This window comes from Barbatula barbatula (assembly GCF_947034865.1).
Source record: "Barbatula barbatula genome assembly, chromosome: 3".
NCBI lineage: Eukaryota > Metazoa > Chordata > Actinopteri > Cypriniformes > Nemacheilidae > Barbatula > Barbatula barbatula.
The window spans coordinates 747,757-891,935 of record NC_136764.1 but is presented as its reverse complement, the minus strand read 5'-3'; the positions used below and the strand labels follow the sequence as shown (position 1 = coordinate 891,935).

General features: G+C 40.5%; 9 protein-coding genes and 1 long non-coding RNA gene across 30 annotated transcripts in view; 4 read left to right on the top strand and 6 right to left on the bottom strand.

Moving 5' to 3' along the window:
* The window catches only part of slc22a23 (solute carrier family 22 member 23), a 39,312-nt gene extending 26,285 nt beyond the window's left edge, over positions 1-13,027 (bottom strand). Inside the window, exon 1 of the mRNA XM_079451579.1 lies at positions 12,120-13,027. Coding sequence (XP_079307705.1) covers positions 12,120-12,521 — 402 coding nt within the window. The 5' untranslated portion in view covers positions 12,522-13,027. The remainder of the gene's footprint in view (positions 1-12,119) is intronic.
* A 7,530-nt stretch (positions 13,028-20,557) lies between these two features.
* Positions 20,558-37,900, top strand: dspa (desmoplakin a). 2 transcript variants are annotated; one of them, XM_079452368.1, is made up of 24 exons: positions 20,558-20,961; positions 21,700-21,793; positions 22,294-22,415; positions 23,045-23,282; positions 25,632-25,757; positions 26,004-26,063; positions 26,239-26,406; positions 26,531-26,635; positions 27,305-27,400; positions 27,701-27,826; positions 28,055-28,207; positions 28,361-28,515; positions 28,593-28,719; positions 28,816-29,002; positions 29,086-29,354; positions 29,640-29,818; positions 30,570-30,708; positions 30,796-30,989; positions 31,088-31,250; positions 31,454-31,537; positions 31,629-31,736; positions 31,837-31,935; positions 32,483-32,980; positions 34,627-37,900. In XM_079452368.1, exons 1-24 carry the CDS (start codon positions 20,744-20,746, stop codon positions 37,090-37,092), a joined length of 6,174 nt encoding a protein of 2,057 aa, XP_079308494.1. In that variant the 5' UTR covers positions 20,558-20,743; the 3' UTR covers positions 37,093-37,900. The 2 variants fall into 2 exon arrangements, with proteins under 2 accessions (XP_079308494.1, XP_079308493.1); XM_079452367.1 differs by having other exon boundaries at positions 32,483-34,309.
* A 1,733-nt stretch (positions 37,901-39,633) lies between these two features.
* Positions 39,634-40,670, bottom strand: LOC306892468 (transcription factor HES-1-B-like; the record flags this gene model as incomplete). The annotated part of the gene is made up of 3 exons (XM_079453595.1): positions 40,578-40,670; positions 40,400-40,487; positions 39,634-40,055 (listed from the first exon to the last, which is right to left on the bottom strand). Exons 1-3 carry the CDS (start codon positions 40,656-40,658, stop codon positions 39,634-39,636), a joined length of 591 nt encoding a protein of 196 aa, XP_079309721.1. The 5' UTR covers positions 40,659-40,670.
* Positions 40,671-47,940: 7,270 nt separating this feature from the next.
* On the bottom strand, positions 47,941-58,950 carry LOC306892467 (outer dense fiber protein 2-like). The gene is made up of 17 exons (XM_079453594.1): positions 58,869-58,950; positions 58,216-58,413; positions 57,992-58,066; positions 57,282-57,353; positions 56,935-57,045; positions 56,658-56,843; positions 56,294-56,403; positions 55,925-56,060; positions 55,222-55,332; positions 55,041-55,145; positions 54,219-54,377; positions 53,725-53,825; positions 53,046-53,208; positions 52,840-52,965; positions 50,949-51,153; positions 50,364-50,842; positions 47,941-50,203 (listed from the first exon to the last, which is right to left on the bottom strand). The coding sequence occupies exons 2-15, from the start codon at positions 58,216-58,218 to the stop codon at positions 50,983-50,985; spliced, it is 1,629 nt and encodes a 542-aa protein (XP_079309720.1). The 5' UTR covers positions 58,219-58,413; positions 58,869-58,950; the 3' UTR covers positions 47,941-50,203; positions 50,364-50,842; positions 50,949-50,982.
* Positions 58,951-64,580: 5,630 nt separating this feature from the next.
* c8a (complement component 8, alpha polypeptide) lies at positions 64,581-70,740 on the top strand. The gene is made up of 11 exons (XM_079452569.1): positions 64,581-64,838; positions 64,910-65,021; positions 65,461-65,602; positions 65,683-65,830; positions 67,018-67,207; positions 67,459-67,641; positions 68,417-68,657; positions 68,831-68,956; positions 69,042-69,199; positions 69,329-69,554; positions 70,274-70,740. The coding sequence occupies exons 1-11, from the start codon at positions 64,705-64,707 to the stop codon at positions 70,423-70,425; spliced, it is 1,812 nt and encodes a 603-aa protein (XP_079308695.1). The 5' UTR covers positions 64,581-64,704; the 3' UTR covers positions 70,426-70,740.
* A 4,124-nt stretch (positions 70,741-74,864) lies between these two features.
* tcf3a (transcription factor 3a) lies at positions 74,865-98,372 on the bottom strand. 17 transcript variants are annotated; one of them, XM_079452563.1, is made up of 21 exons: positions 97,819-98,339; positions 93,839-93,950; positions 93,360-93,423; positions 87,427-87,497; positions 86,278-86,344; positions 85,672-85,706; positions 85,497-85,584; positions 84,708-84,766; positions 83,743-83,818; positions 83,475-83,569; positions 83,031-83,175; positions 82,857-82,918; positions 82,620-82,698; positions 82,409-82,515; positions 82,152-82,334; positions 81,969-82,074; positions 81,742-81,874; positions 81,597-81,656; positions 81,176-81,420; positions 78,140-78,259; positions 74,865-76,896 (listed from the first exon to the last, which is right to left on the bottom strand). In XM_079452563.1, exons 2-20 carry the CDS (start codon positions 93,890-93,892, stop codon positions 78,147-78,149), a joined length of 1,842 nt encoding a protein of 613 aa, XP_079308689.1. In that variant the 5' UTR covers positions 93,893-93,950; positions 97,819-98,339; the 3' UTR covers positions 74,865-76,896; positions 78,140-78,146. The 17 variants fall into 17 exon arrangements, with proteins under 17 accessions (XP_079308689.1, XP_079308677.1, XP_079308693.1 ...); XM_079452551.1 differs by having other exon boundaries at positions 83,743-83,821; positions 97,819-98,336; XM_079452567.1 differs by having other exon boundaries at positions 82,439-82,515; positions 97,819-98,143.
* Positions 84,528-86,594, top strand: LOC306891928. Its single transcript, XR_013786422.1, has 3 exons — positions 84,528-84,820; positions 85,203-85,320; positions 85,410-86,594. It is a non-coding gene; the product is annotated as an uncharacterized lncRNA (long non-coding RNA).
* Positions 98,373-106,215: 7,843 nt separating the features above from the next.
* map2k2b (mitogen-activated protein kinase kinase 2b) lies at positions 106,216-113,788 on the bottom strand. The gene is made up of 11 exons (XM_079453198.1): positions 113,002-113,788; positions 112,707-112,917; positions 111,887-112,033; positions 111,730-111,807; positions 111,385-111,436; positions 111,150-111,274; positions 110,841-111,054; positions 110,261-110,313; positions 110,111-110,172; positions 109,987-110,032; positions 106,216-107,051 (listed from the first exon to the last, which is right to left on the bottom strand). The coding sequence occupies exons 1-11, from the start codon at positions 113,088-113,090 to the stop codon at positions 106,941-106,943; spliced, it is 1,188 nt and encodes a 395-aa protein (XP_079309324.1). The 5' UTR covers positions 113,091-113,788; the 3' UTR covers positions 106,216-106,940.
* A 385-nt stretch (positions 113,789-114,173) lies between these two features.
* pias4b (protein inhibitor of activated STAT, 4b) lies at positions 114,174-119,586 on the bottom strand. 4 transcript variants are annotated; one of them, XM_079453195.1, is made up of 11 exons: positions 119,423-119,584; positions 118,761-119,121; positions 118,006-118,090; positions 117,484-117,522; positions 117,214-117,304; positions 116,680-116,805; positions 115,678-115,783; positions 115,309-115,382; positions 115,041-115,201; positions 114,696-114,826; positions 114,174-114,497 (listed from the first exon to the last, which is right to left on the bottom strand). In XM_079453195.1, the coding sequence occupies exons 1-11, from the start codon at positions 119,450-119,452 to the stop codon at positions 114,334-114,336; spliced, it is 1,368 nt and encodes a 455-aa protein (XP_079309321.1). In that variant the 5' UTR covers positions 119,453-119,584; the 3' UTR covers positions 114,174-114,333. The 4 variants fall into 4 exon arrangements, with proteins under 4 accessions (XP_079309321.1, XP_079309320.1, XP_079309323.1 ...); XM_079453194.1 differs by having other exon boundaries at positions 114,181-114,497; positions 117,484-117,525; positions 119,423-119,586; XM_079453197.1 differs by having other exon boundaries at positions 114,181-114,497; positions 114,649-114,826; positions 117,484-117,525.
* Positions 119,587-137,901: 18,315 nt separating this feature from the next.
* The window catches only part of onecut3b (one cut homeobox 3b), a gene marked incomplete at both ends in the record, with an annotated part of 18,621 nt that continues 12,343 nt past the window's right edge, over positions 137,902-144,179 (top strand). Inside the window, one exon of the mRNA XM_079451985.1 lies at positions 137,902-138,934. Within this exon, the coding sequence (XP_079308111.1) occupies positions 137,902-138,934 (1,033 nt within the window). The remainder of the gene's footprint in view (positions 138,935-144,179) is intronic.

Here is a 144,179-nt window from a genome sequence, read left to right as displayed (position 1 = left end):
GGGTGAGGAATGAATCTTGAATTGAGTGATTCAGGAAAATGTAAACGGTAATTCAAGATTATGTTTCTTACCCCATTGACAGATCGTCGAGCTTGTTTGAAGCACAAATTTCATGTTTTTGCTCTAAAAACAAAACGGGTCAAGAAAATGCATCTTGATTCAAGATTGTTTTGTGCTGGAAAACAAGACAAAAATACCAAGTAAGAAAGTCAGTTTGTCCATATAAACGCTCAAATCGTCAAAAAAGTTCAACAGTTCAGCCCGGTTACCAACAGTTCAAATGACGTTTATTGAAAGAAAAGTGAGTGACAAACATACCATTGAGTCATATAAGGTGTGACATAGCAGAAAAATAGAAAACAAACAGATCAATTTTATATTATTTATATCTATAAGTAGCCTATTCATATAAGCCAGAGATTCAAAGAGAGATGAATCTTCATTGTTAGTTTTTCTACAAGTCTGCCGTCATGCCATAATGTCAACATTTGGTGCCAAACCAGTTGGACCCTACTGACTGAGTCAACCCTGTTATCCTACACTTATACTATAGATATTTATTACAATTTCAATGTATTTAATATTTATAAGCATTTATTTACAAACACGTTATATGCTATAAAACAAGACTATTCTTACTAACAAAATGTGATGATGTGTGTGTGTAAAATCTGAATATCTGTGTTGCCAAAGAATGAATGTGACCTTGTCCCCTGTACAAGGGCAAGACTAAGCACATTATTTGGGTAATTCACATGAGGTTTTGTACACGCAACCACATTATCTGAAAAGGACAAAACTTAGGGAACATAGACAAAACAGAGCGAATTTCAGCGAGAGAACGAGCAGAAGAGAGAGAGAGATGGAGAGTCTGCCGCATAGTTACTGCCTAGCAACAGTCTATCGGTGTGAGAGCCGCGACACAAAAGCAGACCTCACACATCACCGGCGTTTATTGCTTTATAATTGTGAGAAAAGAACACGATGGGACCGCGACACACATAATAAAAGCAGAGGACACGTGCTGCATGACAGAGCGAGATAAACCAGCATATTAAGAGCCGATTCGTTTCATTACAGGATGCAAACCTTCACATCAATCTGTTCTTTAAGAATCTCCAGCAGCTTTAAGTCGGCCAAACACACACGAGTGTAAATTCGGATACATTTCATCATCAGATGCAATATCTCAGATAAAATATCTCTCTAATATAATCTGCACCATCCACAGCAACTCGCATGACATTGACCTGTCAAACTATACAAAATAATACAATTTAAATGGTTACCCAAAAACACCACTACCATCTCACAAGCTATTAAAGTGATGATTGATGTTGGTAACCGAACCGACGTTCTTAAAACCATCTTCTTTTGCGTTTAATGAGCGCGAGTAAATGACGACAGCGCTTTCAGTTTTGGACGAACTATCCCTTCAGGCAAGACTAGACGTCCTTGTGTTTTTTATTTGCATTTGGAGTTTCAATATCAACTAGTCTGTTTAAAGGGGTCATATGACATGGCTAAAATAAATATTAGCGTTTGTTTTAGATTGTAATATAATGTGTTATATTTAAGGTTAAAAACGCTGTATTGTCCACAAACCTCTTTGCCCCGCCTCTCTGAAAAGCGAGGTGTGATATGATAGGCCAGTTAACCAATGCGTTGTGAAAACATAGTTCGAAAATCCGGTTATTGTTTTTCGATTATGACAAAAATCATGATCGTGGTTATTTTGGCCAATACTGAGATCCTGATTATGATGCAGGCCTGGGCGAGCATTCGCTTTAAGATAGAACGCATCTTTTGTTCGCAAACTTACATTGAATGAGCAACTTATAACACACCAGATATACAGAAAAACACGTGTTCATATGACCCCTTTTCTTTTGCAATAAATGGGTGCCGGGCTCATCCATTCAACAGGATAACTAACTAACAGATCAAATAAATAAAGAGGCAGCATGTTGCGCAAAGCTTTTCAATACAGACTTGAAAATCTTGGATTCAGATCAATGCGCTTCAGTGTAATCCTAACGCTTGAGGCGTTCAATACTAAATGTTGGACACACGCAATATCTGCATTACGAATGACATAACTGAGAGCATGCATGCAACAAAAAGCGGTGTCTCTCGACTAATAGGAACACAGTATTCCTAAAAAACATCCTTACCAAGTTCATTGAGTGTTACGGCACACATCTGGGTTTGTAGAACTTTGGTGTGGGTTCTTTAAACTTGGCTCAGCAAGATGCCCTGCCACCAGAAATCACCCCTCACACATTCTTCAGTTGTATTTATTGTCTCTAAACAATCACATGCGGACGAGGGAATAATTCAGGCTCTTGGGCTGACACATGTGCATGTGGGATTGGGAATGTGGCCCCTTGTCCATAGTTTCAGCTTGCAAATAAGTGTGACTAAGATAGAGATTATGTGAAGGACGAATTGTACTTGCGGGCAAAACAAGGGAGAGGCAATAAGGGCCCATTGTCTTGTGCATGTAATGGCCAAATCTCATTCCTTCTGCAACCACGCTCACTGGAGTCAAAGGTCACTCAACACACACAAGAAAGTGGATCAAAGGCCAGAGGTGATGACAGACATTGTATGCAGTGCCGAGTAATTACATTCACAAATCATTATAGTCAACAACATGAATCTACTGTCAGCGACAATAAAACATCCCCCAAATCCTGTCTGGTCTCATGGAAGTATGTAATCGACTGGTCTGAAGCGCATGGTTTTTGTGAGGCGTTTCAGTGTTGAAGTACAACATTTCCTGATCCTACTGCATGTGTGTGTTTTACATCCAGTATTATTTAGAACCAGTCAAAAGTCGCCGGTTCATAACGTCAGCTAGCGTATAATGACGCAAGACACACGAGAGCCAATTCCATTTCACTGTCGACGCTGACGTAACGGTTCACACAACGGCGACGGTTTTTCAATTCCGTCGCTCGCCGTGAGAGTATTTTTGCTTGCACTTTTTGAATAAACAGCATATGTAGGCGTATCTTCCAGTTACTTTTTGTGTTTTTTATTGCGTAATATACAAAGTCTTAGGATTGGGTTGCGTGCTCAAATATGTCTAAATTGTGCGTACGAAACAATAAAGGTACACAAAATACAACGTCTGATTAAATAAAATATAATATAATATGGCGTTGTTAACGTTACTGTTGTTGGAAATTGTGATACCGGGTTGCAATATGTACTTGATGGTCATTATTTTGTGGCACTGCAAAAAGTGTACGGGCTGAGGTACGCATTTCCTATGAGACCATGTTGGGTTTTTCTTTTATGCCAAAAATCATTAGGATATTAAGTAAAGATCCTGTTTCATGAAGATATTTAGTAAATCTCCTACCGTAAATATATAAAATCTTGTGAATGGATGCAACAAGATTGCCAACAAAAATGGCGCCTAAAAACATCGCTCGCTGCTGTCCGCTCTTTGGGAAATAACCCACCTACCATTGGTATCCATGTAAAACATAGAAGTTCAGCTTTCAGGTTCATCTACTCTCCACAACGTCATTAAAGCGCTAAGCCAACACAGAGCGTTAAAACAAACCCGTTTCTTCTTAGCAACGGCGCCTCTGATTAACAACTTCAAAGGGGATTTTCTCAATATTTCGATTTTTTTGCACCCTCAGATTCCAGACTTTTCAATAGTTATAGCTCGGCTTTCAGATGACGTTTAAATCGCGTTTAGGAAAATGACCCAAAAGACTGGTTTTGTTGTCCATGTTCACAATGTTACGGTTTGGACAACATGTGGTGGAGTAAAAGCAACATTTTTATCTGTAAATAAACATCATGTGTATCATACTATGAGATCAACTGACGCCAACTGATAGAGGAATCGTAAAGTGACCTGTCAAGCCAAACAGCTGGGTAAACACAACTTGTGTGGGTGGGCGATCACAAACTATACGTGTGTGTGTTTCAGAAAGCCGAAGCTTACATTTTCATAGCTATTATCGTAAGATTTGCCCTGTGTGCTCACTCACGAGTATCCATACAACTGCTTTGAAAGAGATCTTTTTATAAGGATGCAAAGCAAGATTGCGTAATAATGCAAAAGGTTTCATTTGCACACGCACGCAGAAAACACAAGGTCATGTGAGCACAAGACGCTGATGGTGCGAAATGAATTAGAGGCCATGCAGGCAAACCAAGTACTTACCATACGCTCACCAATAACAACCAATTAATGTTTTCAATTCAAAATCAAATGTGAATCTCTGATACAGTATGCTTAAGTGAATCGTATCTTTGAACACACTTACATCAATTGTATGCAACTTTAGAAGAAAAAGACAGAATTATAAAACAAAGATACGAGAAATTATTATATTTACTGTGTTTTCTAAATAATATTGACATGTGAAAATGATTATGTAAATGAGTAATGATATAATGTTTAAACTAGAACTTTGTTGTTGGAGGCCCTTTCATTGGCTAACATTGGTCATCTAATCCACTCTTGGACTGATTCAATCAAACAGCTGTTAACGTAACAGACGGTCTCTCTGGTTTATTAGATTCACTAGATTCTTCAACTCAATACAAGCAATAGTTTTGATTGCAGTCAGTTATGTAAGGGATAATGTACAGACAGTTCTGACAGTGTGATCAGGACCCGACACGAAGCCGAGGGTCTCGTCTCACGCTAAAGGGGCTTGTTTAGCAATAACAGCCGGCTGCTTGTACATTGAAACTTTTGTGTTTAATCGCATCGATTAGCGTAAAATTCAATAATGAATTTTAAAGTAATGTATCGTGCACTTTTATTTTGAAAGCCCTTCTAAACAGTATGAACTAAAATGCATTAAGAAAACAACAGTATTTCCTAGTAGCATTAACAATTTTAACTTAAAATATTCATTGTTAATCTCAATTTAAACATTAATGTAATCAAATTAAATATAAAAATCAAAGCTATATGCCACTGCCAGGGCATTGACGTTCTGTCTAGTTTGATATAGAAAAACAAGTTATAATGATCATTGATTTTTATTCCTTACACTTACACCTTACAGTTTATGCATATTTAAAGGAAATTTTTAAACAACTAAATTGATTGCATGCTACTATCTTACCAATTCATATAAGGAGAACACAATTCCTTTAATAAACAGAGATCTTTATCATTTTTCTGCCCCTTTAAGAGCGCTCATTACAGATCTACGGATCTAATATACGACGTGTCTGTTTAGCTTTTCTTTTGCATGGACCCTCGCTCATATGGGAATTTCAATGTTAATGTGTATTTGTTTGTTTCAGTGTAAGAAGAAGTGAAGTTTAGTAGTTTGCGCTCTGACTCTCTAGGCGCGTATGCATGTTTAAACATGTTTTCAGCTTTAGCCTCACACTGCACAACACAGGCCACACAATTCGTTATCGTTGCTGTTCTGTACCTTATCATGGGATTTTTTTGTAGTCTGCAGGCTATTGATATCCTTCCGCTGTATCATTAATAGCATTAGAAAGGCTCTTACACCCGCACATATTACGTCTTTGTGGGGCGAGGGCACTTATAGATAAGCACATGGCTGAAGGAGGGGAGACGAAATGGAGTGGTTCGTTCTATCAACTGGCCTTTGATTTTAAACAAAATGTCCATGTAAGAGTTCGGTACCTTTCCATTCTGGTGTTCCTTGTTCATGTGCGCGCGTCAGCAGTCTTATAGGCCAAACACAAATGCTCTCATTAGTTGAAACACACGGTGATGCCATTCCTCAGCCAGTACCGATCAACATCCCACCCCTTCTGTGACCCATGGTTTGTGAGCAAAATAAAATAATACTCAACTGCAATAATCCACAATAAAATAATTGTTGTGTGCGTCAATTCATTAATGCGTAAACGTATCCATCGCTATAAAAATATTTATATTTCATTTGTCAAAAAAACCATCACAATGATTTGCAGCATCCGGGTTACCGTGTGTTATTGGCTTTGAGAGGTTGTTATCTGGGAATAATGAGCCTGCAAATGTCTCGAATGGCCAATCAGAATCAGCATTCCAACGAGCCGTGTTATAAATGGCATCATTATGTTCATCAAATGAAAAAGTAGCATTTGCGCGTTTGGCAGGTGCTTTTGTCCAAACTCCAAAGTGACTTCAATACAATTTTATCGGTATGTGTTACCCGTGGATCAAACCCATGACCTTTACATTGCTAACGCAACGATATACCAAGTGAGCTATATGCAGTAGATCGTCCAACAAATGTTTTAAATCCTCTTTCACTAAACTAAACAAGAAAGGTCAGTTAATGTTTTTACTCCACTGTCATTGACTCCAAACCCTTCAGGCCAAATCATGACCTTTATGTCAAAATGCGACCATCCGTATCTCCCAGTGATGATATTCTCCTATTCATTTCACATCATCCTATTAAATTGAAATCCTGGGGGGCCTACAATGCAATTAGAATAGTCCTCATAATCTACAGGGCTCTCCCGCTTGAGTTTCACAGGCTGCACAAGGACACCAGAATAAGAACGTGGCTCTATTTTCAAGGGACTTTTCCAACTTGACAACTCCGTCCTTGTGACCATCACATTCCTTTAACACTGTCCTTTAGAAAAAAGAGACAGATTTCTTTTTGAACGCTGCACAGAGACAACAGAGACAAACCTGCTGTTTATCATTTAACATTTTTAGACTAAGTATTTCTGTTGGCTATCTCACAGAAGGTCCATTACGGTAAAAATGTTTATTAGAGCTAACCATCCAAGTCGATCTTGGAGAAAGTCACTTTCAGGGCCCTGAACTCCACAGACAGAAGTCATCCATGAGGATGTATTTTAGATGAGGAAGCACGGACAGAAGCAGAGGTTTTTTCAGTACACTCTTTCAATCGTAGAGTTCCAGTTTTGTGGTCTATATCATAATTAACCAAATAACTTCCCATAATGCCAAAGCGAACATGTTTGAATAAAACACACAAGTTAAGTCTCTCAATTAACTACACAGTTTCATCCATTGATCAATCTTGCAAGTTAGGGATGTTAAGATTCACAGTGAGCTGGGTTGAAAATCAATTATTATATGTGTAATGTCTAGAGACTATGAGTCGGTCAACTCCAAACGCATTTTCAGTAATATCTGCCTGGGTCACTTAAGGACAGATGAGATGCTTCCTGTAATGTCACTCCAGCACTCTATCATCCTTACTGTCTGGGACTTTGCGGTAACATATTCTGTCTATAGATATTGACAAAACACTACAGTGCTATGACTTAAATGGGGTTCTCAATATGGATGGATGATCTAGCGAACTTAGTCCCGTCTTCTATTAAAAAAACAGGCAGTTGTTTAAGACTACAGAGTCTCTGGGAAAGCAGCTTTGTACCGTGTTTTGAATTACTTGCCAACCTTTGCACACACACAGTTGTTAAATCGGTCTTTTGTGTGATTAAAGAGAAATGTCCTTTCCCATTCAACTAGGTAAGACATGGTCTTGTTTGCTGAAATAGAAGCAATGCACAGTGCTGTGACTTTTATTCTGTCATCATTTACTCACCACTTTGATTGTTATACAAATATATTTGGATTACTGATTGGATTGGATTGGATTCAATTTATTGTCATTACACACATACAAGTACAGTGCAACGAAATGTATTACCAACCGTTTGTGTATCCAAACAATTCTAGGAACAGAAAATGGTAGTCAAATGGCGCTTTTCCACTGTATGGTACCGTCAGGTTTAGTACGACGCTACTGCCGTAACATCATCGTGAACGTGACATAAAAACACGCACAACACAGGAGATATATGGAGCATATCGATAGCGGATGGCAGCAAATCAAAATACTGCTAAAATACCAGAGAGTTTGGGAAAGACAGACAGGCAGACAACGATTGTTTGGTTTGCTCGACGGCGCACTAGGGTAAACTAATTTAGCATTTAGCATTGCGTTGAGGGTCTCAATCTCTATATAACGCGTATAACCAAAAAATGCCAATATTACGTATTAGAAAATTACAAAAAAAATCAAAAAGATTTCAGCCGCTGTTAGATTATTAATGATAATCTTGAATCAAAAGTTGACTTGACTATTAAAATGCATATTCTTGTGTTGCAAATCCAATAAAGCTGGTAATGATTCTCTCGGCCCAATCAGTGATCCGGATGTAAACACGTTACATTTTGGTATCGGTACAGTATGCTTGGAACCTCAACCGAGCTGGTACTAAAGGCGGGCGTACACGGTGCGATTTTTGCTGTCGTACGAGTTCGCATGCGATTTTTTTCAATCGTGTGGAAATCGTGTATGCTCGTATGGTCGCGGCTCGTATCAAGTGCGAGGAATTACGATCCGAGCAGAGCGCCTTACGAGCACTTCCCGACCTCCCGAACATTTTTAAACATGTCTAAAAAGTTCGTGAGCTATCGGTTTGAATTCGTGACATGTGTGCGGTTGAACGAGCCGATTTGTTGATCTATCTAAAGTTGACCAATCACGAACTAGGAAACCACAGAAGAAGATAGACAAAGATGGCTGCGCCACAGCGAATGTGGACTATTGAAAAAGAGGATAAACTCGCCGAAGTCTGGCAGGAACAGCGAGCGCTGTATGATGTTTCCAGCAGCGTGTACCATGACAGGGTCATCCGTGATGATATTTTACAGCGGATTTAAACATATAACAAAAGGCCTGAAGGCAGTTTTTTGCATCATGCTGACTCTGCATCACTTTTCTCCCACAATACAATATTTAGGCTATTCCATATCAAACATTTGGCCTGTAAAAACAGTATGTATACAATTATTATACCTAGACTATCCAGCAATAACATTTGTTCAAAAAATATATAAAAACGACGTTGCTATATGCACAAACTTGCGTGACACGCTATGGTTATATACTTTGCCATATCTTCCACGACCACATCAAAGCATGCGCACACAGATACACAGCTGTTTTTGAAGAACTGAAAGTCCATGCTTTTCTCTGCTCTTCAGCCAAACTCTTTGCCATGCCCTTCTTTTTCTTTTCTTTTTTATTCTTTCGCAAGCCATTGCTGCCACAAAAAAAGCAAATCTTCCTCTGACTCCATGTTTTTGGCGCGGAACTTTGTGCGATTGCTTCGGAAATCGGCAGGTCGTAAAATCGTGTCGTATATCACCTCGTCCGTATGATTTTCAGATAAACTCACTCGTGACGTGTGCGTGGACATACGATCTTCCGACCATCAGAATTCGCACCGTGTACGCCCGCCTTAAAAGGAGTATCAGGTACTAGGTACTGGACCCAGTGGAAAACCCCTCAAAAGTGAGCTTTACCCCGCCATACCGTACAGTACTATGCAGTGTAAAAGCATCTATTGGTGCACCAGAACTCTTGGTTTCCTATACTCTTTAAACATCTTCTTTGGTGTTGAATACAAACAATTACATATACGCTATCCACTAAATAACTTTTTATTTTAAATCTTGTAATCTCTGTACCAACAGATTGTATATGTATGTAGGCTTTTTGAAGATTTGAAGACGCAACAAAACACCCAATAAATCTCCATTACACCACATAACCTGGTGTCATCCTATTAAAGAAGCTATAACCTCAGGAACAAACAAAGGTGTCACAGACAAAACCTTGTCCAACCTACCTACTGAAAGACCATCAAACAATAAAATGAAGAAACAACAAGGCAGCTTTAAAACCACCATCTTAAACATGCAGGCGACAACAAAATACAAAGCATGTTTTCGTTTTCAATTGTTTTTTTACAAAAATGCCAGATGCCTTTACATTCGCAGTGATAGTTGTAAGGCTATGTATGTCGCATGAAAACAGTACAATAAATCTGATCAGTTAGAAAGGTAACAGGATCCCCCTGAATCGCCATGCTAAAGTTTGGCATTTCTAAGAAGTTACTTGGTAACATTTTCTAGATGGTAACTGGTTTAGATCAAAAGCTAGCTTAACTATGTTAAGAATTTGTTCAAAATGCTAAGCCTAGACGAGCAAGTAACAGTGATGCTTCCCTTAACAAACACCATATATAAGAATAATGCCCACAGATGTTCTCTTCATTCACACTTCAGAAATGAATGGTGAAAAGCATTGAAGTCCAAGAACATTAGCAGGTCAAACAATAGTTGAAGGGTGCGGTCTTGCTCATCCGGCTTGCTCCTACAGTAAGTAAATATGAAATATATGATGAAAACACCTCGAAGCTGGAAACCTCCTATGACTATAACCATCTTTCTAACAGCAGCACAAACACTTGGAATCAATCCTACGATAGATTTTGACCAAAGCGGTTTGGTCGACAGAGATGGAAGAAAAACGAATTATCCTCTAACTGACTCAGACAAAATGTCAAATATTCTCTATTTAGCAGCATCAGCGGCTTTAGAGAGAAACGCCTGAGCTTGCATTTCAGCACTGACATTTTTTTCAAAGAGAGACAGAACGTAGACTTGGGTGCTGTTTACATTTGCCAATTGTCGTATAAAAACAGCTTTTGAAAACGGTCCGCGTCTATACTGCCATTTTCAGAAACAAATCTGCGTTTACCGAAAACACGTGTCACATGACCATTCAGACACGCTGGGCATGCGCGCACAAATGTTAACAGTTGCATGCGCATACATGCAGTACAAGTTGGTTGTTGATGACAGTTGGTTACTAGTCACAGACCGGCCAGAACAAAACCAACATGATGGCGATGAAAAGCAAAGACATCTTAGTGTGAATAGAGGAGTTGTTATCAATGTTATTTAAAATCTCTCGCGTTGCAGCAAGAAACCAAGTGCATTGATCAATGATCACCACCTCCTAAACAGATGAAAGAAAGAGTACAGTATGACTGAGGCTTTGCCTGAGAATATACGCAGATGTTCATTAAAGATTTCATTTGAGACAAACTAGCAAAGTCATGAGTAAATTGATGCCTTTGTGCATTTTTGCTGATTCACAGCCTGCCGTCTGATTCTTTTACGGTTTATCCTCAGAATTCCGGATGAGACAGCTTTATATTTTGGATTTGTATAAAGTCATTTTCGAGCGTGCTCCACCTTTCACACTTCCCTATGAAGTGCTAAAAACAGACCGTGACCCCACGAAGTATCGAGATGCTAATTCCTCATGTCAGAAAATATCAAAACATCAAACCAAGTGGCAACCGCAAACACACGATAGCTGTTCTCTGACTTTAAGTCAACTGGTGTCCGCGTCAAGTCAAGTCAGCTTTATTTATATTGCGCTTTTTACAATTTCCATTGTTACGAAGAAGCTGTACAAGAAAACATATCGACTGTAAGTCAAAACACAGGTCAAATATCAGACAGACTATACATTCTCATATGCGGTGTTATACAATTCTAGCTGTATAGTTAGCAGAGGTTGGATCCCAGCAGAAAGCGTCCCGATACTTTCTTAAATGTGAACAATGCGTTTCATTTCCATCATAAGATAGTATATTGCTAAAAGGGTTTCCACTTGGTTTGATACCATAGTTGACAAATCGTGCTTTTAATCGTGTCTGATCTAATAAATTCAATTAAAAAAACTAAAATGGCCGGATGAATACGATTGGTTGAAACACCATCGACCCTCTGGCATTAGGAGCATCATCCGAAGTGATGGAATTAAACGAGTCTCTTCCTGAGGTCGCTTGAGGAACAAGCGGCTTATCTCGAACGCGCATAACGTGACGCTAATATGATAAAAGAAAGCCACCGGACGTGTTTGAGATTATCTCCGTGTCTCGGGCAATCCATGGCGTTGACCCACATTCACTATATTGCACGATACATTGATACGGTGGGCAAACAAAGGCGAACGACCAAACGATTAAAAGGCAGCAGTGGGTGTACCGAGGTCGGTTATGTCATCCAGTCAGTCAGCGTGAGGGGAACCCGGTGACATCCCCCCGTGATGGGTGTCGAATGCCCTGTCTGTCTGTCGTCGTCTTTCGCAATATGTTCCATAAATAAACTGACTTTACCACATGTACACACACCGAGAGCCGTTTGGGATAAATCCATCACATCACCGCTTCTCACCAACGAACTTTCCTGTCAGACAAACGGTCGCGAGCAACTGTTGATGAAAAGACGATAAAACGTCGCGTCGTGATCTTACCTTGGTGACAACATTGTGATCAAGTCCGGTTTCCAGCTCGTGTCCCGACTGCACGCAGACGCACTGCGATGAGGACCGATCGGTGCCGTTGCTCCCGTTGCTCACGCCGCCGAACGCGGGCGCCGCGACCGACGGGTCGCTTCTGTTCGAGTGCACGCGGGCACACGCGCCGTTGTTGGGCTGCCCGAGGAGGAAATTGTCCGAAAATTGGCTGAAACCGATGAATATCGCGGGGATGCACGTCAAGACGACCAGCTGCATCTGGAATCTCCCGAAGCCTCCCAGACTGGCGAAGACGCCGTCGATCTGAGAGAGCAACTCGGGCGTTCGGCTCGTTTCGGGGGTGACGAAGCCGTTCTCCGGTGGATGAGGCTGAGAAACGGCCATCACCGTCTCGCACATGCCGCCCGCAGCCCGGTTCTGTAATGCGTCAGGTCCCCGTTCGCGCTCGATGAACGCTATATTGACAGCGGCTGTCGTCGGAGATTAGGGAGTGGTGCGCGTGTCTTCGCCCATTTATACAGCGAGCCGTCACGAAGCGTTCGGTGGGTTTAAACGAGCGTAGAGTTCACGAGCGCTCCGCCATTCGGACGCGTTCACGGTCCCGAGTCTTTAAACGGCGAAGCGATTCGTTTCGTTGGCGATCCGAGCCGGAAGATGAAAACAACCCTGCCCCCTTCCGCCGTTCGCAGCCACAGGTAACACACCTGTCACGAACTGCGCGCGGCCACGCGGAGCCGCTGCGCTCGACGTGACACGCCGACGCGCGTCATGTGATCCGGCGAGATCTGTCGTGTCGATTAAAGCGGTCCGTTGACAAACGCTCGAACTCTTCAGGTGATAAAGAGACAATAAACACGATAAAACACGCGTGAAGACGGAACCGCGAGCGAACCTCCGCCCTCCGCGCGCGCAACTTGTCATACACGTACATACACATGAGTTTTTTTATCTCAATCGTTTCCTTTAGAAAGAAAACGTCTTATTTGGATTAGATAATGTTGTCGGTTCGTATTTTTCTGTAATAACGCTTAAAACAATATCGTTTAAAGGGCGATGATCGTTTTGTGGTAGCTGACGCCCCCTTCTGGTCGATGCTGGTAGTAGCGCCGACTTGAACACTAGTGTTAAACAAAAACGCAAAATCTATCTGTTTTTGTGTTGAAGCGTTGTCGCTAGATTTATCAGTTTACACGCACGTAGGTATTAAAACGAGGCTTTATCTAGTGTTTTAAATGCAAATCACCTATTCTTGTTATCGCGAAGTTTCGTCACTTAGGCAAGTCTGCCCTCTAGTGGCGACAAGCTGAATTACTCGAATAACTTACTTGAGTTTATTAAGTAATTTCATTTTGTATGTCTTTTATTGCCCTGTCCCTGTGCACAAGGCATTACATCATTATTTTGTTAATGGGTGTTGGCGCAGTTCGGTCTCAAAAGTTCTCTGAAATACATTCTTTTGTGTTTTGCAGAAGATCATACAGGTCTGAAACGACGAGAGGCTGAATAACTGATGACAGCATGTTTATTCTGGGAGGAACTATCGCTTTAACACTAGTCTGTTTCAAGCACATATCTTATAAAACATCAAAGCCATTGTTTTGTGTTTAGATGCACATCGGTAATGTTGCGTTCTAAGCTCAGTTTATAAAGATATGGGACTACTAACATAAGCTATCTGTCTGGAAAACCACCGCAAAATACAGAAATGTTATTTCAGATCGATTTGACAGTTTACACAGAGAGCCTATCAGAGATCACGCTTTTTGTTGATAAATCCTCAGAAACACAATGAGTTTACTCTACTGTTAGTCAGTTGAATCTGTTGTGTAATTGTATTGCTTTATGTTTGTCTCCTTGACATCAACCCCTGGTAATGTGTGTGTGAGCATTCATCTGCGGTTGCACAGAGATGGTAGCTGGCCACACCTTTTACTAGAAATCTCCAAGCTTTGATTCCGGCCGTGAGTCATACTCTCTTCAGCCGCCGGTGAAAAATAACGCTGACTTCATTGACTCGGATACGGCTTTAGTTCCTATAGATTGATTTAACTGTACATTCATGAAGGTTTCAATGGACTTGAAAATGAAACACACGTATGTGCAGTTTTAATAAATATCAGGTTCGATGAAAATGATTTGTGAAGTTATTACTCTCGGCCTAAACACTTCTTTTTGTGTCATAAACAATACGCTTAATACTGGCTAAGAAGTAATATATAAGCCCACGAGAAGGGTATTTAATGGCAGGGTCCCACTGTGACAACATGCCCCATGTAGTGACGCAAACAGTGGGGCATGTTGTCACACAAGTCTCTGGGAAAAGTTTGTGCTTTCCCTTGTGAATGATGTCGGATAAGACTAAGCCGTGTGTAACTGTACTAAAGCTTTTATCCAGCTGTGACTGTGATATGATGTAAGAGACGAAAAACGGTAGTAAGGCAGTAAAACGGGGCATGGCCGTGGTCTATGAAGTCATGAGGTGTGTAATATCACGTGACTAATTCTGTGCGCGCGTGTGTTAAATGGTTTTGATGTCTAAGTGTTGGAGTTATTCACCGGCGATGAAACTGGGCAAACGTTCAAGTGCTTTCTGTACTGTGACTTTTTTTAAAGTTTCTTCTTTGGTTACGTAAAATCACTTCTGACTGCAAAGGTTCGGTGTCTGTTCATCACAATCTTATTGATTCAAGGTTGGTTTTATGCTGGTATGGTTAGTATCATCCACCTAAACCAGTGGCTACATGGTCTTGCCTTAGAATAAAAATAATTATAATGCAATTAATTATGATTGGGATAAAACCAGTTTGGATCAAAACCCTGTCTGTGTGTGTGGGAGTTCACTGCTCAGGGTGTGTCGTGAACATGTGTTGTCATGAAAGGATTGCAAGCGGGAACCGAGCAGGTGAAGACACGGACTATTTAAGCAGCCACACCTGACTGTGACAGAAGTGGAGAGAACCGAGGAGATGTGGGGGCCCCACCCCTAGAAACCACTCCTGGTTCTGTCTGGAAGTAAACATCTGTCAGCGTAACCTGCTCGCAAAATATTTGGCCACAATAATGTGAGATATCATGCCTGTTGCTGTGACAACCCTCGGCCAATCAGAAATGCTCCCGGTCCGACAGTCTTTCTGCTGGTTTCAGTTTACTGACAGCTGATTGGCTGGATGGGTCTTTGGAACGAGGGCGTGTTGCTGAAGTGAGCAAAATGGCAAAAATAACTTACATAACTCGCTGGTTAGCCTGGGAATGTTTCCAAGTAATCTTGTAGTTATCTATGAACTTAAATGACACCTTTTCAGTCCCAGTTCAAACACAAAGGATAACAATGTAATATTTCGTTTTTATTTCAAATTTTGACTTTTCCAAATTTAAAGTCCCAGTGAAATAAAAAATGACAACGCCCACTTTTTCATGAAATATTGCAGCGTTTATTGTAAATAGTTCAGCAATGTGGGTCATTCTGTTTTAAAATCTGAAAATGCACCCTGTCGTGACCGTTCATCTTTTAAAGACGTATGTTAGTCGGCTTGGGCGGAGCATCCGTTAACTCCTCCCCTTCAACTGTCAGTCTGCTGCCAGATCTATTTCAAAATGCAACGGCTGTTTTTATACATCCAATCAAACCACAGAGAAAGACGAAAGCCACGGTCACTATTTTTCTCTTTCTAAATTCCATTTCACTGGGAATTGAAATGCCTCCAAATACAGAAGTAAAAACGATCGCAGCTTCCGTTTCGTGGCGACTTTAAGACAAATTGGTTAAGTTAAGTGTGTGAGTGGAAGCGCCGGTTTTTTCATGCATAGACTCTTATCAGCGCAACAATTAAGTGTGCAATAACTGAACACAGAAATGAAAGAGGCCTGGTATGTCTGTAGGTGTGTGTCGCTCTTTATAATTGAGATTAAGAGAAACACAATGTTCCTAAGTATATATTTTACTAGTGTTTCGTCATCCTCGTCCTGGGGATTCACAGTTCACACATCTGATTGATTCAAAGCTTCAGTTGAAGTGGGTGTGTCAGATAACAAATGAAAAGTGCAGCACTGCGGGTCCTCAAAGAATGACTTTATTACAGTAATAAATGACCCTTACATACTATTAAATGCTTTACAGTGTCTTTGGGGTAGACTGGGTGTGCCTTAGTTAAGTTAAAGAAAATTATACATCCCAAGAGCAAAAAGGTGCACTTGGTTTTGATCTTATCAACCATTGGTAAACTTGTCAGCTTACAGTTACTTGTTGATGGCGAACCAAGAACATGATTTTCAAGATGTGGGACTTAACCATGTTGGCAACTCAACAAAGACATTTCGTCTTCAAGACAGCTTGATTATTTTCAATAGTTTGATTATTAGTGTCAATTTCGCATTGTTTTACTATTATAGAGCCAGCATGTGGCTAAGTTCTGTCACATAAGCCCAGTATTTGACTTACATGTGTCAGTTCTTGAAATAAAATATGCTTGCTACTTTATTTTTGTATACTGTCATCACATGAATAGAAAGTTTAATATTGTTAGATAACGGTTGATATATTTCTTTTCTCAAAGGTTTAATTCCGTCTAGTTTGCAAAACTACGTTTTTGCAAAAGAACAAAATAATGATGCTTATATGGCTGAAAAAGTGACATATTGTCAAATGGAGTTATGACCTTTTTTATTGGGGTGAGGCTTTTGAAATGTTTGCTCATCATTCTGGAGTACAACCATACTTTCAAGAAATAGGTGTCTATTTGCACTCAAACCTGTAAAAAGTGCAACAATCTAAAAGAGGATGGCGCATGAGGATGGCGCATGAGGATGGCGCATGAGGATGGCGCAGGAGGATGGCGCAGGAGGATGGCGCATGAGGATGGCGCATGAGGATGGCGCAGGAGGATGGCGCAGGAGGATGACGCAGGAGGATGGCGCAGGAGGATGGCGCAGGAGGATGGCGCAGGAGGATGGCGCAGGAGGATGACGCATGAGGATGGCGCATGAGGATGGCGCAGGAGGATGACGCAGGAGGATGACGCAGGAGGATGGCGCAGGAGGATGGCGCATGAGGATGGCGCAGGAGGATAGCGCATGAGGATGACGCATGAGGATGGCGCATGAGGATGACGCATGAGGATGACGCAGGAGGATGGCGCATGAGGATGGCTCAGGAGGATGACGCATGAGGATGGCGCAGGAGGATGGCGCATGAGGATGGCGCATGAGGATGACGCATGAGGATGGCGCATGAGGATGGCGCATGAGGATGGCGCATGAGGATGGCTCAGGAGGATGACGCATGAGGATGGCGCATGAGGATGGCGCATGAGGATGGCGCATGAGGATGGCGCATGAGGATGGCTCAGGAGGATGACGCATGAGGATGGCGCATGAGGATGACGCATGAGGATGGCGCATGAGGATGACGCATGAGGATGACGCAGGAGGATGGCGCATGAGGATGGCTCAGGAGGATGACGCATGAGGATGGCGCAGGAGGATGGCGCATGAGGATGGCGCATGAGGATGACGCATGAGGATGGCGCATGAGGATGGCGCATGAGGATGGCGCATGAGGATGGCTCAGGAGGATGACGCATGAGGATGGCGCATGAGGATGGCGCATGAGGATGGCGCATGAGGATGGCGCATGAGGATGGCTCAGGAGGATGACGCATGAGGATGGCGCAGGAGGATGGCGCATGAGGATGGCGCAGGAGGATGGCGCATGAGGATGACGCATGAGGATGGCGCATGAGGATGACGCATGAGGATGGCGCATGAGGATGGCGCAGGAGGATGGCGCATGAGGATGGCGCAGGAGGATGGCGCATGAGGATGACGCATGAGGATGGCGCATGAGGATGGCGCAGGAGGATGGCGCATGAGGATGGCGCATGAGGATGACGCATGAGGATGGCGCATGAGGATGGCGCAGGAGGATGGCGCATGAGGATGACGCATGAGGATGGCGCATGAGGATGACGCATGAGGATGGCGCAGGAGGATGGCGCAGGAGGATGGCGCAGGAGGATGGCTAAGGAGGATGGCGCAGGAGGATGGCGCATGAGGATGGCGCAGGAGGATGGCGCATGAGGATGACATATTATTGGCATATTGGCAGTTTGTTAGTACTTATAAAGCACTTGTTCTGCATGACCATAGTGTGCATCCCTAATCCTACACGATACCTAAACCTAACAACTACCTTACAATCTATTAACACTAAGAGTTTATTGGGGAAAAAGTCATAGTTAATGGTTTGTTAATAGCAGGATTTACCCCCCATATTGAAGTGTACCCGGGACGACTTTTATCTTTAAAACGGTCTGTTTTGGAGTGTATTTGAACGAGCTCTTGCTTCTGACCTGGAGCTCAAGAAAAGCTTGTGTGATAGAAAAAATTGTGATAGAAAGACGTTTTCAAATGTAATGTCAATTGAATGTTTTGTTTGATGGTTCCAATAAAATGCTTCTCTGTACCATCTTTTCATGTCTCTGTTGTATTCTCCATTTATTTTGTTGTTGTTTCTCTTGCATAGTCATAACATATCACGCAACATGTTTTATCTAGTGTACTTCCAAGAAAAACAGGCACAGTGAATCAATGTTTAACAATTTTCTATAACAACGATTCATTTTCCTAAATGTTGAGATTTTAAAGTATCTAGAAACATGATATATTTGTGCTGCACATTTATCCTAAAAACATGTGAACGTTTTTGTGCTTTAAATGCCTGTTTACTTCCATTTGATGACCAATATGGCGGAGCCGGTATTTTCTAATGACATCTGGTCATCACAGTATATAACAGCTGCTCGTCTTTGTCTAATGGTTTAAAGGTTGAAGGTTAACCCTTAAAAGTCTTAAGGCTGAATCTTGCTAGGTTTTTCCACAAATGCCAAAGTTAAACATTCTCATGTGTTCAAACACTATGCATTTGAAAGAAGAGCTTTTAGATTTCAGTGCACATCTTGAAGAATAGGCGTACACCTGATAAACAGGTTCAGTTCATTGAAAGGATCACGCGAATACTTATCTGTCAGATTGATAAAGGTCTAGTTTGTTGAAGCTAAAAACTCTTGCTGTAAAGAGACAACTGGTTGTTTGAGATGAGCGGTAATGATTTTAACAGCACACACTAACACAGTTAAACACATAACTTATTCATTTGAAATGAGAAATTATGACTTATCTTAAACATGACATCATCACCATACCAGAATGTGTATCATTTATAAAGTAAAGTCGCATACATGCTTATATAGTTTAAAAAGAACCAAATCATTATAAAGGAACAGGTAACGTTTTAGATTACGGCTGCATTATTAAACCGGATTTACAGCGTAACTAACAGTAACAATAATGCACTAGTACACATGTTAAGATAAAGGGGAACAAAATGCAAAGTTTGGGGAATAAAGGGGTAAGAGTAAGGATTTCTTGTTTGCTATAGTAATAAAGCAAGAACCCAGCACTTAAAGAATATCCTCAGTATCTTGGGTACATTGTTCTTGTAAAGACTGTTGTATAGCATACTGCAGGTCATGCACACCACAATCATATATTTCTCATTCCCTGACTTCTTTATTCCCCAAACTTTGCATATCGGTCCCTTTAACCTCCAGATGTGTACTGTAGAGGTGCATTATTCCTACAATAAATGACGCTGTAAATTATGCGGCACATTGCGGACCGTAATCTCAAGCGTTGCCAAATAATGCAATAGGGGAAATTGATGTTATGATTTTTCAATTGCTTTATTAAAACTTGCAGGCAAAACTAGCACACAAGAGAAAAGGCAGAAAGAAAAGAGAATCTCAGAGGAGTTGAAAGGGTGTGTGACTGGGTGAGGTGGGTGTGTCGGTGACACATGCACAGTCGAAAGTCCTCTGAAGGTTGAGTCTCTGTGCGTTTGAGTCAGACCCCTGATAGCACACATACTTACGTCTATCTGACGTCTGCATTTACATCTGCAATATGTCCGCTGTCAGACACGTAGAAGATATCTGTAAGATGTTTATGTAAAGCTGCTCTTTCTGAGATGTCTGGCAGATGTATAACAGACGTTCAGACATGCAGATGAGCAAACTATGTCTTGCAGACGTCAGATAGACGTAAACCAGATGGATTGTGCTCTCTTGGACATGTGTGTGTCCCTGCAACCCCCGCTCAGTGTGTTTTTAATACAGGTGACTTTAAATGTCATGAAATAATTCATCTAAATGTGTTTAGAGTACAACCAGACTACAAATATCAAACAATAAGGGTGTTATGCATATCCTCATGCGTCTGATAATTAAACATGCGTCTTTCACAAGCTTGTGTCAAACCTGCACGCACAAATAAATAACAAAACTTCTTCAAAGTAAAACGTGAATCCTCGATCTCGTGGGAGAGTTTGGCAATGTGACGTCATGATCAATATCTCCCCACGCTCGGAGAGCGGCTCGCGCAGACTTGCGCAGGTCTAGGTGTGGTCTAACGGACAAAACCGGAACTTTGCAGAGAGCAGAGTCCAGTGACTGCGCAGGCGGCGACGCGGACAGACGCGCACGGAGAGGACATTAAACAAGAGGACTTTTAATACGGTTTTCATTCGGACTAACGGCCCACGAATAGCGGCTGAAGTTTTCAAGAAGATGAGTATGCACGGATCTCAGACCAGACTGAACCAGATCGGACAGAGATCCGTCTCCAGGACCGATCTCACCGCGGGTTACAGGAATGATGGTGGACCGATGTACCTGTCTGGAAATGGATACGCGCCGGAGTTTAACGAGGGCTACGGGCAACAGGTCGTTACGCAGTCTTTCTCCAGACACTCGCAAGGAGGAGGAGGAGGAGGTTTAGGACGGACGTGAGTTTTGGTTTCATTTAAAGTTCAGCTCCTTTCTTGTTTTTTTTCTATCCATAGGGAAGAAAAGGGTCAGTTTGTTTGCATAACAAAAATGGCAACGTACGCGTTTGCGCGAATGGTTGTCTCGACCTCAAATTGTCTCCTTGAGAAATAAAGGCAATGTTTGTGTCCAGATGCTTCAAAATACCCAAATCAAAAGTTTCTATTAAATGATGTGATCTGCCTTCTGCTATTCACATCAATGCAAATGCGAAAGTGACTCATGCGCTGTTGTTATTTCCTTCCATTGTTCTGGCTGTTGCGCTAAATGTTGATAATCTGCTTAAATGAAATCTGTATTAAATCAGAATTGTGTTGAATAAAAGTGCTCTGGGAATAGCAAATGTGACATTGCGTTACATTGAATCGAGTAAAAAGTCAAGATTCTCGAGTAGTCATTTAAAGAAGTAGTCAATGCGTTATTGCGCATTTCATGTATTCGTACGCGTGTGCTGAAAACGGGCTAAATCACACTAAAGTCAAGCAACAGTTTGTGTCAACAACTCGAATACAAGGAGACATTCAAGCACGATGACTTTTTAAAGGGACACTTCATCCAAAAGGACAATTCTGTCATCATTTACGCATCTTGGAGTTGTGCCAATAGTGAATAAATGTCTTTGTTGTGATTTGAAAGAATGTTTATAACCAGACAGATTTCTTGACTTCACGTGTGATATAAACAACTTTCTTTTTTAGCATGTCAGCATCCATGACTGCTCAGAAGAGAAGTCAGATTCTTTACAACCAATGTATGAACTCTCTTGATCAAGCTCAACACATCCTGGATAATGTAAGTGCCATTTCTACACACTTTCGCATGACATTGCTTTGAACTTTCACTTCTGAGCCTTTCTTGGGTCGGCTTTTGTAATGTTAATGTGTAGAAAGTATGTGATTTGTGTGGCATTTATGGCATAAGAGTTACGGCTTCGGAGTTCTCCGCTGGAAAATGTCTAAATGTACTGCACTTGGCACGGTAACAAACGGCTTTTGAGTTCTTTTAGTGCCTTTGTATTTTGCTGGTTTCCCAAATCTTCCCTCTTTTGCGAGAGCTCTGTGGTATTTGTAAGGGAAACAGGGTTTGGAGTTGTGAACAAAGCTTTTGTTATTGTGCACTTCTCCCGTCCCGTCAGAGGAATTTCCTGTGCTCTGTCTAATTTTAGGCTGTGCACTGACATGTGCTGTGCCATCATTTAAGCATTGTTTTATACTTTTATAAAAAAAGAAAAATGAATGATGCTGTCGTCTTGTTTTGAATTGAATTATTCTAACGGATACATATGTTTGCAGTTCGGACCCGCTACAGAAGTGGACAGAAACATGATTCTAGCTTCGGAGTACATGCAGCAGCTTGAAATGCTCGACATGGAATTAAAGAATGCCGGTCAACCCAATGACATGATACTGAAAGGGTAACTGCAGTGTGTGTGTGTGCCTTGACGTAAACTTTAGTATGCTGCCATCCCTCAACATACACTTTATTGTATGTAAACAATAGACATAGAGTTACGCACATTATCCGAGAATATGGGTTTTATTCTAATATTCACAAGAATGCATTGAAGATCACAGAATGAAAGCAAACGCTGACGCAGTTTTTAACATGTCTTGTCATATTTTGTAGTCGTTCTAACGGGTCACGTCTCCTCAAAGCTGCGCTTCAGATTATACGCCGAGCACATCTACACACCACCCCATACAGAAACATTTAATATCATATATTTGAAGTTGGAAATCATTTCATTCCTTCGTCTTTTCTGCAAAACTGAGTAAAACTGCTCACAAGTCAAATGAACATTGATGTGACTTTTCGTATAGTTCCTATTGTACGTTATTCTCAATAAGTCTTTCATTATTTGATATGATGTCGTGGAAATGACAGCGCAAGTGATATTGAATTGGTTTATTTAAAATATTTGGCTTATTTTTTAATTCATTCATATTTAAGTCTTGTTCTGAGAGTTCTAATGTTGTATTTTAAAGCTGAGTTTAATGTGAAACGCTGATGACGACCCAACTATGTACGCCGATGTTCTTTCAGGTTGGATGAGTGCTTTAGCAGGCACCACGCCATCCGAACCTCAATCACAGGAACGATGATGAGGGCCGGCAACCCCATGAACACCGTGAACACCGTGAACACCGTGAACACTATGAGCTCCAGGAACACCATGAATACAATGAACACCATGAACACCATGAACACCAAGAGCTGGGGGGACTCTAGGGAAGCTAGCAAGAGCTTTCAGGATGCATTAGCATGGATCAACCAGAAGAAGGTCAGTTCTATTCGTTCTACACTTTATTTTAAGGTACAATTCTCGCTCTTAGCAAAACATTAAATACGACTTTGCCTCAATAAACTCCCAAATTGTTGCTTATTAATAGTTAGTAAGGTAGTTGTTAGGTTTAGGTATTGTGTAGGATTAGGGATGTACAGTATGGTCATGCAGAATATGTGCTTTCTAAGTACTAACAAACAATAATAGACATGCTCATAACAACAGAGAGTTGGTCCCTATACTGAAGTGTTACCAACTATTCAAAACATAGGTGATAAATTGTTATTTTATTTGAATATTCCTTAAATATGCCCGAAAATCTTCAAACGGTCTTGCTTCTCTTTCAGTACACATCAGTGATATATTTTTAGCACGTGGTATGGTTTTCAGATTTCAGCTCCAGAATCCACACCTCGCTCATTACAGATGTTTAGAGCCGCGCGGTTCTTTATTCAACCGAGAAAGCAGCAGATCTGTTGCCCAAATGCAGAAAAGCCAACGTGTTAAGATGCAAAGTCCAGTCCTGCAGAATGAGGCCGTAGAGCTCAGACTGACGGCACTACATTGGAATTCAATCTCTCCCTCGTGTCCAGACGGGTTTAGTGTGACGGGTTTCTGTCTTATCTCACTTTCTGACCCGCTGAAATGTGATATACCTCTGAGAGACTGAAGTAGTGGAGGGGTGTGTGTACGAACACGCTTGCCTCATCTCTGTTTCAGACGCTGACTTGTTGATACTTGTAATATTTGGGCTTGTAATGATTTCCACACCTATAGCGGGAGACACACCCGGTATTAAGAACCACTCCCGTTTCTCACTGCACCACACCCCATAAACCAGTCCACCTCTTCTTAACCTCTGTGACCTGTCAAAAAATAGATGTTATTACCAAAGAAACATATTATGTTATATATATTTATATATACTGTATATACATAGAAACGAGTAATACATATTTCTACATAGGGTGAAATATTGCAATATGCATATCACAATTTTCAATAATTGAATGATTTTCGATACTTCAAGAAGCAAAGAGTTCATGTGCAAAAACACATCACGTTTTTAAAGTCTGCATTCCAAGCAATATCAATCAAACTGAAGTTGGGTTGTTCAAATAAGTAATAATAACTTAAAAATACACAGTAAAACGTATTAAAATAAAAAAACTTTATATTTCACATTTTTACAAATGTTTTTGCAAATGACCTCGAGTTTCTTGTCCGTACAAATAGCAGAGAGACTGGTCAAAAAATGAAAAAAGAATGTGTTGGATATATACTTTTAAAATTTGACACACTAAGCATTATGGTTCTGCATTATTTCACATTTCCGTCCGTAACAGACAAATACAGATGATAAAATAAAGATGCATTAGAGGTGCAAGAAGTAAATGAAACTGCAACGGAGATTTGCAGATGAGAATCTGGTCATACGAGCTTCAAGTGAGTGACATGTGAAGGTTGATGTTGGAAACTTTTCAAATCACTCGACCGGTGACTCGACTGTGATAGAAGTGAAGATTCGGCTAAAGAATCACATGCAACTGTGCGACTAAATCATCTTAATGACTATTAATGAATTAAAAGCAAGTTGTATTCATATCTAAAGCTCCAGAGGCACCAAATATGTCCGTTCTCTTTTTCTTTACCTTCTTTAAATGTGAAAGAAACTCAATTTCTCACAATACGTTCACATGGCTCTTACTCAGGCCCGTGCACACATTTCCCCCTGTATCACCTACCTGTGACACACACACACACACACACACACACACACACACACACACACACAGATTAGACAGACAGAGGTGGCTTTGTGTCTCTGGAGCAGGAAGGCGGGGGAAAACAGGGAGTGTCTGTAGAGACAGACAGCGGAACAAAAGCAGTGAGAGTGTTTCGGGCGTCACCGGTTTGGAGTGAGTTTTGTGTGCCGTCCGCCCCGCCGAGCTCTGCAGGGGTGAATAGTTAAAATACCTCGGCAGTCTCCTAACACAACATTAAACCATCCTGCCGACCCTCGTTCCCAGACGTTATATAAGAAACCACTAAACTGATCTGAGATCAGCACGAGAGAGTCCTAGTTAATGATTATTCACTGCCATCTAGAGGCGGAGAGATCGTCGTAAAACACATGAATCATTAACATCCGCACATGTTTGATAGTCTACAGAGTGAATAAAACATTGCATGTTGGTTGTATTGCATTGCATCATCACCTTTAATTTCATGCCTTTTTTATAGATCGTTTTTTCGTACGTTACAGTGTTTTATAAGAGTTTCATTGCGACTAGGGAAACTCCGGCAGGTGTGTAACACGTCGGGTGTGTGTGGTTTCTTTTGCAGCGCCTCATCGAGACCGCACCCTTTGGCGAAGATGAAGGTCTCATCAATCAACAGATCCAGAACCACAACAAGTTTTACACTTCAATTCAGAGAAGCCAAGAGGTGGACAGAGCACGAGAAGAGCTGGTGAGTGTGTGTTCACATACGGTACATGAATCCAAAAATAAAAACATTCTTCTCCGTTCTTTTTCTTTGTAGGTATTTCAAAAAATTATAAAGAGTTTAAAATCACCAAACACGACAGCAGGGCTTTGGAAATTTAGTGTAGGCACTAAAGAACACGTGTAGTCTCTTATAGCGCACACAGCGCAGAATTGCGTCGTAAACTTGGTTGGCCGAACTTTAAAAGTATATTCAAATGTTTTCCTTCAGCTTCAGAGCAGAGATAAGGCCGGACTTCATGCCCTGGAACAAGAATGGGAAACTTTACAGGTTAGACTAAAGCTTATCAACAATAATATAATTATACAATATAATATATAATTGTATGTAAAATGAATATAGTTCTAATCTACGGAAGGTTATTCTTGACGCTTGAGTTTAAAGTTCTGACGACGTGTCACCGATGGAATAAAGCATCTTTGTGTCTTTTTTCTTCACCACATAGAAAATGTCGAATGCTCGGATGGGTCACCTGAAAGAACTGCAGGGCATCATCGCTGAGATATCCAGAGCCATCATGTGGGTGAACGACAGAGAAGAAGAGGAACTGATGTTCGATTGGGGAGATAAAAACATCGATGCCTACATTCCCAGAAAACAAGAGAGCTACTCCGTAAGGATGAGTGACCTCGTGCACAGTTTGCAACAGTTACTGCCATGCGTTTAACATACGAGTACAATTGCGAAAGAACGCCGTTGGCTAATGTCCCTGATGATGTCACTTTCTTCCTCCTCAGAAACTTATGTGTGACCTGGAAGAAAAGGAGAAAGATCTGAACAAGCTGAAGGCAAAGGTGGACGGCCTCCTGAGGAGCCAACACCCAGCGTCTGATAAGATACAGGTCAGCAATCTTACAACAATGACATTACTAGGGTTGGGTAAGTTACCTTGGAAAAGTAATTCATTACTAGTTACTAGTTACATATTCAATAGTGTCATTACATTACGTACAAATGACTCTCATCAAAAAGTATTTCATTACTTATGTCTCTCTATATCCTACATCAACCTTGATAAGTCAAGTGATTCAAGTCTTTGAATGTCGATGTCAATTCCACACACATATCACACACAGTATTCAGTTTGATTACATCGGAAGTAAGTAACTGTTATTAAAATACAGAAAAAATAAAAGTAATTGCATAATTGACCCTTTCAAGGGAAAAGTAATGAAATTACAGTTAATAATGACTTCGTAACCAGTTACGGCCAACACTGGACATTACCAGCACAAGTGTTATAGTAAAACGTAAAGTCTGCGTCGAACACTGAACAGTATGGCTGTAAGCATTTAGCAGGTAAATATAGGAGGACTATGCCAAAGTCACGCCTCTACATCTGCCAGTTCCAGACTATAAGTACATTTTGGCATGTAGATGTGTTCTTGCCAGAACTCGAACCCGTGTGCGGTTTGCGGCAGACTGGATGTATAGCAGTGCAAAAGGCTTTATTCTGCTTATTATATATTTGTATTCTTCTTTGTATCGAAGTGCATTCTTGTTTCTTGCAGGCGTACATGGACACATTACAGACCCAATGGAGCTGGATATTGCAGATCACCAATTGCATTCAAGTTCACTTGAAAGAGAACGCTGCCTACAGTCAGGTGAGGGTCAGACGGAGCGAATGTGGTCGTGTCTGTAGAAATGAATCCTTGAGAAGGACAGTGTTTTGGTTTTTACTTACAACGTGTTTTTCAGAACGATTAGACCTTATAAAGCTATTTATAAGCAAGTTTTTTTCCTCCCATCTAATTTGCTTGAAGTACCTTATGCACAGTAAAGCTAATATCAAAACCTAGTAAAAATGTCTCGACTCGATTTCTCAATTATTTCATGCCTTGTGTCCAGAAAATTGTAAAAAAAAACAAGCATTTTAACTGGATTGTGTGGCTTGTGTTATGCAGTTTTTCAAGGAGGCCAATGAGACATACACCAGACTGCAGAAAGACGACGAGAGCATCCGTAAGAAGTTCATCTTTGACATGAATACACCGGTGGAGAACCTCACAGAAATGGCCAAAGGCCTTGAGGTAACAGAGCTGTGATATAACCACCACAAACCTGAGCTGTTCAAAATATGATGCAAATATCATTCTCAGATCGCTACTGAATACTTTCATTAAAGCTGTAATACATTCAAACTGTGAGCCAAAATAACACCCAAAGAGTGTGTTGACGACTTCTACACTGTGTGGTGTCATTTGCTCTAAACACAATTCCCAAATACCGGCCCATTGTAATAATGTTTGTGTTTGTAGAAAGAAAAAGAGAGGATCATGGAGAATAAGAGGCAGGTACAGAACCTGGTCAGCAAGGCCAAGCACATCGTGTGTCTGAAGCCTCGTAACCCGGAGGAAAAGAGCAGCAGTCCGGTCATAGTGAAAGCTCTGTGTGACTACAAACAAGATCACGTAAGCACTCAGAAGCACACTCGTGTCCTCATGATTTGATCTTTTCAGTGGTTCTTTACAGAAAGTTTTGTCCCAATGTATAGGGCAACAAAAATACAACACAGCTTACTATTACTTGTGGTGTAAACGGGGTTTTGTGTGTGTCTGTTACAGAAAGGCATTATGAAGGACAACACAGGAATTCTGAAGAAGAACTCTGAGCGCTGTAAGTGGAACGTGACTGGACCTGGAGGATTGGACATGGACATACCATCGGTGTGTCTGATCATACCACCACCCAACCCTCTGAGCATCAACCTGGCCAACAAGTACTTATATGCACACACACAGACGCATCTGATCATAAAGAAACGTATCGAGAACTGACACATGGATTTCTCCACAGGAACGAGCAGTACTATGAAGCCATCATGTCCATCTGGAGTCAGATGTACATCAACATCAAGAGCCTGATCTCCTGGCAGTACTGCATGAAGGACATTCAATACATTAACTCCCTCACACAATCCATGGTTTGAGTCACTGCATTACGAATCCAAATATATATTATATCCAGCTCTGTTTGCCTTACGTAACTAAAACTATGTTTGTTTCTCGCCGTCTTACAGCTTTCCAAAATGCGCCCAGAGGAGTATCGTAACATTATCAAGAGTCTGGAGACCCACTATTTGACATTTATACAAACCAGTCAGGGCTCCAACATGTTTGGAGAGGATGACAGGAGACTCATTGAGCAAAAATACACGGGAGCACAGACGCATTATGACAGGCTGGTCATCCAGGTACCCAACTACAGTAAGTCCAGACAACCTCATCATGTAGATGAAGTGATGCGCTGTAGCTTTCCAAAAGATCTTGAGCTTTCATTTGTTCTTTAGGGGAGAATGGAAGGGATGCCGCTGGGGCTAATGGAACTGTGACGATAAACTCAGAAATCGATGGGAAAAAGGATCAGAAAGGGGTGTCGTCTACAAGTGTGACGAAGGTGGTGACGAAGAGCTCCGGACTGAACATTGGGTTCATGTCAGATCTGAGCGGTCTTCGATACAAACTCGAGGCAGCGGAGGCAGGACTGATTCAGGACCTTCATGTGCCTATGAAGGAGAACAGCGTACAGGAGTGCTCAAAAAGACTTGTGCGGCTGCAGGTATACTCAACTAAAATGTATGCACATTGTGAGAAAACAATTTATGAAAAAAAACATTTGATAGAAATAATATAGACCATTCAAAAAAAGGACAAATACAAATGATGCAAATCAACATTATGTCAGCTATTGGCCAGATGTAGAATCTCTGTAGTTTTCTCTCCCTTTCTCTTGATATCAGCATCACCCTATTTTGGTCAACCAGTATTATTTAAAATGGTCAATACAGATTTGAAATGATTTAAAATGACATTTGTTTACGGATTAAAATCTCGTTCATTTCAGGGTGTGCATCGTGATCTGGACTCTATCAGAGACGAGTACCTGCATCTGAGGGAAAAGATTCTGAGGGAGCTGGAGGGAAGCACTAACCAAGAGCAGACCCGGTACCTGCGCACCGAACTGGACCACATCAACAAGAAACTGGGCAACTTGCAAGGCTTCTCGAAGGCTTATATCCAAAGGCAAGAACATCCAACGTGTTCAGACAGGGAAATGTTTACAGTTATAGGTCCCTACAAAGTATTTTGACAGCCCGTTCAGACCGCCAGCGACAAAGCGAGGCAATGTCATTCATTTCAACGGTGAGCCGGCGACAGTGATCGATTTCTAAACTTTATGCAAACAATGAGCGACTTTCGGTAGCGACTACAAATAGGAGTCCAGCAGCGGCGCTCACGTCAAAACCAAACCCTGATAGCACACTCCATCTAGCTTACGTCTGCATTTACATCTGCAAGACATAGTTTGATCATCTGCAATACGTCTCGGAGACGTGTGTAATGTGTCTTCTAAAGATCTGGAAAACATCTGCTAAACATCTAACAATGGATGAAACACTGCTCTTTCTTAATCATAAACATCTTACAGACTTCTTATAGACGTCTAGTTGACGTCTGACAGCAGACATCTCCGAAACGTATTGCAGATGGGCAAACTATGTATTGCAGATGTCGTGCAGATGTAAATGCAGAAGTCAAATTGACGTAAACCAGATGTATGTGTGCTATCAGGAAGCCTTCCAACGACCTCGTAACAAGAGACTAGCGACACACAGTTATGCAGTCGCTGGCGGTCTGTACGCACAGTGAGAAGAAAATGAGACTTCTAGGTTTGCAAATATTCAGTCAGTTATTTCTTATCAACAACCTTGACAACTTGAAAACGGCTCGTGAAGATCTGGTGTTTGTTCTTATTTGTCTGCACTGTGTTCAGGCTGACAGCTCTTCAGGCTCTTCTGCAGAGTCTCCTGCAGGCCGAGGACGTCATTAAAGTTCACGAAGCCCGTCTTACAGAGAAAGAAACGTCTTCTGTCGATACGGATGAAGTTGAGCGATACTGTGTGACGCTCAAGGTGAACTTAGCTGAACAACTCTTTGTATAGATCCTTGTCTCCTTTTCTGTTGTCTAAGTGGGTTTAAACTATGTGGTGCCTCTGCAGAACATGAAAGCTGATCTGGAGCAGAAGAAAGGTATTTTAAAGACTATGGAGTCTGAGCTGTCCAAGGCTGTCCACTGGAATGGTCAGATAGGTCAGTCTTTCCATCAGTGCGACGTTGATCTGTCCAAGTACACGGAACTGGTCGGGCAAATGACTGACCGGTGGCGTCGAATTGTGACTCAGATTGATAGCAGGTAACGTGTGCGGCTGATTCTTCTTTTGATCCCGTCCTGAATTTCCACATACACAGTTGGGATACAGAATGCCCAAGTTAATAATCATTGTTTCTCAGGACATGGGACCTGGAAAAACAGTCAAAACAGTTGAATCACTACAAGCAGACGAATGGCATAGTAAACAAATGGATTCAGGAGACACGTCAGCGCCAAGATACCCTACAGATGACTAAATTCAGCAGTGTGGAAAAATTAATGGACCACCTGAACCAACAAAAAGTCAGTCAACACACCATGTCCCAACCAAATACCTGAGCTTTTTTACTGAAGTTTGGAGAACATTACATGTTAGCTTTACTTAAAAAAAACATTTCTTTTTTAAAGTAATTTGAATACTTTTAAATCTGTGTTTAAAAATGTGGTTCATTTGATAAACTGTTTGATTTAAATTGATTGGCGGATTAATATTTCTTTAATGACAGGCACTGTATTCTGAGATAAAAGGAAGAAAAGAAAAGGTGGATGACGTGGTCAAAGATGCCGACACATGTGCTGCCTCCATCAAGGTAAATAAAATAACATTTGTTTCAGTTACATGAAATGTATCACACTTTAAGTCTTCTCAGGGTCTTAATATACATCTTTGTGTATTTACAGGACTTTGAGCTCCAGCTGGCGTCCTACAGTGCAGGTTTGGAGACGCTTCTCAACATTCCCATCAAGAGGACTATGCTGCAGTCTCCAGCCACTGAACTGAGACAGGAGGTACTGGCAGATTTAACATCACAATTCAATAAGTTTTGAAAAGACAAAAACACTGTATTGCTTTCTGTACAACGAATGATTTGTAACTGTTTTGGTAAAGGCAACAGAGATGCAGTCACAATACATAGAGCTCTTGACACGATCAAGTGACTACTACAAGTTTCTTGGAGAGATGCTGAAAAACATGGAGGAGTTAAAGGTAAGAAACTGATGCAGTGTTAAAACATGCACAAGATGCAGTTTCTACGTTAATTTGATTCAATTTATTGTCATTACACACATACAAGTACAGTGCAACGAAATGTATTAAGAAAACCATTCGTGTAAAAGGGTGACTTTGATTTTTAAATTATTATAATAATTTGGTTTATACCATAGTCTGTTCGAAACTCAATTCTGATTAGGTTGTTCCAGTCAATTTGATCAATATTTGAAATTAACTGACGAAAATTTATTTTCTCCTGTCTGAAATTTCATTGTTAACATCAATAACAGCTTCAATTTGGCAAATGATCACGGTTAATCCACGGCTAGCTTTGCATTAAAGGATTTTTGTGTCAAGTGTTTCTTGGCCTCCACGTCGTTCAATAAAATGCTTCAAAGCACGGCTAGTCGTAAATGATCCCTTACTTAAACCACATCTTTAGCTAGAGTGAAATTTAAAACTTGCTCAATTATTTAAATTGTTTCTGCTTGTTTTACAGTACCCAGTAACATATTTCATTTGGATTTTTGTTTTTGATTAGATGCGGAACACTAAAATTGAACTTTTGGAGGAAGAGCTGAGGCGTATGAAGGATAACCTCAATGATAACATGCAGAAGAACAAGTCACTAGAGGAAAGTCTGACACGCTATCGGATGGATCTCAACCAATCCAAAGAACAGCTAATATCTCTCGAAGAGACAAAGAGAACCCATGTCATTCAATGTAATACTACTAAGGAAAGCCTGGACAGCACCCAGAATCAGTTAAGGAGCTTACAAGACGAGTTGACCCGCCTCACTTTGCTCATCGAAGAGGAGAAACGCAAGCGGAAGCAGGCTGAGGAGCGATACACCACCCAGCAGGAACAGTATGAGCTCAATATCCGCAAGAGAATGAAAGAACTGGATGATCTCAACCAGTCCAAGAGTCAATATGAAAGAGCCATCAAAGACAAAGACCGGGAGATCGAAAGGTTGAATTCGAAGCTGGACGATGAAGCCTCCCGGCGCTCTGCAGCAGAGTCAGAGACCTCTAAGGTAAGATCACAGTTGACCCAGGACATTAATAGCCTAAAGCAAACTTATGAATCTGAGATCCATGTCACCAAGAACACCATACTCATGGCATCACACCAGAAGGATGAAGAATCAGTGGCCCTAAAACTCCAGCTGGATAGATTAAATTCTGAGAAAAGGGACCTAGAAGACGAACTTAGAAAGGTGCAGCTCTCTTTCACTCGCACAGAAGAAGCAAGGAGGAAAGCAGAGGCGGATGCACTTCAGCAGAGATCTTCAGCAACGGAGACAGGCAAGTTCAAGAATCAACTGGAGTCAAAGATGCAGATCATGATACATGAAAGAGAAGAGATCGAAACAAGACATAAGGTGGAACTGGTAGAGGCCAACCGAGCAGCTCAGGATAAAGTCCGTCAGATAAGCGTGTTGACACAGAACCTGCAAGATGAGGCCAGAAGAAGGAAAGCCCTTGAGGTTGAGAACCAAAGCCTCATACAATCTCAAAGCGAACTTCTCGTTAAGCAAACTTCCACCACAGACACCATTAACAAGCTGAAGATCACTGAGCAAGAGATACTGGTCATGAAGAGAGAGATGGAGAAGCAAATAAATGAGAGGAGCAGGTTGGAACAGAACGCCACCAAACAGCAGATTCTCATCAATGATCTGCAGTCGAAGGTCAATGGGTTTCAGGCTGAACTGGATAAAGAGAGGAGAGCCACACAGGATGAGCTCACAAGGAGAAAAAAAATAGAAATCGAGCTGGAGAGGGTTAACCAGGTGTCCCGTGAATACACCACTACCATCAACACTCTGCGGGCTAACCAGGAAAAGGAAGGTGTTGCTGGACGCAAATATGACCAGGAGATTCGCGGTTTACGAGACCAGTTGGATAAAAGCCAGAAGGAATATAAGATCACGGTAGAGAATTTGACCAGGGTTACGATTGAATTGAAGGCAGCGCAGCAGCAGCTTGTTCAGGAACAGGCCCGCGTCCAGGAGGCGAATCAGCGCAACGATTCTCTCTATAAGACAATAGAGGACAAGAGTAGAATGCTTAATGAGAACACAACTGAGATTGAGAAGCTGCAAAGCCTCACTCAGAATCTTACCAAAGACCGTCTGCGGCTCGAGGAAGAGCTGAGGACTCTGCGAATGGAGAGGGATGACATAAGACGAAGCCTGAGCACCACCGAGAGCGAAAGTGCATCACGATTGACGGCCATTCAGTTCCAGCTTCAAACCAGCAATAACAGGGCACTCGAACTGCAGGAACTTATCAATGAACTGACTAAAGAGAGAGAAAGTTTAAGGGTGGAAATTTCTCAAACCCATAAGCAATTCTCTGAGGTATTTTCTTGAGAGGCACAAATGTATTTTTATCTAGATCATTTGAATCAGAATATTCCTCACTATTTTGGCTTGTTTGAAACGGCTTTGCTGGATAATGTTTCTGTGAGCTTTGAAATCACTTTTGCTGCACACTAATTAATTCTCTTTCTTTGGCAAAATTTTCAATTTGAAAAAATAACTCATCTTACTTCTGCTAGCACAATTTGTGTTTCTTGTTCTTACCACAGTTTTGTTAAACATTAATCTTTTTGCTAAGTTTTCTAAATAATTTTGATGAGTTGTTTTAATTAACCAATTGTATTTTCTGTTTTCAGACATCGCTGGTGATCCAAAGGTCTGAGACCAACTACAAAGTAATGGTCCAAGAGAGAGACAGTCTCTTAGCCAAACTGAAACAATTGGAACAGAGCAAAGGAAAGCAGCAGCAATATGAAGAGGAGCTCAGACGCATCAAAGTCTCCTTGGAATCCGAGGTGACGCAAAAGAAACGCCTCCAAGATGAAATTGACAAAATTTCAAAAGAGTTCATGTACTGGAAGAGCCAGTACGAGTCAAAAGAAGGGCAGATCAGGCAGAGCGAGTTAGATAGAGACAAAGCAGAGAGAGACAGGGCCTCCTTGAGGAGTGAGATCCAGAGACTGACTGCTGAGCTGAGGAGTGTGGACGAACGCTACATGATTCGTATTCAGAGCTCAGAGAGGGAAATCTCAGAGCTCACCCGGCTTAGGGAGTCCCTAGAAATTGAGCTGAGGAGGTTGCAGCAGCGTCCAATTGCATGTGGTAAGTGTACACAGACTGATGAGATTGCAAAACCTAAGGAGTCAATGAATATCACAGTAAAAGGCCTTCGTACCGAGGTCAGGATTTCAGAGCTTGTAGATTCCAAGTTGCTCAGTCAAGAAGATGTGGATGATATAAATCAAGGGAAGCTAACAGGAAACGATATTCAGGACAGGCTCAAAAAGTACCTCAGTGGTTCTTCTTGTATTGCTGGTATTTACGATGAGGCCAACGATAGGATCATGCCCTTTTACCAGGCCATGAAAGACGGACTACTCCGACGGGGATCCACACTAGAGCTCCTTGAGGCCCAGGCTGCCTCCGGTTTCATTATCGATCCAGTCAACAATGTATGCATGACAGTAGAGGACGCGTGGACGAGAGGTCTTGTAGGAAAGGAGTTTAAAGATAAACTGCTGTCTGCTGAGCGGGCTGTCACTGGATACAAAGATCCCGCAACTGGAAAAATAATTTCGCTCTTTCAAGCTATTGAAAAAGAAGTGATTGAAAAGGGTCATGGCATTAGACTGCTGGAGGCTCAGATTGCCAGTGGCGGCATCATCGATCCTAAAGGGAGTTATCGAATTGAAGTGGACATGGCCTACAAGAAAGGTTACTTTGATCATGAAATGAATGACATTTTGTCATATGAGGGTGACGATACCAAAGGTTTCTTTGACCCTAACACTCAGGAAAACTTAACGTATCTGCAACTAAAGAAGAGGTGCATCACCGATCCCAAGAGCGGCCTCATCCTTTTGCCTTTGAAAGACAAAACGAAGCCGAAGCAGACAACAACTCAAAAGAACACACTACGCAAGAGAAGAGTGGTAATTGTAGACCCTGACACAGGAAAAGAGATGACTGTACGGGAAGCGTACCACCGGGAGTTGATTGACTACGACACTTTTCTGGAACTTTCTGAACAGGAATGCGAGTGGGAGGAGATCACTATCTCAGGATCTGATGGCAGCAAGCGAGTCGTCTTTGTTGATCGCAAGACCGGAAACCAGTATGACGTTCAAGATTCACTAGACAGGGGCATTATTGATAGACAAAGCCTGGACAAGTATCGTGCGGGGACTTTGACGCTCACCGAGTTTGCAAGTATGATCAACAGGAAAAGCAGTAGCGTGGAGCTTAACATCCAGTCCAGCAGTGTTGAGGACGTTGCCACTTGCAGCAGTCCCACACAGATGGCGCCATCATCTCCAACCGTCCGCAAGCGTTTCTCTGGCATATCCATCACACTCTCCACTCCATCTGAGTTGTTTGATGACCAGAGCCCTGTTGGAGCCATCTTTGATACAGAGACCCTTGAGAAGATAACCATCCCTGAGGCCCAGCGGCGCGGTATAGTGGACAACATCACCGCTCAGAGGCTCTTGGAAGCTCAAGTTTGTACGGGAGGTATTATAAATCCTTCCTCCAACCAGAGACTCTCTCTGAAAGATGCTGTACAACAGAGCATCATTGACAATGACATGGCAGCAAAACTGAAACCAGCACAGAAGGCTTATGAAGGTTTCGAGGATGTGAAGACCAAGAGGAAACTGTCTGCCGCCGAGGCCATCAAGGAAAAATGGCTGCCTTACGAGGCAGGCCAGAGGTTCCTGGAGTTCCAGTATCTGACGGGAGGACTTCTCGAGCCTGAAACTGGCCGGCGGGTGAGCATTGAAGAAGCCATACGAAAAGGATGGCTCGATGGCAAAGGAGCACAAAAGCTGCAGGATACGAGGAACTACATTAAGAACCTTACTTGTCCTAAAACCAAACTGAAAATCTCATACAAAGAGGCAATGGATAACTGCATGGTGGAGGAAAACCATGGCATGAAGATGCTCCAGGCGACTTCCATGTCTTCAAAAGGCATAAGCAGCCCTTACAACGTGTCCTCGGGTCCAAACTCTCGCTCAGGATCTAGAGCAGGGTCTCGTGCTGGCTCACGCAGGGGCAGTGTTGACTACTCTTCAGTTAGTTATAGTGTGAAGACATTTTAGTAAGTCAACTGCTAATTCCTATCCTTAATATGTAACAAGAGTTTCTATTCATGTTTTAGGTGTGGGGTTGACATCAGTTTCCATATAGAATATACATTTACTAAGATTTTAATGACCAAACTAATGATGATGCTTTTTACTGGGTGGGTTTATCGAGATGCGGTTTTAGATTAGCAATAGTGATAGATGTGATTATTTACAAGGGAAATTTGCAATTTTTTAATGACATTTACCATATAGTTTTTTTAACAATTTCTCATTTGCACATTTTATCTAAATCATCTGCTTATTTGGCTTCTATATCAACATGTATTCAGAAACATAAAAGCTTTGTTTTGCTTTTAACTGATCGGATTGTTTATAAGGTAATATGAACAATAAAGCATATTATTCTATCAAAATGTAACACCGTCTCCGTCATTTACTATATCTAAAGGGAACTTTATAACTTATTTGCATGCTTTCTCTTCTTTCAAGAGTAAAAATATTGTCAAAATTGTGTCAAAAAAAAGTGTAGACACTGATATAGAATTTGCTATATCATCTCCTGGCCTGAGGATTATTATAAAGTGCAGGAAACGCACAATAAATATATTTTTACTGTATGTGGCACATTCGCAGACCTCAGTAATAGCGTGTGATTAAGTTGTATTTGTTGGAATTTCAGAGGTTTTTCGACTATAATTATTTGTAATAAGCAATCTACAAAACAGTTTGGACAATTTTCCTCCAAATCTTTCAGGTTTTAAAATGATTAACTGTATCATTTGTAAAGCATTGACTGGACAGCCAAGTAACTTTCATACTACGATAGAAAAAGATTAAAAGAAATGTTAAAATAATTCTCACACTAGCAACAAACAAGAACAAATTCCTAGAAATGCAGCAGTCCTGGTCTGAAGCGGTTCAGGTCTTCAGCAGAACTAATATGATTCATGACCTCCTTGTTCTTTGCGAGTCATAAAAGAAAACCACTAATAAAGAGTCTCTGTACAAGTGACCGAATCAGAGGAAAGAAAAGGGTTGAAGGCCAATATGAATGTGATCAGGCACCATGTCGACACTTTCCTCATTTTCTTCCAGAAGCGGCTGCTCACCGCACTGTGCCAGGCCACATTGGCCCAGTGTTTCATCCATTGTGAAAGAGGCGGAGATCAGCTTGTGGCTGGATAGGATTGCCTTGTGAACTAAATAGACCTCTTTCATCCTGACTGGTATTCATAGTGAGTCCGTGAAGCACTTCTAAATGTGATGTCATCATCATCCCTAAAACCATTAAGCCTCTTGGACAAACAATGACCACATGCACGACTGGGCACGCCTGTGTGTAGTTGTCTCTGGCTGGGTGAATGGGTTTGGCTTTCTTAATCTTATTTTCACTTATTTTAAGCCAAACACACAACTTCTTCTACCACAATACTACAGACACTTTTGTGATTTGTATTAATATCCCAACAACAATCAAAAAGCATTGATTTTTACAGGGACAAACCATTGAATAAGAGTAGGTTTTTGTTTCAAATGTATGATCTTTTACTCATTGATACCAGTTAGTGAAAATACTTTCCATCATTTTTAAACAATTTTATTGTGTTTTATTGATCGGCCGAGACGCATAATATTAGTTTCCCACCGGTAACAGTGACCAAATATATTCATCACAAGTGTTTATTTTTTACTTTGTTGGGCTTAAATTGTGCTCTGGGACCAAAATAAAAAATGCATAAAGTCACACTTGGTAAGGAAAATATTTGACACTTTAACATCAAATAAAAACCTGTTGCTTAGATAGAAAAAGATCAAGCAATGACTGCTGCCGAATGTTGCGTCATCTTATTCATATTCAGGATATGATAAGGTTATTATAAAGCCACGCCCTCTTTCTTCACAACTTTTTCCGAAGCTTATCTATACACCTAAAAACGAACCCATTCATCACAAGGACATTTAACATTTTCTTTATATAAAACTAGCCAGATATTGAAATTAACCGTTAAAGACAAATTGAAAGAAGTGAATGATTATATTTTTTAATCAAATGTTATTTGAAGCACAAAATAACGCAGAAAACGACGTCATTGAACGCAATTAATCTTAAGTGATGTAAAGGGTCAAACTTTCTCCTGAATTGAATTCGGTAGTTCTGTGTCTTCCCTATAAAGCATACCGTGTACGTGCAGCATTTTATTTTCTAAACATTTGATGCATTTTAAACTCACCACAGCCGTGCCACACGCAAACTAGAAAACCAAAGGTTTCTTATCTGTATTTATCCACAACGAACAAATATAAAAGGTACACTAAATTATAAGAACATTGCAAAATAAATAAAACATTTACAGCTTTATTATGCAAAATAAATCAATAATATCTGTAATATCTATAATAATAATATCTATAAAAAACTAATGAACAGTTGCCTACTTGTTTTAAATTACAATTCGTGTTGAATTCAGGTGCCAAATCTAGTCCTGGTGTTGAAAAAGAAAGCAAGCCTTTGCTGCAACTATTTACATCGCTGTACAAAGATTCTGGGAGGCCCTACCAAGGTCTCCAAATGGATTCTTGAGCGTTCACACGCGCGCTTGGGGACACGCCGGACCGAGGCGCGCCGCGATGACGCCCGGTCAAGCTCATACTGGATGAACTGGGTATTAAAAGACCGAAAGTCCCATCACTTGACGGCACCAAATGTAAACCATTGTGTGATTTTGAAGCCTCTGATGGCAAAAGAAACACTGGAGCGTTCAGCTGCGGTGGTTTTGAAGCGCGCGCGCGCAGGTGCAGATGCTGGGGATGACCCGAACTAAGGTCCATGTGTGAAACGCAGCCGGCCAGATGTGACAGGAGTCGGGTCTTCGCTTCAGTGTCCACGGCCTCATGAGTGGACAGAAAACGGATAACTTCGTTTATGCATTCGCGAAATCCAGCTCTGTACTTGTCAAGCATGGGAACGCTGTTTGCTTAAACACAAATCAGATACGAGAAATCACTTTCAGAAGTGCCAAAAAAAAAAACACATCATTTTAATATGTGCACTCAACGCAAATAAATAAAAAGTGGTTACCTAAAGAATATTTCAACTTCATCCAACCCTTGAAAATGTGGGGTCGGGTTAACATTATTATTATTATTATCAGTCTACTATTATTTTTTCATTTCTGATCAATATAGCGGGGTATCCTATAGGTTAGAATTCGTTTTATAGGCCTGTAATATGAAAACATTGTTCCAAAAACCTTTTTGCGTTAAGAATGTATAATTTGGTTCACATGTTCCCTTAAATGTTCATTAGAAAGAAACTTACCAGCCATTTGTGCTCGTTGCAGATGTTTTAAGTGTTTCACTGTGATTTCAAGAATATCTGCTTTTTCCAATTTGGAGTGCCTAGATGTCTGAATAGAAAACGAATAACAACAATTGTAAAACACACCACCTTACCAATAATATAGTCTATTTGACAGTGGAGGTGTTTATCAACTCACCTCTTTATTCAGCGCGTCCAAAATAAGCGTCTTTAGTTGAGTAAGACTGTTGTTTATCCGTGCGCGTCTCCTTTTCTCCATGATTGGTTTTGAGGACTTATAAAACAAATAAAATCATATATTTTCATCAAACATCATATTTCGTATCTTACGGATCGTAAATGTCTCTTTACCTTTCTGTGCTGCAAGTCTCTGCTGTATGTTTCACATGTCGTGCCAAGTGCGCATCTTTGCTTTGTGACCAGAAGAGAAGTCATGTCCAGATACTCTTCAGGAAACTTTAGTCAGCTAGTGTTTTCCGAGTTAAACGTGAGCTACGTGGGTCTATCTGTAAGCGTTTCAAGTTGTCAGTCATTTACAAAAGGTCATTCTGAAAATGCTCCAAAACGTGTGCCTGCGTAATTCCAGTTGCTGTCTCGTGAACACAGTGAGAAAGTTGGACAGATCAAGAGTCTCTATATGTGCACGCGTGGATGTGAACGAGCAAAGCGCCATTGGTTTCCATGCCATCAAAGGCAACCAATAGCGCGCTCCGGTCCACGCGTCTTTCATGGGTCAATAATAGTTACTGGTGCAGTGACCACAGCTCGTCCCAAATAGCGTCATCGCGTTATTTCATTAACAATACTAAGCTTTTACTAGCTTTAGTGCAACGCTCACTATATAACAACAAGAAATAAATAGTAGGATTAAGTGTGAATGAAACGTCATCATTCAAGTAGGCCTATATGAAGAGTTTGGATCCAAAAGGAGTTTTCTAAAATCATGAGTTTTCTGTGCATTCCAATCAGTATTTGAGCCATAATTACTCAAAAAATACAAGTAAACACAACAAAAACAAGATGATTTTCCAAAAACTGTGTTTTTATTATGTTATCTCATTTTGGAATAATAATGGCATTTGATGAAACATAATGATGGTGGTTTAGGAGATCCCCCTTCTATGTAAAGCGCTTTAAAGCACTAAATAAATGTAATTAATTATTATTATTATTAATAAAGGTTCTAATAGAGGGACAAAATGCTCTCTCGTTTGCGTAGCTCTGGTATCTGTTAAATGTAAATGTAATAGGCAACAACTGTAAGTGATTCTGGAGTGTTTTCGGATGATCGCCGGATGGTTTCTGTGGTTTGAGATCAATAATTGTGTGTCTATTATTTTTTTGTGTAAACATATGGGTCACTCCTTTTTTTAACGTATTATCGACAAGGTATCTGATCGCTTAGAAAAGTAAAGGCTCACTTTCCATCCAGCATATGATTTGAGTTATCATGCATGTTCATGCTAGTTTAGGACACCAGACGTGATCATTTAGATTCTTGATGCGGATTATGAGAATTGAGAAGTCATATCACTTGTCTTATCAGGCATCCAGCCATGGCTAACATCTTAATGTTATGGCCCTATAAGAATGACTGGCACCTTCTTACATGTTGACCTGACCTAAAATGACAACATTCTTTATATGACATACATATTCTGAGTTTCCATCTCACTCTGAATATAAGCTTCATGCCAGATTCTTTTTCTCGTGGTGTCAATAGGACTGCAGTAGAAAGCGTCCTCTCTTCCTTCAGCGGAATTGTTCCCCAATGGGCCAGACATTTTGATCATTCTTTTCTGAACCGTTTTCCCACGTCAAGATTTGATTGTGTTTGAAAAGGGAAATTCTGTTGCCTTCTGCCCTTCGTCTTGACATATTGGCCTTTTCGCCCAGTAGCTCTTCATTTCCTTAACCCTGGAACCTCTGCCCCGGCCTGCCACAACAAACACCATTTATGCTGTCAGTCTGAGCCTCACTATAGGGCTTTGACTAACCCCACATCAACACCAGTGCAGATATAACCTGTTTATGCATTTTATGAGATGTCTGATCGGAAACATTGGACTACTTTGTTTAGGATTGCTTTAGGACTATTCACATTGCGCGACTTTTCTGCGTGCATATTCAAATATTCAGAGATTGACGCGTGTCCGCAGCAATCGTTCCGCCCCACTGTTATATGCTGGGTTCACACCAAACACGAATAATCGCGCTACACGCTCTTTATTGCTCACGGGAAAAGTTTGTTGTTATAAAGTGAGTGAAGCGATCTGACAAATATTTTCAACCTTCGGGGAAGATGAGATTAAAAAAGATGATTTTGGCAAGCGCTCTGCCTGATTCGCATCTTTTTCACCGCCTGCCGCGAGTTTGCGTCTTTACATTGACTTTGTATTTTATTTACTTGCGCAAAAAAGCTTAATTCGCACCCAGTGTTAGTATCCACAAGCTTACGGTCTCGTCTCCAAATGCCATTAATGCATTTCTACTTCAATTGGAACGAATACGCTCCACAATAATAATAAAGCTTTATGGCAATAGTTGTATAACCATAAAAGTCACAACAGCATGCTGTGAAGTACATGGTTTGTTGAGTAAAATCTAAATTGTTGTACATTATATGCAGAATTATTTATAGAAATTGCTATGCATACACTTGTGATTGATTTAGTTTTCAGGGTGACGGATGCACGAGACTTTCACACAGACTGCTGTTTTGGGGCATCACCCAAAGCGACCCCTCTTCTCCAGTCATTGTTCCTTACTGAGGACCATATAAAGAGAAGCGGAAGAGGCGTCACGCGGCTGACAGACAGTTCCGATTCTCATTGTCGACTCTAGATTGATGAGGCTTGGGAGCTCTTGAGCTGATGTCCAGAGACTGAATTCACCGGGTAGACATCAGGGTTAAAACCTGATTTAGGAAGGGTCGGGCTTTGCTCCGACATTCAAGTTTTCTTGCTGAACTCGAATGAGACGTTTCAGAGTGGCTCTTCAACACTCAAAGAGGTTAAAGATCATTTGGGGACACACACAGGACTGTGAGAAGAAAACCTAAAATACACATACATATGTAAATATGTTCACAAACACGCCATCTCAACACTTATTCTTAAGAAGAACTGAATATTCAAACGTTGACAAAGGAAATATACGTACATCTTGTGTGTTCGTTTCTTGTTTACTCACCTAAGTTTTAACACAAGATTACACAATGGTTATTATTTACCAGAAAATCAAAATAACGTCACAACACCGCGAATGACCGCTGACTTCTATTTCCCTTTATATGATAAGAGGCCGTGATTCACAATTGGGTTTTGAATAACACGTGAGCGCAGCCGTGTTTGCACAGTAAGCACGTATGTAGAATTTCCCGTCTTCACATGTACTAGACGATGAATCTAAATACGAGCTGTTATCCTTTTTTGCAACCTCGTGGTGGGCGTTTCAAAAAGCCAGCAGTGTCAGAGACCCAAATACATCTTTCTTGTAAAAACATTGCACTTCGCTTACAATACAATCAAGTGCACAACGATACAGACTGATGTAGAGCTATGAGGTCTTGATAAAAGACCATATATTGGAGATAAGGAATGAAATCACAGTCTGGGTGCTTTCACACCAAAACTACACTTGTATTTTTATTCTTAGGATCACTTTCAGAGCCGATGATAAACATTGACAGTCGTCCAAACCCAACCTGCAAGCAAACGGTTAAAGTTGATCATTACATGGGCAATTCCAATTCTTATCATGAAAACAACCAAATAGGCTGATGTTTTTCTGATGTTAAAGACCTTATTTAATATATCCTTTAAAATGGTCAACTTTCTCTATAGCCACATGATACACACTGACAACCATTTTATGGATTTCTATCCCATTTTAAATACGTAGTCTTAAATGAATAAAAGAATAAACAGACTTGTCATTGTTTAACTAGACTATCATTATCTCTGGATAACAAGCATTGTTTTGCCCAACAAAGACCTACGACCGGTAATCCAGTGCACATCCACCTTTGACTCCGCTCGGCACTAATCCATACGCACACAATCTGACCATGTACAACAAACTGCACTACATGAACAAACAATCTGACCAATGATCCACTACAGTGCGGTTCTTCAAGGATATCAGGGCTAACACATGATTCTTAGAAATATCACACATGTACCTGCCCATTATAAATTTAGCACTAGATAACTTGTTGTGCACCACAAGAATCTTCTCATAGCAAACAAAAAAATTCATAAAGAAGACGTGACGCAGTTTAGACCCAATCGGGATGAAGTCTATTGAGTTGGAGAACCGTCTCTCTGAGCGCCAAGTGGCTGCAGCCAAATGGACACAGCGAGCGAGGTTCCTCTCAAAGTGACTCCACTTGTTTGCTTCTCCGCTTTGACTCACATCCTCACAAAGGCCCCCCAGCCAGAGCCCAGAGGAGGCCCGTGAGCCTTTTGTTTGGTTCAGAGGCATCAGACAAGCAAGTCTCTGTGCTAAGCACGTGGGACAAGATTAGTGACAAACAGGCCCAGGGAGAGGGACCAAAAGAATCACCCGGGTAATGTCTCTGCATACATTTACCTACCTCAGTGTCCTTTCACGCTGCCTTTGCTGACAAAGAGATCTGTAAGTGGAGGAAAGAAGTGAGCGTGATGGGAAACCAACAGACCCCACAGCGCCCACCTCAGATGAACATATGGTGGCGTGTAAGTAGAGTGAGCGTGAAGAGGTTTCACACGATGAGGCCTTGTTCTTTCCTGCCTGGTACCCCAGAAAAACATTGAAGCGCTGTTAAAGGGATAGTTCACCCAAAAAATGAACATTTTGACATGAATTACTCACCCTCTAGTTGTTCCACATCTATATACAGTAAATGATGTTGTTCTGATGAACACGGAGAAAGATATTTGGAAGAATGTACGCAACTGACAGTACTGGGACATCATTGAAGATCATAGTAGAACATTTTATTTTATAATTGTTTCTTTGTTGTGTTGAAGAATCTAGAAAAGCAAACAGTTCTATGGCACTTTTGACTACAATGTTACACTGTCCCAGAACTGGAAGTTGCTAACATTTTTCCAAATATCTTTCTTTGTGATCAACAGAACAATGTAATTTATATAGGTTCGTGTAAAGGACTTTATATAAAATGCTTTGCTTAAAAAGCGGTTTGTGTTATCTTTCTCTCATCTTTTCAAATGTGTCCTGTCTTAGATCGTTTGCTATAATGAGACTTTTTCGCTGTGGTTAAGTGTACAAAAAAAAGTGAAAATGAAAAGTGTAAAAAAGCACAACCGGTGCTAAAATGATAGAAACAGCCTCATATCTTTATTCTTAAGTAGACAAAAGGTACAACATTGACAAAACAATCAACTTTTTTGTACCTTTTTGGTCAAAAACGCAACTAAGGCATAGCAGGGAATATGGGTTTTATAAAAAAAGGAGAACATTTTAATAAAAGGCAAAACAAAAAGCTCACAGAAAAGAAACCTTCATTTACATTTACAGTTTTCTCAATATTTTGTAAATAAATCATAGTGCAATGAATCATTTGAATCAAACTTTGATGTTCCTTATGTCACGATAGAATAGACGGAAATCTGGCCAGAATTTCGCAGACATATTTCACATGTACTATACGAGCAAAAATCAATATTCATCTAAAGCAGGGACCACATCCCACCCACAACAACTTGGCAGTTTGGGGAGAGCCCGTGGGTACGGTACTCTTAGGGTTGAGGTGGGTTTCAGAATAAAGAAGCCCTGTTTAGAGTCGTCTGAAGCTTGAGGTAAAGAGCTCACAGAGGGAAAATACTCTTGCAATGGGAATGCACCCTTCGCTTTTGTCTTAGTGTTCAAATGCTTCTCAGAAAGGCTCTGAGAAGAACCCAAATCCAGTTTGCGTGTAAGACCTTCCATTTCAACATGAAAGTGTTTCCAAACAAATACAATCTCAATGGCCTACTTAGCATGTAGATGATATGCTGTTTCGGAGCATTGATAGACGTACCATGTGTATTTAAATGATAATATGTTGGGAGATGGCAACTGCTTGAAGATTCTTGTGCGCTAGCGTGTAAAGACTCTCAGACAGCTTTCTTTGAAACTGCAAGTGAGAAAAAGCGCAATCACGGGCTAATCTGAGTTAAAGACGCATTCTTGATGTGCTTGGAATCGGGAAGATTCAGTTGCATGCCAGCATTGTCAAGAGACTGGAAGTGAAAAATGCGTATCTAAGAAACTCACTGAGGTCAGATCCTTTATTGAAACCTGTGAAAGATAGACGGTAAACTTGATGCACTTTCACAAAACAGTTTGATGTACTTTTATGTGAAGCAGATACAGTAGATGATACAGAGCTCCACTGAGTGAACATGTCTGGTGGACGGATTCACGGGATCTTTCAGCAGATTGGATTGGGAATATAACCGAGTAGATTTATCAGTTGCTCTGTTTTCTCCAAATAAAGTCATTCGGACAATTGCTTTCCAATGCTTGCCTCGTCAGGTCACATTATTTTACCCCCTCGGATTCTTAAAATCATTTGCATTTTGCGCTTTAAAAAAACAAACGTAAAATGATGTAAATAAATCATTTAAAATCACGGCATATTGGGCACCAGAAAAAAAACGTAAAATAACATTTTGTAAGGTAAAATCACACTTGTAAATTCGCAGTCTCCTTCGGTAATTTAACATTTTTGCAGTGTTTCAAAATTCATGAAAATTCTGTAAAACAGTAAATCAAAACAATAAACAATCAAATTGTTTAAATTGACAGTATTTTTTACAGTGTGTGTATCCAGATGACCACACAGAGATATCCATTTAAACACAGAAAACTCAAAGCTCTAATACAGCGACCTTCCTTTTTCTTTCCACAGCGTTGTCAAAACGATTTGTTGTGTTGTCCAAATTCTGAGTGAACATTACTCTACATTCGTTCAGTACTTTTTACCCACAATGCACTCTGATTTGGAGACGTACAACGTACACTTGTTTGCTCATTATTTCCCATAATACAGCGCGAATCAACCGTAGAATCAGCTGGTGGAGAGTGACTGTTAATGCCAGAGATATCAAAAGAATACACTTTGTTCTTGACAGTTGTTTTCTACTTTTTGAGATTTAATAGATTAAATGAATGTTATTGACAGTGGTTCTTTATTTGAAATATATTCAATCATTTTATTAAACGTTATAGATGTAATAAAATAAACGTGACAAGCTGTTGTTTTGTTCTCTTCATTTAAAAATAATACGAAAACGTGAGAAATAAAGTAAAAATTTTCATTTTTAACCATTTTATTAAACAATCCATAAAGCCAAACAGCTTTAAAATAAGCGTTATGATGAATGTCCGCGACATTACTGTCAGACGCAGGTTATATTACATCAGTGTCCAAAATCGTTCTATAATGTTTATTCACTACTTCCCCGTATAGTTGACTATTTAGCATTTGCTATATAGGGAATTAATTTCAAAATGTATAATGTATATAAATCAAAATTAGAAATATCATTTTTAATCACACAATGACTTTAATAGTCACACAGCACAAACACGCACGCAGTACCAGACACCACCACCATCATTGTGTTGGGTAAACTTGAAACAAAAGAATATCAAGAGTCAAGAGCTCAACTAAAACAAACACTGATCACAATAATGGTGATGTGTTGGAATTTAAACATTCAATGGATATTGAGTGAATTAGAACCTGAGATAAATCAATAAAATTACAGGTTTTTGTCATTTACTTAAAAGTTAAAAGTTGGTTGTTTACAAGTTCCTCCAAAGTTTCATTTTCCTCAGTGTATAACTCAACACAAATCTTCTTAAACCAAAACAAAAATATAACTTAAAAAAAGAAATAAAGTTGGCCGTAACAAAGGTATATTATAAAGTTTGTCCAATTTATTCAGCGTACCAATCGCATGAATGAACACATAATACGTCAGTGTCTTCACAAAGTGGTGTTGCCATTTTCAAAAACGTTCACTTTAAGAGCATTTTCAAAAGTTTGCTTTTTCAGTCCCCCAAAGCGCCATCGTTTAAACAAACAGCCAAACCGCATAAATGCTTTTCCCTATAAATTGAAAGCGGCGTTGTGTAAATGGTCTCTTAATTTATAGGACTTCAGTGATATTCTAGAGAAGCTCTTCTTTCTTCTTCACCTTCTTGTAATTTAACGCAAGAATGCGAAAAAGTCCGTTGCCGGCCTTCCTGCAAAACCAAATAATAAGACTGGCTCACCCTTCCCAGAGAATTCCACTACAAGTGGGTTTTATCCTCATTTAGCTCCCGTTTACTTATAGGATGATCTCGTCAGGATACATCAATTCATGACTCTTCTTTACGTGGTCATGAATATTCCTATAATCCCCTGGTGGCATTCCAAGCACTTCCATTTTTTTTCCAAGTCTGCATGAGAACTCTTTCAATCTCAGTCCAGCTATTCATATCCTTGTCCCCTGATCTCTACAAAAATCCCACAGTAATCCTCCAGTAAAGCCTACGACTGATCTGTAATTGAAGTCTGAAACAGAGTAACTAAGGAGCTCTGTCGCATAATGGCTCTGATACAGAACGAATGGGAAGACTACTGTATGGGAGCAGTGTAAACTTCATTATTCTCAGATCAAGGTTTTGTTGATTTATAGACACTTATTCATTTATGCAAAGTGACTTTTGTCAGATTCAACTGTACTGTCAGAAGTATTGAATGATTATTTGCTTTGCGTCTAGCGGTTATTGCCTTTTTACCTTTTGCTTTGTCATATCATGTTCGACAATCAATGATTCACTCTATTCAGGGACTGCTTCACTGCTTCATGTGAGGTAGCGGGGTTCTTTATGAAATAAGCACTTTAGAAATAGTTGAAGTTCATTTATTAGTACTATAAACCAAAATGGAAATGAATTCCAATCAGGGATATTTCGGGAAACACGGCCCAGGTTTGTTTGAACACTCTCTACTGGCTATCCGCTGTAATGACGTTGTAGAGAGATGAACCTCTCTTATGACTGATCGCTTATTGCTCCCCGAACTCTTTGTAAGTCGCTTTGGATAAAAGCTATCAAAGTTTGAATGTGTGTTTCTGGCCATTTTTGTAAGCAATTGTGCTGCATACACTCACAAAACTAAAGTTTTTTTAGACTTACGGTAGGACATTCACATAACATACTCATGGAACATTAAAGCCACAATATGTACATTTGGAGCGCTAGATGGTGCACTTTCGAAACAACAACAAAAGTCGAGCTAAATGAGGTTACGTAGGAGAGTGGAATTATGGGACATGTCGTTTCAACGATCCATAGTCGTATGGAGATCGGCCATCATGTTCACGGATGAGAATATTATTTTATGTCATCGTAATGAATTATCTTGCAAGAAACGTGGAATGTAATGCTACGTTAGCCTGTGTGAATGATATTGGACTTTGTCAATTGATTTGGTAGCATAATGCTACACAGTTTAACGTGTTTAAAACAGTCATACTGTCGTCGTTTGAAAAGTCAACTACGTTTAAGCTTGTTTGCGTTTCCTTTAGTCACCAAAGAGTCATCGTGATCTATATATATATATGTGAAAGTGATTATTGGATATTTCATGACAAAATTCTTCCATATTGTGGCTTTAATGTCCTAAATGATTGTTAAGTCACTGACTTGTGTCGATCTGCATTGTACAACGTACGCATGTTTGATCTAGTTAATCTTGCCAACTCACAAAATTCATAGTACGCTTGAGTGTTACATCTGCTTAGTATGTTTGACGGCGACCTGCAAAGAGACAAAATCAGATGTAAGCTACACAGAAGTATACATCACACTTTACATTTCAATAAATTCATTTGAACATATTTGGATGAAACCCTGAACACATATCGTATGTTATCACACAAGGTTTAAATGATTGAAAATAAAGGAAAAGCCTTTCTACCTTTTGGCCATCGTCTCTGTGTGTCCCCTCATACACAACGGCAGTAAAGCCTCTTCTAAGGGTTTTGCCCTGATCATAACGCAATGGAAATAAACCTAAATAAATATTTAACAAATACAAAGGAAACATACAAGATTGTTATTTGCTTGTGATTTCTTTCAAGGGCGGGGGCGGAATGAGCAAAAGTCTACATCCATTTACTCTCATTCTACCGCTTGATGAAATGTGGTGTTATAACACCGACTGCATTATTCTTCAAGAAGAAAGCCATATTCAGTTAGGATGCCTTGAGGGAGAATAAAACATTGGGAATTTGGATTTGCTAGTAAAGTGTCCCTTTATTGGCGTTGAATCCATAACTCTGTTGCAAACCTCTCGCATTTTGTGGTGCTGTGGATTGGTATTCTCCTTTAAGTAATAGGCCTTACCCATTTGACAATCATCCCCGCCGGCTGTTTGGGGTTAGGGTATGTCTACAACTACAAAATATAATCAATGAATATTCATATATTGAGTACAAATATTATAGGAATAGGTTATTCCTATTTGTAATAAATACGAGAAAGCAAGTAGCATGGTAATTACGTTTTCATGCATCACATACATACACCAAGAGGTTTCATTTCAAGTAGAAGGACGACATGTAAGTTGATGCAAGAACTTCCTCAAAAATTGTTGTGTAGGAATTTTTAAGAAAGTCCACATAGTTCTGAATCCTCTGTTTGTGGCTTTCAGATTGCTCCAGGCTCAGCTGCAAGTCTCGAAGTCGGTCTTCATATTGCTTTTCACTCTAAAGGGTACGAAACAATAATAAATCAGAGAGTACAAACACGTGTAGCTCACGAAGATTCAAAAATAAAGCACAGTGACGACTAGATAAATTCAGAATGTTGTATGGATGAAAAGAGACTTTATTTGAGAGTAACAGGCTCACACCAAACACAAATTCCGGCAATCGGACCGCCTGTCACAAGTTTGTGGCTATACGCGTCTTTGCATTGACTTTCTATGTCATTTACTCATGCGAGTTAAGCGCTTAACTCATGTTTGGTGTGAACTCAGTGTCACACGGTGCTCACACCAAACGAAGCAATCGAATAATCGCGTTCCCCGATCTTTATTATTCACAGGAAAAGTTCGTTATTTTCGTTTGAGTGATGCGAGAAACATCACGTGACTGGCAGTGTCTTCACGTGTCCAGACCAGTCATCCAGTATGTGTCAATGAGTCATTCGCATCACCTGCCGCGTGTTTGTGTCTATTCGCATCATTGCATTGACTTTGTATGTAATTAACTCGTGCAAATCACTTAATTCGCATTTGGTGTGAACACAATGTCAGACTGCATGCGATAAAGCGACGCGATGACATGCTGGAATAAAAACAATAGATCCAAATGAAACCTTCCACAGTGAGAGCGATCAATCGACTACGATAAAGCGATGGGTTTTCTGTTCAACAAGTGTGTCCATCTTTCCATCCACCTCTCTGCGACGAAACGTCCCGTCCAATTAGATTTTACAAAACGTGGCCGGAGCCACTGCAGTTACACAAACGGACCACAGGGGCGATAAAGCTCTGGAAATTGACTGCAAACCTCCAGCATAAGTACGGACGAGTCGAACACTTGTGTCATAAACTAGGAAACATATTATACTACTAAAGTGTCTCTTTATTATTTGTATATTTTTCTTGATTATTGTTTTAAAATATAATTCGTTATCACTGTTTAGTTTTCCCATCAGGACATAAAATGTATACACTGCATGGTTGAGGGCATAATAATGGCATGAAAACATTTTCATACAATATTTTAGCTTAGAATGCGCGAACCACACCCTTTAGGCTAGACGCAGAAAAAAACTAAAAAAGAATAGTTTCAAAGCCACTTTTTATACGGCAACTTGACATGGGAGGATCGCCACCCGATCTACTGATCCTCTTGAAGACCGAAATCATCGCCTTCTTGAACATTGGATAAAACGCTTGAACAAGTCACGTCTGAATGAGCTCATTGGATACGGGTTGCTGCTTTTGACACAGCGCTGTTAAATAGTTAAATAAACAATGACAAAACATGGGCAAAACATCGTGTTTCAGGACATCCTCTCAATATGCGACATGCGGGACGAGGGGGGAAAGTGCTGTGTGGTACAACACAAAGTGGGACAGGTGGTCACCTACCTAGATGTGAAATTTGTTTGTCATTCGCATCGCTTGATCGCATTGCCTGCAATCTGAAGAACCCTTAAGAGTAAAATGAATACTTTAGTCATAAAGAATAATATTCTGTCATCATTTCCTCTCCTTAACACAGAGAGAGAGCTTATAACCAGACAGATTTTGCCCCCCAGAATCCCCACCAATTTTTGGAAAAAATACTATGGTAGTCAAAAGTGTTTTGGGTGAAGATTGAGGGATTTACAGTGATAAAATCAGACTAAAAGGCAAAAGAGATGAAAAGATGGATACTAACAGAACGCTTGATCTGTTTGAGCTGTTGAAGTTCTTTCTCTCTTCTCGTTTTTTCCGCCTCTAATTGCTTGAGCTTGGCCTGGAGGACACTCTCTCTCCCACAGGTGTTCTCCATCACCTTACAAACCTGCTCAAATCCATCATAGCTTGAATTGAACACAAATGAATCTTGTGAAGATGACAGTGGATGAGCACGCACAGCACTACCTGCTGTTTCAGGTCCGTGAGAGCCGTCTGAAGCTGCTGGCTGAGAGTCTGACCCTCATCTGACCGCTGTTGTAGTCGTCTGCTGTCGTAGTTCAGCTCCTCCTCTTGAACCGTCAGTCTGTGGATGAGCTCCCTGTTCTCAGAGAGAACCTCCTCTATTCTCCTGTCATTCAAACACACAGGCAAGTGCACAAACACTATTAGCTTCCTTTGAAATGAACAAACTATAGCTGCAAGCAGCACTCGTGGTCAGGCACACAGACCCGAATCTAAACACTTAATAGCGTTGAACGATACACCGGTACTAGAAAGGTGGAAGTGATCTAAATACATCATTATTAGCAGCGATGGTCTTGACTCATTACATCACTTGCTTGTGTAGTAAAAGTAAAGGTCTAAGCTCATATTTCTGTGTATTGAAACCACACTTGGTGAATCAAAGCACAGTCTGAAGGAATCACAACTACGGGTCCCATTTTCAAAACAACATACAACACTGTGCTAGTGCTTGTTCAATATATTCATGCAATGTTTGGACATATTGTGTAATTGCAATAATGAAAGAATTGAAGCATTGTTAATTCGTATAACGTCCTGCTCTCATAAAACACTGTCTTTGTTCGGTTTCAGTGCTTGAAGATGCTTTAGGTGATGTTCAGCTACACTTGTAAACACTCACGTCTGAAGTTGATTCACTTTCTGCTTCAGTTGGGAGTTTGTTTCATTGGCCGACTCTTCCATCTCCATTGTAGACTTTATTTTCTCCATCTGCATGTTTACCTGCTTACCAAGAACAGTTTTAGGATTTTGACACGTGACAGAAACATTTGTATAAGTCAAAAGCAAAAAAACACTAAGCACTGGTGAAGTTGCACAGCACGGTTTGACCTTAACATCAACTAAAGTGATAGTTAACCCAAAAATGAAGATTCCTTCTTTCATTCCTCACCTGTATGACTTTCTTTCCTCGGCAGAAGATATTTTGAAGAATGTCTGTATCCAAACACCGGCGGTACCCATTGACTTGTAGTGAGTGGTCCAATAGAAGTGAATGGGTACCGCCGTTTACCAACGTTTCTCAAGATATTGTTCTGCAGAAGAAAGTCTTATAGGTTTGCAAAAGTTATTTTAATGTTGGAGTGTCCGGTCCCTTTAATGAAGACGAACACTCACTGTGTCCTGTAGCTGTCTGATGGACCCAGTCTTGTCCGCACATCTCTGCTCAGAGCGTCTCAGGTCTTCTTGACTGTGCTTCAGCTTCTGCTCGGTGACAGCCAGCAGCTCTGGATATACCTGCAGTTCCTGCACACATCTCTCCAGATCCTCCTGGACCTGAGAGAGACACATCAGAGGAATCATCACATCAAGCCAGCCGACAGATTCACAATGTTCAAATCTGCTGAAAAAGACTCCTGTTTGAGAATCCTGTTTGAACACATGCACAACATTAACTTTATCCAAAAACATTGTTCAATAAAAAATAAATAATGTGATGGCAGATTCAAAATTTTCATTTCAAATCAGCATTTCTAGATGTATTGTGGCCAAATTCAACAAAATCAAACCCCAAGAGTCATCCAACAGACGTATGAAAACTGAGAGAAGATATTTTTTAATAACTTTTCCTAAATACATATTACAGAAATGTGACTCATGTATCACTGAATTTGAAATAGTTTTCTTCGAGGTATTTGAGGTTTGAGAAAAGACAGAGCAACTTTTCTGTTTCCATTTTCTGCAAATAGAAACAATATTTTTATTTGAAATTTGGTAGAAATGTTGATAGTAGTTCACAGAATGAAACAACACAATCATTTTACCAAAACACATAGTAAATTCAGAAAAACTGAAATGGTGCGTCACACTGTTTCCCTGTGGGATTTTTTCATCGTAATAGTTTGTGTATTGTAACCGTGCCACAATATATCATTATACCCATTATAATTCAGATCCCACATCTCTTCAAGGTTATCAAAGCATCTCATGCTCTGTTACCTGAATGATCTCAGCATCTCTCCCCTCTTTAGTGTCACAAGTTTCTTGAAGGACATTCTTCAGCTTCATTTTCAGCTCTGTGATTTCTGCCTTTAGTTCTGCTACCTGTCAAATAAAACATCTCAGCTGAATCAAACTGTAGACTGTTCAACGTAAAGTATGTTAAGATGTAAGCTTTCACCTGATGCAGGTACTGTTCAGCTTGGTGTTTTCTCTCCTCTGCAAGCACATTTTGATCCTGTAGAGTAGCTTGACTGATCTGCAGCTTTTGTTCAGTATCAGCAATGGAGGCCTAAATGACAGCAAACATTAATGCATAAAGGTCTTTGTTTGCACATACAGTCCGAAATATCTGTATGTCTTTTTTCGTATTTGGCTCTCATTTGTACGGTTGTCAAAACGCCTCTCAGAAATCGCTACTGATGGGAAAAACGCTGAAATTATTTTATGACGGACGAAAATATCGGAGGCAGTGTGTAAATGTGATTGACACAACGTGAGGTCGTATTTATTTTTTTACATGTGGGAACTTCAGACTCAATGTGCAACGGCCTTAAATCTTATAATATAGCAGGACTATTAATCGTATTCAAGGTTAGATGCAGGGTTGCCAAATCCCCAGTTTTCCAGCTAAATTGGGCATTTTTTTGAATTTGTTACATTTAAAAAAAGGTTTTCATATTTTTTCATATCATATTTATGATAAAAAAAGTTATTCATGAAAAATTATGAAATTAAGACTATACAGTAATTTTCAGGAAGAAATATATAACGTATAAAACTCAATGTAAAGTGTAGAAGAGCCATATTTTATGTTTTGGGCTGTATTTGTTACACATTAACAGATCTGGCAATCCTGGTTAGAGGTCAACAACAGCTCATACCTTGAGGGATGTGTTTTCTCTGTGAAATCCATCGTTTTCAGAAGTGATTTTCTCCAACTTCTTCAGTACGTTTGCACTGGCTGACTTTGTTATGTGTCTCTTTCTGTCCAGTTCTGCAGTAAGTGCTGCGATTTCACTGCAATAGATTCACACTTGCATTAGAGCATTTGTCAGACACTTTTATGAGTCAAAACAAAGCGATAAATAACACAAGAAGCACTTGTGACGATTATTTTTATGAGATTTACAGACAACACAAAATCTGTCTGCATGTACGATCACGTTCATAATGCAAATGTTGTTACAAGACATTCTGATTGGTCGATTAATAACCGTGTGGCGCACAAATGTACGTGAGATGAAAGTTACTTTTTAAGTGCGTTCCTCTGTGTGTCCAGCTGTATTCTCTCCTGTGAGATCTGCTGCCGCTGTTGCTGCCACACGTCTCTCTCTGCTCTGCTCTGAGCCAGACGGACTTCCTGCATCCCACAATTCAACAGACATCAGACATGAAGCCATCCACAAGTCTCTAGACTGGCTTTAATGAACATTCAGAAGCTATTCTGTCAAGACAACATGCAACCATCATCAACACGAAAATCTTTCCTTCTTCTAAAATAGAAAACTCGTCCATGGTGTTTGGTCTCTATCATCAGGGGTTTAGAGAAATATCACCATACGATGATTCAATATAAATGTGTTTTGACTGGCCACATGAAATAGATACACAAACCTTCTCTCTCAGTTGTTCGTAGCATCTTTCCACAGCCCCCTCAAACCGTTCAGCTCTGTGTTTATGAGCTCGTGTGGCTTTCTTCAGCGCCTCCGTCTCCTGACGTGAGCTCTCGGACACGGCGGAGATCTGAGCTCTCAACTCATCCAGCTCAAGCCTCTGATGCGTGACGGTCCGCTCCAAAGTCTACAGACAACAGCACCCACGAATGACTATAAAAACAGGATGTTTGTGGAAGGAGCTGCGAGAGTTCAAATAGCTGTTCTGTAGATCTCACCAGCAGCTGGACATTCAGACGGTCATTCTGTTCCTCTTTGCGCTGGAGTTGGGCCTGTAGATGTGCCCGCGTAGCGTCGATTGACTTGGACAACCCTGACTCCGTGTTCTCCTGGGAAATGCGCAGAGATGAAACTGCATTAATACATCACAATTGGCCACAAAAAGACGGCTGAACATTCTCCGGTTTCTGTTGCTCTTCGTCATTCAATCATCTAATATGTGTGTCGTGTGTATTAGCACTTATAACCTTTAAGGTAATGACTGAGAATCATTTTAAAAGAAACGAAAAATCAGGGCAATAAATGAATACAATTCTAATATTTAAAAAGAAAACGTAACACTTACTCTTTCCTTTTGTTGCTCAGCCATCAAATCCAGACACGTTTTCTCCTTTTTAATCAAATATGATCTTAAGCTCTGAGAAAACAAAAGGAAAGCGTTTATTTTTCACGTTTCCGGGGTTCTCAGCAGCGTCAGCTGGTAAACTTCTATAGCGGTGAATCAGAGACTAGCACAAATATATTTTTACGTTCTCGTATGCTCAAACAGCAAATGAAAAACTCAATGATAGTGTGCACACTACTTTCAATATAATGAAAGAAAGAACAGCAGTCAAATAGAGAATGATGTCAAATATACTTCCATGAAACACCCTCGCATTAGGCTTAACTATATATTTTGTCATTTGATGCAAAGTATAGTGTCATAAACGTACCAGGATTTTTTATTAAAAAGTAAAATATCAAAAATGTTAGATTAACGCGTCATCACAGGCTTGTGAAAAAGGTCCATTTAGGTAAAGCACCCTTTTTAGTTTGCCAGCGAACGGTGTGGAAAGCCAAGATGAGGTTTGTCATCTTATCATGATGTAAAGGGATTAGTAATTAGTGTTTCTAATGCAATTCACATTACCGTGAAATTGACACAAATTAGTCCTATTTTTAACAAAACCATAAAATGGCTGTCATCAGATTTATGACATTTAGATGAGATTAATATGGAGCGCTAGTTTTATCGAAGACAATCATCGTGGATCGTCATTACATGAATGTTACCTGATAATCCTTCTCAGTCCGTGTAAGCGTTTCTCGCAAAACTTCTATTTGTTTCTCTGTGTCCATCCAACGTGCCTGCAAAACACAAACTGGTCATATCAGAAGACTTTCTGTAGCTATTTAAGAATCATTTCTATCTTTCAAATTGGGTTTCGAATACAAACATGTCTATTACACGCGTATACAACACTGTGTGACAATATATTTGGGCCTGTGCACACTACCATATTCTGCTGTTTACTGTAGACATCTTTTATGTACTCTGTTCTGCATATTCTTCATGTCATTTGTCCTCTAATGAATGACTGTGGATTGAAAGTAATGAAGTAAACCTCCTCGCTCAGGATGGACAGATGAGGTCGGATGTTTTAATGCGTCGAGCTTCTCCATCAACACGTGAACGCCGCTGCTCCCTGGATGATCTGAGGATGTAACGATTGAAAATGGATTATAATATGTGACCATTCAAATCGGTTGAGACGATAAAAGAATCGCAGTTCATGTTTTGAAACAATGTAAAATGTGGATATTCTGATATTTCTTAGTAGCCTACTTAGTTTATATTATAGAGACTTTTGTATTATTCTTTTTTTTTAATGCAATTTAGTTATTTGACATAAAATACGACAATGTGCGACATTAGAGAAATAATAATAAAAAGGCAGTTGTTCATTTTTAATTTGCCTCAACTCATTCTGTAAAAATAATCGGGAATAAAATCGCGTCGTGAGACCAGAATCGGGAATCGCATCGCGTCGCGAGCTGAGTGATTTGTTGCATCCCTGTCCGTAGACCTTTAATACAAACAAATAAACAGTCTGAGTAAACTAAACTTGTTTACCCAAATAAACAGTCTGAGTAAACTAAACTTGTTTACCACAATATGGCTGATGATGTCATAGACCAACATCGGTGAATGTGTAAATAAACAGATGACGTAGCCTACAGCAACACTGAGCATCTTCAGCAGCACTTCTTCTTCTGACACACACCCATAATAGCTAAAGACATGTATTTATTATTACACTGAAAAACCTGTGAAATCTGGTTTAGCTGAAGCCCATCGGAGGTCGCAGTCTTGGTGCTGCATGTTGATGTTATTCAATGGCGCATAACAAGCTGTGTTTCATTCTTAGCAAACGAACAACCCGAAAATAAACCTGCTAACTTCATTTACTGTCGTCACATTACCGAAACATCATATTTGTTGGAGTTTGTCATTGAGATGAAATCCACGTCTCAGTATCGCTTAAAACTGAGCAGAGCATCATAACGACAGTTGTCAAGTACTTGCAGCCGACCGCAATCTGGGGTTGCCAAATATTTCTCAAACATTCATACAGCCCTTTAATTACTATGTACCGTGATGACGCATTCATCAATAAAAAACAAGATTCCTTAATGGTTGTATTTCAACTGCACAACGAGATTAATAAAACGTGTCTTGTTTTTAAATAATGATGTTAAAAATTGAAGGTTTTAAAATTCCCAATTTGGCCACCACGTATAGTAAAAGGCGGATTTCATTGTCGGGTTTTCTAACGTAAGCTGTCATTGGCTGTTGCCAAGTATAATCACCAGTATAAGTATGAGCACATGTCTGACACCTTTAGCCAAAACAAGCGGCTTGGGAACACAGGAAATGAGACCAGATGCCAGTATATGATTGGATGAGGCGCCTCACGTGCTCCAATTGTAAGTACTGCCAAAGACTATATCTGCCAAGAGGCGAAACTCTGGTGCGTTTTGGCGACCTGTTAGACACAGAGACGGCAACATGCGCGCGACCTGTTAGACACAGAGACGGCAACATGCGCGCGACCTGTTAGACACAGAGACGGCAACATGCGCGCGACCTGTTAGACACAGAGACGGCAACATGCGCGCGACCTGTTAGACACAGAGACGGCAACATGCGCGCGACCTGTTAGACACAGAGACGGCAACATGCGCGCGACCTGTTAGACACAGAGACGGCAACATGCGCGCGACCTGTTAGACACAGAGACGGCAACATGCGCGCGACCTGTTAGACACAGAGACGGCAACATGCGCGCGACCTGTTAGACACAGAGACGGCAACATGCGCGGGACCTGTTAGACACAGAGACGGCAACATGCGCGGGACCTGTTAGACACAGAGACGGCAACATGCGCGCGACCTGTTAGACACAGAGACGGCAACATGCGCGGGACCTGTTAGACACAGAGACGGCAACATGCGCGCGACCTGTTAGACACAGAGACGGCAACATGCGCGCGACCTGTTAGACAAAGAGACGGCAACATGCGCGCGACCTGTTAGACACAGAGACGGCAACATGCGCGCGACCTGTTAGACACAGAGACGGCAACATGCGCGGGACCTGTTAGACACAGAGACGGCAACATGCGCGCGACCTGTTAGACACAGAGACGGCAACATGCGCGCGACCTGTTAGACACAGAGACGGCAACATGCGCGCGACCTGTTAGACACAGAGACGGCAACATTTCTTATGAAACTAACAGAAATGCTTACGTCTTCTGTGTTTGTCTATTCTTTAGTCTCTGTGTGTATATTGCAAAGATATCTGCTTATGATAATAATAATTAAAAACATTGATTAAATATCATATTCAAATATTGGCGTTAATATAAAATGTATCAATAGTAGGCCTATATAATCAGATAATAAGTAACTACTTGAGTAGTTTTTTCATCGCAAAAGTGTTTTTTTACTTTTACTCGAGTCATTTTTAAAATAGTAAAGATGTTGGCTACTCTACCCACCTCTGCGCACAGCATTGTGGGACATTGAAGGCCTAACATCACCTACCTGTTGAAAATTCCCTTCAAACCAGATCACAGCATTAAATGGCTGAGACCATTCAACTTTAAATGACACTTTTTAAATTGCGGTTTATTTAAATAGGCCTATTAATTTAATACTTGTTGCTTGAATGTTGATAACCAAGCAAACATGCCCTACATTTAAAACAAGAGTTGATCTCCTCTGGTTAATAAGAAACATTTCAAGCTTTATGTGCGAGATAGCACATGTATGTCTGTGAGATGTCTGCTAAAGATCTGGAAAACATCTGCCTTGTAAAAACATATGAAAGAAATCTTAGAAAAGGCAGTTTTATATGCATTCTAAGTCATAAACATCTTCCAGATGTCTGCTTGACATCTGCCAGGAAATGTCTCACAGACTTTTATATTGCATATGAACAAACGCTAACACTTTACATTAAGGTTCCCTTCATAAGGCATTTGTAAATGTGTTCATTTACGATTAATACGTCATTTATAAATCCATTATAAAGCAGTTATAACTTCAACTTAATACATTTATGAATTCATTATTTATTTGCCTCGAAAGCAGATTCCCAGTATATTTGAAAAAAATGGGTCGAAAAACAACCCATTTCCTGGTTAAAATGAATAGCCCAACTTCTTAGGTTAGTTTAACCTCAAATGTGTTCTGTCCTTTATTTACCCAGCAGCTGGGTTGTTTTTAACCCAGTGTTTTTTACATTTACATTTAGTCATTTAGCAGATGCTTTTATCCAAAGCGACTTACAGATGAGGAAACATTGGAAGCAATTATAACAACATAGGCAACAAAATACATAAGTTCATCAAAACTAGTCCATTAAAGCCTAGCACAGTATACAAAGCTCAGAATAGTGAGGTTAGTGGTTTTGAATAAGAATTAGGATAAATCAATCAGCGACGCGTTGACGAGGTTTCCGTTTGCGTGTCTAATCATGGCACAATGCCGTGGTTTCACCTATTTCCATCCTATTCTAAGTCAGTTCAACATCTCGTCTGGTAATGTTGTCAATGGCCGCAATAATGTCACTAAAATCAGGAGCAAAAATTGTTACCATCAACATAATATCACCGCTTTTTTAAAATAACATATATTGTGCAGACTTGGTAGGACATCATTTATCTTGCGTGTGTTTGTAATGTCTTCTGATTGTACTTAATGTATTCTGTACCCCAATGGACCTTAGATGTTGGTGTATTTCTCTGGTGGATCGTCCAGCAGTCCTCATCGCCCTGATGTCTCGTGGATGCACTTTGTTGATCTTGGTCATTTTGAGATGCTTTTCCTGAAGGATCGTCTGTATTTATCCAGGTAAACATATAGGCGTTACCACTGTCTGGTACTTGAACAACAATGACTGGAGGCCCATACGTGTCAATTAAACATATGAATGGACAAGTTATTGTCATTCATTATTAGAGCTAATACAATGAGAAAAAAGCATCGTCTGGATTAAAGTGCATCACTTTTAACCAGATGAGCTTCAAAAAAGCAGCAATCTTCGAAACATGAATACAAATGAGTTTGAATGGAACGCTTACACATTTGCAGAAGATGGCGACGATGTCTCTTCATCACATGTCCACAGACGCAGAGAGAACTACATGAAGTACAGTATTCATAAACACAGACAACAAACAAACAGGAAGCTGTTTGTGAACACTGGGTTGTGATGAGATGACCTTCAGCACATGTTAAAGAGGTTCATTTATGCAGATCATTGCAGTTTAGTGTCTGGGTCAGAAGCCCTCGGCACATATAAGAGTAAACAATCCCATGATGCACTTTGCTCTATTTTGTAACAGTTTACCGTCAAAGTAATGCTCAGTAAATAAGACTGTTACTTCAGTGTTGCACAACTTCAGTTCAGTCACATTATACGTGCAAAACAAAGACTTTATACAAGATTCCACTAAAGTTTTATAAACAAAGTGATAGTTCACCAAAAAAAAGAGAATTCTGTCATCATTTATTCACCATCCTGACATTTCAAACCTGTACATTGTTGGGTGAACCATCACAAGGTTATTTTACTTTACACATTTTCTGTTGATTGAAATCAAATCAAATATTGACCGAAAAATGATTGGAAAAACTGAAAGTAAACGCAAAATGTAAATGTTGCCTCAAAATATAAACTTGCATAAGTTTAAAGTACTAATAATAAGAATAATAAGAATTGAAAAATAAATAAAACAAATCTTAATCTTATATAGCAACATAACAAATCAACAATTTATAAAAACAACTCAAATTAACATAAAAACTAGAAGTCTAAAAGTAAAAGTTAATTTAAAATAGGAATAAAACTCAAATCAAAAGTATGATAACTGTAACTGTCACTTTAAACTATGGCTAGTAAAGTGAATTATTTTCTCATCAGCTAAAGTAGTTTAATAAGATACCGAAGCATCAATTTCATTAGATAAAACTACATTTACTTATTTTCCTTTTATAGAAAACAAAACTTAATATTTTATAATTTTGCTGCTCAAATGTAAGAAGTTTTAGATATTTGAACTTGAAAACAAGACAAAAACCCTCTGTAAGGAATCAATTGTTGGCATTTAAAATACGTGTCGCAGTCTCCCTGCGATCTGCATTGACCTTAAACCTTGAGCGTAGTTTTTAAGTGAAATCAAATTAGCTTTATAAATCAATTGAACTTAAATTATACTGAACTGACTTGAAATACAATCTAGTTATAACTTAATTAAAATCATTTAAATAAAAACATTTAATTTTAACGTTTTTCTTTTACAGTTCACATACAAATTTACACTTGCGTGACAGTCACTAACTTTAAATTTATTGTGCATCTCATTCCTCTTTCTCTTTTTTCTTTCTTCTGCTCTTTCTCATCGTAGTGTTCAGGGCTTAGTTGCTCTTTCCTGAACGAAACAAAGGATACACAGCGCATTTATTTTAAAGCGGCCCTAACTAACAGTTTCTGTACATGACTAAATGTAAATGTATATCTCATGTTAATCTTGAGTACTTACAGAATAGTATCACGCACCTTTCAAATATTAGTCTTTAATCAAATTTATCAAATTTACTATGTAATACGTCCAACTCGTTATTTGACAAATTGACCATGTTAACCATGAAAAGACAGCACGTTTAACATCGTTTTTACAACATTTATTGCATCATTTTGTACTGGGAGTAATATTAATGTAAGATGTATAAACATACGATCTATGAATATAAAATATGTCCACCAACTCGTTAAAATGTAAAACATGTAGTTATTTCACCAAGTGCGTTTGGGAGACAGTGAAATGATTGGGCTTCGGTGCTGCGTTTGTTCTGTCGCTTCATGACGCGAGTTACTTCCACAGTCCATTCTCACTATGGAGGTCTATGTGAGTGTCGTAACTTTGTATTTCAATTGCTCTGCGCTGACCGATCGGCAAAAATGACATCAAAGTACCGCTTGTTTTTTTCCAATCTGTCTCGTGGTATGTCATACGCCGATAGGTGTGCGCAGCTGTCATAAAGATTTTCCTCTGAATGTTAACATTTATACATTTGTTGACCATTGTTCTAAGTCAAGCGTACTTTGTTGTTCATGACTTGCGAATGTAATATCCAGTTAACTGTAATAAACCAGGCTTGATGACGCATGCATCTTGCAAACGTGTCGCCGAAGGATTCAGTCTTCCGTTTGAGATGGTCTTTAAGAGACCAACCAGATGTTGAATCCTAGAAATAAATGCTGACCCTCTAAACTATATTTATATATTGATATTTATTCATTAAAGCAGTCCTGATGAATGAATAACTTTTTTATTTCTTCAATGACAGTCTTGTATCGATAGATTGTGTGTAAAAGGTATTTCGTAAGTGACCCTGTGGATCATTTACGAAACGGTCAGTTTGTTGTCCGGCCATGAGTGTCAAATCAATCTCAAGCCCAGCAACAGCTCTTTCAGTTATGAGTGGATTTGTACTTTCTCTGATTTTTCTTTTATGTTTCAGTCAATGTGTTTCCGGCAGATTTACAGATGATGTACGACACAACAGGTAGATTCTTTACTCCGATGGTCTTCTCGTGTTTTGCATTACTGTTAACACACCGTGGTTTGTCTTTGTAGGGCTAATGCTTCTTCAAGACATACGAGAAGTGCTGTAAAACCTGCTCCTCTCAACTGTAAACTCAAAGACTGGTCACTGTGGTCACCATGTACCCCTTGTACGGAGTTGACGGTAAAAACTCTTTGATAACACTTTCCTTCAAGCATGTATGTATAATGAAAGGGTCAAATGCATTATGGTTCTTCATAATGTGTGTTGTAAAGAATTATAACCAATTTAAAATGTGTAGTGTAAGAATGAATTTCTAAGTGTTATAATGTATTAACTGTAGTAACAATAAGTAAGACATTACAATGCATTAAAAGGTGCCTTACAAGGCTTTATAATGACTTTTATAATGCATTATGCTTCAAGGAAAGTGTTACCAAGTCTTTTTCTATCTATTTATAGGTGTCATAACACATTTTGGATTTCCTTTGCCTTTTATCAAATGTCTTATAAACAGAATCTCTATGTGTGATTTTTCTTGTTTAAAGCAACAACACTTGGTTAGATTCCTCTGAAATGTAAACCTTTGATTTCGTTTATTTCAATTGAAATTGTTTTGCAGTATCGGTTCCAGTATTTGGAGCGTCCCTCTCAGTTTGGGGGTGACCAGTGTGTTCACAATCAGTGGGATAAAAGGGAATGTCAAGTGGGCGTCTGTCAACCTCAGGACCACTGTGGGGAAGGGTTTGCATGTGGGCCCTACGGTAAACATTTTTCCAGCCTTCTGTCAACACGATTTGCCTTTTGCCCGAGTTTTAAATGCAATGTGCATGTGTTCTCACAGGACGATGCATTGGAAAGCAGCTCCGTTGCAATGGTGAGAATGATTGTGTATCAGGGACGGATGAAACCGACTGTGATGAGATCAACATTAAAGAAACCAAATGCACTTACATGCCGTCCATACCAGGAGCTGAGAAAGCCACTCAAGGGTATGATGATGAATCAAAAGAGTGTTCATATACATGTGGTGGAAAACTGTGCGCTGGTCCTATTGGAGGTATCTACTGTATAGCGGCACCAACAAGCATTTATAAATGGGGACTATACTTAAAAATATATACAGTATATGATATTAAATTTGCTTAACAAAATATCACAAAATGGCTTTAGGATAACATCGCACAGTTTAATTTTGTTATATTTTTTATGTTTTGTTTTATGCATCCCTAAATTCACACTGACACCATTTGGTTGTAAAGAAGTTTCAAACGTCTCAGAAACCTGAAGGTGATTCTACAAATTTCTCTAGTTTTGTTGCGGGTTGTCTTGATATGATATGGATAGTTCACCCAAAAAAGAAAATTCAGTCACTTACTTTAGTTGTTCCAAATCTGTATAAATGTCTTTGTTTGGTTGAAGACAAGATTTGAACGAATGCTTGTAAGCAAACAGCTCTTTGACCCCATTGACTCCCATAGTAGGAAAAAACACTGGTTTTGGTAGTCAAAAGTGCCCCAGAACAGTTTGCCGCCCTGCATTCTTCTAAAAGTTCTTCTATTGTGTTCAACAGAACCAAAAAACCATTATGTAATTTTTCTATAGTCAATGGGCTCCAAGAACTGTTTGGGTACAAGCAATCTTCCGAATATCTTTCTCTGTGTTCATCAGAACAAAGACATTACATTTACTCACGTCACTCGAAGGTGGAGTTTTACATTTTTGGGATAATTCAAATACATCCAAATAAGTGATTTAAGCCCCTGAATATCAAATTTAGTAAGATATTATAAAAACACTTTCAGGTTCAGAAGCACTTCCTATTTCAGTTTTAACACTGCATAAGTGTTAAGGTACATAAGAACTGAATGTTCAAAATGTTAAACAAATATCTTTAAGACTTAATTAGCATATATGTAAAAACGAGATGAAAAATACTTATCCCACAAAATAGTCCACAACACATTACAAATATACCAACATTAAGTAAAACAAAATCCTGTTCGGTGATACGAAATCAGAACTGTAAATGAAATGCAGTACTTGTATCGTAAATGAAAACACGGTATTTATACTGTAAATGAAAAAGACGTTACATCCAGCTGCCAGTAAGCTACTGTAAAATTGACAGCAACCTTTTTACAGCTTCTGACAATTCCTTTTGGATTTTTTTCAACAGATTTAATATTTTGTCTAGTACCTCTATGAGTCCCGTTTTGGACCACAGTTACTTCGGAGGCATTTGTGAATACATCTATAACGGAGAGTGGCGCAAACTCTCCTACGATGCCTTCTGTGAACAACTCGGTTATGAGGACGACGAAAAGTATTACCGGAAGCCTTACAACTTCCTCTCCTATAAGTTGATGGTGCGTCACCTGTAGTTTATATAATCCTTTAAAACATAATGGTGATTAAAGGGGACATACAGATTGACTTATATGAAGTATTCCTGTGAAAGGTATTTTACATTACACACTATAAAGAGTTGCATGCAATTAAATAATGCGACTGCTAATGTGAGTGTAAATGATATGAATCTGTCACGAAGACGGTGAAAGCGCTGTGAAACACTTACTGTTGGTTTGCATCAGATTTACACTGGTACTGTTCTTGCCAGGCTGAAGCAACTACTGAAGAATCATCAGATTATTACGAGGACGCCACTCGCTTTCTCAAAGCGATCAATTCAGAGTCATCTTTCAAGTTTGGAGCGACCTTTGGAGTCTATAATGTGGAAGCTGGCTATGAAATAGGATTTGACACCAGTTACATAAACAACGTATCACAATACAATAATAAGGTAATGTCATGCATGTAATGATGGTGCGTGCATTCAATAACTGGTCATATTTACATTCACGTTAATGAAACCCACCTCCTAAACATGGGAGGTGCAAAATGTTATGTTTATAATATAATTTAAAATAATGAGCGGTGAAGAAGGGTTCACTGTAAACGTTTTTGCTGTAGTTACGCAGCTAGTTGTCAGTAACTTACTGTATATTTATCTAATTTAGTGGCAACGATTTGTTCAAAGATAAAAGAGTATTAAACATTAACAAGTCTTTATCTTTACAGAAAAAACGAGGAAATCTCATCCTCCTGCAAAGCATTCATTACATAAATGTAAATTACTGGCAAAACTGCAGTAATACTGTCATTTCTACACAAATTCTTTATAGTGTTGTTTATTCCTTTTTCACTGCACACAGTACAGCGCCTCCATCTGGTGGCTCTCATGCAGGGCTTTTGGCACCTGATCGTTTGTACAATTGAAGGTTATGCACACTTTGTGCGATTTATATTTCCCTATCTAAGTGAGAAAAGTCCTGTGTGAGGCCAATATGATCATGAAACACTGCTTAATCTCTGCAGGTGTTTCCTCGCAAAATATTTGCATTTTCTTATAAATATTTTCGTTCGCCCAAGCATATTTGCCTTCCTTGTCAAAATTTTACCTATCTCTGCATTGCAAGTTCTCAATTAAACATGAAAACAGTCCGAATGCTGTTTTTTTGTAAAAGGCAAAACCCACATGGAGCGCGTGTCCATCTTTTCACCGTTTGCATGTTTAGGAGGTGGGTTTCATCAGGCTGTTGTCAAAAGTGCAGACAGCTCAGTTTAAGATGAGAAGTAAAGATCTGATGCTGGACGAGGAGACGCTGTGGGCTCTGACCGACCTTCCTGTCCAGTACGACTTCGCTGCCTATTCCCATTTCTTCAATGTATACGGCACGCACTACATCACAGAGGGAACCATGGGTGGAGTCCTGGATTACGTTGTAGTTGTAAACAAGAATGCCATGGCAAGAAAGGGTAAGACAGGACATCTCCGGCAAGATTTAAAACACACAGCGTTAGAAAAACAAAATCCACCACAGTTTCTTCACATTTGCTATTTAGGTTTATTCAGCAGCTGTATTCTGTGCATTGTTTGAAGTAAGAAAAAAATATAAATCAGTGTCTTTATCCTATTTTGTTCACATCAGAACTCAACGGGGCATCATTTGGATACTGTCTCGGTGGGTCTTTTGGCCTGAGTGTGGATGACAAAGTCGACGTCGATCTGAAGTTGAAAATAAAACATTGTGATAATTATGGGAGTCTGCTAGAATGTATGTAATGCCGTCGGATGCCTGATCAGTAGGTTCAGCTTTTGAGTGATGTAACAGTTCTTTAAACCAAATGTTTTCTTAACAGCTGGTCAGTCATCCGAAAGTATTATTAAGGATGCCTTTGGCTTCGTGAAAGGCGGACATACAGGCCCCAGCACTGGAAACTTGCTCATCAGGGATGAAAAAAGTTACAAGCTTTGGGGACGGAGTCTTAAATACAACCCTGCATTAATTGATTTTGAGGTGCGTTCGCTCTACCGTCTGAAAATGCTTGCCATGTAGTCATGTCATGTTCGTAGAGTCCACTGTCTGTTGCTGAATGAAATTGATCAACAAATAAAGAGTTTAATCGTCATTGCGGTCCGCGCGTAGATTCTACCGATATACGAGCTGGTGCGCTTTAGCACCGCAGCGGAGCATTTACAAGGGAAGATCGTCCATCTGAAGAAGGCATTGGAGGAGTACATGCAGATATTCAACACGTGTCGCTGCGCCCCCTGCATGAACAATGGAATACCCATGTTATCCAGGATGTCCTGCAGCTGCTCATGTAAATCTGGATACGGCGGCGATGCCTGCGAAGACACTCAAAGACAAGGTATGTGCTTAACAGAGTTCAACACGCACCATTTCAAGTTCAAGTTCATTTTGGAAGTGAGAGTGTTTAGACTTTACATCCTTTATCCGTCCCAATTCGCATACTATCCGTCCTTAACAGTATTCGAAATTAGAATAAGTATGTCTCAAATCATAGTATGCTGAAATGAGAATTCTCGAAGTACCCGGAGGATCCTCTGTTTCCGCTGAGAAAATTCTGAGTGTGAATCCATGGACACTTAACGGCTGATATTACCCACAACTCTGTGCGAGAGGGGGGAGCGACTCTACACTGAATTAATTCAATCAACAAAGAGATGCTTCGATAATTAATAAATACAGTAAACATTACACATGCACAGCAGAGCTGTATTTCGATGAGTGTCGTCTAGGCCAGGGGTTCTCAAACCCTGAGGTGGGCCTCCAGAATGTTCTAAAGGGGTCCGCAGACAATTTTTGCGAAACAAAAGACAGCAAAGGATCAGACTTACTATTTATCTAACATTTGAAATGATTCATTATACCAAAGATTTCATCATATTTCGGGTCCTTGGCATGATACAACAACGGCCTCTTCCGTTCCGCTTTAGTATGTCCAAGTGCATGCATGCAGTTTTGCTATGCATTAAAATGTATATACTTTCCATAAGCAGTACATACTTGAAGGGGATAGTATAAGTAGGCGAATTGGGACGCAGCAAATGACCGTTTTTTTTCTAGCTGGTCCTACACATGGATCCTGGAGCTGCTGGGGCGGCTGGGCACCCTGCACGTCTGGAAAAAAGACACGGAAACGGGAATGTAACAACCCTGCGCCTCAAAACCAGGGTTTACCTTGTCACGGAAACAGCGATCAGACGAAAAATTGTTAATATTTTGGCTGACGCTGTCTTATTTACATGATACAAAAATGTTAATAAGAAAAAATTCAAAGAAGCATTTTAAAATGCCGTGTTGGTGGCTGTACAATAAAATGTTTACCAGAAGAACGTTTGGTGTTATTTTACAGTTATACATACAGTAAGTGAAGAGCAACGTCAAGTTCATGGGTTTGATCCCGGGATTGCACAAACTCAGACACAAATGTATAGTATAATGCAATGTAAGTCGCTTAGGATAAAAGCATCTGCCAAATGCATGAATGTAAATGTAAGAGCACAACGCATTTTGGTTTCTGCTCAATCATTTAAAAAAAATTGATTTTGATAAATCCTATTTTCACACAAGCTCTGCAAACACCTCAACACAAATGAACAACCAAGTTTGTTTCCATCTAGCAAAAAAATTGCTAGCTGTGTTTCTAAATAGTACTGCTTTAGGCAACAAAGCATTTTAAGATTATGCGGTTGGATCTGATAACCAACCATGATGATGAAATGTACATTCATTGGCGTCGCGATATCTCCACAAAACACATCCAAACTTTCCACAGGTGCACAGGAGAACGTCATCTGACCCGAAGCAGAACTCGGTGTAACTACGGTGTTTTAAAATTAGCTGTGTTCACACAACAGGGGCTGGCAGTTAGGTCACTAGCAGGCATTCCCCCAATGCAAGAGCTGAGAGGAGAATCGTGCAAGCCCGCTCTTCTCTACCAAATATCACTTTATTATTTACAGTACATAACGTTAAATGTTTCTCAACTTTTTTGCATCGGTAGACACGTCCCATCCGCTCCAGCTCTCCATGTGACTTTGTTCTCTTACAGTATTGTGTGATTGGGGGATGTAGTAGACAACACTCACTCTTTTCTGAGTGTTGCTCAAATCATTTTTAATCATTTGCAAAACCCACATTTTGCTCATTCTGGGTATTTGTTTAATCAACATTATGACTCGAACCAAAAAAATAAGATTCTCCGGTGTAATTGCCAAACGTGTTCCCAAAATATCCCATTACTTATCGATCAAATAAACCGAAAGAGTGAAATGAATGAACACGTTTGCAAGCCTAAAAACAGCACTGGTAAGCGAAGTTACCCATCCAAAATGAATAACACATTCACGTTCTTGATACAGAATAATAATCCCACCATATAAAGCCAGACATAGACACTAAACCTTCCCATCACCCCCTCCTCTCATCCGCATCAACACTTTCACATTTAACACTGCAGTTCTAATGTACACATCACATATGACCTAAACGTTTGAGCCAGGTTTTATCCTTCCAGGGACAACGATCTTTAATCAGCAAACTTACAGAAGATTTCACACAACATTGTGTTTTGTAATGTGCGTTCTTAATGGGTTGAAGACATCTAGAAGCCTAAAGCATTTAGGTCGTTCCAGGATTTGTTATATCAACCTTTCACTTCTCGCTTCAATTCAAACTCAACAGAGAATCAATAGATTGTGTTTGTTTGACCTGCATTAAAAGACTTGCAGGTAAACATCAGTCGGTTTGTCTACATTACTATTCTTTTATTTCATTTTCTTTAGTAGTTATTGTCCATCTATGAGAATGAACTTCTCATGTTGTCTTGATAAATAATAAACATGGCGAGTATGAATGAAGCCGCTGCTCTCTGCTGGACCTCTGGTGCCACTGCACTGGAGAAATGCATACAGAAAGAATAAACTTAACCTTTAAACATAGCACAAAGCAGGTGAAAAGTATTTCATAGCTTTCGATTAATTTGCGCGACGAGCAAGTACTTTCTGTTCAGAGACGATGGGTTATTCACGACAAGTTACATATCACCTACAGTACATGTTTAAAAACCGTATGGTATTGTGTGCATGACATTTCATGACGTAGTGACAGATCTACTGTGCGTTTCAAACCGTTCAACACTTACATCTCAGACAAGAAGATACAAATGAAAAGAAAAATAAATGATATAAACATAATCAAGAAAGATCTTACAGTAACATGTAGGGCACATTATGTTACGCATAAATGTGTATGTTCATTATTATTTGTGCGTTGTGATATTATTGTCATGAGGATACGCACATTTCCACACAAATTCTCATCACCATATTTCAAATGATTTAATATATACTTGTCACTGTATTGTGTTGCTGTGTCAATGCCATCTCTGTATTTTGTTTAGTAATCAGCATAAATAGTTCAGGGGTTCTTTAGGGCATTCGCAAGTTTACACCAAATATCCAGGCAAGACAAGATTAAACGTTTACCTGCAAAAGATCACCATCTGCGGCAGCCACATCGGCTTTGACCAAGAATTGAAAAACATATAAGTTTCATTCTCCCTGAGATGCGAGCTCCACCTTGACTGTGCAAACCGTTTGAACCCCTACGAGAACAATTCCAATCAAAAGCAGTCTTGAGTCTTCTGACATCATCAAACAAGATGCTTTGCGTCAGCTTGTTCTTTGCCTCCACAATGTCATGTGTTTTGATGGATTTATCAGTACAAATAATCATCATTTTAAACTGTAAATGCAAATATACCTGCTGACATGAAATTAATGTGAAAACCACTCACTGCGTTTGACAGACTCACTTTTGGATCTTTATGTACAAGAGAGACAGAGCAACACAATGTCAGTATTGAACTACAGTCAGTGCTGCTTTGGTTTTACTCCTGGTATAAATACATCAATATAAGGCATCAACAGGACATCACACCTTATGTGCCGAGGGCTTCCAGCTCTGACTGGGTCTCTGTTCCTGTGTGTTTGACGTGGCTCAGAACAGCTGAGAGATGAGATGGACCCCTATAGCACACTCACATCTGGCTTACATCTGCAACACATAGTTTGCTCATCTGCAATACGTCTTGGAGACGTCAGTAATACGTCTGCTAAAGATCTGCTGTGTAAAAAACATCTGCTAAATATCTTATGGCTAGAATACACTACAAGACTTTTAAAGGGGTCATATGGCGTGAATACATGAATAGTTTTCCTGTATCTCTGGTGTGTTATAAGTTGCTCATGCATGTATTAGACACGTAAAATTGCTCAAATGTAAGTGTGGGAACAAAAGATGCGTTCTATCTAAAAGCGAATGCTCACCCAGACCTGACAGAAACGCCTCGTGTAGCCACACCCCCACAAATCTACATCAGCTCGTGGTATGATTTGACTAAGACCGCCCACATGTAAACGCAAGTAATGTAGGCGTGTCAGAACAATTAAAGAGGAACCTGATGTTCAAATATGGTCAGAGGCGTTACATTTCCATCACACGCTTGCAGTATTCGACCAATCACTACGCTCTGGTTAACTGGCCAATCACAACGCGCATCGCTTTAGAGAGCGATGAACTTTTTCAAAAATCTGTGCGTTTCAGAGGCGGAGCAAATAGCACGGTGTGTGCAAAATACAGCGTTTTTAACCTTAATTCGCATATAAACATTAAAAGAGAAATGCGTTTTAGCCGTGTCATATGAACCCTTTAAAATCTGAACAGATTTCTTTTAAACTAGACATCATACACTTGCAGACTTTAAAAAGTTCAGATAGAAAAACACTGACTGATCAAATCTGCACTTTCTGCAGCAAGTCTAGACTGAAAGTCTTGTAGTGTATCTCAGCCTTTAGATTTACATCCATTCAAAATCATAAACATCTTACAGACATCTTCAAGATTTTATTTCCAACGTAAAATGTTCAGATGTAGAAAGGAAAAGGGCACAATTAACTGCTGACGCGCCTGTTGCCCAGAAGGGGGCAGATTACATCAAAACATTGCGTTTTGATTACATTTAGATGCATTAGTTTTAGCTTTACATTTTATGACTGGAACCGGTCCAATGATTATTCTAATAATGCTGTGCATTGTACATTGCGTGTGTCTGACAGGGGCCTGTAAAAGTTTAGACGTGTATGTCACGCAGTAAACGTCAAGTATATGACATATCGCTTATTGCTCCCTGAACTCTTAGAAGATGCTTTGGATAAAAGCGTCTGCTAAATGACTAAATGTAAATGACTTGATTGATTTTATTGTTATTGTAGTTTGGTTTAATTCATCAGTGATCATAAATCTGATGCTTTATTGTGTGGCCACTAGAGGACCTCAGCCAATGGTCAAGGGACCAAAAGATGACTTTGATTTAAGGAACATTGCGACTAAAACGTTTACATTTTAGGTGGAGTATCCCTTTCAGTTGTGTTAAAGACAAAAGATATTTTGAGGAATGTAGGAAAACAAACAGTTCTGGGGCACTTTGGACTAATGTTACATTTATCTTATATTATACAGTCTTTTCCAGACCAACCAGAAGACAATGTGCATGTTTAGGTCAAATCTGAGTTTTTGTAACATTAGCCGCGGCGATCGATATGACCGTCTTGGAAAAGACAGTGAACATCAAATACATTCACACAACCAGATCAATGTTTACAAAGAAAGTACTTTATTTTGCTCAGAGGAGCAAGAATTCACTTAACATACATCTGGAATTCTGATGTCCCTCTTCATGTGAATTTATAAAATATTCTCAAGTGAAGCGACAAGACTTTTTGAATAAAAACCCGACTGACTCCAGGATAAAACTAAACAGAAGAGATGCAGGCACGAGTACATAATCACTCCCCGTCAGGAGAATGTCGAAGGCCACTCTCGCTCCTTTAAGAGTTAATAAACCAGAACAATTCATATAATCATCTTTTACTTGTAAAAGACAATGTTAGTACAAATAAAGAAAAACAAAATGATCTCTAGAGATAAACTCAGTACTGTGCTTCCTTTCGTTTTGGAACAAAAAACATGACGTCTACCAATGAAACCTCTGTTGGCGCTTTTTTAATCTGGGCACAAACACAGTGATCGTTCACCTTATAAACAATAAGGAATATCTTTGTGTGAGATCGCTAAATTGGCATCTCCATTTTCTTGTACATCGGGAAAAAAAGACCGACCGTCATTCCATGCTCTCCCGTTATAAAAAGAGATCAGAATTACAACAGAAATATGAAACATCATTTGTTCCTGGCATACTTCAGCACTAGATTTATCTAACATTATAATCAACACAGATAATAACAAAAACAAATAAGTAAACACACAAACATTTAACAGAACTTTATAAAAAAGTAAAAAAAAAACGTTTTACAACCCAAGGGTCATCTTGTAAAAATTTCACAATCTAGATTTCTCTACGTCGTGTAGAAACATTGACAAGAAGTGGCAGCAAATTCAGTTTCGGACAAATTGTTAAAGTTGATAAAATGCAAGAACACCCCTGGCATTTTAGCAACGATCAGATAATAAATCTGTTCTCTACGGACAATGCGAGCGGTCAGATTCAGTTTGTGATGCGTGCGAGCAGATATCTGCTCAAGAGATATCAAAGCTCGGTTGGGCTTCTGATCATTTCATACATCTACTCAGAAACAGAGGAAAGTGATAATACGTTGCTGAAATGCTCAAACGTTCAGTCATGAAGTGGTTTTCCGCAGGTGATGCATGTGCTTCGGTTTGTAAAGAGAGAAAAGTAATAGCTAGTAAAGAAAAGAATCGGGCGTTAAGCATCATGCAGCGCTTTACAATAAGCTACTAAAGAAAAAAATCACGTGGGGAAAGAAAAACATTTCACTCCAAAATCAAAAGAAAACGTCAATAATATGTTGTACTTTTTAGGACTATTGGCAGTGTGGCATTTGTATGACAATTTAAGCTCATTTTCCTCCTCCTCCATCTCAATGATTGTAATGCTGTACTGTATTGAAGTTACAGTGTTTTTTACAACCGATTTAATTTCACATCAATATGAATAAAAAGACTCCCATATGGCAGATGTGATAACTCGACATACAAATTGTTCTGCTGTTCAATTCGTGAGGACGGAGAGAAAAACGTGGCTCTCATAAACAGGCTTTTCCACGTGAAATATAAGCCTTGTGTGATCCTGACAGATTTCATTTATTCAATCGGTGGCAAAATGCGAACTGACCATTCGTTCAATTTCTACGTCTTCAACACAAAGCGGTACAAAAGAATGTCGACTCGAATACGTGGTTTACAAAAAATGAATTGTGTTCCCTCAGCGGAGCTTGACCTTGTGTTTAATACAAAAGGCTCGTGGGTAGATGCATATGTGCTATATAACAGCACACTGTAAATGTTAGTCAACAGCAGGGCTTTCCAGACCCTTCAAACGCTGTTTCTAATGTGTGTGATATCCATTAATGGTCCATGACGTCGATTGCATGTGTGTGTGTGTGTGTTGAGCACATACAAACTTGAGCTGCTCGTGTGGCTCTACGGTAAGTATGTACTGAGTGTGTGTGTGTGTGTGTGTTTAAGAGTCTCTCAACACATCTGTTTATAATATATAAATCAAGAATGTGTGTGTATGTGTGTAGATACTGGATCTATAACAGGAAGATTAAGGCCACGTCAACGGAGAGCTTGTCATCCATCATCTGTGGAGGAGAAAAAAGACATTAAAACCCATGTAATGCATTTCACCCTCATTTCTGTCTCAAATCATCAGAAGTCCGGCGGTGAAAAGTAAAACGGTGCTCTAAATTCATCCTTTAACTTCTTTTGTTCATACAAGAAACGACTCGGAATGACCGATTTCAATGACACAGACTTCAGGGCTATTAAAAGGATCCTTGGGTATAGAGCGATGTTTGGCTAAATATATGAACGATGGCATCAACTGTAAACTTGTCAAATAGAAAAAACTGTGTAATGGTCACATTATTCATAAACTTTGAAAAAATGGAGGACGACATTATAGGACGAATATAGTGATAAACACAATAATAAGATGCTTGCGGATTGGTTATGTATTCTGCATTAGAGCACACGTCAATAACAGCCCGTCAGCTAATGACCGAGGACAATAACATTAGACTACTGATGATGATAAACAACATCAAGGAGTCAAAATCTGGATAAATGCATTGTATAACGGCCAAAACATCATGTATATAAAAACTTCTAAATGATTTTGGTTATTTATAAGCATGTTTATGACAAACAATATTAAAATGTATGAAATACACCAAATAAGTCTTTATATATATATATATTTAAATAATGATAAAATAAGAAAATAAATCCTACAGAACCTTATATTTACTGAAGAACTGATTAGTGTCTATGTTTAGTTTGGATCAACAAGTTAGCGTCATCGAACAACATGGCGGCCTCCTTTGGTTAAAATGAGTATTACAGTTTTTATCGGTTGCATTGAGTCATACATCTCTCTATAGACCGGGTTCAAACTTTATCGAAATCAAATCAAGGCCAGGCCTAAATATTCAAAAAATAAACATTCAATAAAATTACGGAATAATTTAAACCACAAAAAATGAAAAATAAAACTAAAATAATTCTGCAAGACTACGATTTATGATATTCACATAAAAACAAAGAGTTTACTTCCAAAATGAGATGGTTATAGTGCTCAAATGCATTTCTTTATTATTTTATATACTTTCGTGAGTTGAACTCATTATCTTTGAAAGATCGCTGAATGTTCCTGTTATTTGTATTCATCAGGTCGTTCTTTGCCCTTTTTCCTGGACTATCATTTCTAAATAAAGCACTTTGAATTACATCCGTGTCTGACATCTGCTCTTTAAATAAAAAGAGAATGATGAACCCAATGTATGAAAATCCCAGTTAAGAGTTTGGTAAAGAGAAATGACTGACCTATACGTTACATATGGCTGTGTCCATCTCCACCCAAACCAGACAACATCTGAGGATCTCCTGTGACTTTCTCTTCTTCTCTCCTCTTCAGACACGCGGCCTTTGGGTTCAGATTACGCTCTGAACACAAGAAACATTCACAACAGACGTGAAATGGTGCCCAGCGAGTGACTCACTACAGAGACCAGCACGAAAACACTGAAGCGTGAAGACAGAGCAGTGTTCCTCAAACAAGATCCGTATCCAGAGGGATCCATTTAAGATCATTCATTCATCCTCGTGTCACGTCAAACCTGCATGACGTCCGTTACTTTCAGAACACAAAATAAGATATTAAACAGACCAAACCACATTGATCCCCAGTGACATTTCTCGAAATATCTTCTTTTGTGTTCCGCCGAAGAACGACTCGCATACAGATCTACAAACACGCGAGGATGAATCGTGTCTGATTTAACCGTCCCCTTAAAATACAAGCACCGAGGATGTTGGTCCAGGAACACTCGAGTTATTCACATCAAACAGGGTGAAAGGAAGATGAAGGGAAGCAGAGGTCGGTGCCGCAGACGCCACAGCACGCAGTAAAGCGAGAGAACACTGAACGATGCAGAAGCGTGTGTTTGCTGATTCTTGGCAGAACGCTGGCGGTGTTTGTGTGTCGAGGGGCGGGATGCTCCTACCTCGCACCTGTCTCTCCAGACCCAGGATGACCTGCACGGCCTGCTGGAGGATGATGAGTTTGGTTTGAGCTTTGTCGCACTTCAGGTGCAGCTGACACATGCGGCCGAGCTCCCTGAACGCTTCGTTAATGTCCCGCACGCGTACTCTCTCCCGGGCGTTATTGGCATGCCGGCGTTCCCGCTCACGCTGCTCCTTCTCCTCCACCGTGAGGCACTCCTCCGACACGCTGCTGCCGGGACGACCAGGCGCTAGTTAATACCTTCATCTAGTTTGTTCTACCATTACATGATGTGATATGTATTCGTGAACTCAAGTGGATCCGTTTTACGTGGCGTCCACAAATTTTCACGAGTTATGGCGAGCAATCGCTAGCCAATAAACGAGCCCGAAGAATAAGACAAAAAAACGTGAAGGAATAACCGGAGAGATGATTGGCTGTGCCGATGGAGGATCCAGCAGAGAGCAGACTCAACACCAGGCCCCGATGAACCGCGTTTACATTTCTAACCGCTTGGTTATCTCAAAGATGGATCAGTGGATTTGGGGAGACCTGTGGGAGCTGCCACACAGCGAGAGAGAGCGAGATATAAGACGAGAGGACAGCGAGATGAGATCAGAGAGACGCGCCATCTGCCAAGAACCGCACAGACACACACACTGCCAACGAGACGGCCGGACAGAAGACAGGATGAGGTGAATGCCACCGTCTCATCGTAAACGCATCCCGGTGGCGAGATGCATTTATACGGCATGAGACGGAGATCGCCGCGGCCATCTGCGGAGAAAACAGCTGAGGAACAGGTGGAGAGATGGTGAAAGAAAAACAACCTGGCATACGAGGGTTAAACATGGCGGGACATGCGAGCGGAGATCAGATTATTATCAGACACAAAGCAAGTCGACTGTTAGCCGGGTTAAAGCCTGTGGAGAGAGAGAGGCGTGATGACGGAGAGTTACACACATGCGCTCACGCTACTGATGAGGATGAAGCGATACAAAACACAAAGATAGAAACGGCGCAAGCGTCGCTAGAAGATGAAAACAGGATACAGTGAGAGGTTTATACGGGTTAAAGCAGGTTTACCTGAAGTACAGACACGACTATAAGCAAATCTCACTATGGATCTACATGTAAGAGCTTATTTAAAAGATAGGGGCAAGAGATTTGACTTTATAAATTAATAGGGATGCACCGATACGCATCGGCTGATATTGAATGGGAGATGCTCAGCCACTGCTGTATCGTCATGGAAAATAATTATTTGTACATTAAGACTTCACTATAGAGCAGCAAAAGCGACTGGATTGTGTTCTCACGTGCCGTTTGAGATCCGGATTCAGACGAATAATGAATCGAGATCTCCTTCACGTCTTCAAACTCTTAATCGGGCATACACACAAAATGATGCCAAAATAACCAAGTATCCTTGTAAAAAGTCATCAATTGTGTCTTACAGGAACAAAACACGTGTGTAACATTATATTAGATCCGTGCATCTCTTAAAGGGACAGCAGCATAATAAACGTCTCGGTTTTGTTCATCAAACACAAAGAACGAAGAACACTCACTGCTCTTCACTGATGAAATGATAACTTTAGGAAGGTTAAATCAATAGTATATTAAATGCAGTGAAGACTAGAAAGTCTTTACATGATTTAATTTCTGTATATGATAATGCTATTATTAATAAGACTGAAATAAGATCAAGTTGTCTTAAAATATTGGACATTTTGAGAAAAAAACAAACTGTGATTCTTTTAATTCTTTTAAATGACCCATTTGAATCTTCACATATTATAATCCATTTTCAACCTGCTCCTTAGATCCATAATGTTGGTTAAAAACAGACCAACAAAATGCTAACGGTGCATCCCTATAAGTGAATAATCGTTTTGATTTGTGTTTTTCGTGCCAGTTGTCATAACACTAGTGTTGGCTAGTTTAACATCACAGCTAGCTTCAACCCGTGTCTGTTCACAAGCAGGTGAGATGAATGTTAAGCAGAAACACACAAGAAATGGCCGACAGAAACATGCAGAACCAGCGAACCATGACAGTCCCACAATCACCCTAAACAGGCACCCGTGTGGAGCGTGGGGAGGTCGGAGGACTCCATCTCTCTTGCTTACAAAAGCATGATGCACAACCATAAAAGAAACGTTTCAGGTTCAATACAACAAAGATGCCCAAAGCGTGTTTGACGCTAGAGTAACGTGCTTCATCTGTAGATCATCTATGAGGTATATTGAACCCGGAACGTCCCGTGTGCACCGCGCCGCCTCCTCTCCCCCCGAACCACAGCCAGATCTCCCCGCTGTCCGCTCACTGATCTGAGGTCAGCCCCACACACTGACCTCTCACTTGCTGCTCCAGGTTGAGAATAACGTTAACGGCCTGATGTAGGATGAGAAGTTTGGTCTGCGGTTTCTCATTGCTCAGGTGCAGCTGACACATGCGGCCCAACTCTTTGAAGGCCTCGTTGATGTCGCGCACGCGCAAACGCTCGCGGGCGTTATTGGCCACGCGGCGCTCTTTCTCCCGCTCCGCCTTCACCTCCACCGGCAAATCCTCATCGTCCTCATCGTCCTCGTCGTCTTGACTTGACGGGACAGAGGAACACAGGGGGTTACAGCAAAACAACCAATGCATGATTGGAACACGTGCATGATGGGGTGTGAATTTGCAAGCCGATCTGTGCGTTTCTCCGAGTAAATACAATTTATCATCAAGGTGTTTTTAACAAACGCATCTGTCGACAGCAGATATGTAACATACTTTTCACAAGGCACAAAATGCTTCTTCAGGTTTTCAATCACTGCCACGAACGATGACTGTCTGTTAAAAACAACTCCACATTTAGTTTCACAGCAAGGACATTAGCAAAAAGAAACATTGTAAGACGTTGACATTTGGCAGGTACCTTGATCTCGTGCGACTCTTTCCATCTTTCTCTGATTTATCACCGATAGACACGTTCTCGTCATCTTCATTGTCTTCGTTCTTTATATCCGAGCTGGAGGCGTGAGAGGAACGAGAGAGACCGCCCGAAAGACCTGAAGCAGCACACAGAAACCATTCGCTCACAATGTATTTAATGATAAAATACTGAAGCTCAGTCGTTCAGACGACAGAAAGAGCGGCACTGACCGGTGAAGCCGTCGGATTGGGATGAGGGCGGACCCTGGTGATTTCCGTGAAGTCCCTGCAGAAGAACGCTGGACGGAGGTAAACCGTCGTCGCTGTGACTTGCCATCTGGAAGAGAGTCGAGCATCATCGACACTGAAATCAAAACACAACAACACACGCTTGTCAGCTGGGTTAAAACTCACCAGGCCCTGCAGTCGATTGACGAGCCCGAAAGCTTGACTAATGGAGCCCAGAGCCGCCGCCGCACCCGGATGACCGGAGACAGAAGCGCTCAAACTCTGCAGATCCGCAACCAGGCCCTGTGCGCCGACCGCGTGATTCCTCAGCACATGCAGCGCTTCACCCAGACGGTCATCCATCTTAGTCTACACAGGAGAAAACTGTGAAATGGTGCAGTGATGATGACACACATGCTCTTATTGTTTTATAAGGGACGCACAGCGACAGCCTGATGTGGTGATGGACGTACTGATGCCTGCAGTCCCGGCTCAAAACCAGGTGATACAGCAGCTTGAGATGAACCTTTGGGCCACTGAGATGCTGAAGCTGCGGACACAAACACACGAGACGTCAACGATGCCGGAAAGCATGCTGACGCTCTCACACAACAGATGGCACCACAGAGCCGTTCACAGAGCGAGCAGACTCACCGGCGACATTTGAAGGAGAACCAACAGGAGGGGATGGAGTGGAAGGGAAGCTGCCTCCGTTATTGTCCGAGGAATATATCTAAATGTACATTAAGTAAGAGACGTCAGAAGGATACAATGAAAAGAAACGCATAATAAAACCGCCATCTCTAAAAGAAAAATGTCAGGTATTGATAAAATCACATCCAATGGTGCATCACTAAAATTATAATTGACATCAGTCGTGAAACGTCTCACCGAGGCCAGTGCTTTTCCGATCTCAGCGCCCGAGCTCACCGCGGTTCCAGCCCTGTTCGCTGCTATGATAAAGAGAGAGAGACTCACTTATATTTCGCTGAAATCAAACGGCAGCCGGTCACGGCAGCAAAGCTGACCGCCACTCTGTGGTCGAGTCAGGGTGGAAAGTCTTACCCATGATGCTCTCTGTTCCGTTTATAGGCGGCGTGTGGTTGGGAACTCCGTATCCAGCAGAAGCGGTGTGGAAGCTTGTGGGCAAGTTGACGTCGCTCGCATGTAGAGGGTAGTTCTGAGGGGACAGGGGCAGCGGCTGGCGCTTCTGCACACACACATTTCATCATTCAACCTCACTACAAGCTTCGCTTACTTATCCACATCTGCTAAAGCGCTCCAACAGTCCTGACTCAACCTCACAGAAGTGCTTTTCCACATGAAAATATCACAGCGATGTCATCTGGGGCTATTTTCTGACAAATATAATCGGGCAAAACCGCTGGTCCTTCAAAAGGTCGTGACATTAAAACTGGTACACCGTGAAGAGGAAGCTTAGCTGTTCGAAATGCATGATTCCAATGTTTTGATAACTCATTTAGATCTGAAGAAATGTGATTCTCTCACCTGTGTGTTCATGAACGGGGCCGGCTGAGCGATGTGAGGAGAGTTATTCATAACAGGTGAATATCCAGACTGTCCCCAGTGTTCTGGAATCCCATCTGTTAACACGAGAACCGTGAGAACTCATAAAACAACACCACCATGACGTTCAACAAGATGAAACAAAGCTCTCTTAATCATCTGCGGCCTGCATTAAGCAATCTTAGAGACTCAGGCATGTTCTCTGGAACAGCATAGTTGTGTGTGAGCGGTTTAATCAGCACATACACACCCTGCATGTAAAAGGGGTAGATGTTTCCGGGTTTGGATCCGGGGTTGTAGTCGTCACTCGTGGCACCCTGATACACCTGCTGGGCAAAACAAATAAAGACCCTCAGAAAAACCACAACCAACCAAAACCACAGGTCTGAAACATGACAAACTCGAACGCCTTCGATGTCACAAAAGGCGATTCATGAGTTAAGATGGTGGAGAGACAGAAAATAAACACGCAGAGATTCATTCCCAATTACAAAGCCATCTGCCCGTTCCTGGAGATCAGCCAACACCACAGACAGCTGGAGGCGCGCGCAGACAGCCAGAGGAAAATTGAAGCAAAAAGAGAAATAGACGAAGACGGAGAGAGAAAGAGATGAAGACGTCCACAACGACAGGAAGGCGGCGGCTGTTTTAGATGTTCAGAAAAATGTGCGCATCGTGCAAAAGGCACCGTCTCGATGTAAGGGGGTCACCGCCAATGACATTCGGCTACCTCCTTCAAGGCGGCTCTGTTTTGTCACCCGTTCATTAGGTTAAATTCATACATTCTGATGTGATGAATAATCTGTAGCCTGCGGCACAAATACTGCCACACGTCACGTATGTGAAACGCAATGTAATTATATGGGATGGCAGTATATATATGGCACAGCCAGCAGCTTACATTTCACTCTGGATTACAGAAAGCGGTTCACACACAGGAAGACGACAAGGCAAGCTGACCAGACACTGTTGCCCACGGCAACGGCCCAAGACCTCTGAGGTATAAGAGGATGAGCACTTGGTCCGTACAGAGATGTGCAGGTTAAGCCAACAGTGCGTGTGTGTGCGTGTGTGTGTGTGTGTGGGGGGAGGGGTGTTTTGAATGCAGACGTATGCATGAATGCACGACTGCATAAACAGCAAATGCGACCATAGAAGGAGAATATCTGCACATATCTGTCGGGTCAGAGTGATAATCCAGGCTCAGACACTCACCGATGACACCGATGACGGCAGGCCAGGAGGAACCTTGCGGATCTTTTTAGGTGGTGCATCTGAAACGAGAAACATCATTTAGACATTAGCGCAGACATCAAAGCCCTTCAACGGTAAGCATGATTGATAAGAGACGACAAACACAAACGTGATCTAGGTATAGATGTCCTGATACAGAGTCACAAGAATCACGATTCGATTACATTGTCAATTTCGATTCAATTAAGATGTTTAATACAAACACCACAGATGCTTTTGAAAAATTAACTGTGATTAGTTTATTAAAGGACCACGAAATTAAATTCTCCATTTTAAACGCACGAGAACTTGATTCTAAGTCAGATCTGTCACGTGACTCAGGTAACTTCACATTTAAAATATAACAAATGAATACCGAGGTGACCACATCATGCATCAGAAAGGCCGGTATTCACAGGAGACCATTCTTAACTAAAACGGGAAAAAGTTTTATGTGTTTTGGCTGTTCATCAACAGAAAACTGCATTTTGGGAGACGTGTAAACATACTCTGAACATCATACACCAAACAGACAAAGGACATAATGTGTACCCTGGTCATAAAACACAATACGCTTCACGTGCTTCACGTTCAGGTGAGATCTTCAGTCTTTCAATTATTTTCTTCACAATTTACAAAGTGGATGAACGTGTGAGTGTCTAATACTATCAAATCTGTTGGCAGGTTGTGCAGCATCGTCTTTGGCATGGACCGACTCGAAACAAGGCAACACGCATCACTTCGACAGACATCAACCTCAGCTCGCCTCACCTATGCTGGAGTCCGGCAACCTCCTGCGGTTGTTATGAGAGCTGTACACATCTGAACCAGACACCATTTCACCTGACAGGAGCTGTGCCTAAAAGAACCCATGACAGGACGGAGATTAGACACCAGACAAGAGGATAAAACCCAGAAATAGTCACAGCGTGAGTGTAAACAATACCTGCGTGCCAAACGCGTAACCTCGCTCAGATTTACCTGCAACACACATCAGACACGTCAATGACTTGCATTTGAAAAAGCATAAACCAACCAAAGATGTGCAAAATGAGGCTGGGATGTGAATAAATGTCATGGAGGTGTGCTGGGTGGTTTTTAGGTTAAAGACCGGACACAAACAACTTGTCTCATAATAAATGCCTGTGTGGTAACTAAGCCCCCGTTCTGTTTTTGTTTCTGAACGTTTCTGAAACCTGTGGGAGGGGCCGGGCAACATGGATTAACCCCCTCTTCCGTGACAGAAATCCCTGTGTGACCTAAACCTGCTCAGGACAGAGGGATATTTCATGGGTTTTGTGCCCCGTGAAACTTCAGAGGCTGATAATGGGGTCAGATTAGGGCCGGACAAAAACAAACCACTACACAACAAACACGCATTTTTGAACAACAGTTGATATTCGCAAGATCTTTAAAAATATTGACACAAGAGTACAAATTTCATATCAAACATATATATATAAATGTGATATGGGTCATGGGTTTAAAAAAGAAATCCTGCACATTTTAATCTCACAAGCGCTGAAGAGTAAAGCGTGCCGTGTTAACTTACCGTCAAGGCCCATGTTGTACAATGGTGAAGACGTCAGGCCATCGTCAGGATAATGATCTCCATACGCCTAACGCACACAAACACAAGAAAAGTTACACACATGAACACGTGCAAAACACACTGTGAGGTCAGAAGAAACTCATGTTTTCCATAATAAAGGTGATAAAAGTAGGTACAGTATGTGGATAAAGTATTTATGAATGTGTAAATTATAAGACAAAAGCATATTGTTTGAATAAAACTGTTGTCTGAATGCGGTCTGTTTTGAGATCTGTTAAGACATTTGGCAATAAATATTTTTTTCTGGGTTGCTCTGGAAGAACGTCTACCATTTGTTTATTAAAAAATATATATATATACCAGAAAGGTTTGAAGGTTAAAGAACCGTTAACTAGTGCACATCTTCTTACATAAATAATGATCGGTTATCGGACAAAATATACATAATCGGTGTATCCCTACTTCAATAGAATAATTGACAGTCTCTGACAACAGAACGCAGCGTTTATTTCAGATAAGTTTCATAAATGTACATCGCGTAGAGAAAACTTGCAATAATACCACGTCTCCCAATTTTCATTATTCCCTTTTTAATTATGATGTATGGAAAGCGGCTTTGCGACAATGAAAATTGGGAAAAGCGCCAAATAAATCAAATAAAATTGTGACAGGTGAGAGATCAAGTGAAGATCAGTTCATCTCACACAAACACACATCGATACACTTCACGCCCGTTTCTTATAAAAACAAACGACACTATTAAGTCTACGTCCTTTTGGAATTAAGGTAGGAGAGCCTAATCTTAACGCAGAATCTGCTCAAAGGACTTCATGGATATGACATCACAACCAGAAACTCAATAACACAAAGCGCTAATTTACACGGTGTGTGAAGATTAGCCAATCGGAAGCTACAAACACTTCTGACGTAGAAGACATTACACACATTTCTATTTGTAAATATGGTAAATAAAAAAGCTTGAGCAGGAATGATGGATGGGGTGTCCACAGTCACACGATCAGATGTAAATCACAGGAACAATATCAGCGCATTAAGAGGATCATTTATGCTCATTTCTGCATTTCATTCAGGGCATGTTTGTGTTGTGTACCGATGCGTTGATGCATGGGCGAGTGCGCGTGATCTTACTCGTATGTTGTAGGAGGGGCTGTTGGATTCTCCCGAGCCCCAGGAGCCTGGGCCGTTTCTTTCATCCAATCCTGAAAGAGTAAAAAGATTCAAACGCGTGAACGTCACACGACATCTACTCCGATAACGGTCTACACATTCAATAAACCTTGGCGGCACGAGCAAACAGAGTGAGGATGCTCCTGTGATGACCTCAGAATACGAGGTGTGCGTCGCGTAACCGAATTATGCTAAAATAATCATAAATGTACAGGTCAGATTATTCACAAATTCTCCACCAGGCCCCTGACGGGGGGCTCGAGACGACCCGTCAAACAAACCTCAGAGCTTTCAAATCCACCGATGTGCAGTAAACATCGTTGAAAAAGCACTTCAGTGTGGCACTAAATCTCTAAATCTAGCGACACGTGAAGCTTGATGTGCTGGAGATGCACAGAAGGGAAATATTTTAAAGATTGATGGTGCAGAAACTTCCTGAAACCTTCCCCCCTTCCCCGTCCTCGCCTTAACGCTCGCACACATCTCTGGAGAGATGCGGCTTAATTGTGCACTGATTTGCATAATTGTGCATATTAATGAGGCCTCCGCTTATGAATATTCATATTTTTTGTTTTGTTGTCTAATTAAAGTTGGGGGATGGGGGGGTGAGATGACAGCGACGGCGATTGAGCGGAACAGAAGTACAGCGGACGAGTGAATTATGACTCTGGAGCCATTGCCGTGACAACCGCGGTCTACGGGCGGGGGTCACGGGCCTGTGTCAGCAAATTCAATAAAGCGACACGGGACAACGCAGCAGACGCTGTGGAACAACACACACCACTGACGGAGCAGAACCTGCAAAACAGGAAAGAATTATTCAAGCACTCGCGGAGACTCGAGCTTACCGAGACGCTTATTATTCTAAACGTTCAACAATAGCAGGACTTCCTGGAAACGACGAACAATCCGACAGCTCACATCTATTTAAAGATTCGGTTCCAAACCTGGTAAACCGTCGACAAATAGAGCATTTGAATATCACTGATGCTCCGGTCCCCAAACGGACAAGAGGTCTGGATTTAATTTGCGCTATACGACTAAACGGTCTTCTTAATAATCACGTCTAGATCAAAGCTATTGGCGCTTTTCCACTGCATGGTACCGTCAGGTTCAGTACAGCTCACTCCGGCTCAGCTGGCTTTCCACTTTAGTTTAGTACTGCTTCATAGTGGGTGGGATTATAAACGTCTCGTCATAGTTGCGCCACCACTACTCCCATAGCATCATCGTAAACGACACAAACAAACGCACAACACGGGACTAATGGAGCATATGGATGGCAAATGGGAGCAAAACAAAATACCAGAGAGTTTGGGAAATCTTACAGCAAAGAGCAGACAACGATCGTTTGGTTTGGTTGACGGCACGCGAGTGTAAGCTAATGTAGCATTTAGCGTTGTGTTAGGGGTCTCAATCTCGATTTTACAGTCACAAAGCATATAACGAAATGCCAATATTATGCATTAAAATACGTGTTCATGTGTTGCAAATCCAATGACGCAGGTAATGATTAACTCTGCCCAATCAGTGATCTGGGTGTAATCGCATCGGTACCGTACGCTTGGAACCTCAACCGAGGTGCTGCGAAAAAAAGTTAAACCCGCAAAAGTGAGCTGTACCGTACCGTGCAAGACTATGCAGTGGAAACGCGCCATGTGTGTACTTCGCTAGTACGATCTCTTATGAAAACATGGTTTTCATTGTAGTTAGACCACATTAACCACACCTAAACCATTATCTCACAAAAGTAGCCAAAGTTGAACGATGCATTTAAAAAGAATATTAAAGGCCAATTTGTCAACGAAAAAACATGGTTCCTATACTTCACGAGCCAAATACATGAGCACGTGTATAAAACTCAAATGAGCAGCCTTTTAAACGCATTTACTAAACCATTTCATTAACATTTTGGTTTTATGGAGAGATGTCAATGGTCAACCCACAATATTTTAATATCCCCAATTTTAGCCAAAACCAAAGAGAGAATCTCACGTTTCCATCACTGAAAGAAGCAATCCCAGAATGCACTGCTTCAAAACAATGGACTAGTTAAGAAAGGATTTCATTTATTGTATGAAATCCTTCATTAGTTTTAATAGAGTATTTTTTTATCAATGTAATGTAATTAGATGAACTTGTGAAAAATGTGAGTATGAAAAGAACGGAACCAGGTGGAGAAATAAAAAGCAAAGTTGTTTCAGAAAAGTTGACGTTTTTTTAATGAAAGCCTTCCGAGAGTGTTTTGGTCGTTTGGCATCACGTCGACTTCAAGAGTGTTTCGGGTATAAGGGAAGTGAGACGGGTATTTACAGAGATCTGTGACGGGTGGGAGGCAGAGAGAGAGAGAAACGAAAGACGCCTAATACTGTGAAATACCACGAAGAAACAACGGGAGGGTGATGATATGTCAACACGGTTAGAAAAAAAATCAAAAATAGATGAGATCCATATTCATAAGCACACTGAATATTCACTCCAATTAACAAACTGATTAGAAGACGGAAAAGTGAAGAAATGCATTCTGGTTCTTCTGCAGACGGCCATAAGAATCTCGTCACATTAAAAGCGAGTGGCTGAAGTTTGGAGACATTCCCCTCTGCACCTGAATAAACAAAACTTTGCTCGCCGGGCCCAATAAAAGCGTCTGCTGCGTGTTTGAGCGTCTACAGCTGATCAACATGTGCAGACTTCATATACACCACTTCATAAGCATGTTTTAGCATTAACATTTCTTACACTTCACTGTTCATCTACAGGAAACACTGGAACAACCTTGAGCAACAACTTCTCATGTGTGCTGGACACGTTTTGGCTCAAGTCATGAACATGAAACGGGCAGAGTTTGCATCTGGGTTAAGCATTAAAGACTTAAGCCTTTCAATCCAGAGGTTTTCGTATGCCTTACAAGTCAGATCACACACTTGTTAAACCTCGTTCTTAAAGGAACCACAATATCAAACAAGCCCTAAGTAAAGGTAAGTAGATTCAACACAGGAATGCTCTTAAATAAATCACATTTAGAAAGAATTATCAGATGAAAAGGTAGTTTGAACACTTGTTCTGAACCGTTGCTATCCTGTAAAACAACATGCGGTTCTCTGGTAATTTCAGATTTATAAACGCATCTATTGAAACGGACTAACTCGAAGCGATCAGAGCTTATCAGTATTTTAAACATTCAATCACGTATACTATCAAAACCTCACACTGAGGAAGACGATCCGTGAGAACCAAAATGACACTTTTCTTTCTCAATGATTCGTTATGAATCATTTGTGTCTTGATTCTTTTCTTCTGTCCTGCGTTTCGCAGTACCTGCCCGTACAGACGCGTTAATTACACGGCACAATAGAGGCGGTACACGCAGTCGTTCAGCCCGGGGGGCACTGAGAGAGAGTCGTGAGCTCATGGAGTGAGTCAGGACACATACATTCACACCAGAGAGCCGAGCTGTAATTATGTGAAGCCAAACGCTGGAACTGAACAAGTCACACTTGAGTCATGGACTACAAGGGTCCTAGACGCATAAACACAACATCACGTTTCTACACAGGACATTCTCTGAAGCAAACGCAATGACTACTACTCTCTGGGAGTGACTCGTAACCTTCGGTTCATCTCAATTAGGCTCGTAGATCTTAAAATGCATGACATTGGTTTTCAGCTCGGGCTGGGGAACGCAGCGAACATTTATACATCCTATACAGAACTAAGCGGTGTCCGAATTCGCTCCCTATATCCTATATAGTGCACTATATCAGGTGTCCGCCATTTTGAAGTGTTGGCCAAATTCTGAGTGAACAACTCATTCCCTACATTCATTCACTCCTTTTTACCCACAATGCACTCTTATTTGGTGTACACTCATTTACTCACGATTTCCCATGAGACGGCACAAATCAACCACTTGGTTAGAATCACCTGGAGGAAAGTGATCGTTTATACACTTGTGTTTGTTTTTGTTGAAAGTTATTATTTCGCTACCTTTTTAAAATAAACAGATTAAATGAACGTTATCAACAGTAGTGTTTTATTGTAACAATATTAAACTTATTTAACGTTATAAACAAACGTTATAGTAAATGAACGTGACACAGTTTGATCTCTTTATAATACTATTACAATAAACGTGACAATTATTGTGGAAATCAACTTCTTTTCATTACAATAAAGTCATGCAGGTGTATATAAGCGGTATGACGAATGCCCGCGACAGTACTGTCAGACGCAGGATATATTACGCCAGTGTCCGAATAGTTCACATTTTTTCACATCCACATATAGTGGATAGGCTTGTTGAAATAGTCTGTGTCACCATTTTGAATTTTTGTAGTAATAAAGACCAAACTACAGTTACGTGTCTGAATTCAACACACACAGAACAAGTGTCGCAGCAAAGATCAGCAGCAGGAGTCAGATTTTATTCATCATGTTAGGAGAGTGAAGTGCTGACTGACAAGACAATGGCGGAGGCTTTTTCTGTCAAAGAACATGTACTGTCATCAAGGGCCGGTTAAGTTTTCATTGTATTTTTGTTCTCGTTTAAAAAACCAGGTAAAACAAATGTGTTTTGTATTCTTTTCTTATTTGTTTTCTGCATTAACAAAAAAACACTTGTTTAGTTAATACAGACAACTTACTTAATGTAAAGGTTTTATATTGTCACTTCTTATTTATTTTTTGCTTGACATAGGTTGACTTAACACATCTAACGTTAAGGCTTTTTATATTCGTTTCTTATTTTGTGCATGGTGTGTGCAGTGGTTCTCTTTTGTCAGGTCTGTGTTTAATTCGCAAATGAAATTGTACTTTTTGTGCGTTTTTATCAAGAAAGATATTGAACCCGATTGCCGGTAATTTAAAACAAAGTAAAATGCGTTACAGACACGTCTTCAACCGGCCCACAGCAAACCCCCTACCCCATGTGGTCACCGGAACTATCGTTGTTTTAACACATCTATTAACCAGTGGGAAAATGTCATCCACGCCACATCCCTAATAGTGAACAGTTTACCATTTACTATATAGGGAATAGTGAAGGACTGAATGAAGACGCAGCTATAGTGATGTTATAAAATACTTGTGTTATATATATTTGATAATGGTTTCTTTGTCATTAAGAATTAAATTCAACTTGTTTCAACATGCGATATTCCCCAGTCCATCTTAGGACACGTAATTGTCTGAACATTTGTCTTTCCCATTCATGCAAAACCGTCTATATTTGTGGCCAGAGTTCTGCCGTTATAAATATCTTATTCTCACTTTCAGGTACTCAGAAAATGAAACCCTTGTGGTCAGTAACACTAAAAAGATGACAAACTATCACGCAAATATCCTCCTTAATGTTCAGAGCTGAAGACAGAATCCTCATCCCTCACATTCACCGTATCTAGAGCTTCTCTACATAAACCAGACATTCCATTTACATCCAAAGTCGGATGTCTTTTTGCTACACAAAATACTAAATAACTAGTAAGCAGCGCAAGACAAACGCTTACACACAATCTGAGATGTCTTGCCATTGAGGAAAGCAGGTGATGTGCTCAGTCGATGGGGGAGAGAGAAGGAGAAGGAGAGAGAGAGAGAGAGAGAGAGCATTTGGGTATATTGTTGTTCTAGCAAGAGGGGGTGGCTGTTTGTTTTGATGTTTGTTGACATTGTTTGCAGGGGTGAGAGGAGAACTATCATTTCCCATCATCCCCCCATGATGGAAAGGCGACAGCTGAGAACATGAAACAGCTAAAACAATCTCACTAACTATTTTACAAGACGGCTGATTCTCTGGAAATTCTCGTTCCATTGTTCTAAAAATCATTCATCACGTCATACAAGTTGAAGTCATTTTAAAAGTAAGGGTTTTAAAAGCATGGTGATGTAAAAGAACCTACCAAACTGAGAGTTGGGTAACGGCGGGCCTCTGGTCTTCCCATTTGACACCGGATGAGGGAACATCTACAAGAATCAGAGAGATGATCACTTCTGCAGCATTTTCACTTCAAGCGTACAAACGCTGTGACCTCTTTTTCAAAACGTGAGGTTAAATTTATGTACATATAAGGTCATATGGAAATGTAGGTATTGCACGTGGTTGCCATTGGGCACATGTTTAATGACCTTATTGCAGTACATGAAATGTTCGTCATTTCGAAGAAAATAGTTTCACCTCTCCATTTATAAGAACATAAAATGCTATGTATAACAAGTAATTCCCTTAGTCTGTTAAAAAACTAAAACTGCATGTTGTTTTCCTGGATGCTGAGTTTATGCATGAATCATAAATATTTGAGATCTTAATGCTGCATGAACAACAGCGCTGTCACTCACACGTCATTCACTACATGACACAAACACACACAACTGCACTTACAACACTAAAGTCCAGCAGGTCGTTCAGTTCCATGTCGGTTCCCACTGTCGTCATTCTGTGCGTCTCTTAAACAAAATCCTTTGTCTGAGTTCTCTCAGGCTTTATAATAATCCTGTAGGGAAAGAGAAGTTTCCTGTGAGATCTTTTATGAACTAAAAACACACAAAAAATCATAAATGGACAAACATTTTGGCTGTGACATATCTGTGCCATTTTGCTCTCGTACACATAATTCGGTCTATATAAACAATAGGGTTGGGTAGCAAAAGCCTGTGCCAATATGGCACCACTACCTATATATCCGGTGTGCAACTGGACCAATTCAAAACACAGATTTCAGTGCATCTAAAATGCTGCCTGAGCCGTCGATTGAGACATTTGCCCTCATTCACATGAACGAAAGTCGTAAAGCTTATAATACAAATCCAACATATCTTATATAACGGATTGATCATAGTGAAACACAGTTTTAATGCGCACGCTCTCCCTCCATCTCGGCGAGTTCATCACACGGTGCAATCTTTAACTTCAACCGGTGCACCAGGCAAGTTTAAAAGTGAAACTAACATTAATTCAAGATGCACATGATGCGTGTATAGGCATATCATCATACTTATTCATTACACATACTGTCTGTTTTTAAAATAATGCACGTATAATGTAGCCTGTTGATATATACAACGCAACTTCTGCCCATATTTACTAATATAACTATGGTGAGCATTAAGTTGTAGTTGGAGGGTAAACAGTAAACACAACAACATCTTTCAAGCAAAGTTGTGATCCATGCTCATTTCACGTTCACTTAAAACTAATGAGAATGTTGCGTTTTTTTATTATTATTTAAAAGATATTTTAATGGAACTTATTGTTCTTTAATGTCCTGCACCGGTGTTTCGTGGCTCTTTTTTTTTAAGTATGGATTTAGGCACCGGTACTGTTTTAAAATAAAGCAATAAGCCCACGAAGCAATGAGTTACAGTGCACTTTATAACAGCTAAGGGCGTTGTGGCACGAAGTGAACCTCAATTCCTAAAAAGCTGTTATCCACTGCCTGTGGGACTTATTGCTATAAAATGGTTATTCCATGTGTAGCAAGATTTCATGAAAAAAAGTAAATAAAATTAAGGCCATGCAATGTGGACAGCTGTTATAAATATAAAAAATATTTTATTTGCTTAAAACTCAGCTCAGCCAATGAGAATCACGGGCCAGAACTGACCGTATAACAAGTAATGATGCCCAACCCCAATTAACAATATAGCACAACACCTTACACCATATCGCCGATTCCATTGAAAGAACTTTGCCACATTACAGATCTGGGTTTTCCCAGCATACACCACATCGGAGTCTCTGGCCATGGTTAATCGGGGTGGAAGACCACCAATGACAACAGACCTCCACACCTACAACTACACACACTGAATACGGGAACTAGATGTTTACTGGAATTAACATTCATATCATGAAGCAACAAACACTGATCCAAATTCAAACCATCCCGTTATTAAACAACCATGATCATTACTGCAACAATGAACTGGCAAACTTGATGAAAGATCTTTGACTTTGTTCGTTTAAATTTGGCTTTTTGTTTATTATTCATTAACAGATTTTAGTCCTAAAGTATATCAGGAACAGAAAAAAAGATTGTTGCACACAGCAAAACAGATCAAGTACTTCAAATCAACTTGTGATGGGACGATTATTTAGAGAATGATGTGTTTACGTCTACATCAGCAAATCATCAGAGCAAACGTACACATGTCAGTTTCCACACAGACATGAACTCCTCACATATCCAGAACAAAAGCAGCGCGAGACATCTCCATCATCATCATCATCATCAGTGTCGCTCTACAACACCTTCACTGGAATCAGCGTCTCCATTCATCAACAGGTACATGAATATTCTGGAATACATTCTAGAACGACAATCTGCAACTTGCCAGATTTCCAGAATAACGCACAGCATTTTAAATATTATTATAATGCTTTGGACTTCTTTTGTGATATACATTGTTTTTGTAAATACATTGCTGTTGGTTTGAGCTCTGTCATAACATCAGAGCGGATTTTTACTGTATGGGTATTGTGGCCTAAAGAAATAATTACAATATCAATATTACCATTGTATATACATTATAAAATGATGTTCTCGGTAGTCAAATTCAACTTTCGTTTTCTTTATTTTGTGTTCTCTCTCGTTCCGTCAATAATACAAACGCAAGGGTCGAGAGAGAGTTTGTAACCATCACGAGCAAGTGTCAAGCACATTCTGAAACTGAATTATATTAAATATTATCTAGGGATGCACACAATATTCTCTGTCATATCGGTATAGTCAACTTTAGGCAGATATATTAAAGGCAATAAATCATTTCCTTACTGCTATTAGCTTAACATTGTTGATGTAGGTACAGTAAGATTATAGGAACCTGTTAGACACTTTTCTGGGTTGCTCTGGAAGAACATCTATCATTAGCTTGTTGAATAAAAAATAAACCAGAAAAGTTGGAATGTTAAATCATCTTTAACTAGTGTAAACTCGTGACTTTCAGGGGGGGAAAGAGAAGTAATGGTTACCTTGTTTTCCGCAGTGAATGTTTTCATATAAAAGCAGCTGCCCGCTTTTTTCTTTCAGTCTTAGGAAATGTTATATTAATATCTAGATGCCGTATATCGGCTTCCAATGTTAAAGAATCACAGATTATCAGCCAAAACGTATTAACATCCCTGGCATTAACATACGAGAAGCATTAACACGATATCAATAACATCACAATTATTGTCAAATCTAATATATCGTGACACCACGGTGCTTTTAAAAGCGTGTTCATACGATACCACAGAAATAACATTCTGCGATAAATCCATCGCTTCCTCGGATATGACACCAAGCTAACATCATTGAAATATTGATATCGTCCACCCCGGAGTACAGTATAGATACCGTGGTGCAACACAGCAACCCTATGCTACCACGATCCCACCGCCTTATCGGAGCTTTAACACGTATGTGCGAGTTTACACGTCTACAAGATCAATACATCACAAAACGAGACCGATCAACAACGTAAAAAACTTCAACACGCGTTCACGGAAAGCGATCAGGACCCCCCCACGACCCCCCTGCCCTCCTCCCCACACACCGATCGATCCTCGCGCAGGAAATCTCTTATCTTCCCCCAATATCCCAAACAAACACATCTGAACAGATAGACCAGGCTTACTTTACACTTTCAATCGAGCTTATGGTGAGGAAAAGCGTGAGTTTACAAACAGCGCGCACACACACACACACACACAGGGCCCTCAACTCCACAACACAAAGGAACACACGGGCCGCGACACAAAAGTTTCCAAACTACACGAGCGCACGAAAAAACAACAAATAAACGAGAAATAACAGCGAATAAACAGCACGTGGACGCGTCCGTGTCGATTCCACAGACGACGATCTCATTATTGACAAAAGTTATTTCTAAAGTTTAACAAACACACCATTACACCGGACGAGCCGTAAAGCAAACAAAACACATCCGAGCACGACACACGGCATCGCGTCGCGAACCTAAATCACCTGAAAATAACAAAGCGCTCAAGTCAAGTGCGAAGTTTCATACGCGCTTCACAACATCAAAACTTCAAAGTACTCGAATAACCGCAAATGTAACAACCGAAGAGTCGCCGGACGTCATCTGAAGTGTTGAACGTCCACTGGAAGTGAAGAAATATCAACAAAAAGAGCTTTAAAGTGAGTTTTAAACTTGACATTGTTGCCAGTTTTGAACAAAGAAGCCGTTTCCCTGGACTCAACCCCACACACACACACACACACACACACAGGAGCCTATAGACAAAACACTCCACACACACAACGCAACAAAAGTTTATTCATTACAGCTCACACGGTCGTTTCAAAACATACGAACAATTACAGCGTGAATAACCGAATAAACGTGGTCAATATTTACCGTATGTCGCTTCAGGCGCGCGGCATCCAACGGGACAGAGCCGCGCTTCGGTCCGTGAGGAAAAACAGAAAAGTTGGGGGACAAAATTTCCCCCCTCCGCGTCACGGGTCCCGCAAAACCACGGTGCAAAAACGCGCCCTGTTTCCCGGGAATCTCGAGCGGTTCGCGTCACAAGACCCGTCCTAACGTCAATCTGCGCGACGCTCGCTCCGTACGAACTTATATTCTAATTGTTCTGCGCGCTACGAGCGTAACATCTCATCTTCCGAGTAGACATTTTAGCACCGTCCACATTGTCAGCCCAACGGCGTATCCCTCCGCGCTGAGGGGAGACGTTACGGCGGTGTCCGATTTCAAACGCCCAAAAAACTAGGACCGCTCCGTTCGCGGTGTCGCGCCGAGATCGGCCGTAAACGCGGCGCGATTCGCACGTCAAATACGGAAATCGACCGTGTCGCCGATTTCAACGCGACGCGGAAAGGTTTCTCGCGTAACTGTTCAGTACTAGACCGACGCGCGGAATGACACGACGCACTGGCGGAGAGAGATGGACTGAGAAAAAGTGCAAGATGGAGCGCTAAAGCCAGCGCGTCGGCCAATGGGGTCGCGGGAGGGTTTGATTGACGTGGAAGGGGACCAATTAAACCGCTCGTTGGCTTTTAAGCCAAACCCCTCTTCCCTGTACCCCGGGTATAGAAGAATGGCAACAGGAAGCCGATGGAATACTGTGTGTATTATTTGTTTCACGTTCCGCGTACACGGCGAATTTAGTAATATAACCATAAAGCACGATCATATTTCGATGCAAAATGTATTCGTGTTAAAGTTTAATATTCTAAAATGTTAACATTAAGGCACATTAAAATGAAAAGGAGCTGTTTTGCACGTGTCACGTCATGTTATGGGACAGCCTGCCGTGCTAATTCAGTGGTTTTCTTTAAGGTCCTTCTCTGTGTCATGTAAACACAAGGGTAATGACTATTTGAATGAATCAGCACCATCATCACACTATGGCAATATATTGCTATTTTCAGACGAATGACAAGGCAGCATCACTTGAGATTACGCTATACGGCTTATAAAAAGAGATGAACGCTAAAGCGATAAACATCTTGATTTAGTTCACATTGGATTTGTTAAAACAAGCATGTTGGTGCAAAGCCTGTGTTCACACTTCACCTTAGATTTGGGGACCCGGCACCTCGGATAATCTGGGACTGAATGGGCCGTAATCAGAAGCGGGGCAAATGGTTTCTAGTCTGAAGTGTGAAAAGGACCTTCGGAGGCACTAAACCGGAGGAAGCAGCGACATTTGGTGTTTGTTGGGAAAACAGAAGCTCTTTGACCCCCCTGTGCATCTCAGTGCATTTACCTGGTGGTTTTTGTTCTATTTTTTTAGGTCACTGTGGGTTGATAAAGGTCCAGATCCCACACCGGGGGACGAGCTCGACATAAGCAAACATAAACTCAAAATATCTGTCCTCGGGTGTCGATTGTAAAACGAGACGTATAGAAAAACAGAGTTAACATAAACATGAAATCAAAACCTTCTTTGCCTTCACCACATGTTTTATTTTTCATCCCAATATAATAACGCACACATCTACAAATCCTGTTACGTGTTTGTTTATTGCATATTTGCAACAAGCCACAAATAATCCATTTAACACATTTTACAGTTGAAATCCATTCTGCTAATTTGCAGGGATTGGTCTTCAGAGAAGTGTGCCGTTTTGACGAGGGCTTACAAATCAGTAAAGATCGGGGTGTGTAATAAATTACCTTTACCAAGTGATTTAACATTTCGTCCCCATTTTCAAGTCAAACACATGGGAGAGACATGAATTAAGCTTGTCTGATTCTCAATGGCTTAGACAGCGAGGTTTAAGGCAGGAATTCTGGGAAGGCCAGACGAGACCAGCAGCATCGTGTCAGTAAAGCACTAATCCTCTGGACGAGATGAGGAAAAAAGGCCATGTCAATCAATTTAACCCCAGAATGAATAGAGCCGTGGGTGAGAATTTAGGCTTTATCAACAGCTTTATGAGGTTTTCTTCACCACCGACAATCCATGATACTTAAAGGGACTTTTTTTGTTGAACTATCCCTTTAGAAATAATGCAAATTAGTACGTATTGTAAACATTTAATGTGTACATGCATATATTTACATTGTGAAAATATTATACTTGTTTTCGTTTTTTCTGAGTGGTACATCTAGCTCTGTATTGCAGTCTCAATTCAAAATATTGGAGAGACAAGTTAATCTACAGGCCTCTATTGTTGGTGAATGTGTACGGAAGTTAAACTGAGGTCACAAAAGTGCGCATGCGCAGTAAAGTTTTTTTATTGCATTGCTAATATTAAACCGTCTGTTCAAGCAGCTCCCACATCTAAATCTAAATGGTGGACACGCTGCCCTCACAAAAAGAGTCCAGAAGGTCATGGAGGTCGTTCATCCAGCTTCACATTCGGGTGTCTGGTGAGTCCTGAAGTTCACAGGTACACAGGCGGACTGCTCAGGCTCTGGCCGAAGTCGACGGGCCTGTGAACGTACAGAAGTGAATTCAGGGCAGCTGCGTCTGGCGTGAAGTGCATTCATGTCGGGGTTTGGAGAGCGTCAAGCAGGATTAGCTAACTGAAAGCATCCGCCAATACCAATGAAACCATGGCAACCAGCACCTCTCACGAACGACACGCACAAGAGATCCGCTCAACGTTAGAATAGATAAGGGTCAACAACACAAGACAGATGAGCGGAGACGGGCCGCGGCAGCTGCTGGAGATGTGAATACAAGGCCGATGATTGTCAAAATATGGCCACGAACTGACTTGAGAGATCGAGAGAAAACATTTGACTTGCTAAGATTTTAATGAACGGCTGCAGCATTTCACAAACATGCTTCAACGTTTTGCCACGATCCGTTTTCACCAGCAAACAACAATCAGATGTTTCATTGTGATGCGAAACAGAACGACGCACAGAAACAAAGTGCACAACAAAATAAAGCCACAAAAACATGTGAATGTTGGTTCCAAAAGGAGAACTCCTGTGTTTGTTTTATTGTCCATTCCAATTAATATCAATCAAACTGCATTTGATTTGTTTTGATGACATAATAACTCCAAAAATAAACACAATAAAACACAATAAAACATGATACTCCTCAAATATACCTAAAGTTCATTTAAACATATAATATTCTTGACTTTATACTAGTAGTAGTTTACTTGTATGCCTACTATTTCAACACTACTTGGGACTAAAGGGGCCAACTTTAATGTTGTAACAGTAGTTCACAACTCTTTTACATCTATGTTGTCCATTACATAACAAGTAGACTATAAAGAAAGTATACTTAGATTTAAAGTATAAGAAATACACTAACAGCACTCTTGAATAAACACAAAGGAAGATATTTGTAAGAATGGATCTCATCCCCCATTGACTGCCATAGTATTTATTTTCCTTACTATGGCAGTAAATGGGCAACGGGATAAGATGCTTTGTGTTTGGTTGCCGAATTTAGATTTTTGATTTCAAGCCATGAAAATGTGCATCACAACATTGCAGCAGTCCGTGATAATATAAAGATATCAGAAGGTTGACTGACATGACGGTGGGCTTTCCACCCTGTCAGCCTCGAGCGGAGGAGTCTGTGAACAGGAAAGCATCGTTCAGCGTCTGACCCAGATCAAACTCTTCAGAACAGAAGGCCGACGTAAACAACTTCATGAACCTTCACAGCATTTCAATGTTCAGTGGATTCACATCACGCAGAAATGCTGGGTCTGTATCTGTTATCAGGAGCGACAGTGTTAATGTTGTGGGAGCGTTCTGCACCTGTTTCTAGAGAATCTCGTCTTTGATGACACACTGGCAGTCGCGACTCTGGGCTGGCGGTTTACTTTTCTCAAGAAAAACCAACACGCATTGGGGGACAGAACACACACACACACATGCAACAAGACCACCACACAAACAACATCAAAGTGTTTTTCTCGTTCTTGCAAACACACACACACATACATTCTGCTTCCTTTAACACATGCAGATGTTTCTCATGATCTCATCTCGTTCTCATCAGCTCACATTCAACCTGCAGGCTGTCAGGAGTTTTTCAAAGCCAAATTAAAAACATTCTACTTGACCATGTTAGTGGTCTTCACGGACGTAAAAGTGCGGTGGCGTTGCTATGGGCCTGATATGATGCTGTGGCTGGTTGTTAGGGTGGAGCATTGCTGTTGCTAGGATGACCCTCTTTGATGTCCCCCTTGAATGCAAAGGATTTTGACACCTGCTTTAGGCCGGATCACATGACCTAATGTGTCATCCACAGGTGCAACACAAACTGCTACAAACCACAGTGATGTTCAGGTCCACGTCATCTATCAGGATTACACGCACACGCAGGCAGAGATTTATTCGTCTCTCACGGATCACATGTCGTCATCCGAGGCACTTGTGAGCCGTAATGTAAAGCGGGGTTCCCTTGCTGTGAGTTTTCGGGGACATCCGAACGCCCACGCTCACATTACAGTGGTGCAGCGCACACAACACACGCTTCTTCACACACTGCTACTGTGCAACGCTGCGGTCACGGTGGCAACGGTGAGAACAGGAAGTGAGTATCACAGCGCAGACGCTCATTAACACAATTAGAACAAGACGAACGTGATCCTGGAGAATAAAAGTCCTCAGACTCACCCCAAAACTAAAATTCTCTTTTATTCATTTGTTCACCCTCATGTCACGTCCAGCCTCTTTCTTCTTCAGAACGCAACGGACGAGGCATTTCTCTAAATATCTTCTTTTGTGTTCCACGCACAGGCTTTAAAAGGATCAATTATGGTAGAATTGGCTGAACCGTCCCTCGAAGGGAAGTGCTGTTGTTAATCTGAATGATATTTAAACCGAGTGAAGTAAAGTCACATCTAGAGATAACGTAACCGAGGCGGGCCAGAACACCCTAGCAACCACCTACAACACAACAGCGACTCCATAGCAACATCAATAAAACGCAGAGCACCATGGCAACAATGAAGCTGCTGGCTTTAAACCATCTATCTGTATCAGCGTACGGCGGCAAACATCATTTACATTTTCTTCTGAAAATACACACGCTTTGTTCCTACGGCACGAATAATGCCCATGTTGAACTATGAACTGGTATTATGCACTAAATAAGACATTGTTCCGTATTATGGGTCATCAATAATGGTTGTAAAACATAATGGAGTCAAAACATATCCCAATCTTTACAGTCTGCTGTGGGTTTGTCGCTCTTATTGGAACGTAAACATTTGAAACATGAAAAAATACCGTAGTATAGTATTGTTTTTACCATAGTCAATAAATAAATACTATTCATACTAAAGTTTCACTACGGTTGATCAATTTAATAGTGTAAAAGGCCACATCTATTTCTGAAAATGCTTTAAATTCTGACAATTATTTGTACAGTTAGTATCATATTCATTTGAATGAACTTGCTTAATATCACTATCAATATAACAAGATTACAAACCTACACACGATTATTATCAGTTAGTCTTGTCAATGTTCATCTTCCCCATGACGTTATGCATGTGGTCTCATTCTCTCCTCATTTCTCTACTGTAATGCTGCTTTGCACCAATGTGACATAGTGAAAATCACTATATAGAAATACTTTGTCTGTGTTTATATATGATAGTATAGTGTAGTATTTGTACGTGGAGCAGGCTGTGCTGTAACTGGAGGTTTTCTTTGTGCTCGTCATGTGAGAATAAGCGGACAGCATGACTTTAGAGCCTCGCTCACTGCCGCAGTTAGACGGCAAACTCTGCAGTCATTAATATGCAAAAATGCAAATGAGCTGGTAATTAAGAGCAGGAGTTCCACAGAGACTCTTTGATTGCTAATGAATTCTAATCTGCAAGAACGGGGGGGATGGGATGATGAGAAAAGAATGAGAAGCAGTTTGAGAGAGAGACACGTGTGCCCGTCTCACAACACACACAGCTTGAAAGACAAACCTCATCTCTCTCGTCAATTCTGCGTCGTGTCCTTCAAAGAAGAAGCACGTTTTTAAAACACGTCTTTCCTGATGGCGTAGAAATTGACGATTCACAATGCAGAGAGAAGTGAGATGAGATAAATGTCTTCATCATTTCTCACAAACATCACTGAGATTCATTCAACGAAGAGCAAATGCCAAAGTCTCAGATGAGAAGAAGAGTCAAGAGACGTCACGGATGTGTCTGTCATGAGAGTTTGAGGAGAAACTGAGATCAGATCCAAAGTCAATATTAGTGAAGATCTCAATGTGACGTCAAACATTCGGATGATTTCACCTCTCGGATCTACACGTGTTTTGAACAATCACACTGTCATTTGTTTCTGGAAAACAGGTCCGGATTGAAATTTGGGTCAGATTTGAAGACGAGTGTTACGGGGTAAACAGGGGTCAGTGTTTAATAAACCATGTCCTCGTGATGCTGTATGTCTGACCTGATGGAGAGCTACAGAGTTTCGTTCAAGGGTCGCCGTGAGGCGTGGAACTCTTAAGGTCTTATTAGCGTTTAGTTACTCTAAAAAAAGTAATGAATTACTAGTTCCTCATTACATATTCATTAGTGTCTTTAGATTACTGTACAAATGACTCTCTGCAAATGGTATTTCATTACTTATTTCCTTCTATATCCTACTTCAACCTTGATAAGTCAAGTAGACATTTTAATTCATTCAAATAAATCATTTAAAACTACAAAAAGTAATATTATTAACTGACCAAAGTATGAAAAATGTGAGAATTATACATTAAATGATGCATTTTGATGTCAATTCCACTATTGCACACACACATATTACACAAAGTAATTAGTTGAATTACATCAGAAGTAACTGACAGTAACTAATAACTAAGTAACTAGTTGAACCCAACACTGACCGTGACTTCACATATTTCCATAAACACACAAGACGTTCGTTCAAATGGTTCAAATCTCACTTCTAGCACAGAATCAAAACACTAAGTGTCGCTTAGACGTGCACACGCTGGACATCTAAACATTCCAGAAGTTGCATCTAAATGAACAGACATGGTGTTTTTGGCAACATGGTCACGGTTACATCACAAACATCTGTTTAGTTTATGATTTCTCAACATCATCTGGACACTTTTCATCTTAACATTATACATGTGCTGGTGGAGGGAGTGAACGCAGTAAACACTAACAGATGCCTGTACTGCCTCCTGTTGACCGACACGTGACATTACCTTCCTCACATCAGTACCGTCACGCAATCATGTCCCTGCTATGTGTCCAACTCTTATTATACAAAACAGTAATCCATAGAATAATACAATTGAGAATATTAAACTCAAACTAGTAAAAAATCTATACGGCACATTATTGAACTTTGATTTCAGCTCTGTTTTACGCTTTAGATCCTCAACTGTTGCGGCTTAGTGGGGAAATAACGTGAGATTATATTGTTTCTAAACCAACTGATGTAATAAATAGAATAATATTACTTACATTTTTTTTAGTTTACATAACTTGGATATTTTGAGCACATTGGTTTATGGTAAATATGATGGGACGATAAAAAGTACATATGGTTCATATTTTTGGCCGCCCTCTTGGCCTTGGTTACATCAAAAGAAATGTAGAAATATTCTTATCATACAAAATAAAAAATAAATCGAAAAATACAATTGCATTGAGAACATAAAAATAAAAATTCAAAGTCTTGTGGCTTGCTGAGGAAAGACGTGAAAAAATGTTTTCTATAAAAAACTGATGTAACTGAGGGTGAAACGAGACGATACACATCTCGATATTTTCAACAACATTTTAAAATTTAACGTAGTTTTAAAATATTAACAATTTAGTCACTTTCTTTGTTGCACATACAAACTTAATAATTTTAACATTTTAATTAGAGTCAATGTGGCCTCCAAATTCTGATTGACTTTTAGTCATAGTTTTAAAGGCACTTTAGTTTTGGTCATCCGCCTTCCTCATCGTTTAAGTCGACGAAATCTACATTATATTAGTCTACTAAAATCTATCTGGATAAACTAATGTAATTGGTGTACTTAAATGTTCCTTTCAAAGATTTAACTGTTTTGACATCATTTACTTTACCTTAGAATTAAATTTAACCAGGTCGTTACCTTCAAAAGTTCAGTAACTATTGGATATGAATTGTTTTAACACTGAACATTAGACCATGAGCGACATGCACCAGTTCATTCAGTCTCATTTTGACTCAATTGCGCGAAGGGCGTATTCATTCAGTACATTCAACCAATGAAACGCTCTGACAGAGTTTAGAGTAAGAAGCGTCTTAACCGCTCAACGAATAGAATTAAACATCATATCATAAAATATGCAAACGTCTCACTCTAGTAAATCTAGCAGGTCATCTGTTTTTATTGCAGGCATGCTGAAAAATACACCACGCATGCTAAAACACTCCAAACTAAAATATGTGGACCATTAGAAGAGAAGAAACAACAGTGACGTTTGGATTTCTCAGATCAGATCAGTTTTTATTTTGAGGATGTATGTATAATAAAACACGACTTGAAACTAAAGCAGCACATTTGATATTAAACATCTCTTCTTTGTCTCCATCTGATGGATAAACGTAAGCCAGCAGTTTATCCTGAACCATTAGGAAAGGAACCCCTAAACGTGACGCTGAAAGTGACAGTGGTGAAGTTCATGTGATCCCATGGAATTGTGAGTGAATGCGGGCGAAAACATGTCGAAACCTTGAAATTAAAAAAGTAATTATTATAATAAATGAAAACAAAGCCTCTTTTTAGGACCATAACAACTGAGCAGATCTGCAGCTGAACTCTTGTGACCGTACCATGTTCAGATTGTGTTTTTCTTAATGGCCCTTTCTGTATACTAAATACATTCTCTTGTTTCTGGAGTGAAATATGACTCGCAGGTGTTCTTTGAGAGTAACTCATGTCTGTAAAAGTATCAAAAAAGCAGCTTTGCATGTGTGGTATGATCACACAGTGTCATAACGTTGCTCAATGTGTCATTTTTGACAGAAAACACGAGCCGGGTGATGGTTTGTGTGTGTGTGTGTGTGTGTGTGCGTGCGTGTTGCCCTCATTCGGCTGTTCTGGTGGGTGTGCTGGGCTGAATGAGACTGACGGTTTTACACATCCATCCAGCGAAGTCCACTTCCTCCACCTCTGAACGCTTAATAAACGTGTGGTTCTGTAAAAAACATCATAGGTATGGGTCACAACAGTGTTCGCTTATACAACACGGTGTTCTGCATTAAATCAATTGTATAGTTATGTGAGTGCTACATAAATGATTAAAAAATATAGACTGCAAGCTGATTTTATCCATCAGAACCCTATACCCGGATAAGTTGCCAATACCCAAAAAAATGAGTAAGAAGAACTTTCTAATGTAGATTAATGTTGAATTAAGTTTCTTAAGTCTTATATTTAATTCATCATGCTCACGACATCAGGCAACTTAAAAAATAAGTACACAAAGATGTATGTTTAAGTTAACGAAAACTCAGTTTCTTTATTTTACACATTTCTTAAAGACTAACAAGTCTTTAACTTTAGTGGAAACACACAAAATAATCAGATTTTAAAGGGGTCATATGGCATGAATACGTATTTTTCTGTGTCTGTGATATAAGTTGCTCATGCATGTATTAGACACGTAAAATTGCAAAAATGTAAGTGTTGGAACCAAAGATGCATTCTATCTATAAGCGAATGCCATGTGTAGCCACACCCACACAAATCTACATCAGCTCGTGGTATGATTTGACTAAGACCGCCCACACGTATACTAAGTAATGTGGGCGACCTGTCAGAACATTTGAAGAGGAACCTGACGTTCAAATATGGTCAGATGCGTTACATTTCCGTCAGACGCTTGCAGTATTTGACCAAACAAAACGCTCTGCTTAACTGGCCAATCACAGCACACGTTGCTTTACAGAGCGATGAGCAAAAAACGCACAGTATGTGGAAAATACAGCATTTTTTTACCTTCATTTGTGTTTACACCATGGGCGAAGCTAGCCCCTTTTGGAGTAAGAAATGTTGTTATTCTAAAAAGAATCGTCTTTTAGAAGGTTAAATAATTTCCAAAACATACTCCGTAGTTTTTGGATTAAAATGTATGTGTTAAGGATGAAAATGAAACATCCCCGCTGAGCCAATGGTGTCATCCTCTTCTCTTCCTCCTCTGTACCTGCACCGCTCAGCGCGAGACACACGCGGAGTGAGAACACGTTATGTAGTGTTGTGAATCAACTAAGTTGCTCCAAAGCTGTCTCACACTTCTTTCCTTTTACATAGAGTTGTTCCGATTGCGAAACCATATCGGTGAGTACTGGAGTCAGTATCCTGAATCACCTTGGTACACCTATAACAAGTGTTTATTTTCGGGTCGCCGCCGCTGTGGAGTAGCACAAGACATGGGTGACTCGTCCATAGTCATAAACGGAGAGAAGTAGCGCCGGTTAATATGTTCTTCCGCAAGACGCATTCAGTTCTGTTTATTAACTGCTAGAGCGTGAAACAAAAACAACTAAACTGCGGACCTGTGTCTCTGTTGTTAAAGTTTATCGTTCATTTGATACTCATTTTAACAGTCTGGAGTCACGTAAACATGACGTCACGTGCGTCTTTGCTGGTCAGTCGTCATGGAAACGTGATCGCCCTGGCGTTTGGACCAGAGTGTCAGAGGAAGTGATGCTTTCTGAAGCGCAAGAGTGATGCTGGTACAGTTCAGATTCGTGTTCCCTTCACTGAAAGTCTTTTAGTGCCTTGCGTCGGCTCCATGCATGGCTCAGGAGGACCACAGGCCAAAGCAGACTCCAGCACCTATAACTGTGATGTCTATTGAGAAGGAGTTGCTTGAAATAATTGAACCCCAAAGGGTCATTGACAGGTTTGCCAGCCTCAAAGTGCGGCAACATAGATTAACTCTCCCAAAGTAGAGCCAAACGGGGATTCAGGGGAAGTACTTTAAAGATTTCCCTCTATTTCTTTTTTTATATCTTTACTTTCTTAGTATTTTCAAGACCTCTGTAAATTATCTGGATGTTTTGGACTTTACCTTCTTTTCTTAATTTTTTTATTTATTGATGACTTATATTTGTTTATGAAAGTTCAGACTGGCGTGCGACCAGATATATTAGAGATGGCCATTTGTAAATAATTTACAGAAGGTGAATTACATGTTGATGTCCTGTTACATTGTTCAATGACAATAAAGATCTAATCTAACCACTCTGATGACTGTTGATACAGAAGGAGGAATATGGAGTTAAGGGTCAGGAAAAGCTGTGTGAAGATGGTTTTGTGTTTGTTACAGGGGGCTGTCTGACTCTCACAATTAAGCTGATGTTCTGAAAAGGTCTCAAACTTTGTTTGTATGTGTTAGCGACCACTCATTCAGTATTTTAGGTTTCGTTAGTTAAAACAGCTCCGTTCTATCGTTCTTACTTTAAAGGGATTGCCATGCAAGGATTTCTGTTCTGAAAAAAAAGGTGTTTTAAAAAATCTGGATTTTGGAGTTATCTTGAATCAATGTTAAAATGATTAAATTATTTTTCAATAGACATTTTTTGTTTTTGTGTGAAAAGAGGGGGGGGGGGGCTTTGCAGTGGGGCTCATTGGGCTCATCACCCCTAAAGCTCTGACCCTAAAATCGCCCCTGGTTTACACACTGCGATAATATTCGTTTAAGCCGTGTCATAAGACCCCTTTAAAATTGACTCTCCTAATACAGTCTGACGCAAAGCATGCTGGGACTCAGAAATCCTTCTCGAACAGTTGTGTTGAACTTACATCTTACAATTAAGTAAATGAACAAGAAGAAAATACATTTTTTGTATATATACACAATAAAATATTATTATACTTTACTCAAAAGTAAAATTTATTTCAGGAACTTAAAATATTTATGTAGCACTTTTTCATCAAATTAAATTTACATTACTTCATCTATTTGATTATTTTGAGCATTTGGCTTTCCAGTGAATATGACGGGACGATAAAAAGTTCACCAAGCTGTTAATATCAACAGAAATGTTGAATCAGAAGTTTATACAAGACCGTCTTAACAAACAAACACAACAGAATCTTTACAGAAGGAATAAATCTCAACTCACCATCAGCATCTTCAGGTCGGCCCGCTCCGCCGGGTTCTTAATGAGACTATCGGAAGAAAATCAAATCAACGTTTACTGAAAGATCTCACACAAGCTGTGGAAACATCTACTGTTTTACACTCACCATTTGGTCACAAACTCTTGGAAATCCGGAGTGAAGATGCCAAGTGGGAGTTTAGGGGGCGGCTGGAGGTCAAAGCAACACGTGTTCAGTGGTAATAACAGCATTACTTGGATTAAAGAATTTAACTTTAGATTTTAGAAAGAGTCTCACCTCGTTGACTATATAATCCAACAGTTCAAATATAGCCATCACCGGCCCATGACCTGCAGAAGAAAAGAATAAAGACAATCACTTCTTTACAGTGCAAGAAGGAAAATGAATGAATGCTGTTTTTAAACATTGAATTTAGTAAGATTACAATTCATTTCTTCATTTGAATAAAGGTATTCTGGATTATATAATGAAGGTTTGCATCTAAAGAGTGAACTGCGTATAGTTGTGATCCACTGATCTATGATCCACAATAAGAAATATAAAACTTAACCGGCTCTTGATGACAGTACATATTCTACAACATGTTTTAACGAAAATAGGTGATTTATTACTATAAAAATTACAAATGGTGATGGGTCGGTGCCGCGGTGGACAAGTGATGTAATCATAAGGCAGTTGGACACCGTGTATCACAGACTATCGCACCTTCTACACAGTATTTAGTTCAATTACATCAGAAGTAACTGTAATTAAATTACAGAAAAAATAAGAGTTATCCCTTACTTTACTTTTTAAAGGGAAAAGTAATTCAATTACAGTAACTAATGACTTAATAACTGCTAAAAACGTGTCGTACCGCTGATGGCTCTGCCCGGTGCCCTGGGTCGTGGGGAGGTTCCGTGTGTCTCCGACTCCCCAACATCCATCACCGCTCTACCAAAGATGCCCTCCAGTTCTTTAGGGTCAGGCGGCGGGATGGGATAGCGTCCGATGGCCATCTCAACCAGAGAGAGACCCATACTCCACACATCAGACTGTATAGAATAATGAGTGCCCTGCAATCTCTCCGGCTGAAGGGCAAACACACAAACATCTGTTTAGATGGCTAAATTCACATTTTATTAGAGATTTGGGGATATTAATACAAAATCACAAACACACACACCGACATGTAGGACCGTGTGCCCACGAAAGAGTTGGCCACGGAGTCGATGAGCTGCCCACTCACTCCAAAATCACACAGTTTGATCTCACCACGAGAATTTACCAGAATATTAGAGGGTTTCACGTCTGTAAAAGGAAGTATTTCATTAGATATTAACAAACATAATTACATTACCAGAGTCATATTTGAACCATATTTCAGTTCAACTCAGATTACGTGCGTTCAGATGTTTTACCTCTGTGAATAATCTGATGCTTCTCCCGAAGATAAGCAAGACCTCTTAAAACCTGTTTGGAAGAAAATCCTCTTTAAATCTAATTTTACAAATAAGGAGTTCAGTTGTGTGACACCTTTAGTATGACCATCATGTTTTCTTTTGTATTATATTTGCATGTGTCAGACGCAAACATACGAAAAACAAAACAGGTCATTTTCTGAATCACAGTTTCATAGACGAGCTTGAGTCCTCCTGCACATCCATCAATGTTTCTTTTCAGTGACGCAGTAATAAATCCCACATTATCTTTATAAGCAGTGTAAGCGTCCGTCCACGGGCTTTCTCTCAGATGTATTTACTCACAGCTATGCTGACTTTTCCCAGGATATCCTCTGGAATTCTGCCAGCGTATTTGAGAACCTGATCCAAAGAGCCTCCGTCCTGTCAACAGACACACAGTTATTGAACACGTTCACCGTTTCATAAACAACGCAATCTTTTCTCAGTTTGCACACCATACCATGTGCTCCATGCAGACGCTAATCTCTCCTTCGCTGTAGAACGCCCCATAGAAACCGACGATGTACGGAGAGTTACACTCGTGCAGAACCTGCAGCTCTCTGATGATCTGATGTCTGATGGCAGGCTTGATCTCCAGATGAATCAGCTGAAACATAAGGTGTGTTTCAGAAACAAGCGCATCACATCTTGCTGTTTGATTGTTTCACCAACTACTGTCAGTGGATCTCAAACTGGGGGGCCCAAAATGGGTCCAGGGGCGCACAGACTATGTGGCATTTTATGAAATATATTACATGCAACCAACCATCAGAAAAATAAGACCACCAACAAATCAATTGATGTTCCAGCATTGTATATTTTACATTTTACTGACAACTCTAAGTTTAAGATTATAAGGCTTTGTTGTTTTGGGGGGGGCCGCAAACATTTTTACCTGGCCCGCGATAAAAGCGTTAAGTTTTTCAATGTATTGGCTTTATAATATGCCAGTTTAACGTGAAGGGGCAGGGACTCAACGTAGAATGTAGAAGCGTTTTTGACTTTAATTTTCAACCAAATATCTTCATCTTCATGAAAAAACCCACATATTGGATGGAGTGGAGGTGAATAAGATAACACCAATTTGCTTTTGAGTAAACTAAGCGTAAATGCAAACCGCAACAAGGAATATGAAATCAAGTCAAAAAGACAATATCCCTTTGAATTAAATATCACGAAAAGGCAATATTTGTGCGTGTGTTTTAACATATGACCTACAAGTAACGTATGCAACGAACAAAATGCAATAAATAACAGAAGTTATTGTGTTGAAACTTCACCTTTCTGGCCATGATGAGACCGGAGGGCTTGTGACACACTTTATTGACCACACCTCCGTTCCCCGCTCCCAGTTCACAGATCTGCTGGAAATCATCGTCCTTCAGTTCACCCAGATTGGCTTTCTGTGTGAGGAAAGCCTCCAGACGCTTCTTCTGTTGCTCGTCCAAATCCAGCTCCTCTAACTTCCTCTGAAGGGCTTCGATGTTCGCTCTGGTGTGAAGAGAGAAAGAGTCAGTTATCACGACGAACATACACGACAGACTGGTAAAGAGCACACACGGTTCTGTATCTCACTCTGATGCAGCATCGATGGGCGTGGAGGCGGTCTGGGTCTCTTCACTTCCAGTTATCACTATGGGCCCCGGTCTCTTTTTGGGAGCCATGCTGGAATCAGGACTTTAATCTCAGAGGGAGTTATAAGGCAAACGCTCAGATTGAGCTTTTATGTCTCTAATGTGAAACTCCTCATCGAGGTTATAAAGTTCAGTCTACAGATCTAAACCTAACCAACATGTGTTGCCTGCTCATTATTATACAGAAATCTCTTATAAAAGCCGCGAACAAACGCAACATGGACTGTTTACGCTCGAATCACAAACGCGGAAATGATACACCGGAAGGAAACAAACCCCACGAATATAATAATAACAGGAACATCACACGTAATAGGCACAGGTGTCGTAAACTACCCCTTACACACACACATTACACCATAAACAGACTTTATAAAATGTCTTCGTGTCTCTTTGCACAAATATAAAAACGTTATAAAACGAGTATAAATGTTTGGATCGAGCGCTATCACAGCGCGCGCTACGGGATGCTGTTAGCCTGTTAGCATCGGTCTGTGTTCGCTGAGGTTTAAAGCGTCTGTCAGCGATCAAAGTCTCTACTGAGTGATGTGACGATTAGTTCAAACCCGGAGGTGAAAGACACCGGCCCGGTGAGCGGAATGTCCCGGTACAGGAGGACGAGGATGCGGTCGGTGAGTTCTTGACCAGCTGCTCACGGGCGAGTTACCGGAAGCATCACAGATCTCGCGAGACCACAAGAACGTCACCGCGTATCGACATAAAAGCACGTCGAACTTTTGCAGCTTCAAATTAAAAGCACGTTCACGTTTCTTACCCGATCGTGTGCACAACAAGACAAAATAATAACAAATGTGATTTAAGATTTTCATTAATAATCTACAAGCGGCTGAAGTTTTGTGTCTATGATATTAGTAGGAAGATATGTGCTTTGTGGTATAATTTCAAGAATTAATTTGGCTTTTTTTTACACGTTTTGTGTGTACAAATTTTCATTCATTTGTATTTTAACTTGTTAAGTACGTGGGTATTTGATACTCTTTTTAAATAGAATAGCTAAATAAGCCGAAGAAATACTTGATTGATTTGTTTCGGCCAAAACACATGACTCAGCCGTACAAATTACCAAGACAAAACAGTAAGTGTACACGGCAAAACGGTTACAGTAAAATAAAACTTTATTGCCACAACAATCATATAACATACAAAACACTGTATACTTGGCAACATTCAATATTCAACGTTTACAAAACAAAATAAACCAAGTATTCATTCTCTAAATTAAAACATGTAATGTTTAAAATACAACCGCTGCTCAGTTGATGGTTCTAGACCTGCTTTTGGATTGAAGTGTTTTGATCATGGCAGATTTTCTGAAGTGTACTTTCTTGTCTTCTAAGTGTGTAGAAACCATCTCTTCCTTCAGGAAATCTTCATCGTCAGAGGAACCCTGAGTCAGATCCACAACATCGCCGTCCACTGCAGAAGGATTATATAAAAAAAAGAAAGTCATTTAATCATCCGAACACGATGACTATCATACAAGTAATAAATGACAAACTATTGAAAATAAAAATGTCTTTAGTTTTATTAAAGGCCTGGGCTTCCAGTTGTTTCTTATTCACGTAACTAATAACTTAAAGATGCTGAGAGAGCTGATCCGAGATCTGATCTTACTGTGTTTGGGAAGACGGAGAGCTGATTCTTTGTTGCTTCTGTCCTGTCTCGCAGGTTTCCAGCTGCTATCAGACAGATATTCAATCTCCTCCACATCTTCCCCAGAACTCTCAAGAACTTCACACAGCAAACTAGAGATGAGAACAAACATCAGACGCGTGGAACCCTCTTCAACACTTTCTCTCGAGTACGAGGTTTCTTCCAACACATTTAGGATTGAATCCTCAAGCACACGCCAACGATTATAAATCAATCAGTCATGGAGTCATATAGTCAGAAAGAATCATTAAATATCTTATGAAACAATCACATAAAAGTGTGCTTGAAAACAGTTATGTATTGTACCTGTCGATGCACAAAGCATCAAAGGGGGCGTATTTGTGACACACGGGGCAGGTCCATCTGGGCTTCTTCTCGTTCATTTGAAGATAGGAGGAGGCATCAAAGCACTGCAGGTGGCAACAGCCTCGCGCTCGACACGCCACTGACATGCGCATCTTCGCTATCTTAAAAAAACACGCAGACAGACAAAATAGAGAGATACTGTACTGCAACGTCTATTCATACACACGATGCTTTTGTCAATATTGATGTTGAGGAAAGGTTTTCTTACCGGACACATGAGTGATACTTGTAGTCCTGTGGTGGTGATCTCATTCTCTTGATCCGAGTTTAATTTCTCACACACTGTAAAAGATCCATTGACTTATTCCTTATGATCAAAATATCACAAATGATGTGATGTTTTCTATACCCAGAATGAGCGTGGAAAATGTTCGGCTTTTAAATATGTATAACTTCAAATAACTTCAATAGGTGATGAACCCACGCACGCAGAAAAACCACACTAGTATTTCTAATACTTTAAATAGATGTGTCACAAGTGAAGGAGTCTTCAGCTGTGAAGCGGTTTGTGCTGGTCTGTCTTCTTCAGTGGATTTGTGTCTGTAAATGTAAATGGTGAATGAAGAAATGTCCTCACCTCGCTGTCGGCAGAGCTCCAGACTCTCCACTGATGTACTGCGCAACCGAGTTAACAACTCCTGAGAGGACACCACACGCACCAGATACACAGCAACAGAGTAACGCTACAGAGAGAGAGAGAGGCTATTTTGTATAAAGACCGCCTGGACAAGGTGGTCTCGGCACGATTGCAAATGAACTCTGGAGCGGCTCGCTCAATGTATGAAAGCCATCTGACCCAACGGACCAGAATGCATCACAATGTATGATGGGTAATCACGTAAAGTTGCAACAAGCATAAAAACACAGAAATGTATAAAGTGTTTAGTGAGCGCTTAAAACAAATGGGATTTAATCGGTCGGTTGAACAGAAGTAACCAAACAAGCCACACAAATGCCGCATAGCTGCTATCAGACCAGACGGATGACATCCTTGAGCGGAATCCCCCCCAAAAAAAACAGATGCACTCGAAAGAGAGTTTACCCGCACATCACTTGTATTAACAAAGTTTGGTCCGTTTCGAAATATTGCCTTGTGGATGCGAACCGAACTACAAATAAATTACAATATTGTAGCGATTTAACCCCCGGTTTCGAGATCAAGCAATCGATCCGCAGGTGTGAAAACGCCCAAACTTCCGTTATACCTCTGCTGCGTGTGAACCAGAGGCTTGTTTTCCCGGCAAAGAGGAGACGACATCCTTTTGGAACGAAATGAAAAATGCCACGTTCGTCACTGCAACTTACACCAGCGTCATTTGCCTGAAAAACAAGCCTCAGACATCAATTCGCTTCAGAAGACCTTTGATAAGACCACGGAGCTGCGTCGAGCCGTTCTTTGATCGATGGATGCACTTTTTGGAGCTTCAAAAAATCAACACCCGTTGAAGAAAAGATGTATGCGGTTTCAATACTTCAAGAAGAAAGTCATATGCAGTTAGGATGAGTGAAACATGGGGACTTTTTGTTTTGCCTCTGAAATACCCCATACGGTGATTCCTCATGCGTAATATTTCAGTACCTTGCCGAAGTTTCCCCACGTCACCGAGAAGCGATTTGTGAATGAAACGTACAACAAAGGTGTGATGTCGATGGGACGACATGGGCGTGGTGGTTCTGTTCCAGGTTTACTAGATGAATAGGAACACTGGAAACAACACACAAGAATGTAAACATAAGAGAATAAATGGTGTAGAGACTATTTGAAGAGTTTATTTCCAAAAAGAGATAACTCCGTTTTTAACATTTTACAAAAATGTGCAGTCCAATTAATATCAAACAGCAGTTGATTTGATTTGATTCAAGCCATGATAACTACAGAAATACAGCTGACACCATGATAAAAAATCTCATCTTGGAACCAAACTCTTCAAATCATGTTATTTACACACAAGCAAACGCTCTCTTATCCAGAAGCATTCAAAATTATTTTCGATATTATTGCCTTTATTTATCTATGCACGAAACAGGTATTTTTTGTATATTAATTGTATAAATATGATGAGCAGGAGGATCTGAAGGACAGAAACAAAAGTAAAGTCAAGGTAAGTCTCACCTGTACAGGACAGATAGTGTGATTGACTGAAACACCGATGTTTGCCGGATACTGATCCTCTTCTACACCGATACTCTCACTGTAACAAATCCTGAAAGACACATTTACATCTGTAACCTCCAGCGTATTATTAACATCTCCAAACAAAACATCGCAAGCCCAACTTAAACACAAAAAACACTATTACACTCATCAAGACATTTTAGAAACACACTTAAGCCGACAGTAAAAGTTTCTCAAAGAAAAAAGTATGTTAGTATAAAGTTTCACCTGAGCACCACCTGAACAGACATCGATCCAGACCGAGATCTTCTGAGGAAGCGAAGCAATTCAGAATCAATTCATTCAATGAAATCCCCCAGAGACACAAAACCCAGCAGCAGCTCAGCAAAACTCGTTCATTCATTACCGTGTCCAGTTTTTGAGAGAAAACGCTCATTTGTAAGATGAAAGCAGCATACAGTTACTTATAGTTTAAAGTACATATTCACAACAAACTCTCGTTGCCGCTTAGTGAAAATATTCTGTTTTATTTCACATGTGCTTTAATAAAAACAATGAAGTTAGGAATGTTCTGAACAGCAGCAAAGAAATCTGACCGCCGTCCTCATGACCAACGGCACAAATGTGCTTCAATTCGACAGTGACCCAGAAATTTAAAGACATCTTATTTGTTATCAAATTGACTTTTGACTTCCCTCACTTAATGTAAAAATGTCTCAGCATAAAGAACTAAAGATATGTTTCTACATCCCAAACATTAAACAACAGGAATAATGAAGAGAAACTCACTGAGTGTCCTGGATCTGAGCCTGCTGACCCGCGCTGAGATGAAACAGGAAGTCTGAGTTCTGCAGGGGTCTACCAAACACGGGCACTGAATACACAACAATAACACAAACATGTAAACATGACACGCGAGTCAACATAAATCTTTTAAAGAATCCACGAGAATGCAGATCCTGCTGTAAATAAGGGTGTAAAAGATTGATATATACTATGTATATTATGCACATACATGGTTGACAAATAATGTGGAAGTAATTATAATATGGACCTCCTCATTTCAATGCCTTCCTGATATTTCCATCATATGTATATGCAAAGTGGTATAGAGCAGGAGTTTTCAAAGTTGTGATGCCAAGGACCCCTAAATAAGATGAATGACCCTATTGTGAAATACATAACCATCTTACATTGTTATGCATTAGGAAACATTAAATACTACTAATTTTCAATTCAAATGTATTTGTGCTGTATCAGCTTTCACTTTGAGTGTGAAAAAGAAACTATAGTGAGAAAAACCCACAATATACACAATCAGAAATTAACTTGAAAATATTTCTTTATATTTATTTCCCTGCAATTTTCTGGGGACCCCTTGAAACCTTCTGGAGCCCCCCTGCGTGTCCCCGGACCCCAGTTTGAAGACCCCTGGTGCCGAGCATGGCGCTAGCATTGCCAAGCTCATGACTTCAAACCCAGGGATTGCACATACTGAGAAACAAAGGTCTAACTAAATGCATAAATGCAAATGTATGTCATACGTAGAGGTGTAGGGGGTAGAATGGTCTCTAGCGTCTGGTAGAAGGGCAGTTGAATCATCTGTCGTTCTGTAGAGTCGACTGTCAGCGATTCGGGTTTGCCGGGTGACGCTCTCTTTGGCATGGAGATGGTTTCCACAGGACCGATCGTGACGGGACTGGGCTTTGAGCTCCTGCGAGCATCTTTAGAGACCTGAAGGAGTTGATGCAGCTCTCGGACGGCAGACAGCAGCTCGTGACTGCACTCGTTCCGCAGGAGATCTACGACTCGTTTGGTGAGATCTTTCTTCAGGCCACTTTTATTCCTGCCCATCCTGGAGAGCAGAGAGCGAAGCTCGGTCACCCGGAAAGCGTCCAGCATTCCCTGCGGACGGGCGACACCAAAGACACTTTCTATCAAACACACCCTGAAGGATGCAAATGAGATCTAGAGCACACCTGTGACACCTATATAGGGTAAATAATCAACACAACACAAAAGAATCTAAAGGTCATATATAACTTGATATTGAGCTGATATCATGTTTACCCAGAACACCTTTCGTTCACATTCAGACCTGTTTCATAAGTGGACTTTTCATGAATGATTTAATTGCCTTCAAACAAACAGAAACACGTCCTTGTGCTTGACCTTCATCTTAATGCAAACTAAACCCAATACTTGCCATGGCTTCCAGAACATCGGTGGACATCATTATGGGAAACCAGCAAAAATATATTTACAATTAAATTTTGCTTAAATAAAAAGACAAAGGTTAGACGCGGACGTCATCAATCAAATCGAGTCGGCGTCACGTGACCGGCGCGGCAGATGCGGTCACGTGTGTCCGGCGAACCCGACGGATGAACTAAATGTTTTTGATATTTTAACATTTCATACGTAAATTAATTTATACCATTAATATAAACATGTTATTAAAACAAGTCTGTAAGGAATATCGGTACCGAAAAGGTTTAACAAAAATAACAGCACGTCACTGTGTCGTCAGTGAGCCTGGCCAATCGTAAAATAGCTGCTTAAGATTTACAAGTACAATAAAGGAGTTTATTGGAATAACAAATAAATTAATACATCGCTTCATTGATATGTATGAAAAAATACAATTAAATTAATAAACCCCGTGAAGCAAATCCTTGCATAATAGTGTCAGATCGCTAGAGGGCGCAATTCACCATAAATGTAAGGACTCAAAAACATGAAATAAATCTGTTCAGCACTAGAAAAGAGAGATGCAATTTGTAGTATAATATAATATAATATAATATAATATAATATAATATAATATAATATAATATAATATAATATAATATAATATAATATAATATAATATAAAATAATATAATATAATATAATATAATATAATATAATATATACTATATATAAAATATATAATATATAATATAATGTAATGTAATGAAATGTAATATAATATAATATAATATAACAATACATGTTATATGTGATACATGTGATGTAATAGTGTATACAATACACTATCACATCACATCACATCACATCACATCACATCACATCACATCACATCACATCACATCACATCACATCACATCACTATTGAATACATCTGTACTGATGCCACCTAAATCATTCACTGACTGTAGTGCATGACTGTAGCTTTCGGCCAGGAGAAGATGTCATCAGGTGGCATCCAACTTTCACGGGGTGTTTCGACCCTAAACCACAACACCCTCCAGTTGGCGGGTCAGCAGTGGTGGCCAGTCACTGCCCACCTCCTCCTGGCCCCCAGCTCAACTCCTCCCTCCTACTCCAGAGCCAGCAAGACGCTCTTTCTGCTGCCTCACCCAACCTACGGACAGCTGCCTTCCTCTCCCTTCCTGCTATACCCAAGGCTGTGAGTGTCTTCCACACAGACTGCGCCGGGAAACCCCTACACCCGACCTCAACCGGGAATAGCCAGGTCTGCCACCCTTTGGCCCTGCACTGCTCAACGAGGTCCTGATACTTGGTGGCTTTCCGCTCAAAAGCCTCCTGGCACCCGTCTTCCCACGGGACCGTCAGTTCGATCAAGATTATCTTCCTTGCCTCCTCAGACCATAAGACCACATCCGGCCTAAGCAGTGTTTGCACAACCTGGGGGAAGACTAATTTACTTCCGAGATCCACCCTCATCTCCCAGGATAGTGCTGCTTGCAAGAGGCTCTTTTTGTTCTTCTTGGGGGCTGCTGGTTTCTCCCCTTCTCTGATGAACTGAATACATGTCGCCTGCCTTGTACTGGTCTGGCGCTTTTTCTGCCTCTCCCGCTCCAAGATGTCAGCCAGTGCACTGAGAACCTTGTCATGGCGCCACCTGTATCTTCCTTGGCTAAGAGCTGTTTTGCATCCTGCCAGTATGTGCGCCATTGTTCCCCTCCCTCCGCATAGCCTACACAATGGGTCCTCTCTCATTCCCCATCTGTGGAGGTTTGTTGGTGATGGAAGGGTGTCGTACACTGACCGGAGCAGGAAAGAGATACGAAAGGGCTCCAGTCTCCAGATCTCGGGCCATGTGATCTTCCGCTTCGGCAGGTCCCACTTTGTCCAGGCACCTTGTACTCCCAGTTCGATGGCCCTAGACCTGCGCCTTTCTTCCTCCAAGTGTCGGACCTCGGCTTGAATCATGTCCCTTCTCTGCCTTGGGTCTGCTTTTCCCCACTGCTGGAAGTGGCTGGATCCGAGTCCTTGCCTCCCTACGCATGGATTCCCGATGATGTCCTTCAGCTTTAATGCACTTTCGGCTTGCGCCACTGATGTGTCAGCCGCCCATTTGCGTCCTGATCTCGTAGTGACGCCTGCTCTTCTGACTTTTTCATCGGTGGAGTCACGGTACATCATCACCAGCCGGCACTTTGCCACCTTGAACTCCTCCACCACTGATGCTAGGGGTAGCTGTACCTGACCCGACCTGGTGTATAGCCCTATTGACGTGAAGCTTGGTGGGATTCCGAGCCACTTGCGGAGGTGTTTGTTCACTCGCCTCTCGACTCCTTCCACTGCTGTCATCGGTACTTCATAGATTGTCAGTAGCCACATGAGTCGTGGTAGCAGGCCGTGCTGGAAGAGCCAGGCCTTAAACTTCCCTGGCAATCCTGACCCCTCGATCTTACTTAGCCACGCATCTGCCTGTTTCACTGTCCTGGAAACGTTGCATCTGTCACTCAGGGATGCATCGTACCACTTCCCTAGGCACTTAATTGGGTTTTCCTCAATTGATGGTATCGTCTCCCCCTGTACTCGCAGCTGGAACTTGCTGGTCACTTTCCCACTTCTAATCACCATACTTCTTGATTTCCTTGGTTTGAACTTCATCCGAGCCCATGTTGCCCCGTCTTCTAGAGCTTTCAGGATCCATCTTGCTTGCACATGGGTTGAAGTTGTTATAGTAAGGTCATCCATAAAACCTCTTATTGGAGGTTGGAGGGTGCCAGACTCCATTGATGGCCCTCTGGATTCCTTTCCTGCCGCTGTTATGAGCAAGTTCATTCCCATGACAAACAGGATGGGGGAGATTGTGCAGCCTGTCACGATTCCCTTTTCCAGGTCCTGCCACTGTGTTGTAAAATGGGCAGTTTTGAACCGTAGCTTGAACCCTCCGAAGTAGCTGGTAATTATACCCCTGATGTGATGTGGGATATGGTAGTGTTCCATAGCCGTGTTGATGAGGGCATGCGGGATTGAACCGTATGCGTTGGCCAAGTCGAGCCAGACAACCGTCAGGTTTCCTTTGCTCTCCTTGGCCTCCCTGATCAGCTGATTGAGGATGCCTGTATGTTCCAAGCACCCGGAGAAACCTGGAATGCCGCCCTTCTGGACCGATGTATCGACATATTTATTCTTCACCATGTAGGTAGTCATCCTTTTTGCCAGGACCGAAAAGAATACTTTGCATTCGACACTTAGGAGAGAAATGGTTCGGAACTGGCTGATGTCAGAGGAGTCCATTTCCTTAGGTACAAAACACCCCTCTGCTCTTTTCCAAGATGCTGGAATGCTACCTTTTGTCCATATCCTTCGCAACAGCTTCCATAACCTGCGGAGGAGCTTCGGGCATCTCTTGTATACTTTATAAGGTATACCGCTTGGTCCTGGGGCAGATGCTGAACGGGCTTTCTGCACAATGTCCTGGACTTCTCTCCACGTTGGTTCACTGGTATCAAGCTCCTCCCCCGGAGTTTCAGCAGTTCTGCTGCTCCTTGGGTGTGCGCCACAGGCCTGGTTCCTGAGGGCGTCGCTATGGCTCTCCTTCAGGAACTCCTCTACAACTTCCTTAGAGCTGGTCAATCTTCCAGATCTTGCTTCCCCCAGCAGGGTTTTGGTAAACCTGTATGGGTCCTTAATGAACTGGGCCCGCTTGACCTCCTTCTCCTTCCTCAGTTTAAGAGACCTTTCTGCCTTTCTCAGTCTGCAGAGTTGCCCTCGAAGTCCACTTGTTAGGTCTTTTATGCCCTTCCTTTCTTCAGCACTTGCTATTCTGAACTGCTTGTTGAGGGTCTTGATCTCCCTCCTCAATTGCCAGATCTCTCTTGTCCTCCTATTTGGCCGATAATCCTGAGTTCCGCTGCTACCCTTCCTCTCTTCTGCGCCAAAGCGTTCTCTGGCCATAGTGATGATGATTGTTGTCATGCTGTTGATTTTCCTCTCGGCTGTTCCTGCTAAAGTGGCGTCAAGGACTTTGTCTAGGTCCCAGTCTAGATGGTTCCATGCAGTGTTGTTGTTTGCTAGTGGCCATCTCACTTTCTCTGTCATAGGTTGGGTGCCTGAGGTAGTGTTAGGAGAGTCCCTCCTGTGGCTTTGGGATGGAGCAGGTGCTGAGAGGTCTCCTGTGCTGTGGGGTGCTTCCTGACTGGAGTCCTCCTGCGTCTCACTTAGTGTCTCCACTATGCGCTGCATCTGCTTCTTCCCTTCTCCACATTGGGTCTTGGATTGATTTTAAGTCCCCTTGCGTTCTTGCAAAGCTTCCCGCAGTGGCACTTTACTTCCAACACTTCCCCTGTAAGTGTGGTTTGGGTGAGCCGTCTCATAATCTGTGTGTTTTCCATAGCCATAACCATTGTGTCCGTCCTGTTGGGTCTCTCATCCTCCCCCCCTCTCGGGAGACCCTGGGGGTATTGCTCATTGTTCCGTTTTGTAGCTTTGGTTGGTGCCCTCTTGCGAGTGCTGTGATCGAGGTTGCTGACCTCGCCCACCCACGCCAGTCTTTCCTGGAGGTCATCTGTCTTTCCAGCGTCACCAATCTTCCTTGGTTTCCATCCAGTCTTTCCTGGAAGTCACTGGTGTCCCAGGGGAAATACTATTGAATACATCTGTACTGATGCCACCTAAATCATTCACTGACTGTAGTGCATGACTGTAGCTTTCGGCCAGGAGAAGATGTCATCAGGTGGCATCCAACTTTCACGGGGTGTTTCGACCCTAAACCACAACACCCTCCAGTTGGCGGGTCAGCAGTGGTGGCCAGTCACTGCCCACCTCCTCCTGGCCCCCAGCTCAACTCCTCCCTCCTACTCCAGAGCCAGCAAGACGCTCTTTCTGCTGCCTCACCCAACCTACGGACAGCTGCCTTCCTCTCCCTTCCTGCTATACCCAAGGCTGTGAGTGTCTTCCACACAGACTGCGCCGGGAAACCCCTACACCCGACCTCAACCGGGAATAGCCAGGTCTGCCACCCTTTGGCCCTGCACTGCTCAACGAGGTCCTGATACTTGGTGGCTTTCCGCTCAAAAGCCTCCTGGCACCCGTCTTCCCACGGGACCGTCAGTTCGATCAAGATTATCTTCCTTGCCTCCTCAGACCATAAGACCACATCCGGCCTAAGCAGTGTTTGCACAACCTGGGGGAAGACTAATTTACTTCCGAGATCCACCCTCATCTCCCAGGATAGTGCTGCTTGCAAGAGGCTCTTTTTGTTCTTCTTGGGGGCTGCTGGTTTCTCCCCTTCTCTGATGAACTGAATACATGTCGCCTGCCTTGTACTGGTCTGGCGCTTTTTCTGCCTCTCCCGCTCCAAGATGTCAGCCAGTGCACTGAGAACCTTGTCATGGCGCCACCTGTATCTTCCTTGGCTAAGAGCTGTTTTGCATCCTGCCAGTATGTGCGCCATTGTTCCCCTCCCTCCGCATAGCCTACACAATGGGTCCTCTCTCATTCCCCATCTGTGGAGGTTTGTTGGTGATGGAAGGGTGTCGTACACTGACCGGAGCAGGAAAGAGATACGAAAGGGCTCCAGTCTCCAGATCTCGGGCCATGTGATCTTCCGCTTCGGCAGGTCCCACTTTGTCCAGGCACCTTGTACTCCCAGTTCGATGGCCCTAGACCTGCGCCTTTCTTCCTCCAAGTGTCGGACCTCGGCTTGAATCATGTCCCTTCTCTGCCTTGGGTCTGCTTTTCCCCACTGCTGGAAGTGGCTGGATCCGAGTCCTTGCCTCCCTACGCATGGATTCCCGATGATGTCCTTCAGCTTTAATGCACTTTCGGCTTGCGCCACTGATGTGTCAGCCGCCCATTTGCGTCCTGATCTCGTAGTGACGCCTGCTCTTCACATCACATCACATCACATCACATCACATAACGGACTGGAATAGAAAATGTGTAATTTTAAATATCTGGACAATATAAAGAAGAAGAATCGCAACTATTTGCACTTTGCTAACTTCACTTTGACCAAAGATGTGCTGCATCCCGGGAATCTTTTTTTGATGTAGAGAGTAAATACAGTTCTAACTTCACAACGGTTTCATAAGGAACACATCACGACCCGTTCCAGGATGTGAGGAGTTTGTTTGAATCCAGCAGAGAGAGCTCAAGATCCTTTTGGAAAGCATCACCTGCACCTTTCCAGTGGCCGTTTCCATGACGCCCGGAGTCTCTTGGGATGGCTGCGTGTCCATGGAAACGACTCTGTCCGGTGTAGTGGCCGGAGACTTGTGACCTCAGGAGGTGACCTTTGACCCGAGGGTCACTCATGGGGTCGAGGGGTGAGCAGTGGCCAGAGGGCTGGGGCAGTACTCTCACTGATTGGCTGTTCTTTCATCTGGCTCAACCTTCATCTAGATGATTAGAATATTGACCAATTTACCAGGCATGTAAATTTCAGAGACCTCGGCACACACACACACCAATTCTGTCACCAAAATGTATTTTCCAAAGGTTTGTGTGTCGAAAGCATCGGTGTGTTGGCCTGCAGTGTGAATGAATAGCAGTTTAACTCGTATTGTGACTTTTTATTGCACAGATATTCTCATCAGATATTTTTAATCGTAATATGGTGTATTTTTGTACATTAACATTAAATGCAATGAATAGAATGTCATCCATTTAAAGCAACGCAATGAATTCTTGTTTTTTCTCATTTTCTTAGTCGTTGCAGCGTGTGCCGGAGTTTGCTCATAGCTTTGCTCACCCAAACTATCTATGTTTTCAGCGATTGGGTTTAAAATGGCACAGATCTCATCCCAGGAGGGGTTTCTATGTCACCGTGGATAGTAAAAGACACGTGATCAAAAGCTTCTTCCTCCCAATAATTTATGCCCGGCAGCAGATGGCTTGTCAATATCAATATATCAATTTAAAAGCAGTGTCGGATCAAGACGGCCGTGCGTTAGAGTCCTGGGGATGATATGGGGGGATACAAGGGCAAAGAAGGGGGGGATATTTCTCCAGACTACGAAATAATGAATCTGCTGTAGTTAAAATGAAAATGAAAAGAGTATCATGGGATGGCGCGGGTATGATTAAACAGAATATTACAAACACTTACGAGAGGAAAGTCATCAATAATCCGTCCTAGTTTTCCACCAAAGCGGTGCAACAGCGGAGGTAAACATCATGTTTATTTAGTTTTCTAGGATTAGATCTCAAGCACGTGAGATTTATTGGGAAGTACTCCATTATTTAAAAAGCAGGTAAACGCCGCCTGAACTCTCTTGACCTTCTCTCCTCGAACGGCATAAAACATTTCTGATGTGTGACAGATCATAAACGCCACATCCGACTCGATAGCGGTCAGTTGCGTAACATCTCTCCGGGAGAATAAAAAAAAACGCTCACCTTTGACCTCGCTCACGTCTAACCCCTGAACCTCTCGGAGGCTGAAAGTCACACGACAACTGAGCAACAAACCCTCCTGAGAAGTGATTGATTTCTTCAAGAGTCTCTCTTCTCTTTGAATGTTTGTTAAAAGAACAACAAGAAGGCCGCGGCTGACGGACTGATGAATCCACAATCACCTTCACAACAACGACGCTGAAGAAATCGCACAACGAATTGAATCAAACCTGAATCCCCTGAAGTCAAACACACATTTTTGTTTTGCATGTCCGTAAATATTTCTGCTCGCTTAAGTGCCCTTATAGATTTGATTATGGTGATCGGAGCAATGGCACACGAGAGGTGACCTCATCTGACCTCTGAACCTTGACATATGGCAGGAAGTGCACTAAAATGTGATTCGGGAAATTCGTCCGAACGTACTATTGCACATACGAGAAGCTCCTCACGAAACACATCTTACAGTTGAATCTCTAAACACTACCGCTCACGTCTAATTCTTTCCACATTTTGTGATCCAGGAATACAAATAAACTCACTACAACTATTTGAGAAAACACAAATGTAACTATGGGAATTATGTAGTGAAAATTGTTGTCACCATTTTATATTCGAGCATCTTTAAAGAAGCCTTTTACTTCAATTTAAATTTAAATAAGCATCTTCTTTAAGTCTCACCTTGGCCCAAGTATGATCATTATTCCGTCATCCATTACAAAAAACTATTCTTGAATACACTTTTTATTTCTAATAACAAACATTATGTTTTTCTCCACACAAATTAATTTAAACGATGAGACTGTCCACGTTTAAAAGATGTTTAAGATGCATGACAAACATTTCAGTCGAGTCACCTTAATAAATAAATAGATATGAATAAATACAATAGATAATGTTATGTGAACATTTTAAAATAATAGTTAACTTATCTGATCACACAACGCATGTATTTTGTATGTATTGATGTGTCACGCTGGCCTATTTGATGCTTTTCTGAATGATTCAAAGTCAACTATTTCAAAAACATCTTAAATACTGATCATTCCATTTCAATATTTTAAAGAGCATTTTGAAAGAATAAACACCATAAAAGTACATTTTATGCCGTGTGTGAATCTGAGCAGCCAAGTTGTAAAGCCGAAAGCGACAAAATTACAAGAATTACAAACTTCTTGGTTTGGTAAAAAGGAGTCGACTGAATAATGTGACCGAGTCGTCTGTCGTTCTCATTTCAGTTCCGGGTCAGATTTGCGTCACTCCGCGTAATGCCCGCCTATGTTCTATTTGCGACACGGTAGACCAATCACAGCGGACTAGACTATCTGACCAATCAGATCAGAGCGGACTGACAGAAAGAAAGAGGATTAGACGGAGGAATCGTTGAACGAATCTTTCTTTATTGTCATTGTATGGATCATACGACGAGATTTCTGGTGCGCTTTTTATCAAACATAAGGATTAAAGAGTCAAAAAAGTCAAAGTCTGCTTTATTGTCAATTCTGCCACATGTACAGTATAGAGGATTGAAATTGCATTACTCTCACACCCATGGTGCATTCAAACAACACTAACACAGAATAACAATACAACTATTACAAGCAGATTGAGATTGAACAACCTTAAGCACAATAATACAGATATAAAGTGGCTAAAACATACAGTAGAAAATGATATCTATTTAGGTATATGTAGATATTGCATTTAGATCCTTATGAGTTATTGCACATATTTGAGAGTCAGTCAAGAAGTAAGGTAAGAATAACTTTTCTAATAATAACTAACCTGTTCTTGTGTATGTACGTCAACCTGTTGTTGGACACTCCATAAACCAAAGTACGACCTTGAAAAACACAAATGATTTACTCTTCAAGCATGAGGATGACCACGTAAAGCAAGTAGTTTCCATCAGCGGCCCATATTAGTGCTAACCTGACCTTTAAAGGTCTTCATGATGTGTTTGCGGCGAGATTTAGAGGCTTTCACACGTGTCACCATTGAAAAGAACAGTGAAAACCAAACACGCAGGCCTAATAATAGAGCACATTTTTAGCACCCAAGTCAAGGATATGGATCAATACTCATAAGAATGGCTTTTATGGCAGCTCAGACCCGTAAGAGCTCTCCAATCACTTCCTCAACTCTCATCCACAGCAGCGCGTCTTTCTACCGTCTGATTGCACGCGCAGCACCGCAGCCGCCCGCAGCCCGACCCAACACCCGACCAGGAACTCACATGCTGTTTAGTGCAAATACAGAACGCTGTGAAGGGTTTACGGGTCAGGGGTTATTGTAAATAATATTGAAAGAATATGCACGTCGCTCCATCATCATTTATTGTCTCTCACGTCGTCTGTATAGGACTATTTTTTAACGGTGGAGCACAAAAGAAGACGTTTTGAGAAATGCGTTCGTATGATGAAAGTCAATGGAGTTCGGTGATGCTTGATGATCAACATTCTTAAAAACATCTACTGTTGTGTTTGGAAGAAGAAGGAAAACCATACGCAGTTGAGAATTTTCATTTTAAGGTAAACCTGCCTTTAAAGACCATGTGGATTCTTGCTGCTAAAGCAGTTCGTCGTCGTATGATAGCAAATCAAAGACCTGACGCTTAAGCATCACCTGCTGACCCCAGTGTTCATCACATGTACAAATCCAGTATTAAAGTCGCTCTCTGTGCGTCTCTTCTGTCAGAAACAGCTGGAAATCTGTTTTTTTCTGTTTACGTTCGTTTCTAATTCTGAGGATTATTTGTCATCTCCTGAGTAAAGGATTTTTAAAAGTCAACCTGCAGCCCCCTCTCTCTCGCTCTCTCTCTCTCTCGCTCGCTCTCAATCCCCCTGATGCTCCTCGGCGCTGATCAATAAAGTATTGATCAACTCTCTCTATCGCTGGCCAACCAGACTAATCACCCAAACACAAGCTCAACACTCTCACTCTCATACTGTAAAACAAAATAACACACACACACAGGCATTTCATCATCTGTGTTATATTCATTCTCTCTTTTCCCTCTCGTTTACATGCTTGTTCTGTGTTTACATGCATGCGTGTCATCATCTTCGTCCCATCATGAACGTTTTCCATCCGTCTTTACCGCGTAACAGCGATGTGATCACTGACGTCTGAGATTCTGTATTATTTGCAAAGCACAATTTTCATCTTGAGAATAAACGACACGCTTTCCTCGCACTGTATCTCCGGCGTTTGCTATTCTCTCTTTGTTCCCTCACAAAATCAATATGCCTGTGGAAAAAAAATGAGCCTGCCACATTTCTCCTCTGGTTATGACTGGAGATGTGAGAAGATTCAAGTGCAGGGGACTCGAGGCGAGAGAGAACTGGGACAGCAACCAAACACAGGAAACATTTCTTTTCTGTTCTGAATGAGATTTTTTGATATCAGGCATTTGAGTCGTTGCCGTTACGCAGGCAAATTCCACTCACTGTTAAAAATTACTGTAGAAATTACAGCATTACGGCAGGAGTTTGCCAGTTACTTACTGTAGATTTACATTTATGTTATTTACCGGCAACAGTTTGTTCACAGATTAGCGATCATTAAACATTAACACGTCTTTATACTTACAGAAGAAAACTATACAATAACAGCCTCGTGCAAAGCATTCTGGGAACCGAAATTAAATAAGGTTTATGTGGATTTCTTGTTCCCAGAATGCTTTGCATGAGGCTGTTATTGTAAAAAGACTTGTTAATGTTTAATATTAATTTATCTTTGAAAAAACTGTTGGCAATAAATTACATAAACATAAATCTACAGTAAGTTACTGTAATCTAGCTGCATAACTACAGCAAAAACGTTTACAGTGTAGTTTAAGGAATTGCATTTAGTCATTTAGCAGAAGCTTTTATCCAATGCGACTTGCAATAAAGCCACAATGCAAATGATTCAATAAAGGAGCAGATTTTCTTTCCGCATGGTCAAGCCAAGACACACACGTGTACCAACATGGCAGAAGTCATTGTGTGGAATCTATTAAAATACATCAAATGGACGTCAATGGGTTGTTTGACATTCTTCAAAAGATCTTTTGTGTTTCACAATATTTCATTCATTCATTTACGCCGTGATGTTGTTCCTGAAGTTTCCGTTACCAAATGACTTTTCTTGCTCAAGCACGCTTCAAATAAAGCTCTTTCTGATTATAATTTCTGCACTTAAATTAAACTTTAACAGTGTACTTGACTTACTGACAGAAAACATTTGCTCTTAGCTCGTGCTGAATAACATCGAGGTATCTTAAGTATGTTTGGCTTGAGCTGTGTATGTTCTTTTGATTTAAAAGTGTATTAAATACCTCATCGCTACTTTCAATAGTAGTTTACTGGGAGTATACTTCAAAGTGTACTAACAATGCTACAAGTATTGATCTAGTAAACTATCAGTTGCAGTAGAAACGAAAAAAAAATGGTTGTAAACACTTTCTATTGTAAAAGCAAACTTTTTTAAAATTAAAAACGGGGTCAGTTTAGTCCCAAGAAGTGTTGAAATATAAAACACTTACTACTACAACAAACAGATTGACCTCATTAGCATGTTTACTGCATGAAGTATACTTACAATTGTTTAGATAACCTTATTTACAAGGTAAAGACATTTCTACTAAACTCTATTAACTTTTATCTTTAACTAATGTGACTCTAATGGACTCACAGCACAATCTCTTCTCCTGTCCGCACCCATTGGCCAGCTGTTCTCACCGCTGTTTGATGAACGCCTCCTATTGGCTCGTGGACCTCGACAGGCTGGTCACTCACGTTTTATCATCCGGATCAATTAATCCCGGCGGTGAAAGGCGGCAGTGATTGTGTGTTTGGTCTGATTACATGCGGCTTGTTTCTGTCAAGAAGAGATAAGAGCCAGCGCATCATTTCTCACTCTGACTGACCCGATCAAATCTGCCCCCGGCCCTCAGTGGACACCGAGTGACCCCGCTGGACGGCCTTCAGCGTTTAACATTCACCTGCTATACAGCCAGACCTCAGAGGTCATTGCAAAGCTGGCCTGTACTCTCAAACTCATGAGGAAAAATTCTTTACAGAAAAAGATCTAAAAGCGATGCCAACCAACATGGCGGACGGGAGAAGGATTTCTGCTGTGACAGATATGATTTATCCTGTTGACTAGTCAAGATCTGTTTGGTGGTTTTACACCCTTTAACGCTTTAAAATAAACAAACATGAGATCATTTGGCTGAGCATTATTTATCTAAATTGATATTGAAATATTGAAATTTGATTTCTCTCGGCCACCATATCATGCCGTCAAAATCTGATATTGGGACGTTGGAATTTTACAGCTGAGAACAGAAATGAATTCTGTTGAAAGTCTTATTGCAGCAATTTGCTAATTTACTGTAGATTAACATTTATGTAATTTACCGTTTGTTCAAAGATAAATGATCATTAAACATTATCAAGTCTTTATACTTACAGAAAAAAACTATAAAATACAGCCTCATGCAATGCATTCTGGGAACCAAAATTAGAAAAAAGTTGATTTCTGGTTCCCAGAATGCTTTGCATTATTTTACAGTTTTTATCTTTGAACAAACTGTTGCCTCTAAATTACATAAATATAAATCTACAGCAAGTTACTGTAAACTAGCTGCATAACTACAGCAAAAACGTTTACAAATGTCAATAGAGTATAATGCGAACAGGACAATACACTGAAGATGAATCACAGTTCTCTCATTCAGGATAAAAACATGCTAAGCCCACCACAGCTTCTCATTTCTCTCCCTTTTCAAAGATTCCTGATATTTTGGTGCCAATAAATTCACACTCTCGTCTGTCAATGAATGAAGAGAAATGTGTCATTCTGTGCTACTGTAACAGAACACAGAAACAGAGCTGACTACAAACTAATAAAAGATTGATATTTATTCTCTCTGTGCTCTGTGCAGGCATAACACACATGTGTGCACGTGTGCATATGTTTATCTGAGGAAATACATCTCAAATTCACGTTTAGAAATATTTCGTTTAGATGTGCTCACACAACACATCTATGTCCAATACATTGCAGAAAACAATGAAACCTTTATTAATAGACACATTTAGAAAGTGTGAATCTAGAACCTACTATGTCTTGTTTAACACAAAGCATCTTTAATTTCTGTTTGCAAAATGGACCCTTTCTCTCTCTTTCTCTCTCTCTCTCTCTCTCTCAGCAGAATTGATCGACTATTCCGTTCAATCCATCTCTACTTCTGTTTCTTAGCAACCAGTGCACCAATGAATTTGAGGGCTGAGATGTATTATTATTTTATTTATTTATATTTACAGGAGATGCTGCTGGCTGTTTGTGTCTTAAGTGTTAGAATCGATGTATTAATTATGAGAGAATCACGTTTGGCCTTTTATAAGCAGCTTTTTGTGCTGTACATGATGAAACGGGCTCGTTTGAACTCTACTCATTTCCTTATATGCCGGGGAGGGATTTATGATCTCTCTGATGAATCAATCTTAATTTGTCAAATGTCACACTATTGAACATCATTCAGACCTTATAAGAACATTTGACAAAAAGAAAAACACACCAGCACACATTCATGCCCGCATGAGCTTGATCCCACAGACCACGATTGGGTCAGTTTGGATCTCTTTACTTTGGTAAAAGATCAGATGTCTACGAATCCTTTTGTCATTACACAATTTGTTCAGATTTGGTCCAGTAACAAGTTTGAGCAAATGAATTGAATTAAAGTCAGTATTTTGATGCATATGAGTGATTGTTAAATGCATTAGTCTTATTGATCACTGTCACAGTCATGTTTGAGTTATTTGTGTGTCCAGATCTTCTTTAGGCCTCAACATCATATTGTATCATAACTCACTTTCATGTTAAAAACCTACATTTCTTTTAAATTGAGATGATCAATTTCAATAATTTTGTTTCTAGAAACACTAACATTTATTTTAACGATATTGGAACCTCAAAAAACGATATTATACTAATAATAGTGTATTTTAACAAAAATACATTTTTGTTTTTGTTTTTAGTAATCTCTAATGACATAATTTGAATTGCCGTTTTACATTTCAATGACAGAGAATTATTATTAACTTTCAGATTAAAATGTATAAATAAGATGTGTACTGTAGTACTGTAAACATATTTCATAGGCTATTAGTAAATGACCTCTGAATAAAGAGTACCAGGAAAGCTCAATGTGCAATTTTACAATTTAATAATAACTCATCTCTTCATTACTATTACGAATTTTTTCTTAAAAATGACCACTTAAAAATGACCACTCTTGTGAAATTATAATAAAACTGTAATTATAATTTAAAAACAGTCTATAGGGAGTAAATCTGTTTCGATTAGCATTAAAACATCAATGTTAACTAGTTCCGGGAGTGATAAATGTCGCATTAACTGCATCAACACGAATCTCGGGTGTGTTTTATATATAAAGAAAAACGCCGTTTGGGTAATATAAAGAATACATGTGCAGTCCTGTCGATATGCCTTGGTTTTATTTCCTGTTCCAATAGGTTAATATGCTGCGTAATCCGCAAAATTTCTATTGACCTAAAGGCTATTGATTTCCGATCGTATCGATACAGGAGGACGCAGTTCTTCATCTCAACATCACTCACATTTCACAAGAACACCTCAACACACAAAGAGCCTAAATATTCATCCCCAAATATTCAGACTGGTGAAGAAAGTTTTACACGAGGGCCCTGAAAAAATGTAAACTTTTTAATAATGAAAAAACAGATGGTAGACATCGTTCTCTATTTATGTGAAACATCGATTTGAGCAGCTGAAATGTGAATTAATTAAGCAATCAGAAAGTGAGACGAAAGAGTCATTCATCAAAAGTTGTGTGAAGATTTGCCCCAGAGATGAACATCCGAGCGAGAAATTACTCATCTGATGTCTTTACCCACAAATCCAACTTTTCTCATATTCTGAACCCTTAAAAAGAACATTGATAAATACTTTAATATGATCAGAATTTAACTCCTAAAAAATGTGTTTTAATCAAAATGAAAAGAGAAAATTGAACAAGTGAAATAAAATAATATCAATATAATAGGGCTAATTTAGTATTATATTTATTATAGTATTATCATTATTCCTTTTTTCATTATTATTATTATTGTTGTTGTGTTTATCAATAAATGAAAGTAATACATCCTAAAAACATTAAGATATCAATAACAATACTGCCTTAATAATCTTAATATCACGAATCTTTATGGTCAACAGTCGTCATATAAAAGTTGTTGAGTTTATTCAGCCGCAGTGTGTTTTCAGGTGTCAGTTCTCACTAAAGACCTATAATCAATATCACAAATATCTACTTTATTACTATATAAAAATAACCGGAGTTAATAAAGAGATCTCGATTAATATTTAGCGCTCGCGGCGAATTAATAACCTGCGCGAGATTTACGCATTTACGTTTAATTGCAAGAAAATTGCGACATGGACCTTTAATATTAGAAAATGTCTTGATAAGTAGGCCTATTACATTTCGAAGTCTACGAATTTAACGCATTTTAAACAACATGCCTAAAAAACTCTAATATATAATATGGATAATAGTATAATATTTCAGTTATTCGTTTGCCTAATTTGCCGAGTCTCTTAACTTCTCATTGCTTTGACCTTTAGAATAAAGCTGTAAATAGTGCAGAAAGAATAGTCTGAAAGTGCTGTAATAGACACAAATGATGATATTATGCTGGTTTTGATAACAGTTTCATAAACAAAGAAAAATAATAATAATAATGTCGAATTACTGCAGAAGTAACTTATAAAACATTATAAATCTTGAGTGGCTCCAGTAAAATGAAGAATCCCCTTCTCTTCTCTAACCCTCAGACCCTCGTGAACTCTTATAACTCACGGACCGGTGTGGAGTGTAACGGAGCGCGTGGACATTCATCACAGGCAGCCGATACCGATGCATCCGAGGCGGGCGCGCGCGCACACGGTTAACCGATTCACTGTTGGCTCGAGAAGCGTAATTTATTTCCGATAGAAGTGCTCATCAATAGAGGGACATTAAAGCGAGAAGACACAGAGCTCATTTGTGTAACGTTGACCGAGACAGCTCTAAAGTGAGCCCATTACTTCTGCAGGCCCCACTGAACTCTCTCTTTAACTGCTCTCACACCAACTAAACTACAGAAACAACGACAACACAGATCATACTTTACATTGGATATAACGCACGAAATACCATGTCGAATTATGAATGCTGTCACTTGGTCAACATTTTGGTTAAATATCGAATACAATGCAGATGCAATAATGTGAACTGCACCGGCAAAATGCTAAATATTATCCGTACAATACATTTACACAACAGCAGTGAAAACATTTAAATATATCATTAAAATACGCACACCTTTTCAGCTGCATTGTAATGCACGTTTCCCTCAATACAGCCTGTTAATATTTTGTACAATTCCATCTTATTTATCGCAAAATTATTTCAGCACAAAAATGAACAGGATTATATTAGATACCTGTTTTTAAACCCCGGTTGCGCGTGTCGCGTCTCGCCGAAGCTGCAGGTGCTTCTGGTTTCGCGTTCCTTCTCTTTCTCTGCACCAAAACTTTCTGACCTGTGCGGCCCCCCTCACCCCTGGGTCAAAAAACATAATTCATCAGTGTCAGTCAATATATTGATCAGATTTATCAATGACCACCCAAAAGGAACTACATGCATCTCGTGCCAACGCACCGGCAAAACGGAGCACGGCGGAGTGTTTTCAATTTCTCCAGCACATTTCATTTTTTTACAAAGTCTGGATAGCGCTTTCATTTACTTCACATTTACAAAAACGAGTCCACGCATTGAAGTGATAGTTCACCTAAAAAGATTATTTTGCTCTTGTCATTTCAAACCTGCATGACTTTCCCCAGAACGCCAAAGAAGATCTTTTAAAAGATGTTTTCCTTGCATTGGTTTTGTGTACGTAACGAAGTCAATTTGGGGTCCAGTGTTGTTCGTTTGCCAACATCTTCTTTTGCGTTCTGCGGAAATAGTTTTTGGGTGAACTATCACTTTAAGATATTTAACTCCTCCGTATATAACAAAATACAAACACACTGTATATGTTTATATTACTTTACTTTAAACAATAAAATGGCATGATTGTACACAACCAACTTTATACGTAAACGCCTTCAATACAAAGAAAAAACGCAATGATGACGCATAGGAAAGATAGAAATTGAAATTTATTTAAATAATGTGTATTATATTAGGCCTGTGTATTATTACGCGTAAACACAATTTGTATGTAAGCTTTGTATACTGTGCTAGGCTTTAATGGACTAGTTTGATGCACTTATGTATTTTATTGCCTATGTTGTTATAATTGCTTCCAATGTTTCCTCATCTGTAAGTCGCTTTGGATAAAAGCATCTGCTAAATGACTAAATGTAAATGTAAATGTATGTATTCGGTTTGTAATTATTTGTGTTTAAGAGATGCAGTATATAAATGAAATATCGCTCTCATAGTCGTGTGATATTGTTCTTATATCAGCATGGCTTTTGTTGGGCCAGAGGCACGAGGCCGATATATATGAGCACTATCACACGATTACCAGAGCGACATTGCGTTTATAGATATATGAGTACCCTTGGTGATATTGGTGGCATATCTCATGGCCAATCAGATTCAAGAACTGCATTTAAACTCGTGCATTGAAACAGGTGAGTTTTCAGCACCAAGGCCAGTACGCGTCACGTACACAGGGCATTTTACACGCACACACGGGCACACACACACACACACACACAACACTGGTGCGCGCTCTCGTTCAAAGACAGACGCGCGTACAGTCCCTCAGCAGAAGCGCTGCTGTACAGCGAATAAACCACAGACACGCACTGAGCGCTCCGTGTGAAAGAGTGAGCACGCGTGATTTAACCCAGGATAAAAGCATCAGCACATCATGTCGGACTGACCGAAGACTCTTCGAAATCGATGGATTGGTTTTAAAATCGTTTTTGAGAAAATAAGATCTTTTCTGGAGCTCTGCGAGCAGGAGCGGGCGGGAAGCGACCTTCCCTTTCAAAATGGAACTCACGATGGAAAACATCGGAAACATTGGAAACATGCACAGCGTTTCGCACTCGCAGGCGGGGGACCTGATGAACTCCTCTCACGGCAGACCGTCATCGGCCTCCCATCGGAACTTGGTATCTCACGGTCGTTCGGCGATGGTGTCCAGCATGGCTTCGATCCTGGAAGGCGCCGGTGAGTACCGGAGCGACCCCGCACTGTCCGGTCACATACACCCGGCCATGACCATGTGCGAGTCGGGAATGAGTTTGTCCAACACGTACACCACCCTCACCCCTCTTCAACACCTGCCGCCGATCTCCACGGTCTCCGACAAGTTCCACCATGGGCACCATCACCCGCATCACCACGCCGCGCACCAGCGCCTCGCCACCGGCAACGTCAGCGGAAGCTTTACGCTCATGCGGGACGATCGCGGTCTGGCCTCCATGGGCAACTTATACGGCCACTATCCCAAAGACATGTCCGGTATGGGCCAGCCGTTGTCCCCGCTCTCCAACGGCCTCGGTTCCCTGCACAATTCCCAGCAGGCGCTTTCGGCGTACGGGCCCGGCGCGCACCTGCCCAACGACAAGATGCTCTCGCCGGGAGGCTTCGAGTCGCACGCGGCGATGCTTTCGCGGAGCGAGGAGCATCTCGCTCGGAGTTTAGGGGGCCACGGGCACGGCATGATCTCCAACCTCAACGGCATGCACCCCCACAGCCACCTGCACTCGCAAGCAAACGGATCCATGCTGTCCGAAAGAGAGAGGCACGGGGCCGGGCAGAGCGGTGCTTCGGGGCAGGTGGAGGAGATCAACACGAAGGAGGTGGCGCAGAGGATCACGGCGGAGCTGAAGCGATACAGCATACCTCAAGCCATTTTTGCCCAAAGGATCTTGTGTCGGTCCCAGGGAACGCTGTCGGACCTCCTGCGCAACCCCAAGCCTTGGAGTAAACTCAAGTCGGGCCGCGAGACCTTCAGGCGGATGTGGAAATGGTTACAGGAACCAGAGTTCCAAAGGATGTCTGCGTTAAGACTTGCAGGTTAGTCGCATATTTGACATTCATAAAACGCTAAACTGACTATTACACTATTGGCACAAGAGGCGCTTGTGAAATCACATTTAAATCACATCTTGTTTTAGGTGTGCATGTACTAAAGCCTACAAAATAAAAAGAGAAAAGTTTACATATAAAATAAGCGACATAAACTCTGTCGAGCTGCGCACTCACATCAGCGTCAGGAAATCTAACGGAACAAAATAAGGGAAAATATTTTTTTGTGGCAGTTTTGTGAAGAAAGACCCATCAAGTGGTAACATTTATTTATCCATTTTCATTGAATAAGAGTATCCAACGTGGATTTTCAGGGCACTTTGCACAATATCGTTCTTTTCGGCCACACACACACACACACACAAAAGGGGATGGTCAATATTAAAATATCTTTATTTGTTTTAATTTTATCACTAACTATTTTTAACCGTAATTCCGGAATTTTATTTTTATGTTTAGAAGGTTATTTCCACTTGCACGTTTAACATTCTTTATGAAAAACCAAAAAGCTATTAAAGGCCCAAATGGTTGCGCTGTTGTCGCAGGCCATAGAAAGTGAATCCTGTGCCACTTGGAAACATTCCTCATAAGGGTGACGCTTGGTTTTTAAGAGTGTGGATGTCTTGCGGACTGGATGACCATCAAACATTTAAAGAACGATTTGCTGTCACAGGCTGATAAAGGGATAGACCGACGACAGATGGGAGATCAGTGCTCGCAGGTTTCCTGGTAAATGGTCACATTCGTGTGTTCATATCTTTTCGTCCTTAGGGCCCGTTTGATACCCCGCGACCCTCTCTGGGGTTCAGAAAGCCGCGGCGCAAATAAGCGGAGTGTGCGCGCAATAGGGAGCGTGACCTCCACCTGATCGATAGCGCAGTTTCCCAGCTTCCCTTTTAACTGGAGCGCACGGATCAATGGTCGATTGGGAAGTGAGAGGCAGCTAACCACGCTGACGTTTAATTTATCGCGCTTTGTTTTTAAAAACCTGACGATGCTCTCATATTCATGCACGTGTGACGCGGGCTGCATTTGGATTTTACGCATTCACGAGGGCGCAGATGAAATCATTAATTATGACTGAAAGCAAAACGGTATAAATAATCCAGAATAGGTGTGTGTAAAAGTGAATACTGTCAAGATCCAGTTCTACACATCAGTGTGTGTTCAGATTGAAGCCACACATCAGAACACACGTTCATTGGTTAGTCCTGAAACGCATTTTATACGATTTATAACAAGGCCATGTGTTTTGATGCTCTGGCGTTTTTACACTCTTCAAAATAAAGGTGCTCAACATAAAAAGCCATTTCTGTCTGTATGGGTCCATAGGAATCTGCCATCAAAACCTTCCAGTTCTTTAGACTGTAAAAAAAAGTAAGAAACGTTTCTTTTAAGAACAGCCGACTGAAAGTTTTTTTAAGAAACCAAAATGATTCTACACCATATGGCCACGAAGAACCACTTGCAGCACCTTTCACTTTACCAGTGTTCACTTTAAGGGTCCTCCGGAAATGTTTACATCATAAAGTTATTTGTACACAATTAATGGTGTGTTGGTGCGAGAGGCCCATCTCGTTTTAGTTTGTTTAAGAGGTCGCTTCTTAAACCGGCAGTAAAAATGTTAAACCTGTTAATCACACTTGAGAAAAAACTAAAACAGATGATGAAGTGAATGAATGAAGCCAATCTGTGGTTATAGCTGTAAATACTCAGTCATCTCTATTCACCACATTGATATTTGAAATGTATGAGTGTATTAATCAATAGGAATTCTCTTTTTGGTTTCTGTGGGCTTGTGAGGAACTGGACCCCCGAGACAGTCAAAGTGTCTGTGTGTGGTTAGAGAGGGCGACATTAGTGACCTGCACAGGGACACACGTCCAATCTGTGTGAATCTGAATGTCTAATGGGTCACTTGGCAACTGTGATTAATTGCTCCTCACCACAACTAAGACATTTCTCTCTCTCTTTCTGTCTGTCTCTCTCTCTCTCTCTCTCTCTCTCTCTCTCTCTCTGTCTGTCTCTCTCTCTCTCTCTCTCTCTCTCTATACATATCTCTATCTCTATCTCTCTCTCTCATCAGTAATGAGTAAAAAGTGACTTAAAGGGATAGTTTGCCCAAAAAGGATATTTGGAGAACTTAAAAAATCTGAATAATGTAAAATGTTTCTATGTAAAATGATTTCGGGGCCCTAAGCAAACTTCTGTAAGGGGCTCTATTGTTATAATAGTTCAGATTAGATACAAACAACTGTAAACTATAAGAATTACAAATAATAAATCACTTAACACACTTAAACGGATAAAGACTGAAGGCCAAAAAAACATTAAACTGTCAAATTAATTATAAATTAAAATGGCTCTGGAACCATCTAGCTGTATAACAATAAAAACACATAACACACAAATGTGGTGTGTTATTACTTATCAATGAGTGATTAACACAAATAAAGCATGATAACTAAGCATACGAAAACACATATTATTATTAAATTACATATTATTATGACAAACCAAATGCGGTGTGCATTATAGCTGAGACTCACATGAACACTGCAGTTGGTTTTGGGCTTGTAAATACTATTGAGCTTAAAATAATCATCTATATTTTGTATGAACCTATATAGTGGTTGGGTTTGAAATACAAAGCAATATTTACATATATTACAGTCACTCCCTTTAAATGCAAACGTGTTTAAATGTGAATATAACTTTGGAGACGGTCCCTAAATTCAAGAACGCCAACGTCAAGCCAACTTTAGGCCAGTTGACAAAAACTGAATTTGTAAAAACCAAATACAGAATTTTACCAAACACTAAAAATAAGAAATAGTACAAAAACACGTGCCTCCTTGTTCTTTTGCTTCTCGTTGTTGGCATGTTTCCTTTTTTTCCACTCACTTAAACCTAAAAATGTTGTAAAGCATTAATGTTACTGAAAATAGTTAATCTGTCATTTGAGTGTCATATTTTGATGCAATTGTAAACCCAGTGTCCGGTATCGTACTGAACTGCGAGCGTATCGTTACACCCCTATCCAACAGTATGTCCACCATTGACATCGTCTCTGTTTCTTAAAGAGAAAAGAATTACGAGACACATCTGAGACTTGATTCTTAAGTCAGAAATCATTCGGAAATCTGTCACGTCTCCTGATCTATAAAAAAGCAACGACTGAGAAATTAAAAAAGCAGCGTGTGTTGAGTCTTGATGAATTCAATAATGATCGTTAAGAGCCAGTGACTCATTGTTTGATGATCTTCATGCGCTTTCCTCTGGTTCAGATGTGTCGGTGTGTGGTGATGCTCTGCTTTAACTTCATTGGTCGGTCTGCAGTCTGAAAACACAAGAGAGTCAGATTACCATAGCAACAACATTCATACATGACACCCGTTTTAATTCCCTTTTTGATTGACAGTCATTTATATATTCATATAGTTTAAGATGATTCAGATCAATTTCATATCCTTCTATTATTTGAGCTCTCATTAGAAATTTGTGATGCACTTTTCGGACCAGTGTTGTTCTCTTAATTTATCACTACTGCTCTTTAGTTTGCTTTGAAAAAACATCAGAAAATGAATAAATGTAAATGTACACAAATGTTTTGTGCACATGAGCGTCAATAAACCAAGAATATCAGATTATTATTATATATGAACACTTTCTCAAATGTATTACTGAAATAGTTTTCTTGAAATATTTCATATTGACAATGATACTTTACATAATTCTCTTGGATTCGTTGATGGGAGGTTTCACGGTTTCCCTTCATGAAATCTAGTTATAATGGGTATTCTGAGAATGTTGATGGAAAAAAAGTACTTCCTGCATGCAGACCTGTTTCAGCGCATCACAAATACTGGTTTAGACTGTTTACATGCTGAATGTTGAGATCATAAAACTGACTTTACAAGTGAAAAGATATTGATATCGAGGGCTTGAGTAAATCCATCTTGTGCTGTGAAAACCTCTATTTATAATAAGCCGCTTCTAATAGGCCTTTTTACAGACACTATGAGTGAATTTTTGCCGTATAAGAGTCTGTTTAATAACATGTGAAGAGTGAAGAGAGTTGAACTAAGCTCTGAGATTACGGAGAGTGTATCTAGAGCCTCCTGAAAAACACTCGTGTGTCATCCACCAGAATACACAAACACACACACAGCAAGACGTGACTGAGACCGGACGGAGAGAAACTACAAACCAGACAAAATGAGAAATCCTTTTTTGTAAGTGTATGCTGCAAATGTGTATGTAATCCAAACTAACAAAGGCAGACATGCTCAATACAACAACAAGCAGAGGTCATTGTGTTTCAGTCATTTTAGGTCAAACGTGGACTAACAACATTGATAGTGCATTTTTATATTCATTACGAACATTTCCATAACTGTATTGTGATTATTATCCTTATAGTCATAATTGAGTTAACCGTTTAATAACAATGTGGGTCATCCTCCTTTTAAAATTCATGTGTGCTCAAAATCTTCAGTTAAAATCTTCCTTCCTGTAATGACTGTCCATCTTAAATGAGGTATGTTAGACGGCTTGGGCGGGGCATCCGTTAACTCCTCCCCTCAACTGTCAGTTTTCTGCCAGTTCCATTTAGAAAAGCAACGGCTGTTTTAATACATCCTATCAAATCGCAGAGAAAGACGAAAGCCAAGCCCACTATTCTCCTCATTAGAAATTCAATTTCACTCGGAAATGCGTCAAAATACGAGTAAAAACTATTGTAACTTCCGGTTCACGGAAACTTTAAATAGCAATGTAAACATAACTTTTTTTATGCATACTTAACTGAATGACCTTTATTATATCCAGTGGTCAACTTTTAAAAACACCTTCATCACAATCAAACACTGAAGTCTAGATGTGTTAAAATGACTGACTGAATCATTTCTGTTAAACAAAGCCCATTGAAAGCAAAAGACAAAGAGTGTGACGTTCAATATTCTGCATTAAAGACACAAAAAAGCAAATTGAGTTGATCCAAATCCGTATACATTTCTTTGTCCTGTTAAAAAAAAAAGAAAAGATATTTGGAAAATGTTAGCAACTGAAATTTCTGGGGCATCATTAACTACATTGGAAGAAAAGTCTAAATGACATGGTGGCCCAGAGCCTTGTTGCGTTCCTAATTCTTCAAATTCTTGTGTCAACAGAACAAAGAAATTATCCTAATAATATTTTCTCCGACTATGTCAATGATGTGCCAGAAATGTCA

Excerpts from the sequence above, each read along its gene's own strand:
- c8a (XM_079452569.1), top strand. The coding sequence starts at position 64,705 with ATGAGTGTCAAATCAATCTCAAGCCCAGCAACAGCTCTTTCAGTTATG. Across the intron at positions 67,642-68,416 it reads TATCACAATACAATAATAAG|GAGGTGGGTTTCATCAGGCT; the intron begins GTAATGTCATGC and ends TTGCATGTTTAG. Across the intron at positions 68,957-69,041 it reads TTATGGGAGTCTGCTAGAAT|CTGGTCAGTCATCCGAAAGT; the intron begins GTATGTAATGCC and ends TTTTCTTAACAG.
- pias4b (XM_079453194.1), bottom strand. The coding sequence starts at position 119,452 with ATGATGTCCACCGATGTTCTGGAAGCCATG. Across the intron at positions 117,526-118,005 it reads GCTCAGATCCAGGACACTCA|AAGATCTCGGTCTGGATCGA; the intron begins GTGAGTTTCTCT and ends TCGCTTCCTCAG. Across the intron at positions 114,498-114,695 it reads TCTCCGTCTTCCCAAACACA|TGGACGGCGATGTTGTGGAT; the intron begins GTAAGATCAGAT and ends ATCCTTCTGCAG.
- tcf3a (XM_079452551.1), bottom strand. The coding sequence starts at position 93,892 with ATGACGACAGTGGGAACCGACATGGAACTGAACGACCTGCTGGACTTT. Across the intron at positions 83,570-83,742 it reads CTACCCCTTTTACATGCAGG|ATGGGATTCCAGAACACTGG; the intron begins GTGTGTATGTGC and ends TCGTGTTAACAG. Across the intron at positions 82,335-82,408 it reads CACCACATCAGGCTGTCGCT|ACTAAGATGGATGACCGTCT; the intron begins GTGCGTCCCTTA and ends TCTCCTGTGTAG.
- LOC306892467 (XM_079453594.1), bottom strand. Across the intron at positions 55,333-55,924 it reads GAGAAAACACATCCCTCAAG|GCCTCCATTGCTGATACTGA; the intron begins GTATGAGCTGTT and ends GCTGTCATTTAG. Across the intron at positions 52,966-53,045 it reads TCACGGACCTGAAACAGCAG|GTTTGTAAGGTGATGGAGAA; the intron begins GTAGTGCTGTGC and ends GGATTTGAGCAG.
- dspa (XM_079452367.1), top strand. The coding sequence starts at position 20,744 with ATGAGTATGCACGGATCTCAGACCAGACTGAACCAGATCGGACAGAGA. Across the intron at positions 27,827-28,054 it reads AAATGGCCAAAGGCCTTGAG|AAAGAAAAAGAGAGGATCAT; the intron begins GTAACAGAGCTG and ends TTGTGTTTGTAG. Across the intron at positions 28,720-28,815 it reads ACTCCCTCACACAATCCATG|CTTTCCAAAATGCGCCCAGA; the intron begins GTTTGAGTCACT and ends GCCGTCTTACAG.
- map2k2b (XM_079453198.1), bottom strand. The coding sequence starts at position 113,090 with ATGGCTCCCAAAAAGAGACCGGGGCCCATAGTGATAACTGGAAGTGAA. Across the intron at positions 112,034-112,706 it reads GTCTCATCATGGCCAGAAAG|CTGATTCATCTGGAGATCAA; the intron begins GTGAAGTTTCAA and ends CTTATGTTTCAG. Across the intron at positions 111,808-111,886 it reads GCGTCTGCATGGAGCACATG|GACGGAGGCTCTTTGGATCA; the intron begins GTATGGTGTGCA and ends GTCTGTTGACAG.